Source organism: Arvicola amphibius, chromosome 15 (genome assembly GCF_903992535.2).
Source record: "Arvicola amphibius chromosome 15, mArvAmp1.2, whole genome shotgun sequence".
NCBI lineage: Eukaryota > Metazoa > Chordata > Mammalia > Rodentia > Cricetidae > Arvicola > Arvicola amphibius.
The window spans coordinates 15,171,003-15,315,181 of NC_052061.1; the positions used below are offsets into that span (position 1 = coordinate 15,171,003).

Sequence of the window (144,179 nt, forward strand, 5' to 3'; positions counted from 1 at the left end):
TTCATAATAGCAAGGAACTGGAAACAAGCTAGATGTCTATCAACCAAAAATATGAATAAAGAAAATGTGGTACATTTACACAGTGTACTTACTTACTTAATTACTTACACAATTACTTAGCTCTTAAAAACAATAACATCAAAAAATTTTCAGGCAAATAGATTGAACTAGAAAGGATCATCCTAAGTGAGGTAACCCAGACCCAAAAAGACAAGCATGGTATGTACTCACTTATAGGTGGATATTAGCCATAGAGAAGAGGACAATCATGCTACAATCCACAGACCCAAAGAAGTTAAGTAACAAAGAGGACTGGGGTGGAGAGAACATGAATCTCACTCTGAGGGGAAATAGAATAGATATCACAGATGGAGGGGGGAAGGTCTGGATGGGTGGGTGGGCATGGAAACAGGAGGGATCACGTGAGGGGAGATGGAGGGAGAGAATACTGGAAAGGCAGCTGGAATCAGTGGGCATCTCTGGGATGAAGTAGAAACCTAATGCAGTGGAAACTCTCAGGACTCTGTGAGGGTGACCCTAGCTAAGACTCCTAGCAATGGGGAGTACAGAGCCTGAATCAGCCATCTCCTGTAACCTGGCAAGACTTGCAGTGGAGGGGTTGGAATACCAACCCAGCCACATAACCTCCGACCTACAATTTGCCCTGCCTACACGATGTGCTGGGGTAAAGGTGGTGCAGAAATTATGGGAGTTACCAACCATGACTGATCCAGCTCGAGACCCATGCCACTAGAGGGAGCTCATCCCTATCACTGCCTGGAGGACCAGGATCCAGAGGCTAGGTAACCCAGAGACCTACGATCCAAACATGACTAGCAATTACAATAGTCAATGAAATGATTCCTAATGATATTCTACTATACTCATAGATTGTTGCCTAGCCCAATTGCCATCAGAGAGGCTTCACCCAACAACTGATGGAAACAGATGCAGAGACCCACAGCCAAACATAGGGTGAATCTCGAGAAATCCTGCAGAAGGGCGGGAGGGAGGACTGTGGGAGCCAGAGGGGCCAAGGATATCACACAAAACAAAACAAAACAAAACAAAACAAATCATGGAATCAACTAACCCGGGCTCATAGGAGTTCACAGAGACTGAAACACCAACCAGAGATCTTGCACGTGACTGACCTAAGGCCCTCTGCATATATGTTATAGTTGTGTAGCTTGGTCTTCTTGTGGGACTCCTAACAGTGGGACAAAGGGCTGGCTCTGACCTGGTGCCAGATTTTGGGACCCTTTCCTCATGCTTGATTGCTTCAGTCAGCCTTAATAGGAGTGGGGATGCCTAGTCTTACCGCAACTTGACATACATGGGAGGCTTGGCCTTTTCTGAAGAGAAAGAATGAGTAGATGGTGGAGCAAGAAGGGAGGTTGGGGAAAGGACTGGGAGGAGAGGAGGGAGGGAGGGGAAACTGTGATCAAGTTGAAAATTAATTACTTTATTAATTAAAAATATGTATTAAAATTTTTTAAGAATAAAATTGACTTATCTTGTTTTATTTTGTTTGTTTTTGAAATAGGGTTTCTCTGTATAGCCCTGACTTGTCCTGGAACTCACTCTGTAGACCAGGCTGACCTCAAACTCATGGAGATCCACCTGTCCCTGCCTTCCAAGTGCTGGAATTAAAGGCATGCACCACCACCACTGACAAAAATTGACTGTTTAACAGGTGTCCTGCTAGGACATCCGACCAGCAGTCACTGACAAGAGAAGTTTCTAGAAGGCCCTGGAAGGCCATTCTGTCCTTACGTTGTTGTGACTTGACCACAACTTCCCACTGCTGTGCTTTTTGCTCAGCTCATGCTACAGGCTCAGCTTCGTGTTGTCAAGTTCACCGGCTGTGGGCTGTTTGGCAAGCCCCGCAGTGTTTAATAACACATCTGTTTCAGCAGAGATTTGGCCTATAATTGTTCAATAAATGGGCTTTAAGCTATGTATGCATTGCATGGAACAGAAGTCAAAACAGATGTACTTGCAATCCTCTGGCTTTTCAGGTGGCTTTAGGACATCATTCTGTTTTTATCACCTAACTGTCTTCCACCGGGAAGTGGGAGCAGGTGGAATCCCGATTTTCTCCTAATTGGGCTGGAGACAAAAATAAATTTTAGATCTGATGGCTTAAAGGAAATTGCATGTACTGGCCTCAGTACAATAGGAAGCTAATGTGATAGAGAAGCAGAATATAGCAAAAGCTGATGGCTTGGTAACGTGTGTCCTGTCATTGAGCTTCGTGACTAGTTCAAACCCCCTCTTCACCTCAATCCAAAGAAGAAATTTCTGTCCTTTCTCTTGGGTTCCTCTGAGTTCCCAAAGTTTGGAGGGCATCTAACATCTAGAAGACAGATCTGACATGAGTCATTGTCTCTCCATGCTGCTCCCACTGGACAGTGAGTCCCGGGTCACTGACATGCTTGGCTATTGGCTGCTGTGAGTTGAATGGCGTCCCTCCCTGAAGAGTGCATAATTCTACCCCAACCTTCAGATTTCAAGAGGTGTGTACCTGTAATCCCAGTGCACAGGAAACTGAGGCAAGAGGATTGTAGTTCCAGGCCAACCTTGGTTACACACAGAGTCTCTGTCTCCAAAATCCCAAAATAGATAATTAAATTCTAAATTTCAGTGTCTTCAACATAAGCCTGCAAGGGTTGTAACAAGAGTCAAATAAAGATAAGACTGCACTGGAGAACAGACTAGGGTGTGGTTCAGTTCCTAGAGTGCTTGCCTAATATGCAGCCTGGTCTACAGAGAGAGTTCCAGGAAGTCAGGACTACACTGAGAAACCCTGTCTGGAAAAGAAACAATTAGGGGTTAGTGAGAGAGTTCAGTGTGCAGAACACTTGCTGTGCAGACCTGATGTCCTGAGTTTGATTTCCAGACCCACAGAAATGGAAATAAAGGAAGAACCAACTCCTAAAAGTTGTCCTCTAACTTCTACATATGCACTGAGGCACCAGGTCCCCATCATATACCTAACAATAATAAATAAAAATTTAAAGTTAGAAGGGCCTGGAAAGATGGCTTAGCAGTTAACACTGGCTTTTTTTCCAGAGGACGCAGGTTTAATTCCCAGCACCCACGCATTGGCTCACAAACATCTCCAACGATAGTTCCAGGGGATCCAATGCCCCCTTCTGACCACCAAGGGAACTGCACACATGTGGTACACAGATATCCAGCCAGGCAAAGAAATAAAATGGTTTTCAATTCTAAATATTTAAATATGTTGTGGGACATTTGGTCGCAATGTGAGACTGTGTTTCTAAAATTAACCTTGGATTTGGGGCGGAGCCAGTGACATCTAAATTTAACCTTGGATCAAGGGGCGGAGCCAGTGACAAGCTGACAAGAATTAGTCATAGAGAACACGCAGGGCCTGGGAAGACAGATAGAGAGCTCACAGGAAGTACAAGGAAAGGACTTAGAGATTCATGGACTTTTTGGTTGGGGACAAGCAAAGAGATGCTTCTGTTGCTTGGTCTCTGGCCAAAAAGAAAGGTCAGCTGGTTGCTTCTCGGCTTCTCTGATCTAGCACATTTTCATACTTCTGACTCCTGAATCTTTATTGGTAAATAGAAAAGGTTAGATTAAAAACAAGATTTGGCACCCAACGCATAGCACAAGATTGCACAGGAGCTTCTGAAGCCACAATCACTCTGTGGGCAGCTTCTCTCACCAAGGTCCCCCAGTGTCTTCACCCTGGCCCCAAGTGCCTTACAGCCCCCCACAGCCCCACCACTGCAGACATTAGAGTACTTCCTCTGAATTTGCCACAAAACTAATGGACTAGGCATTGTGAATGTAATTCTTATCTGATAATGGTTCTTATTGTGTATAGTTTTACTGTGTCAGAGTTAGAACCTTTCCTTTTTATTTAGACAAAAAGGGGGAAATGTTGTGGGATATTTGATCACACTGTGACACTCCAAGACTGTGTCAATAAAATTACCTTGGATCAGGGTGCAGAGTCAATGACTAGTTGACAAGAATTTTCCATAGAGAGTACAGAGGACCCAGGAAGACACAGAGAGAGATGCATTGGAAGAAGGATGGGCTTAGAGATTCATAGGCCGTTTTGGTTTGGAACGGTATGGAAAGATGCTTCTCTTGCTGGGTCTCTGGCTGAAAAGAAGGCCAGCTGGTTGCTCCTCTGATGTAACAGGTTTTCACCCCAACATTTAACTCCCAAGTCTGTTGGTAAATAGAACAACATAAATGTTAGAAGTTTTACAGCAAATGGGGGCCAACAAAAACTCATAACAGATTACAATGCAAGATCAACAGATCATGCAACATATCAACAGATACATTTACAACCTAACTCATGTACTTAAGGCTCAGTGAATGACCCAGAGAGATTGCAAGAGCCAGAGAACCAGGAGGTCTGCTGAAACCATGCCCTAGAAATGACAGGGAACCTTCACTGATCATACATTAAAAGTATGGCTGCTAAACAAAGACTGAGCAATGACAACATTGAGAGACATACTAACTCATTAGGGGAGTTACCACCAGATCCTGCCCTATGCAAAGAGTTACAGGAAACAAATGACTGTTAACAGAGGGAGAATTATTTTTTCCGCAGGAACGATCCCCTAACTGGTTATCAAAAAACAAAGGGGTCAACCCTGAAATCGTACACACAAACCACACTAACTTCAGCAGGTTGTAGCTATATATTTATGCATTTATATAACTATATGTAACAATGATCATCACAAAGAGGCCATTGATTTAAGAGGCAGTAAGAAGGGAACATAGGAGAAGTTGGAGGAAGGGAACACATCTTGGATTGGAGGGAGCATAGGAAAGGGGAAAATGGGGTATATTTTAATTAAAATGCTTTTCAACTTAAAAAAATGTTAGAAATACGCTGTGTAATATACAGCAGGTACCAGACCAGCCAGGGTGATTAACAAGACCTTATACCTTGGCTTGTATGTACAAGATCTTGATATTAGCTCTCAAGGGCCCCAGGTTACAGTATAGGATCTTTTCTCATGGCCTCTAAAGAAGAGACTGGTTACTAAGGGCCATGGTTGTGGTGGTCCTCTTTTAAATGATAGAGGAGGCTACAAGTTCATTTTTCTACTGTGCATGTTCCTTCTCTTAGGAAGTCTGATTTTAATCATTTGCACACCCAGCTAAGCATGGGCACAAGATAGTAAATAAGGGTTCTCCCTAAAACGTTATTGAAGGACATGATTTTGCCTTACTGTGCATGCACCCAAAGCCAGTTCAAGCCAGATTGGCTCTTCCAATCACCCAAGCTGTTGGGAACACACTTGAGCTATCTAAATTTGATTATTACTGGGGTAGAAACTAACACATCTGTCCAGAGATGGAGCGGTAGAGCCTGATGCAGTTGGGGGACTGAGGATTCTGAGGCTGCCGGGGTGGAGAGGGGTACATGGGCACAGCACACGCAGGTGAAGGAAATAGACTGCCAGGGGCACTATTACAGGTATGTATGCATAGCATAAAACCAAACAGGCTCCAAGGAAAACTGCTTCATTAGCCTTCTTCAGCTTCATGTTATCCTGGGCTAAAGACACCTCTAAAGACATACAACCCCCCAAATATTCAAGAGACAGACTATTAATATGCCTGTTTGTTTAAATAATTAATTTAGTTAGCTTTAGGGAAAGATCTCACGTAGTCCAGACTGATGATACATGCCTGGTTCATATGACCACATTACAACTTCATCCTACACATGACCAGTTCTCTTTGTGGTTCTCTGCCACCTGGTCACACATCCAGGAACACCAGAACACAACAGCCATAGTCTTTCAATCCTCCAGGCACCAGAATACTATATCAAATGCAATACGATACAGATACCCACACTCAGGTATTTTCTTTCAGCAATACAAAGTAGCCTAAGATGTTTTCAAATCCCCTCATGATGCTGGCAGCATTTTATGAATTGGGAATTGAAGACAGAGAAGTGAAATTCACACTGATGGTGTGTGGTGGATAAAGGATTCAAATTCATGAACCAGATACTACAACCTGCACAGTCCTACCTGAGCCCAGAATTTAGAAGTCACCAAATCCATGAGGACCTGCTCTGACAGAAGAAATACTAGATAATAGATACACACTGCAAGGCTGTCAAGTATAGATAAAGAATAGAGTCGGATAAAAGGACAAAAGAAATATAATATAAGATTAATAAACTTTGGGAACATATAAATGAAGTGCTTTCTAAATGGAACTTATAGAAACTCTAAGGACATGAGGTAGACTAAACACAATTGGAGAAGAAGACAAAGCTGAAGAAATAACCTTGAGTATGAGATAAAAAGGCAAGAGACATGAAGTAGAAGATAGTAACAGAGGTGGAAGATGACTGAACCCAAGGTACATCTAATGAAAGAGGCAGAAGTGGGGGGCTGGGGCTATAGCTCAATGGTGGAAAACTTGCCTGGCTTTGCAGTGGGATTTTTTTGTTTTCTTTTTTAAATACTAATAAGTTTCTGCCACAGATAATAAGTTTCTCTGCTGGTACAGTAAGCCAGATCAAGCCAAACTGAAAAGGTATGGCAATAGGTTTATTGAGATCAAAGCAACTTCCCAGCAAGTTCTGGTCTCAGAGATCCAGGTCAGAGAGGTCACAGGCCCAAGCCAGGGCAGGAAAGTTTTATAGATTGTAGGCAAGAGGTGATGACAATGTCTCCACAAGCTGGGGTTGTGCCAAGTGTGCTCAAAAGCTGAGCACTTAGGTAGGGACTTGGGTGGCCAGCAACTTCAGAGGAGGAAGCTACAATAGTTGCCAAGAAGGTGGAACTAGGCCTTGGTGCTTTTCCTTTCTTTGGAGACTCTCTGAGCAGACTGGATTTGAAGAGAGAGGAAGAGGAGAGAGGAATGGGGCTTCCAAGATCATGCAGGAGCAAGTCAAGAGCTCCAACCAAACAAATACCAGCTTATATTATGGTGAATGAAAACTCAAGAAGTCAATTAAAAACTTAGGAAGTTAGTTTTGAACACAAAATGTGTTTTTCCTTTTTTTTTTAAAAAAAAAGAAAATTCAGAAAATATATTTTGATCATGTTTTCCCCTCACTCATCTCTCCCCAGATTCTCCCTACATGGAAATGAGGACATAGCCACGCCTAGGTTTCTGTTTGTAATTAAGAACAAGTTCCTGCCTGGGGTGGTAATCCCAGCACTTGGGAGGCAGAGGCAGTCAGATCTCTGAGTTCAAGGAAACAGAGCTAGTTCCAGGAGAGACAGTGCACACACACACACACACACACACACACACACACACACACACACCCCAAAACAAAAACAAAATAAAAGAAACTTGTCTTTAAAAAATCCTGTTTCTTAGATCTGATGTAAACCGCAAATCATGTTTTTCAACCTACACTAAATATATTTGTGCCCCATTCAAATGATGTATATCCTTACCCTTCTTCCTTCCTTTTCACTGGGGTTTTCTAACAGTGTATAGCACCTGACTCTTTTGCTTCTCTGAATACCTTACCTCTCCTATAAAAAGGACCTCAAGAGGCTGGCAGAGGCTGCTCTTAAATCCTGACAGGGTGAGCTAGCCGGCTGGCCAGTCCTTGTTGTACCCTAATACAGCTTGCTTTAATGGGACAATCATGGACTTGGCCTTTTCTCCTCAAGATTCTCAAGTTTAAGGGACAAGAGAGGCCCAGAAAATGGGAACCAAGACAGTGAGTGACCAAAATGGCTGAAGTCATATAGGAAGGGAAAGCTGGGTGATGGGAAGCAAAGCCCAGGGGCTGGAGAAGTTTAAGGTAGGGGCAGGGAGAGAAGTGCCCAGAGGTGCCAGGACTCGGTAACTGGTGTTTGCAATGCTAGGAGATGCTGGGAGAACCTGGCAGCCAGTGTCCACTTCAATATGCTAATAGACACCTCAGTCATTTGTTCTGAGTTTCTTCTGGACCTAACACATCTCCACCTCCCTACTACCCAACTTTTTGTTCTTTCTCTTAAGAAAAAAGTTACAGCCCAGTAGTGGTGGTGCACGCCTTTAATCCCAACTCTCCAGAGACAGAGGCAGGTAGCTTTCTGTGACTTCGAGGCCAGCTTGGTCTACAGAGCGAGTTCCAGCACAGCTCCAAAGCTACACAGAGAAACCCTGTCTCAGGAAGAAAGAAAGAAAGAAAGAAAGAAAGAAAGAAAGAAAGAAAGAAAGAAAGAAAGAAAGAAAGAAAGAAAGAGGGGGGGGGAAGAAAAATCATAAAAATCAAAACAATCAAAAACTAATAAGACAAAACAAGCCAAAAAAAAAAAAAAAACAGACAAAAAGTCCATAAAATGTCGTAAGAGTTTATTTTGTGTTAGCCCATAGAGCCTGCCCTTGAGTGTAGAATGTGGTCAATGTACCTAGTAACATTTCATTGCAGAAAACTGACTTTTCTTTTGTCTGCAGTTGTATAGACTGCAGCTAGATTCTTTGTTATGATTTAAGTGGCCCAAGAGCACCTTTGGTGGGTCTGGGCCAAGGTAGGCCACAATAGATCACACCACGCAGCAGATCTCACTCGAGAGTGCAGCGGGGGGATGCAGACACCGCCTCTGAGAGAGGGCAGGAGAGAAAGAGGGCAGGGAGACAAGCACTTGCTTTTTGTAAGAGGATATAGGATGTGCACACAGGGAGGGTGCACAACCCGTGGTGACGGTGTAAATGCTCTTGTGACGTGTCCTGCTGTCACTAGGTTACTGAAAGTGGGCTGACGGTGGGGTTTCCAACATTCTTGGTTATGGGTGGGAGTCTGTGTCCACGTCCCTTCCCAGTACAGGACCACAGCTGGCTTGAACCTATGGAAGTCTTGGCATGCTGCCACAGTCTCTGTAAGTTCATATACAGGATCTTAAATTTAAGATCCAGGATCAACATAAAACAAAGAGTGCAGGCTCTGAGAGGGAACAAACTGGAAGTAGGGGCAGCATCTGTAATGGCGGCACCGTGGAGGTGGAAGCGGAGGTGGGAAGTGGGGGCAGCATCTGTAATCACAGCACCGTGGAGATAGCTTGGAGCTGATGCAGAGGCCATGGAGGAGTGCTGCTTACTGGCTTGAGCCTTGTGGCTTACTCAGTCTGGTTTCTCAGAGCAGCCAGGACCACCAGGGTAGGGGTAGCCTCATCCACAATATGCTGGTCCCTCTCACATCAACCACTAATTAAGAAAATGCCCTACAGGCTTACCTACAACCTGACCTTATAGAGGTCTACAGAGGGAGTTCCAAGAGCGCCAGGAATACATAAAGAAACCCTGTCTCAATAAGAAAAAAAAGAAACAAAATAAAACAAAAAAGACTAAAAAAGTAAGACATGTAAGAGTTTCAGAAAACAGTACTAGATTTATTGAAAGACATGTAATTGTAGTATAATTATGTAAACTTAAGTGGCACATGATTATGATTAAATTAAATTAATCTGAATTTTATATTTACATTTTCAGTCCAGAGCATTTCATTCATGCAGTGGTAAGAAGCACTGATAGTTTGATTTTTTTTTTCAAATGTCCATCCTCTTGAGAAATGCAAGAGCACTCAGCTGAAGTTGTTACCTACTGTTTGAATATATGATACCTTAACAGTTTAAGAAAGCCAAAGCCTAGGAAATTTAAACATTATTTGTGATATATAAAACATATACAAATATATATACTAACATATATGTATTAATATTATATATGTGTATATTATATAGTAGTTACATCTGGCTTTGCCTATCTTTGAAATTGTCCAATATTCTGAACTGTGGCAGCTCTCTAGGAGTCTGCTGTGTCAAGGAGCTTCTTCTGCTCATCTGGGATGTCATTCATGGCGTCTTCAGACAGCTGGTCTGCAGAGAGCGTGTCCTGTGAAGAAACTGTCTTCCAGGTCTGGATATTGGCCTGCATCGTCAGGAGGGCCCTGCTCTTCTGGGATGTCAATCATGACTTCACACAGCTTGGATGCAGCAGCTGCATTGGGGGGGATAATTGTGTGTCCAAAGCCCTGATACTGGCCCAGGGGTGAGGATGACTTTGAACCTGGAGAACCTGCGTCACGTGGCGATGAGGAGAGCAGACTTGTGTGTTCAGTATGCTCTGGGTCTTCGGGGAAACATTTTATTGGGGGGATAACCTCGCATTGTTCTCCCTATAAGACTATATAAAATTAATAGCCAAAAGTTATTTTTAGTATTGTAAACATAATTCTCTAACCACTCCCTTCCCCTCCCCCCTTTGTCTTCCCCAAATCTGAAGAGCCTGTAATGGCACTGCTTTCCATATTTTCTCATTTCTTAAGTTACTAGAGTAAATGACCTTATCTTACAGATTAGTGTCAGGGTACCACACAAGCATGAGGACCTGAGTTCGATCCTCAGCACGGGTACAGAGCTGGGCATGTTTGTAGGCCCCGTGCTAGCAAGGCAGAGATAGGATCCCTGGGGCTCTCTGGTCAGCCATCCTAGCTGAATCTGTGAGCCCCAGGACAGCGAGAGACCCTGTTCCAAAACCCAAGCTGAACATCCTGAGGGACCACACCTGAGGTTCAACTCTGACCCCACGTGCACACACACAAACCTACCTTCCCAATATACACACTTACACTAACACAAATTAAACAGCTGTTACTTACCGACACGTCTCACTTGTTCAGAAATATCATCTCTGATATCTGACACATCCCACATGGCGAGGAAGGAGTCGAAGCACGAGCCTTCCTCTGCCTCTTGCACGTAGGGTTTATAGGAGAAGGAGTAATGATGGGCAATGGCCGCAAAGAACATCTCAATACAGACTAGGAAATCCTACAACAGCCACACAAATATCAGACATCTTTGGGCTTCGATCTAATTTTTCAAAGTGCTAACTTTTCAAAGTTACTTATTTGAACTATAATCCAGATTATATTCCTTTTTCAACATTTTTCCCCGCTTCATAACATGACAAGCAAGATTTGCGTCTCTTGTGCTTTCCCTCACTCAAGAATTTCTCAAGGCATTACACAAGCACTGAAAGGAGCCATGCAGACATAAGCGGACCAGGAATAAAATCAGTACCAATCAGTCCCTATGGGCCGTTTCTCTCGGGTTCTCGCTCCTCACTACAGAGTAAGCTAACAGTCTTGCCCACTGTTTACACATTGGCAGGTTCTGGGCATCACTGCATTAAATAGCTTAAACAGTAACACCCCCTGAGTTCAGAGACAGCCCTACTTACCTGCAGGCCTGTGGCCACAGCTTCGGCACTTTGCCATTCCCTCGTGCTCTTTTCTGAAATTACACCAACCTTAACCAACAAAGCTATAAGCACTGCTTGCCTGGATGTCAAGAAGAGGTAAATGTCAAATCTAAATCATGAAATGACCAGCTGTTTTATGCAATTAGGGGCTAGGGAGGTGGCTCAGTAGGCAAAGCACTTGTTGTACAAGTGTGAGGAAGGTCCTAAGTGAGAAGCACAGAACCCAGGTAAGGCTGGCATGTAGCACACACACGTAAACCAGCGTTCCTGAGGGGAGCTGAGAGGTGAGACACACAGTCTGGGGAAGACCGCAGGCCAGCAAGCCTTATGTGTGTACAGTGAACAATTAAGAGACCCTCACCTCAGTGCAAGACACGGACACCCAAAGCTCCTCATCTCCACACGCGCACATGACATGGGCATGTTCCCACTCACAATAAACACATACATAACATATACACAAAGATTAAAATACGCAACAGTTAAGGCTTCAGTGTATCCTAGGACTCCAAACTATCCTGCCTTCGGGACATACTCCCAAACAAATTGTGTTTACATTAAATATATGCACCTTGCCTTACAAATGTATTAGCTTTATAAGATGAATTTCATTAAGTATTCTCAGAACTTCATCATTTGATTTATATATCTTTTTTTTTTTTGTTTTGAAACCAGGTACAAATAATTAGATTCTGAGTTCTAACAGTGTATTTACATGTGCCTACTAGGACTTTATTATTTATTTAATTAGATACAGGGTCTTTCTATGTAACTCTGGTTGTTCTAGAACTTGCTATGTTGACCAACCTGGCCTTGAACACAAGATCTGGCCACTTTTGCCTCCCAAGTGCTGAGATTAAAGGCACATGCCATCATACCTGGATAATTACCAGGATCAAAAAATTACTATTTATTTTCAGCCGTGTATGTGAGATCGGAGGACAACCGCTGGCGCCATTTCTTTCCCTCTACTGTGTGCTCTTGGGTGGAACTCCCCTCGTCACGTTGGCAATGGCAAGCCTCTTTTCCTGCTGACCCATGCCGCAGCTCTACTACTCTGTCTCATCCCCCTCCCTTTATGATCAGTGTGGCAGGGTCTCTGGGGGCAGCTGGGTTCTCTACTTCTGCTTTTACAAGGGTGCTGGGGATCAATCTCAGTTCTTTGGTGTGCACAGCAAGGGCCTTTCCCTGCTGAGCTATCCTGCCAGCTTACCGGTTATCTGAATTAGAATACTGTTGAGTCCCAGTTTTTCTAGCATAAATTACGTCTGTAGAAGACTGCACATGATGTGTGTCCTCAGATGCTAATCACTGCTCTGGCAGTGCAATTCCATGAATTTTTTTCTCTTTTCCCCTTACTGAACTGCTAAACTGGATAGATTTGTCTATGTAACTCTTATTACCTAGCCTGTTACTAATCTAGCACCATGTCTAGGTTTGTTTGCTTTGTGACACCGAGGACAGACAGTAGGGCCTTGTATACACTATGCGGACACTCAAATGTATCTCCAATCCTACCTTGTGTTTTAAAGGACACACACTGATAAACATTTCCCCACGCCATTAAATGTCTTCTCCTAAACTGATACTGTTTTATTCAGGACAACCATAATTTTAAGCAATTTATTTTATTCATTTTGAGACAGGGTCACACTATGTACCTCTGACTGGCTTCACACTTGCTATGTAGAACCTGCTAGCCTTGAACTCATAGAGAACCACTGGCTTCTGCCTCCCCGGGGAGTGCTGGGATTAAAGGGTACACTACCACACCCAGCAGAACTATAATTTTAACAATGGTATCAAAATAGTTAGGCTATCTCAAATTATCTTCATCTTTTAAATGTCATAGTGGCCATCTGACTACTTCTTTGATTGTTTAGATACAAGATCGCATACCGTGGCATAGGCTAATCTACAACTTGCCATAGAGAGCAGACTGTCATCAAACTCAATGTGAGATTCTTTTGGTTTCCCCTGAGTGTTAGGACTACAGGTATATACCACCACACATGACTAAGATTGTGTTTTAAAAATACTTTTAAAAACTATTTTCTAATATTTAGTTTTGTGTGAGTTTTGCCTGCATATGTGTATACAAGTAGAGTATCTGCAGATACCAGAAGAGGGCATTAGAATCACCTGGATCTGAAATTGCAGAGGGTTGTGACCACTAACTTTGTTGGTGTTGGGAACTAAACCCAGATCCTTCAAAAGAATAGCAAGGGCTCTTATCCGCTGAGCCATCTTTCCAGCTCTGTTTTTGTAAATCTTACAAAAGCTAAACGGATGGTTTTTTTTTAAAAAAAAAAAAATGCTATGTGCATGCGCGCACGTGTGTCTGTGTGTGTGTGTATGTGTGTGTGTGTGAGAGAGAGAGAGAAAGAGAGAGAGAGAGACACTGAGACTGTGCAAGTATGTGCATGTGTCACAGAGGTCAGAAGAGGGCTTCAGGGCCGTTGAACTAGAGTGACATTAGGTTGTGAGTCGCCATACATGGCTGCTGGGACAAACTACGGTCCTCTGGATATGCAGCAAACTCTAACTGCTGAGCCTCTCCAGCCCAAGGACGATTGCCCAGTTCAGGCTGGCCTTGAACTGGTGGTCCTGCCTCAGTTTCCCAAGGGCTGGGACCACAGGTAGGCACCACTGAGTCTGGCATTGTCTTTACATTACTGGAAAAAAAATCCCTTAAACAACAGTTTTATTGGCATTTATAAAGAAAGAATATTTAAGAGCACGCAATACTTACCAGAATGAGACAAAGACTACCAGTTTGACACAAAGAAATTTGCCAACAGGTTTTATAGGGCTGAGCTCTTCTTTCAGAACATTGTAAAACAGCCAGAGGCAGTACACGGCAAACTAGAAACAAAAGCAACATTCCTCACTCTGCAGTAGGAAGACAGGGTTGACTATTAAAGCCGAAACCAGAGCCTGCTCTAGAGGAACCTTCCAGGTGGATCTTAAGGCTGATTAGTCAATGTTTTAGTGACTTTAATACGTTACTGCAGAGGTATACATGTGAAATTTCTCAAGACATATGTACCATTTTTCCTGAACATGTTTCTAAGTATTCACATACTGTAACTCAAGCAATAAACAAATGACATGAACAGAAGAAAAGATTTCCTTCAGTCAAAAGAGAAGGAAAACATACCTGTTAAGCTTTTAAACACAAATTACCATCACTTTTATAAAAACTCAATTATTATTAGCTAGTATCTTGTGTAACATTTACACAACACACACAGTTTATAAATCAACACATTAAATAAGTACAGTTTCAAAAAAATTGTGACCATGAAATCTACATCATACAAATTTCCTTGAGAGCAGTCTGTTAGTCCAGCTGGCCTGACTTCTTTTTTTTTTTTAAATATTTATTTATTTATTATGTATACAATATTCTGTCTGTGTGTCTGCCTGCAGGCCAGAAGAAGACATCAGATCTCATTTCAGATAGTTGTGAGCCACCAAGTGGTTGCTGGGAATTTAACTCAGGATCTTTGGAAGAGCAGGCAATGCTCTTAACCTCTGAGCCATCTCTCTAGTCCCTAGCCTGACTTCTTAGAATAAATGTTCATGACGTTAGAGTCAGTTCTAGTAACCAAACAGGACTTCAACAGCAAGAAGCATCTCTGAAAGCTTACTTTCCCAATTTAAATGCTAAGACACTTTATGCTCACTTAAACTACTCCAGGATAGGAAAGCAGTAAGGATTCTTCTTCAGATCCTTGCAGTGGAGTCAGGGCAAAGCAAGGTGTGTGTCCTACACTCACAGGCCCTGGGTTCTAGCTCCAGTACTGTTAAAAACAAAAAACCAAAAAAAGAAATTGAGGGCCTAGCGGTGGTGGTGCACACCTTTAATACCAGCACTCAGGAGGCAGAGGCAGGTGGACCTCGGCGAGACCAGCTTGGTCTACAGACCAAGTTTCACAACAGGCTCCAAAACTATGGGGAAACCCAGTCTCAAAAACTCAAAAGCAACAGCAACAACAAAAACCAAAACAAACTGACTGTCGGCACTGAGCCATTTCTCTGTACATAGGAACTGTTACCCTCTTAGGCTGGGATCACACCCGGGGCTATGTGTGCTAGGCAAACACCCCATATTCCACCAGTCACAACGCAATTTTCTAACATCTGTCATGAACTAAAAGAAAATTTTGTTCCCCAATATTGTTTGCAACTAAAAGTAGCTAACTTTTGTGTGTTTGAATATCTATCTAAATGCCAATGGGAAGAACACACTATGCCCATCCAATGAAGAGCGTTTCCAGTCCTTTCTTATCATGGGTATTACATCGCAGAAGGCAAAAGCACTCCTAACCATTTCTTTAGACTACATTTCCAGAAAAAGGACTACAGGTCACAAAGTCAAACATGAGGGAAATCTCTGGAGACATACCACATTTATTTCCATTAAAAATTGTTTGGGGACAGGGTTTCTCTGTGTAGCACTGGCTGTCCTGGAACTCACTTTGTAGACCACGCTGGCCTCATACTCACATCCGCCTGCCCCTGCCTCCCACCTTCTGGGATTGAAGGCATGCGCTGCCATGCCCGGAACCATTATAAACTTCCAACACTGTGTGTGGGCCACTGTATTTCAGTTACTACACTGTAGGAAGCACCACCACCCAAAGACACTCCTTACAGCCCTTGAGTTCCTAGACCAGCACCCATTTTTTTTAAACTTCAGTCTTGGCGGGTAGTGGTGGTGCACGCCTTTAATTCCAGCACTTGGGAGGTGGAGAGAGGCAGATCTCTGAGTTTGAGGCCAGCCTGGTCTACAAAGCAAGTTCCAGGACAGCTAGAAGAACTGTTACACAGAGAAAAATCAAAACAAACAAAAAACAAAAAAAACACTTCAGTCTTTATTTTCCTTTAATTTTAAATACAGATCAGACAATTGAGTTCTTTCTTTTTCTGTCTTTTCTTTTCTTTCTTTCTTTCTTTCTTTCTCTCTTTCTTTTTTTTTTTTTTTTGGAGACAGGGTTTCTTTGTGTAGCTCTGGCTGTCCTGGAACTCACTCTGTAGACCAGACCCAGCAGGTCTCAGAGATTTGCCTTTATGCTGGGATTAAAGGAGTGTATCACCACCACCCGGTGAATCCTTCCTTTTGCACCAATTAGACTTTCCCTCCAACTGAACAGGCTGTGTTGTGTTCTGTTCATTTAGAAGCACACAATGCTTTTACCCACAGCTGTGCAGTAACAAGAGCAAACAGGTGTGCATGTAATCACCAAATCATTCATGAATATATTACTGTACTTTTCCGTGTACAAATGAAAAGGTAATATTTTTCTCAAGAAAAGTGCCTGATAACACTCAGCACAGAACTAACTTAGTATAGCTACGAGGAATGATGATTTACTTACCAATTGTGACAGGTTGTTTAATATGACCAAGTAAGTCCAAGCATTGGAGAAACTAAAGTTCCCTTCATCGTAGACACCAACAATCTCACATATCCTTAAAAATGGCAAAAATCAACGTTATGACCAATCAAGCAAACCCATATCTTAATATGTCTCCTTTAGAGACTTATTTTATGTATATGAATGTTCTACTGTATGCAGACCTGTGCACAATGTGTGTGCAGAGCCTTTGGAGGGCAGAAAAGGGTGCTGGCCACGCTGGCCCTAGATTTTACTGAACCCGAGTCCTCTGCAGGAGTACGGGGTGCTCTTAACCACTGTGTGCTCTCAGCCCTGAACACACAGGGGAGGTATGATGGCAGCACTACTTAGATTTCTGAGACCACTTAATTCAGCAGCGTTATGGATCATCTCTTGACTCTCGTCACGGACAGAGAAACATTCTTCTAGATGTGTATGATATGATTATTCCTTCTACCTTAAAGGAATGACAAACTCAGCATCATTAAACTACAGAATCATCACTAACTTCAAAAGACAAGGCCTGATTTTGTAAAGCGTGATGGATAAACATTGACTCCAGCTCACCTTTTCCCTGTAAACTACCTGGCAGATGCGTATCTGCAGACCCAGTCCCCCCACCCCTCACCTCGAAAGTAATTTTTAGCACAAGTACTGGGTTATGTGCTCGTCTGGTTTCTAAGCAGCAAACAAACAAAGCATAAGCCATAAACTGCTCCAGCTCGAGGGTAGAATAAAGAGCTGACCTGGTTTGTTTCAGCGTGGCTGTCTTTACTTTGTGAGCTGTAGAACTTTGAGGTCTAAGAGAGGAATCATATAAATTGACACTTTGGATATTTTTAGAGAACGTTTCCGAGGTAGCTTGATTATGCTTCATGTTTTGATATCAAATGGTTTTTGTCTGTGTTTGAGACTCGGTCTGTGTAGACCATGCTGGCCAAACTCATAGAGAGCTGCTTCCCTCTGCCTCCTCAGTGCTGGGATGAAAGGTGGCACCAGTAAAAGACTGGTGTAGGAGTTCCTTCTGTTTGTGTGTTGTGTGCTGCTTTCATTGGTTAACGAATAAAGAAAATGCCTTGGCCTAGTTGATAGGGTGCAACTTAGGTAGATGGAGAAAACAGAACTGAATGCTGGGAGGAAGAAAGCAGAGCCAGAGAGAAGCCATGGATCCTCCGCCTAAGATGGATGCTGATCAGAATCTCCAGTAAGCCACTGCCACGTGGCGATACACAGATTAATGGAGATGGGTTAAATTAATATGTAAGAGTTAGCCAATAAGAAGTTAGAGCTAATGGCCAAGCAGTTTTCATTAATAGTTTCTGTGTGGTTATTTCAGGTGTAAATTAGCAGGGTGGCTGGGACAAACATGGGGTCCCTGCTCCTTGTAACAAAAGACACAGTGCTCCTAATAAAACTTTTTTTTTTTGAGACAGGGTTTCTCTGTGTGGCCCTGGCTGTCCTCAAACACTCTGTAGACCAGACTGGCTTGAACTCACTGAGATTCTCCTGCCTCTGTCTCCCAAGTGCTGGGATTAAAGGTGTGTGCCACCACCGCCCAGTTCCTAATAACTCTTAAAAAGGTAGAAAATAAACCTGTTTGGTTAACCCAAAGGAGATTTTATTTTTTGTGTTTTACAGCCTGCTCTCAAAAGAATGTAAATCTTGTGACAATTCTTGCATTGTTCACTGTAATAGAATCCAGCTTTTATATATGATTTGCATTATTAATCAATATTGATTTTCTACTTGTTTTTATTCCCATTTAAGAACATAAATTATTTTTTAAGACAGGGCTCAGTCTGACCTTGAACTCTCAATTCTCCTGACTCTACCTCCAAGTGCGAGGATTATTTGCCATGAATCACTACACTTGGTTTCTATGAAATTAAACTCAAGGCTTTGTGCATACAAAGCAAACACTCTTATTAACTGAGCTATATTCCCTGGCATGTATCAAGAAGATTAAAAAAAAACCAGCTCCAGAAAGGTCACACTTACAACGCCGTCACAGTGGTGATCGGTCTGACCACAGTGTACTGCAACACTCCTAGTTTGCACCGAAAAAGCAGTATTCTGCAAGAGAAGAGAACACCAAAGCTCAACTATTCAGTGGCATCAGAGCATCTCAAAGCCTCCAAATTGAAGTCACTTACAAAGCGCAGAACAGCAGGAGTAGAAAGTACTGGGACCTTGGTCTTTCCGTTTCCCACTCTTGCCATGACATACCCCAGATCAACAGGACCCAATGAGCTCATCATGGTCCAAATAGACCCGATTATCTCAGACGTTTTTTTGCTAGAAGCGACAGTGAAACGTCTAACACACACACTCCAGGAGAGAAACTGAGGCACAGATCAACTGTGTACCTGTGCATATGTAAGAATGTGTTCCCAGAAAGATTTCCTGGGACAAGGGAGCCACCAAGGGTGGCAGCATATTCTCCAGGCTGTGGCCTGGACTGCACAGAGGTGGCGGTGAGCTGAGCTCCGGCTTTCCTCGGCCTCCTGACAGCAGGTGCACCGGTCACGTGCCTTCCCACCACAATGGACTGGCCCCACAAACTCTGTTCCTTCGTTGCTCCTGTCAGTCATTTTGTCCCAGCTGTGTGATCACACATAAGGTCACGGAGGCTCCTATTCCCAGCTGTAAAAAGGATGCTGACTAAATGTTTTCTAAGGTTTTCTCCTATAATACACTGATGAACTTTTCTACCGGAGTGATCACTCGCAACATAAAAAGAAAACAAAACAACAGTAAAAACAGCTGATTGATACTGAAAGCCCACACGGAGGCTCACTAAAGACATACATACTTACTCTCCCATAGCCCAGGGTGGACAGCAGCACAGAGGACAGAGAAGCTGTTGCTGATCTTTAGCTTCCAGGTGTAGCATCACGTTGGGGAATCTGATTGTTAGGTAGTTGTTAAGGAATATCATGAAGTTATAAATGACGTAAGCTTCATAGCACTCCCTCAAGGTGTCCACGTAGATGGCAATTTTGGGAAATTTCAAAGTCAACCACTACGAGAAAACAAGACGTTAAAGACCTGTCGCCGACACAATGTGAATTCACCCCACTCACAGAAGCTAACTCTAGAGCCTGGAAATCGTGTCCCATGTTTGCTGCAAACTTACATAATCCAGAATGGATTTACTTGGAGACGAGGTCAGGGAATGCAAGGGTGCATTCCATCACTGAGCTGCATCCTAAACCCTGTAACACATGCCTTGATGTGCAACAAGCAGCTTCAACACAGCTAAAAAAAAAATGGTAAGTGCTTGGGGTAAATAGGTATATAAAAAGAAAGGTTAATTAACTGCGTTCTCAAATTATCTGAAATTAAGGGAAAAAATGATCACAGAAAATGCTCCTGAAGACATTTGTGTGTGTCTTTCTTGTTTTTTTTTTTCAGACAGGGTCTATGTAACCTGGATATTCTGGAACTCACTAGGTAGACCAGGCTGGCCTCCAACTCACAGAGTTCCACCTGAGGGATGGGATTAAAGGTACGCAATACCACACCTGGCTAAAGCCATTTTCTTTATAACTAACCACCAATAGTTACATCCACTGTGAAAGTCTTTTGTCCTTTCCTTTTTCTCCTCTTTTGGGGGGTGAGGTGACAAATAAAATACTTAATCATGGAAAAGCATGATAGTGATCCTTGAGAACCTGCATCTATGGGTTCAGCCAACCCTGGAGCAGAATCATGTAAAATAGCCCCTGACCCCAGGTCTGCACTCTGGAACTCACTATACAGACCAGGCTGGTCTTGAACTCATGGAGGTTCTCTTATCTGTACCCCTATCTCCTCAACCTCCAGGGCTGTCACTATTATTAAAATTCCAAGCATATGTTAAGGAGTGGTGGTGAGAGATGCGTCCCTGCAACATGCCTACAAATGTCTTTAAGACAATCATAGGAGGGGCTGGAGAGATGGCTCAGCGGATAAGAGCATTGCTTGCTCTTCCACAGGTCCTGAGTTCAATTCCCACCAACCACACGGTGGCTGACAACCATCTGTAATGAGGTCTGGTGCCCTCTTCTGGCCTTCAGGAATATAAACAGACAGAATATTGTATACATAATAAATAAATAAATATTTTTTTTTTAAAAAAAGACAATCGTAGGAAAAGAGCTACACATTAAAAATATTTGAAACAGCTTCATTTTTTATTACATTATCATCTTTGCCAACATTAAAAAAAAGTGAGCTTAGCCAGTTGCAGTGGTATATGCCTTTAATCCAAGCACTAGGGAGACAGATTGGTGCTGTGGGACAATGGTCTGTACCCTGTCAATTGTATTTTAATAAAGCAGGAAGTATAAGTGGGGCGACGAGAACAGGAGAATTCTGGGAAGAGGAAAGATTCAGGCTGCAGTCCTCACTCAGCTGCAGAGGAAACAAGATGAAATTGCCTCACTGATAGAAGGTACTGGGCCATGTGGCTAACACAGACAAGAATTACGAGCTAATGTAAGATATAAGAATTAGTTAATAAGAAGCCCGAGATAATAGGCCAACCAGTTCATAATTAATGTAGTTCTGTGTGTTTCTTTGGGACTGAACAGCTGTAGGACTGGGGGAGACAGGAACCTCTGTCAAAAGACTGGGAGCCCTCTGTAAGTTCAGGGTCAACCTGGTCTCCAGAGTGAGTTCCAGGACAGCCAGAGATAAAGTGAGACCCTATCTCAAAAATAGAGAGAGAGAGAGAGAGAGAGAGAGAGAGAGAGAGAGAGAGAGAGAGAGAGAGAGAGAGAGAGGAGCCATCTCTCCAGCCCAGGAATTCTTAATACAATAAAATATACTTACGCATCCATACTGTATATTGGGACCATCCAAAGAATCCTATTGAAAGTAAACCATAAAATAACATTTAATATCATGTTTATGAATTATGTCAGTCAACACTAGTAGTAGCAAATATATTAAGATTTGACCTTATAATAGGTTTCTGAAGTTCTGGTTGCGTGTAATGCACTAAGTGCTGCAGAATCCCCCAGAGGGACACAGGGATTGTCAGCAGCAGAAAGATACCAGCAATAAACCATGATTTAGTGTGTATTCCAACCTTGAAAAACAAAAAATTCTGATATTAAAACTATAAAGATCAATATTTTTATTTCTTGTGTTTTCATTTGATTTCTAATCCTGCTTGGCATTTCCAAAATAATTAGTGACAATTTTTTTAAAAGATTTACTTTTTAAAAATTCTAATATGTTTGTGTCTTTGTGGGTGTGCATGTGTGGGCATTTGCTGCGGCCAGAAGAGGGCGCTAGAGTCCTTGGACCTGGAGTTAGAGGAGTGTGAGAGCACACACCTTTAGTCTCAAAGACTTGGGAGGCTCCAGGACAACCAAAAGAACCCTCCTCGAACAAAACAAAACATTCGCATACTATCCTTGCCCACTGCGATCATGTCTGAGTAGAGGACCAGCTCCTGTGTGCCAAGGACTGATGCAGACCAAGTGTCCTCAGAGTGCTGCTAGGAGGAAAGTTCCATGTCGAGCAGTCATAAACCACGCGACAGGAAAAACGAGCCACCACAGCCACCGCTGCAGTCACGTGCCACAGCACGGCAGCGCCATGGGCACTTCTCTCTGCCTCAGTGTCCTCGTCCACAGAGGGAATCTCCTGTACTCGGCATTTCTCAGAGGGTTAAATAAAATCATAGTTACAGAATGAATGAGAGCGCTCTTGAGGATATGCTCTAGCTAATACCTCTAACCTCAAACACAAAACAAAGCCTTTGTAACCTCAGTCTTCTCTGCCCATTGTGCTTTCATTTCTCAGGGCCCTACAGAGTCTCTCTGCGTCCTTGATCTAAAGCACTCTTTATCTGCGGACACTGAAGTCTGACCATACCTAGGAGTACACCTAGGGGAGTACCTAGGTGTGCTCCCCTTTCAGAGGTTGAAACCTAACCTCGAATGCCAACGGTCATATTTGGGCAGAAGGCTGATGGGAAGTGACTTAGGTAAAATGAGGTCATAGTCTCATAGGGCTGGTGATCGCAAAATGAGATCGGTCTACAACCTGAGGATTCAGCAAAAGCATGGCCACCTGTGACCCGAGAGCACCCTCCCCAGAGAGCAACCCCTCTGGCCCCCATGATATCTGACTCCAAAATGGTTTTCAGGACTGTGAAAATATAAATTCCTATTGTAGGCACTCAGTTCATAAACATGTGCTTTCACGTGTGTGAGTGCAGGTGTGGGCACAGGTGTGCACATGTGAGTGCAGGTGTGGGTACAGGTGTGCAGGTGTGGGCACAGGTATGCATGTGTGAGTGCATGTGTGCAGGTCAGAGAACAGCTCTGGAAAATCAGCTCTCCTTCCACCTTGTGAGCCAGGGTGTCTCTTGTTTCCTTTGCTGTGCTGCATATGGCAGGCCAGACGGCTGGCAAGCTTCTGGCAACTATGTGTCTACCTTCCTCTTGCCATAGACATCATTCATGTTGGCTATAGAGGGCGAACTCGGTCAGGCTTGCCTGGCTATTGCGTTACCTGCTGAGCCATCTTCACAGTCCAGTTTATGGCATTTTCTTAGGGCAGAGAGAACAGACAAGACAAGTATCTACAGCTGAAGCGGTTCTGAGGCCTAGACTTGCATATCCAGTGCAGTATGACAGGCTCACCTGCACACCCTCCATTAGACATCCCTATCAGGACTAGAGGGACTTGACTTGGGGTGTTGGCAGTTTACACTGCAGATCAGAACTGGTCTGAAAGGTTAGAGGTGCTTTGAAACTGCAGCTCACAACTAAGAGAAGTCTTAAGTTGAAATGGTACACATTTCACTTACCTTCCTATACTATATTCCAAGGACTACTAAATGAGGAAATTATATTTACATTAAGATTGCTATCCGCAAATTTGGACAACAAATTTCAAATAAGCTAAAAACAAATGAGAAATATTTAATGTCATATTTTAATAGCCTGAACTAGCTATATGGACTGTAAGAGAAGCCAATAAAAGTTTAGTGAACAAAAGCACCCTACAAATATGTCTAGACACATTGTTTAGCTAAAATATTTTCCACAATCAAAGGGGGGAGCATCTACATGGTATATCATAACTCTTCCAAAATAAGTGTTTCTCAATAAAAGTACTTTCTGGTTATTAATTAATGAATCAATAATTCTAAGTTCCCTATATACATATATTATGGATATGTTAGGTATCCAGCCTGCAATGCTTTACTAATGTCACAACATGACATCAACACATAAGGAAGGGTGGGTCAGAGAGATGGCTCCGCTAAGGTGCTTGCCTCCAACACTGCACTCATTGATCCCTTGAGCTCCGTCCTCACTCAGCACTCAAAAAGGAAGGAGAGAACCAACTCCCTCAACCTTGTCTGTCCTTTGACCTCCACAACGGGGCCATCCCACGAATACAACAACAAATACATTTAAGAAAAGGAAGGAAGGAAGGAAGGAAGGAAGGAAGGAAGGAAGGAAGGAAGGAAGGAGAAATTAATACACAAGGAACTTTAGTAAAACTTTTCCCTTGACTGAGGAAGGAAGGAAGGAAGGAAGGAAGGAAGGAAGGAAGGAAGGAAGGAAGGAGAAATGAATACACAAGGAACTTTAGTAAAACTTTTCCCTTGACTGAGGAGTAACTTCAAGTCTGGGAATTTCGCTCAGATGGGAGAATGCCTGCTTGCCTCAAATGCACACAGCCCTGGGTTCCATCCCCAGTTCTATAATCAGAAGAGCTGAGAATGTGCTTGGAGGATTACTCTAGGCTACAAGGCAAATTCCAAAGAGCATGGTCTACATGAGACTTTATCCCATTAAAGAAAGAAACTAAAAGACATAACTTCAAACATAAAAACAATTAGCAAGTCAAACAGGGATCCTCTTGTTTCAGGAAGAGCTTCTAAGATCCAAAAACGTAGCTTTCAAGGTAGTTTATTTTATCTGGTTAAGACCAATATCTGCACAGCAGATCTGATTTCAAGAAGAGTTCTCTGGGAATTGATGGGTATCGGCAAAGCATTCTAAGCAGCAACATTAACTATTTTCTCCACCCGATCCCACCTCCAGTTGTAGGGGCAAAATGAAATCAGACGGGGCTGTATGGTCAAAGACGAAATGTTTTTCAGACCCCAAGCATGAGAGGGCAGACAAAGGGATTCTGCCAACTAGCGTAGGAAAGAGTAGAGGTGCTGGACCCTCCTACCTTTCGTTTTTGAAGTTCCCAAACACCGAACGGAACCGAAACGAGGATGGAAATTACGTAAATAAGTACGAGCAGGGGTCGGATCCATCGCCTCCAGTTGTTCCGATTACAGGCGCAGGCAAAACGAATAAACAAATTCGTTTTGAACAGCTCAAAAAACGAACGAAGCCGAGATTTTGGCTTCTTTTCTTTGTTTTTTTCCTCCTCTGGCTCTCTGCAGGGGAAAATTCGGCAGCCGCTGGCACCGCGTCCTCAGGTTGCGCTGTGGTTGCGGCTGCCGCAGCGGCGGCCGCTCGGGATGCTCGCTGCATCCTCGCCGGCTACCCGGCATGCACCCGGTCCGCCGCGGCGCAGTCGCCGATCACCTGGGGGTCGCCCAAAGTCTCGGCTGCACCATGGCCCCGAGGACAGCCGGGGTGACCTGAGGGGTCCCATCTGCAGCTGGAAGCCAGCGACTCCCTTCCCCCTGCTCTGGCAGGCGAGTCTCCGCCCCCCGGAAGACCCGGCCTGCGACTTCCTCACTCACGCTTCCGGAACTTCCACAGTAGTGGAATTCATCTTCGAAAGAAATGAGTCCACTTCCGTTTCCGTTCAGATGCTCAAAGCCAATGACCGGCGGGGAGCTTCAAGCTAGGCCAACCCTGTTCGGTAACATCAGCCTTTATGATTGGTCAGCTACAGAGGAATGGCGTGGCTGTAACCTAGGTTACCGGAGGGCGGGGCGAGGGATGCAGGAGAGGGTAGTGGACGACTAGTGGTTTCGCTGACTTATTGGGTCTCAGTGGAGCCTGAGGCGGGTGGTAGGAACTGAGACCCTTTCAGAAACACCTTCTTCATTCTTTAGACTCTATTCCACCTAACGGAAAGCTTTAGTGAACGCTGTGGAGCGGAACTTGAGACTGCCTTTTTCCCAGACGGCTCCTTAGTTGTATTTAGGGGTGGAATTGGGAGCCAGCTGGAAAAAGACTAGGAAACTTTCGCTTAGATTTTAGTCAGTTACTAGAGTTTGAGCCCTAAGGAGTTATTTGTCTGCCTAATTTCTGAACCGAGTAGGAGAGTCATTAAAAAAAAAATAAAAGTTCATTTGGAAGTAACTGCCAATATATGTTCACATTTGGAACTTGTGTGAAAAAGTCCTTCCTACTCACTGGTATTCTGACACTCTATGCACTCAGCTTTTAGCTGTATAGGTTTGCAAACAAAACAATAGCAAATGGGATGGTAAAGGCTTTCTAAATCAAGGGAACAAGCAAACATCTGTTTCCAATTAGACGTATGAATATGGCCTGTAATGTCATTTTCTGAAATCAAACACTATATACTACGTTCTTTACCCATATATGAGTTAAAGTACCGAGAGACAAGCAGTTTCCACTTCACAGGTGATCTGCACACAAGTGTCTAGAGACAGGCAGTTTCCACTTCCAGGCGAGAAGTTTCAAGTGACGGATTTGCCCAAACATTTTCTCTAACCTTGGATTCTTCCTGATGTTTAAATACTTGGTTTGTCATCACCAGAAACCAGGGCAATTCTGCCAATTGGTCATGTGGGCAAAATGATGTGGACCCAAGTCTTCTGGAGATACAGATGGAATTGTATGTATATTCCTGTCACTCTGTGACCCAGAGCCTGGAGATTGACTTCCACAATCTTTTACCTATTCCTTTGAGATCTCCATTTTACAACTCCTTAAAGGGGCACTACAACTTTTGTTTGGTTTAAACTAAAATAGTTGGTTGGGGAAATTCCTGAGCATTAATGAAAATACCTCACGCGTTGTTGAAATTCAGAAAATAAGAGAAAACTCTTGCTCTACAACCAAATGTCCTTACTGTTTACTTCTTGGCCAATGACAGTCTTTTTTGGATAGGCTGTCTAACACGGGTTGTTTCTGAATGTTCAGTCACACACATTCTTTGCTGCCTATGGTTATCTTTCCTGTTCTTTCTCATGGAAGACTTTTTTTTTTTTTTTTTTTTTTTTTTTTTTTTTTTTTTTACAAAATTTTTGAAATCTGTCTCAACACTTCAGCACCATCGTTCATGTTTTGTTACAGTCATTAAATGTTTGTCTGCTTTTCTTAGACTGTGAGTTCCTCAGAAAACACTAAAATTCTTGAACCATTAAGAACTATTGTTAAAAACGGCAATGAAGAGACAGAGGTGTCAGATGCAGGTGGGACTTTGCATGTGTTTTTAAGCTGGAGTTCATTTTGGGTGAAACTTCTACCCAACTGTAGAGAAATCAGAAATATTGAGTTTTTCACCTAAATATGTTCTCTCATAAAGGCTCTGCTTTAGTTCAAAGATGTCCTTACTTCTTTCCTTCTTTCCTTCCTTCCTCCCTCCCTTCTTCCCGTCCTTCCTTTCTTCCTCCCTTTTTTTCTCGACAGTCTCTGTGTGTAGACAGACTGGCCTAAAATTCATAGACATCGACCTGTTTCTGTTTCTCCAGTGCTAGTATTAAGAGTGTGTGCCACCATGTCCCACAGTTGATAGTCCCTGACTTTAAAGCAAGATCTGCTGACTTTACAGGGCTCTGCAGTGAATTCAGAGAGAGAACAAGGGCCTGTAAAACCAGGGACTGAAAATAAAGTCCCCACCCATGTCACTAGGTGGATGGAGACGGAGACACTGGCCCCTCGCTTTTGTTCTGCTCTGGTTTCCCATGCAGTCTTCTCATTCTCTCCTGAGTAGCTGGATCTTTGCCTTGCCTAGCTCATTCCTAATGTAGTTCTCATCCCACGGAAATATAATTTTATATCACACACACACACACACACACAATGATGGGAAAACAAATTTAAGGGGGCAGGTGTCAGAGCCTGCAGGGAGCCGATTTGCTGGCCGCCATTACAAGATGGCTCCGAGCCCCTGCACCACCGAGTAAACAACTCCATATATGGCAAGGCTGTAGACGGAACCTCTCGCATGCGCAGTAGTGCGCAGTAATCTTGGCCAATCCCGTGGCCAGGGGCATCGGAAGATGAGCGAGTAGCCAATCCAGGCACGACCCGTGTCTGCTCTCCCTATATAAGCAGCTGCCGTTTAGTGCTCCGGGCCCTTCGCTTTCAGCTCTCCCCTTAACCAAGAGGCTCCAATAAAGCGTGATTTGAGAAGGATCCTCGACTCGGTGGTCGTTCTTCCCTGCTGGCCAGCACAGTGTGGTGCAGAGAAGGAGCCACACAGAGACTGTCGAGAAAATAAGGGAGGAAGAAAGGAAGGACGGGAGGTTGGGAGGGAGGGAAGGAGGGAAGAAGAAAGGAAGGAAGGGAGGAAGGAATGATGGGAGGGAGGAAAGAAGTAAGGACATCTTTGAAATAAAGCAGAGAAGATAAGAATGCCATGAAGCGAAATCAACGGCCGGCCACTGAGGATCCGCTTCACAAAGCAGAAGGGACACACACGTGCATACATACACGCTGACACAGCTAACTAGTGGGCTGCCAGTCTGCTCTCCTGCCTGTGGAGGGAAGGTTACTAAGAAAAAATAACCATGTCCTGGGACCTGTAAAACTCCTTCCACAGGACTGAAGAGATTGCTCTTCCAGAGGTCCTGAGTTCAATTCCCAGCAGCCACATATGATGCCCTCTGCTGGCGTGCAGGCACACATGCAGACAGAGCACCATATACACAGTATTGTGACATTTTATTTATGTGATATTTTATTTATGTTTTAGTAAATAAAGCTTGCCTAAAGACCATAAGGGCAAAACTAAGCCACTAGAGGTCAGGAAGTGGTGGCACACACCTTTAATCCCAGGAGCTGGGAGACAGAGGCAGGTGAACCTCTGTGAGTTCAAGGCCACCCTGGGCTACACAAGATTAAAGCAGAAACAAATACAGGTGGTATGATCCATACCTCACACTTTTTAATTCCAGTACTGGGAGTCATACACATTTAACCCCAGCACTAGAGGGAATATAAAATGGGAGGAGAGAGGCTGAATCTGCTTAGTCTGCTCAGTCTGCTTAGTTTGTGGTCACCCAGCCTCGGTAAAGGTAAAATTTGTCTAGTGTCTTGGTCGCTCTGCTTTTCTGGTTTTCGGGATGAACCCCAATTTCTTTCTCTGGTTTTTTTTATTATTCATGCTACACCTGTTGGCATGGGACAGCAAGGAGGACAGTCAGTGGTCTTGTGCTCAGCAGGAGGTCTGCCATCCTGGAGACCTCTCTGCTCCATTCCTGGGGAGTAGGCACAGGGCTGGAATTATTGGCACCAGCCCTTTGAATGAAAGTGGCCATGGGAAGAGTGAAAACTGCCAGAAAGAATGGAGTGGAGATGTGTCCTGATTATAGTGGCAAAGTTCTTCAGACAATTTGTGGAATGACTCAATATTAGTTTCCCATAGGCCAGATTCATTGATATAGTGCAGCAATCTTTCCCTAGGAACGTGCAGGTGTCTGCGAAATGGCCGAACAGAATTACACCTTGGTTTCATAGCAAAAGGCTAGCCTAATTGTCAAACACCATCAAATCTGAGAAGGATACATTTTTAAAAGGATTTATTTATTTATTATGTATACAGTGTTCTGTCTGCATGCATGTCTGTAGGCCAGAAGAGGGCAGCAGATCTCATTACAGATGCTTGTGAGGCTCAATGTGGTTGCAGGAAATTGAACTCATAACCTCTGGAAGAGCAGGCAGTGCTCTTAACCTCTGAGCCATCCCTCTAGCCAGAGAAGGATAAATGTTACCTGAGTAAGCAGAAGCCCAGACCAAGCAGTTTCCGAATCTATTAAAAATGACAGGGGCCAGGCAGTGGTGGCGCACACACTTTTAATCCCAGCACGCGGGAGGCAGAGGCTGGCGGTTCTTTGTGTGTTCAAGGCCAACTTGGTCTACAAGGGCTAGTTCCAGGACAGGCTCCAAAGCTACAGAGAAACCCTGTCTCAAAAAATCAAAACAAACAAACAAAAATGACAGGAACTGTCTGGCTACCTAGACAGCTACCCCAATTTCTCCACAGTCATTGGGGACAGAGGTCCAGGGCAGCATCAGTCTATGGCTGCCAGGCTCAGAAGATCTGACAGACTTTCCTGTGCAGTAGGCACTTGGGAGGGACTGGCCTACCTTGTCTAGGCAAAGCAGGGGAATCGACTCCCCAGTGTCCTGTTTGTCCACTGTCTGGACAGCGTCTTGGCAGCTGTTGAGGTGAAAGGCAGTTTTTTTTTTCTGCCCCATGGCCACATTTAAAGCGAGCTGCAGGTGGAGGGTCTTCTGCACCCAACATCTTCTTTGGAGGAGATAGGGGCGCTGCCAAGAGCTGGCGTGTCTCTCTATCATAAAAAGCTTTTGTTAAACATTTTAAATGCCATACTGTCAGATCTCTGAAGTGTTTGAGGACCATTATCTGTTAGGTTTATCTAAACTAGAGAAATGTTGGTTTCTAGTTATTTGTTTTAGGCTTAACTTTGAAAACATACAAATCTGAACATATCAAAAAAAATGATCCTTTCTGAGGTATCTGGCTATTAACTTGTATGTCTTTTAAGACTGAGATATAGGCCTTATCCCAGCTAGGTGTAGCTTTAAAAAAAATAGCAGTTTCTAAAGTGAAGGTCCTTTAATATCAAGATAAATCTTTTTTTGTTTTGTTTTTTGAGACAGGGTTTCTCTGTAGCTTTGTCTACAAAGAGGCTGGGAACTTTCCTGATCCTTTTATAGTACACCATTATAGAACACAACAGTTTTCTCTATGACTTAGTTTACCAAATTAGCTACAGCTTAACAATGTTAGTAAAAGCAAGGATGTTAGACTATATTCCTAAATCAATCTCTGTTAGCTGAATAGATCTTAGTTAAGGAGAGACCGTTTGCCAGACTGCTTAGGTCAGCATCTTACTGCATCATAAGCTAGGAACACAGACTTTGTGTTTAGCTGTGGTCCTAAATTTTAGTTTTTTATTTTTCTATTTATCAAGATCATATATTAACAAAGGTATCATAATAAAAGATCTTATAAATTTTAAAATGTCCCATAGCTTTAAAAATTTAAGCTTTTAAAAAATTGTTTTTTGGGGGGACCATGGGAGAGGGTGGAAGGGGAGGAGAGAGGCAGGAGAGGAGCAGAGGAAAAATATATAGCTCAATAAAAACAATTAAAAAACTGTTTCTTAAAAATATCCGGTTATTTAAACTTTCTGTAAAATTCTAAAATTTTCCTTTTAAGAAGTTTAAGATCTCTCAACTATATATTCTGCTAATGTACAACTAAAGTACCTTTTTATTTCAAGAATGAAGACAGGGCACAACCACAATTTGTAGAAGGCAAAACCAATTTTCAACAGTGTAAACAATTCATTGTCTCTAAAATCAACACCAAGTGGATTACCCTTTCTCTTCATAAACCATGTTTCCAGAACAGACAGGAATTATACAAAAATCCATCCTCATCCAAAAAATCCTGGAAATCTATTGTTACCTCCTAGGTAGGCCCACTCCGTGTGGTCACCTCTAATCAAAATGCTGGTAAAGTTACCTGACATTCCTCTCTTCCATCCCTAGTCAAAACGGTGACTTCCCACCTCGCTGCACTTCATTAAGATAATGGTGAACTATGTGTTGTTTCCCAGAACAGCTCCAATTTGAAGTTACAAGTTTTAAGTTTTCATGTCTTCAGACCTTCACATATCTTAGAACACACTCTTTTCCTCTAATCATTTAGCAGAGACATGAGTAGTTATTACTGAGAACAGTCAGTGCAGAGTTTTCTTTAGTGGAAAGCTGCATCTGAAGCCTGTTTATGCTTCACTGTGAGGCCTGTTAGCAAGGGAAAACTGTCTGATTTTTCTTTTTTTTCTTTTTTTAAGTTGTTTTTATTGAGCTATATATTTTTCTCTGCTCCCCTTCCTCTCCCCTTCCCGTCTACCCTCTCCCATGGTTCCCATGCTCCCAATTCACTCAGGGGATCTTGTCTTTTTTACTTCCCATGTAGATTAGATCCATGTATGTCTCTCTTAGGGTGTTCAAAGTTGTCTAGGTTCTCTGAGATTGTGAATTGTAGGCTGGTTTTCTTTGCTTTATGTCTAAAAGCCATTTATGAGTGAGTACATGTGATATTTCTCTTTCTGGGTCTGGGTTACCTCACTCAGTATGATGTTTTCTAGCTCCATCTATTTGCCTGAAAATTTAGAGATGTCATTATTTTTTCTGCTGTGTAGTGCTCCATTACATAAATGTACCACATTTTCCTTATCCATTCTTCAGTAGAGGGGCATTTAGGTTGTTTCCAGGTTCTGGCTATGACAAACAATGCTGGCATGAACATGTTGAGCCCATGCCCTTGTGGTATGATTGAGCATCCTTTGGGTATATACCCAAAAGTGGTATTGCTGGATCTTGATGTAAATTGTTTCCTGATTTTCTGAGAAATCGCCATACTGATATTCAAAGAGACTGTACCAGTTTGCACTCCCACCAGCAATGAAGGAATGTTCCCTTGACCCCACATCCTCTCCAGCATAAGTTCTCATCAGTGGTTTTGATCTTGGCCATTCTTACAAATGTAAGTTAGAATCTCAGAGTTGATTTGGTTTGCATTTCTTTGATGGTTAAGGATGTTGGGCATTTCCTTAAGTGTCTTTCAGTCATTTTATTTCTCTGTTGAGAGTCTCTGTTTATGTCTGTACTCCATTTTTATTGGATTATTTATTCTTTTGATGACCAATTTCTTGAGTTCTTTGTATATTTTGGAGATCAACCCTCTGTTGGATGTGGGGTTCGTGAAGATCTTTTCCTATTCTGTAGGCTGCTATTTTGTGGGTGTTGACTGTATCCTTTGCTTTACAGAAGTTTCTCAGTTTCACGAGGTTCCACTTAGTGCTTTTCTGAATGTCTTTGCTACTAGGGTTGTATTTAGAAAGTGATCTCTTGAGCTATTGGGTTCAAGTGTACTTCCCATTTTCTTTTCTATGAGGTTCAGTGTGGTTGGTTTTATGTTGAGGTCTTTGATCCATTTGGAATTAAGTGTTGTGCATAGTGATAGCTATGGGTCTATTTGCATTCTTCTACATGTTGATATTCAATTATGCCAGCACCATTTGTTGAATATACTTTCTTTTTCCATTTGATATTTTTTGCTTCTTTGTCAAAAATAAGGCGCTCATAGGTGTGTGAATTGATATCTAGGACTTCGATTCGGTTCCATTGGTATTCTTGTCTGTTTTTATGCCAGTAGCAGGCTGTTTTCATTACTGTAGCTCTGTAGTAGAGTTTGAAGTCAGGGATTGTGATGTGTCTAGAAGCTTCGTTATTGTAGAGGATTATTTTGACTACCCTGGGTTTTCTGCTTTTCCATATGAAGTTGAGTATTGTTCTTTCAAGGTCTGTGAAGAATTTTCCTGGGATTTTGGTGGGCATTGCATTTGATTTTGGTAAGATTACCATTTTTACTATGTTAATTCTACCTACCCAAGAGCATGGGAGATCTTTCCACTTTCTGGTGTCTTCTTCAATTTCTTTCTTCAAAGATTTAAAGTTCCTGTCATAGAGGTCTTCCACTTGTTTGATAAGAATTACTCCAAGATATTTTATGTTATTTGTGGCTATTGTGAAGGGTGATGTTTCTCTGATTTTTTTCTCAGCCCATTTATCATCTATGTACAGGAGGACTACTGATTTTTTGAGTTGTAATCCTGCTACATTACTGAACTGTTTATGAGTTTTAGAAGTTCTTTGGTAGAATTTTTGGGGCCACTTATGTAAACTATCATATCATCAGCATATAGTGAGAGTTTGACTTCTTTTCTGATTTGTATCCCCTTGATCTCCTTTTGCTGTAGCTAGGAACTCAAGAACTATATTGAATAGATATGGAGAGAGTGGACACCATTGTCTTGTTCCTGATTTCAGTGGGATCACTGGGAGTTTCTCTCCATTTAGTTTGAGGTTGGGTGTTGGCTTGCTGTATATTGCCTTTATTATGTTTAGGTATGTTCCTTGTATCCCTGTTCTCTCCAAGACCTTTATCATGAAGGGATGTTGTATTTTGTTGGAGGCTTTTTCAGCATCTAATGAGATGATCATGTGGTTTTTTTTCTTTCATTTTGTTTTCACGATGGATTACATTGACACATTTTTTGTGCATTCCCTGCATCTATGGGATGAAGTAACTTGGTCATGGTGGATGATTTTTCTGATATATTCTTGGATTTGGTTTACCAGTACTTTATTGAGTATTTTTTAATTAATGTTCGTGAGGAAGATTGGTCTGTAATTATCATTCTTAGTTGTGTCTTTGTGTGGTTTGGGTATCAGGGTAATTGTAGCCTCATAAAAAGGGTTTCACAATGTTTCTTTTGTTTCTATTGTGTGGAACAATTTGAGGAGTATTGGTATTAGTTCTCTTTGAAAATCTTATAGAATTCTGTGCTGAAACCATGTGGCCCTGGGCTTTGTTTGTTTGTTTGTTTGGAGACTTTTGATTACTGTTTCTATTTTTTTTTAGCAGTTATAGGTCTATTTAATTTGCTTCTCTGGTCTTGATTTGATTTTGGTAAGTAATATTTTCCCAGAAAATTGTCCATTTCCTTTAAGTTTTCCAGTTTTGTGAAGTACAGGTTTTCAAACTATGACCTAATGATTCTCTGAATTTCTTCTGTGTCTGTTGTTATGTCCCCTTTTTCATTTCTGATTTTGTTAATTTGGATATTCTCTCTTTGCCTTTTGGTTAGTTTCGATAAAGATTTGCCTATTTTGTTGATTTTCTAGAGGAATCACCTCTTTGTCTCATTGATTCTTTGTATGTTTTTTTTGTTACTACTTTGTTGATTTCAGCTCTCCATTTGATTATTTACTGCCATCTACTCCTCCTGGGTGAGCTTGTTTCTTTTTGTTCTTGAGTTTTCAGGTGCTCTGTTAACTCACTTGTGTGGGATTTTCCCAACTTCTTTATGGAGGTGTTTAGTGCTATGAACTCTTCTCTTAACACTGCTTTCATTGTATCCCATAAATTTGGGTATGATGTGTGGTCATTTTCTTTGAATTTTAGGAAGTCTTTAATTTCTTCTTTTATTTTTTACTTGACCTACTGATGATTCAGGTGAGCATTGTTTAATTTCCATGTGTTTTGGAGCTTTCTGAAATTACTGTTGCTGTTGAATTCAATTTTAAGCCATTTTGATCCAAAAAGATACAGGGGGTTATTCCAATTCTTTTGTTTCTGTTAAGGTTTGCTTTGTTATCGAGTATGTGGTTGATTTTAGAGAAGGTTCCATGAGGTGCCAAGAAGAATGTATATTCTGTGTTTGGATGGAATATTCTATAGTTGTGTGTTAAGTCCATTTGAGTCATAACATCTGTTAGTTCCCTTATTTCTCTGTTAATTTTCTGTCTGACAGACCTGCCCAGTGGTGAGAGTAGGGTGTTGAAGTCTCCCACTATTAGTGTGTGTGTGGTTTAATGAGTGATTTAAGCTTTTGTAGTGTTTCTTTTACATATGGGGGTGCCCCTGTGTAATGAGGACGCTGCTTGTTCATCCCTGCCACCCAGAACCGAAATAATCACACATAAACTATATTAATTAAAACACTGCTTGGCCCATTAGCTCTAACTTCTTATTGGCTAACACATCTTAATTTAATCATTTATATTAATCTGTATATTGCCAAGTGGCAGTGGCTTACCAGCAAAAATTCGGCATGTCTGACTCTGGTGGCTCCATGGCGTCTCTCTCTGACTCTGCCCTTCTTTCTCCCAGCATCCAGTTTTGTCTTTCTCTGCCTACCTGTGTTCTGCCTTGCTATAGGTCCAAAGCAGTCTCTTTATTCATCAATGGTAATCATAACACACAGAGGGGACTCCCACATTACCTCCCCTTTACTGTTTAAATGAAAAGGAAGGTTTTAACTTTAAAATAGTAAAATTAAATATAATAAAACCGTTATCAAGCAAAACTTACAGTTACCATATTTATTTCTACTTTATCTTTTATCATAACTAAGGAAAACTATATTATTACTATCTATCTATTCTTCAACTCCATCAAAGACTCCAGAAGGATATAATATTACCTAAATAAACAGGAAGTGCATTGTAAGCAAATTCCAAAACTCTAGAATTGACAGAGGCATCTCTCTGCCTGGACAGTCACCCAAGGTTTTTCTGTACCATTGGGGTATTCATCTTCAGCCTTCAGGCCCATAGTACCCAGCAAACTTTTCCATGAAGCAGGAAAAGACAGATCTGCCTACATTGGCAGTTTTCCAGTCACTTCCTTCTGTATCCTGCAGAATGTCTGTCAGACTCTTTCATGAAGCAGGGACCCCAAAGGATCATCTCACCTTTATGCAAGTTTTGTAGTCATTTCTCTGTGGATCCTGCATGTCCAGTAAAGCAGTCCAGGCAAAAGCAGTTTCTTGCCCAAATGACTTGCCAACTCCCTAAGGAGCCTCTTCAATGCCCATCGTCCTTTTGAAGTAACTTGGTGCTGCCAGGAGCAGATGTGTGTCACTGTCATGAAAAGTCTTAAGTTCTTAAACATTTTAAATGCCATATTCTGTAGTCTTTGAAAGGTTTGAATAATGCCTATCCATCTGAAATATGTCTCTACACATTTAGAAAATCTAACATGACTACAAGCTTGACTATTATAGATGATTATCTATTAACCTATATTTCTTAATTATACATAGCATTTTTAAAATGAATTATACAATCACACTACCTTAATCAGGAACAGAAATATACATATAACAAGATTGACCTTAAATTTTTATCAATAGACCAAGATCTATACTAATGCAAATTATTCATATCTCTATCATGTCCCCCTTTAAATGTAAACAAACATTTATAGACAATATTTGGGAATGTGGGCATAGTTATTTCTCTCCAAACTGCTTCCTACTGTTTATTGAGTAAAGTAATTTTTGAGGGTATTATTAGGGTGTTCATGGTGACCTTTCAGAGGGCCCATTCCATAAAATCATATTGGTCTGGAAGCAATCCACAGATTCTCATCTTCTGTGAAAACAAAAGAAGAACCTCTTTTCCAAAGCAACATATCCTTAGACTCAAATTTTGGAATCAAGATACCTTTATCTTGGTTTAACTTAGCAGTCCACACAATGAAATGTCTCTCTGTACTTAGCTCCTGTTTCACAGCCAAAATTTTCAAAGAAAACACAATAATATACGTAATTCAGACTTTGTGAATTTTCCATCTTTACGTGGCTTATTTTTCTTTACTTCTTTTAATCTATGACTTCTGTACTCTGTCTCTTTTTTTAAAACTGATTTTTATTGAGCTCTATATTTTTCTCTGCTCCCCTCCCTGCCTCTCCCCTCACACCTTCAACCCTCCCCCAAGGTCCTCATGCTCTCAGTTTACTCAGGAGATCTTGTCTTTTTCTACTTCCCATGTAGATTAGATCTATGTAAGTCTCTTTTAGTGTCCTCATTGTTGTCTAAGTTCTCTGGGATTGTGGTTTGTAGGCTGGCTTTCTTTGCTTTACGTTTAAAAACCACTTATGAGTGAGTGCATGTGATAACTGTCTTTCTGTGTCTAGGTTTCCTCACTCAAAATAATGTTTTCTAGCTCCATCCATTTTCCTGCAAAATTCAAGATGTCGTTATTTTTTCTGCTGTGTAGTACTCCATTATGTAAATGTACCACATTTTTATTATCCATTCTTCAGTCGAGGGGCATTTAGGTTGTTTCCAGGTTCTGGCTCTGACAAACAAAGCTGCTATGAACATAGCTGAGCACATGTCCTTGTGGCACGATTGAGCATCCTTTGGATATATACCCAAAAGTGGTATTACTGGGACTTGAGGAGGGTTGTTTCCTAATTTTCTGAGAAATCGCCACACCAACATCCAAAGAGGCTGTACCAGTTTGCATTCCCACCAGAAATGCAGTAGTGTTCCCTTTACCCCACAACCTCTCCAGCATAAGTTGTCATTAGTGTTTTTGATCTTGGCCATTCTTATAGGTGTGAGATGGAATCTCAGAGTTGTTTTGATTTGCATTTCTCTGATGACTAAGGATGTTGAACATTTCCTTAAGTGTCTTTCAGCCATTTTAGATTCCTCTGTTGAGAGTTCTCTGTCTATACTCCACTTTTTAAATTGAATTATTTGTTCTTTTGATGACCAATTTCTTGAGTTCTTTGTATATTTTGGATATCAGACCTCTGTCTGATGTGGGGTTAATGAAGATCATTTCCCATTCTGTAGGCTGTCGTTTTGTCTTGTTGACCGTGTCCTTTGCTTTACAGAAGCTTTTCAGTTTCAGGAGGTCCCATTTATTAATTGTTTCTCTCAGTGTCTGTGCTGCTGGGATTCTATTTAGAAAGTGGCCTCCTGGGCCAATGCATTCAAGTGTATTCCCCACTTTCTCTTCTACAAGGTTCAGTGTGGCTGGCTTTATGTTGAGGTCTTTGATCCATTTGGAATTGAGTTTTGTGCATAGTCATAGATATGGATCTATTTTAATTCTTCTACATGTTGATATCCAGTTATGCCAGCACCACTTGTTAAATATGCTTTCTTTTTTCCACCTGATATTTTTTTGCTTCTTTTTCAAAAATCAGGTGTTCATAGGTGTGTGGATTGATATCTAGGTCTTCGATTTGGTTCCATTGGTCCTCCTTTATGTTCTATTGCCAATACCAGGTTGTTTTCATTACTGTAGCTCTGTAGTAGAGTTTGAAGTCAGGGATTGTGATGCCTCCAGAAGTTCTTTTATTGTACAGGATTGTTTTGGCTATCCTGAGTTTTTGCTTTTCCATATGAAGTTGAGTATTGTTCTTTCAAGGTCTGTGCAGAGTTTTGCTGGGCATTGCGTTGGATCTGTTGTACTCTGTCTCTTTAAAGACTTTTTTTACTTCTTTTTCACCTCTCTATACTCTTTTTCTTCTCTCTTCCAAGCCTACATACATTTATCCAACACTGTGACTCATTTAGAGTTCTTTTATCTCTGAATCTGTCCTTATTGTGTTTATCTTCAATTCTATACTGTCTTGAAGAGCTTTTAAAATGGTAAGCAGCTTGGTTGCAGCTGCTCTGGTTGCTGGCTCTGCCTCTCTCCACTTGGAAAATGGTGGACGTACCATTGCTGCCAGGTCTGGTAGAAGCTGCACTCAATACTTTAACTCTGAGAATAAGCATTCAATAATAAACCCCATAGTTTAACAAGGCTCTGTTTAATCTGGAATCAATCTGTCCATGGTACACAGGCTGTGCTTTAAACAGGTGTGTCATAAAAGTCCTGCCCTCTCCTCTCAGTGCTCTCAGGGTCGTGGGAACACAGTATTAAGGATGAGTAGTGGACCCTTCCTGAGTCTGGCTCAGAGAAAATGGACACAGGACTCTGAATATTCCACATGCAGAATTGCTCTTTCTGTGTTGAAGCTAGGGGAGTTACTGAATCAACATGTCTACATGAGGATACCTTGTCATTGTTAAGTGATGACAGAGAGTTCTTCATGACAGCCAGTAATGTATATGCCTCACCTGCCCCAAGCTTGACAGGATACCCCACCATTGTGACAGAACAGGCCTGCTAGAAAGGGGACCAGAGTCACTCGTTTGCCACCGAGATGACACCTGTTGCTTTGTTTGCTGAGAATTTCCTGGTTAGTGTAGGTCATGTGAGTTACAATGTACAAATGCATTGTTTCTGGTTCCTTCTGGAACTGGTTGACCGTGTATGGATCTGTGTTTATGATTATTAGTTAGATGTTTCATAGTGCATGGATCCTAAACTCTAGTCAGATAGAGAAGATTCTGACTCAAGCGGACAAACTTATGTGTGACGACTGTGAACATGGATTCCATGGCTTAGTTTGAATGAGGATGGACCCCATGGGTGAACATGTTTGGATATGTATCCCCAGTAGGTAAAACTGCTTGGGAAGGAACAGGAGGTATGGCCTTGAAGGAGGAAGTATCAGTGGGTCAGGGCGGGGGTCATAGAGCTTTAAGGATTCTAAAGCCAAACCCATTCCAAGTAATATCCTCCCCCCGCTCTGTCTCTGTCTGTCTCTCTGTCTCTGTGTGTGTGTGTGTGTGTGTTGCTTGAGAATCAGTGTCAGCTATCACCTCCAGCTCCAATGCCATGACTGTCTGCCTATTGCTAGATTCCCATCAGGATGGTCATGTGCTGTCCCCCTCTGCAACTGTGGACCCCTAAGTAACATGCTTTCTCCCATCAATGGCCTTGGTCACAGTGCTTTGTCAAAGCGATAGAGTAGAAACAGCAGGAATGGGCAAATTCAGTACCAAGTTTCTATCTCAAAGGCCCTAGGGTATCTGGCAAATGATTCATGACACAGGGAGACGATAGGGTAACAGGGACAACTGGAGCAGGAAACCGACCAATCACTGAGCACCCTGACTCTGAACCCAGAGTCAGAGAAAGAAACACACCCTGGATTTGAGACCTGGGCCAGGAAAGAAACATCTTTATCCCTGAACCCAGGAGTAAAGACATGTGCCCTGGCTCTGAAACTAGTGTCAATGAAACACACTTTGTCCCTAGAATCAGAGCCAGTGAAAGAAATATACCCTGGTCCTAAGATTAGAATCAAAAAGTTAAAAAGGACCAGTAAGAGAAACACAGTTTGGCCATGAAGGTAGAGCCACCTCTGCCCCTGCCCAACTGAACCAACCAATCCCAGGGCAGGAAACTGACCAATCACTGAGCACCCTGACTCTAAACCCACAGTCAAAGAAACACACCCGGTACTTGAGGCCTGAGCCAGGAAAGAAACATCTTTATCCCTGAACCCAGGAGTAAAGACATGTGCCCTTGCTCTGAAACTAGTGTCAAAGAAACACACTTTGTTCTCAGAATCAGAGCCAGTGAAAGAAATATGCCCCGGTCCTAAGATTAGTGTCAAAAAGCTAAAAAGGACCAGTGAAAGAAACACAGTTTGGCCATGAAGTCAGAGCCATCTCTTCCCCGACCAGCTAAACTGACCAATCCCTGAACAGGGAAAAACTAACCAATCCCCCTTCTCCCTGGGAAAACTCCGCCCCTAAGAAGCCCTATATAAGCCTCTCCACCTCTTCAGTTGAGAGTGGCAGTTAATCCCTCCCTGGCAGAGGCATCAACTCTCCTGGACTCCTCCATCCCAAATGAGTCTTGGGTGACGACCTTCATTCACCAGCACAGAGCAGAAGAACCTGGCTGGGATGTCTTTTAGGGGACTGAGCTGAAAAACCTTGCTGAGACGCTCTGTAGGGGCCCTCAGCAAAGCAGAGCAGAGCGGAAGAACCTTGCTAGGATGCTCCTTAAAGGGACTGAGCAAGACCAATTGATGAAAAGTAACAACTTTTCGCTGGAGCAGGAGGAGATTGCTACATTTCTGCTGGGGACTTCCCCTAGCAGAGAGTTAGCAGAAGAAACATCTTGGGCCGGAGAAGGAGGAGATTGCTACATTTCTGCTGGGGGCTTCCCCTAGCAGAGAGAAGAAACATCTTGGGCCAGAGAAGAAGCAGACGGCTCTGCTAGGACTCTCCTGTAAGGGAGCAGAGCAGAACTCAGCTGTTGCGGCTCTCCAGGAGAGGAGCAGGATCCCTATATCCTGCAGGAAGACCATCCCCCACTGCACCCCAGCTTCAGGTAACCTGGCTTCCTGATAGTCAGGGCACCTTTCCTCCAGTGCTGAGCTGTCCTATCGCAGCTCCAGCCTTTATAGGTGTCCTCTTGCAGCTCTACCCCTCCATTCCTATTGTGGCCCACCACCACCCCCAGAGCTATCCTATTGTGGTGCAACCCCCTCCAGAGCTGTCCTATTGCGGCTCTAAGTATATCCTGGCTTCCTCTTAAGTCAGGATATCCCACTACCACTACTGTACCACATTCCCCTACTTTTTGGTGCCGAAACCTGGGATAGACTCCCCTAGTACCTGTGCTCTCTCCCTGGGGTCTGAGCCTCACTGGGACCCTATCCCTTATCTCCAGTCCATCTACATCAGTCTCACCTTCTGGCTCACCGATCGCTCGACATTCCATGCAAAAGAGGCAATTGGGTGAGTTCCCTCTTTGGTCAGTGTAACGTTTCCCTGGGTCTGAGGAAGTGATCAATGAGTGCCCGTCACCCCATAGTACTCTTGGAAGTGGAGGTACCCCCAGCCATGGTCTTTAAGGCTACCGTTGGCCCTCTTTACCTGACCACAGCCCCCACACACTTGGAGCTGCTATCAGGTAGCTTCCTTAGGCCCAATTGTGCTATAGCATCCCTTCCTGTCCTCTTCTATCCTCACAGACGGAGCCACAAAAGCCTCCTTTTCCCAGTCCTTTTCCTGTGGATGAGACCCTGCCCCTAGAGCTCTCTTTTCTTTTGCCTTCATCTCTGTGGAAGCCCTGGTACCAGGCACCCGAGTCTCTCCAGGGCTTGAGAGTTAAGCCTGAGTTGGTTAGAACAAGACACTAAATTTTTCAGAACTACAGTCACAGATGGTTGTGAGCTACCATGTTGGTACTGGAAATCAATCCTGGGTCCTCTGGGAGAGCAACTAGTGTTCTTAACCACTGAGCCAACTCTCCCGGCAACGCTCTTGACCACTGAGTTCTCTTAACAACTCTTTCTTAGGCATATGGTATGTTGTATGTGCGTGTTTCTCACTATGTTGCTCAGGCTAATCTTAAACATTGGGGCTCAAATGACCCTTCTGTCTTAGCCTCTTATGCTGGGACGACAGGGACATGAATCATGACACCCAGCTTGTATTTCAAATCAGGATAGACCATGTGTCCAACTTTCCTCAGAAGTGGTTTGCCTTTTTTTAAAAAATATTTCTACATGAGTTTTAGGATTGTTCACCTGACTAATGCCACTAAGATTCTGCTGCCAGTTGTACTGAATCTATATATTCCTATGGGTAGTGTGGGCATTCTGATAAGATTTATTTGGATTCACAGTGTGTCCTTCCATTTTCTCTTTCTTTGACCAGTGATTTGTTTTCATTTTTGGACTAGACCAGGCTGGACTGGAACTTATTAAGTTCTGCCACCTCTGCGTCCTGAGTGCTGGGTATACCATTAAGTCTGGCTCAAAAATTTTGAATTTCTAATCAAGAAATTTTTGCTAAAGCATTAAGAATTTATGTTTAAAGAATAAGACACAGCCAAGTAGTGGTGCATGTTTCTAGTCCCAGCACTTGGAAGGTACAGGCAGGCTGCTCTGAGTTCAAGGTCAGCCTGGTCTACAGAGGGAGTTCCCAGACAGCCAGGAATACATAAAGAAACCGTGTCTCAATATGAAAAAAGAAAACAAAACAAAACAAAGAATAAAAATTAAGACATGTAAGAGTTTCAGAAAACAGTACTAGATTTATTGAAAGATATGTAATTAAAGTATAATTATGTAAACTTAAGTGGCACATGATTATGATTAAATTAAATTAATCTGAATTTTATATTTACATTTTTAGTCCAGAGCATTACATTCATGCAGTGGTAAGAAGCACTGATTTTTTATTATTTTTTTTATCTTCAAATGTCCATCCTGTTGAGAAATGCAAGAGCACTCAGCTGAAGTTGTTACCTACTATTTGAATATATGATACCCTAATAGTTTAAGAAAGCCAAAGCCTAAGAAATTTAAACACTATTTGTGATACATAAAACACATGTTATTTGTATGTATTAGTATTATATGTGTGTATATTATATAGTAGTTATATCTGGCTTTTGCCTATCTTTGAAATTTTTCCAATATTCTGAACTGTGGAAACTCTCTAGGAGTCTGTGATGTGTCGAGGAGCTTCTTCTGCTCATCTGGGATGTCATTCATGGTGTCTTCAGACAGCTGGTCTGCAGAGAGTGTGTTCTGTGAAGAAACTGTGTCTTCCAGGTCTGGATATTGGCCTGCATCGTCAGGAGGGCCCTACTCGTCTGGAATGTCAATCATGACTTCACACAGCTTGGATACAGCAGCTACATTCGGGGGGGAATAACTGTCTGTTTAAAGCCCTGATACTGGCCCTGGGGTAAGGATGACTTTGAACCTGGAGACCTTATCTTACAGATTTGGGTCAGGGTGCCACACAAGCATGAGGAACTGAGTTCGATCTTCAGCCCGGGTACAAAGCTGGGCATGTTTCTAGTCCCCATGCTAGCAAGGCAGAGATAGGATCCCTGGGGCTCTCTGGTCAGCCATCCTAGCTGAGCCCCAGGACAGCGAGAGACCCTGTTCCAAAACCCAAGCTGAACATCCTGAGGGACCACACCTGAGGGTCATCTCTGACCCCACGTGCACACACACAAACCTACCTTCCCAACATACACACTTAAACTAACAGAAGTTAAGCAGCTGTTACTTACCGACACATCTCACTTGCTCAAAAAGATCGTCTCTGATGTCTGACACATCCCACATGGCGAGGAAGGAGTCAAAGCACGAGCCTTCCTCTGCCTCTTGTATGTAGGGTTTATACGAGAATGCTTAATGATGGGCAATGGCCTCGAAGAACATTTCGATGCAGATAATGAAATCCTACAACAGCCACACAAATATCAAACATCTTTGGGCTTCGATCTAATTTTTCAAATTGCTAACTTTTCAAAGTTACTTATTTGAAATATAATCCAGAATATATTCCTTTTTCAACATTTTTCCCCGCTTCATAACATGACAAGCAAGATTTGCGTCTCTTGTGCTTTCCCTCACTCAAGAATTTCTCAATGCATTACACAAGCACTGAAAGGAGCCATGCAGACATAAGCGGACCAGGAATAAAATCAGTACCAATCAGTCCCTATGGGCCGTTTCTCTCGGGTTCTCGCTCCTCACTACAGAGTAAGCTAACAGTCTTGCCCACTGTTTGCACATTGGCAGGTTCTAGGCATCACTGCATTAAATAGCTTAAACAGTAACACCCCCCGAGTTCAGAGACAGCCCTACTTACCTGCAGGCCTGTGGCCACAGCTTCGGCACTTTGCCATTCCCACGTGCTCTTTTCGGCAATTACTCCAACCTTAACCAAGAAAGCAATAATCACTGCTTGCCTGGATGTCAAGAAGAGGTAAATGTCAAATCTAAGTCATGAAATGACCAGCTGTTTTGTGCAATTAGGGGCTAGGGAGGTGGCTCAGTAGGCAAAGCACTTGTTGTACAAGTGTGAGGAAGGTCCTAAGTGAGAAGCACAGAACCCAGTAAGGCTGGCATGTAGCACACACACGTAAACCAGCACTCCTGAGGGGAGCTGAGAGGTGGGATGGAGTCCGGAGAAGACCACAGGCCAGCAAGCCTTGTGTGTACATTGAACAATTAAGAGACCCCCACCTCAATGCAAGACACGGACACCCAAAGCTCCTCATCTCCACATGCACATGTTAGACACTAACAAACTCACATACCCTTAAAAATGGCAAAAATCAACGTTATGACTAATCAAGCAAACCCATATCTTAATATGTCTCCTTTAGAGACTTATTTTATGTATATGAATGTTCTACTGCATGCAGACCTGTGCACAATGTGTGTGCAGTTTGGTGGCCAGAAAAGGGCACTGGCCACACTGGCCCTAGATTTTACTGAACCCGAGTCCTCTGCAGGGGTACGGGGTGCTCTTAACCACTGTGTGCTCTCAGCCCTGAACACACAGGGGACGTATGATGGCAGCACTACTTAGATTTCTGAGACCACTTAATTCAGCAGCGTTATGGATCATCTCTTGACTCTGGTCACGGACAGAGGATCATTCTTCTTGATATGTATGATATGATTATTCCTTCTACCTTAAAGGAATGAAAACTCAGCATCATTAAACTAGATAATCATCACTAACTCCAAAAGACAAGGCCTGATTTTGGAAAGTGTGACGGATAAACATTGACTCCAGCTCACCTTTTCCCTGTAAACTACCTGGTAGTTGGGTATCTGCAGACATCCCCCCCCCAAGTAATTTTTAGCCTAAGTACTGGGTTTTGCATTCGTCCGGTTTCTAAGCAGCAAACAAACAAAGCTTAAGCCATAAACTGCTCCAGCTTGAGGGCAGAATAAAGAGCTGACCTGGTTTGTTTCAGCGTGGCTGTCTTTACTTTGTGAGCTGTAGAACTTTGAGGTCTAAGAGAGGAATCATATAAATTGACACTTTGGATTTTTTTAAGGGAGCGTTTCTGAGGTAGTTTGATTGTGCTTCATAATTGGACATCAAATGGTTTTTGTCTGTGTTTGAGACTCGGTCTGTGTAGACCATGCTGGCCAAACTCACAGAGAGCTGCTTCCCTCTGCCTCCTCAGTGCTGGGATGAAAGGTGGCACCAGTAAAAGACCGGTGTAGGAGTTCCTTCTGTTTGTGTGTTGTGTGCTGCTTTCATTGGTTAACGAATAAAGAAAATGCCTTGGCCTAGTTGATAGGGTGCAACTTAGGTAGATGGAGAAAACAGAACTGAATGCTGGGAGGAAGAAAGCAGAGTCAGAGAGAAGCCATGGATCCTCTGCCTGAGATGGACGCTGATTAGAATCTCCGGTATGGCACTGCCACTTGGTGATACATGGATTAATGGAGATGGGTTAAATTAATATGTAAGAGTTAGCCAGGGGCTGGAGAGATGGCTCAGAGGTTAAGAGCATTGCTTGCTCTTCCAAAGGTCCTGAGTTCAATTCCCAGCAACCACATGGTGGCTCACAACCATGGGGTCTGGTGCCCTCTTCTGGCCTGCAGGCATACACACAGACAGACTATTATATACATAAATAAAAGAGTTAGCCAATAAGAAGTTAGAGCTATTGGCCAAGCAGTTTTCAGTAATAGTTTCTGTGTGGTTATTTCAGGTGTAACTTAGCCGGAGGGCCGGGACAAACAAGTCTCCCCGACCCCTCTGCTCCTTGTAACAAAAGACAGTGCTCCTAATAAACTTTTTTTTGACAGAGGGTTTCTCTGTGTTGCCCTGGCTGTCCTCAAACTCACTCTGTAGACCAAACTGTCTTGAACTCACTGAGATTCTCCTGCCTCTGCCTCCCAAGTGGTGGGATTAAAGGTGTGTGTCACCACTGCCCAGCTCCTAATAACTCTTAACAAGGTAGAAAATAAACCTGTCTGGTTAACCCAAAGGAGATTTTATTGTGTTTTACAGCCTGCTCTCAAAAGAATGTAAATCTTGTGACAGTTCTTACATTGTTCACAATTAGCTTTGTGATCACAGACAAGATCACGGAGGCTCCTATTCCCAGCTGTAAAAAGGATGCTGACTAAATGTTTTCTAAGGTTTTCTCCTACAATACACTGATGAACTTTTCTACCGGAGTGATCACTTGCATCATAAAAAGAAAACAAAACTAACAGTAAAAACAGCTGACTGATACTGAAAGCCCACACGGAGGCTCACTAAAGACAAACATACTTACTCTCCCATAGCCCAGGGTGGACAGCAGCACAGAGGGAGAAGCTGTTGCTGATCTTTGGCTTCCAGGTGGAGTATCACGTTGGGGAATCTGATTGTTAGGTAGTTGTTAAGGAATATGAAGTTATAAATATGTAAGCTTCGTAGCACTCCCTCCAGGTGTCCACGTAGATGGTGATTTTGGGATATTTCAAAGCCAACCACTACGAGAAAACAAGACGTTAAAGACCTGTCTTCGACACAATGTGAATTCACCCCACTCACAGAAGCTAACTCTAGAGCTTGGAGATCGTGTCCCATGCTTGCTGCAAACTAACATAATCCAGAATGGATTCACTTGGGGAGGAGGCCAGGGAATGCAAGGGTGCATTCCATCACTGAGCTGCATCCTAAACCCTGTAACACATGCCTTGATGTGCAACAAGCCCCATCAATACAGCTAACAAAACAGGTAAGTGCTGTGGTAAATAAGGAATATAAAAAGAAAGGTTAATTAACTGCGTTCTCAAATTATCTGAAATTAAGGGAAAAATGATCACAGAAAATGTTCCTAAAGACACCTGTGTGTGTCTTTCTTGCTTTTTTTTTTTTCAGACAGAGTCTATGTAACCTGGATATTCTGGAACTCACTAGGCTGGCCTCCAACTCACAGAGTTCCACCTGAGGGATGGGATTAAAGGTGTGCCACACAATACCTGGCTAAAGCCATTTTCTTTATATCTAACCACCAGGGCAGTTACATCCACTGCGGAAAGTCTTTTCTCCTCTTTTGGGGGGTGAGGTGACAAAATACTTAGTAACGGAAAAGCATGATAGTGATCCTTGAGAACCTGCATCTATGGGTTCAGCCAACTGTGGAGCAGAAACATGTAAAACAGCCCCTGACCCCAGGTCTGCACTCTGGAACTCACTATACAGACCAGGCTGGTCTTGAACTCATGGAGGTTCTCTTATCTGCACCCCTATCTCCTCAACCTCCAGGGCTGTCACTATTATTAATGCCAAGCATAGGTTAAGGAGTAGTGGTGAGAGATGCGTCCCTGCAACATGCCTACAAATGTCTTTAAGACAATCGTAGGAAAAGAGCTACACATTAAAAATATTTGAAACAGCTTCATATTTCATTACATTATCATCTTTGCCAACATTAAAAAAAAGTGAGCGTAGCCAGTTGCAGTGGTATATGCCTTTAATCCTAGCACTAGGGAGACAGACTGGTGCTGTGGGACAATGGTCTGTACCCTGTCAATTGTATTTTAATAAAGCAGGAAGTATAGGTGGGGCGACGAGAACAGGAGAATTCTGGGAAGAGGAAAGATTCAGGCTGCAGTCCTCACTCAGCTGCAGAGGAAACAAGATGAAACTGCCTCACTGATAGAAGGTACTGGGCCATGTGGCTAACACAGACAAGAATTACGAGCTAATGTAAGATATAAGAATTAGTTAATAAGAAGCCCGAGATAATAGGCCAACCAGTTCATAATTAATGTAGTTCTGTGTGTTTCTTTGGGACTGAACAGCTGTAGGACTGGGGGAGACAGGAACCTCTGTCAAAAGACTGGGAGCCCTCTGTAAGTTCAGGGTCAACCTGGTCTCCAGAGTGAGTTCCAGGACAGCCAGAAATAAAGTGAGACCCTATCTCAAAAATAGAGAGAGAGACAGACAGACAGACAGAGAGGAGCCATCTCTCCATCCCAGGAATTCTTAATACAATAAAATATACTTACGCTATTCATACTGTATATTGGGACCATCCAAAGAATCCTATTGAAAGTAAACCATACAATAACATTTAATATCATGTTTATGAATTATGTCCGTCAACACTAGTAGTAGCAAATATATTAAGATTTGACCTTATAATAGGTTTCTGAAGTTCTGGTTGCGTGTAATGCACTAAGTGCTGCAGAATCCCCCAGAGGGACACAGGGATTGTCAGCAGCAGAAAGATACCAGCAATAAACCATGATTTAGTGTGTATTCCAACCTTGAAAAACAAAAAATTCTGATATTAAAACTATAAAGATCAATATTTTTATTTCTTGTGTTTTCATTTGATTTCTAATCCTGCTTGGCATTTCCAAAATAAATAGTAGCAATTTTAAAAAAGGATTTAGTTTTTTAAAAATTCCATATATGTTTGTGTCTGTGTGGGTATGTGCATGTGTGGGTATCTGCTGTGGCCAGAAGAGGGCGCTAGAGTCCTTGGACCTGGAGTTAGAGGGGTATGAGAGCACACACCTTTAGTCTCAAAGACTTGGGAGGCTCCAGGACAACCAAAAGAACCCTCCTCGAACAAAACAAAACATTCCCATACTATCTTTGCCCACTGCGATCGTGTCTGAGTAGAGGACCAGCTCCTGTGTGCCAAGGACTGATGCAGACCAAGTGTCCTCAGAGTGCTGCTAGGAGGAAAGTTCCATGTCGAGCAGTCATAAACCACGCGACAGGAAAAACGAGCCACCACAGCCACCGCTGCAGTCACGTGCCACAGCACGGCAGCGCCATGGGCACTTCTCTCTGCCTCAATGTCCTCGTCCACAGAGGGAATCTCCTGTACTCGGCATTTCTCAGAGGGTTAAATAAAATCATAGTTACAGAATGAATGAGAGCGCTCTTGAGGATATGCTCTAGCTAATACCTCTAATCTCAAACACAAAACAAAGCCTTTGTAACCTCAGTCTTCTCTGCGCATTGTGCTATCATTTCTCAGGGCCCTTCAGAGTCTCTCTGCGTCCTTGATCTAAAGCACTCTTTATCTGCGGACACTGAAGTCTGACCATACCTAGGAGTACACCTAGGGGAGTACCTAGGTGTGCTCCCCTTTCAGAGGTTGAAACCTAACCTCGAATGCCAACGGCCATATTTGGGCATAAGGCTGAAGGGAAGTGAGTTAGGTAAAATGAGGTCATAATCTCATAGGGCTGGTGATCGCAAAATGAGATCGGTCTACAACCTGAAGATTCAGAAAAAGCATGGCCACCTGTGACCTGAGAGCACCCTCCCCAGAGAGCAACCCCTCTGGCCCCCATGATATCTGACTCCAAAATGGTTTTCAGGACTGTGAAAAGATAAATTCCTATTGTAGGCACTCAGTTCATAAACGTGTTTTCACGTGTGTGAGTGCAGGTGTGGGCACAGGTGTGCAGGTGTGGGCACAGGTATGCATGTGTGAGTGCATGTGTGCAGGTCAGAGGACAGCTCTGGAAAATCAGCTCTCCTTCCACCTTGTGAGCCAGGGTGTCTCTTGTTTCCTTTGCTGTGCTACATATGGCAGGCCAGACGGCTGGCAAGCTTTTAGGCCACTATGTGTCTACCTTCCTCTTGCCATAGACATCGTTCATGTTGGCTATAGAGGGGGAACTCAGGGTCAGGCTTTCCTGGCTATTGCGTTACCTGCTGAGCCATCTTCACAGTCCAGTTTATGGCATTTTCTTAGGGCTGAGAGAGCAGACAAGACAAGTATCTACAGCTGAAGCGGTTCTGAGGCCTAGACTTGCATATCCAGTGCAGTATGACAGGCTCACCTGCACACCCTCCATTAGACATCCCTATCAGGACTGGAGGGACTTGACTTGGGGTGTTGGCAGTTTACACTGCAGATCAGAATTGGTCTGAAAGGTTAGAGGTGCTTTGAAACTGCAGCTCACAACTGAGAGAAGTCTTAAGTAGAAATGGTACACATTTCACTTACCTTCCTATACTATATTCCAAGGACTACTAAATGAGGAAATTATATTTACATTAAGATTGCTATCCGCAAATTTGGACAACAAATTTCAAATAAGCTAAAAACAAATGAGAAATATTTAATGTCATATTTTAATAGCCTGAACTACCTATATGGACTGTAAGAGAAGCCAATAAAAGTTTAGTGAACAAAAGCACCCTACAAATATGTCTAGACACATTGTTTAACTAAAATATTTTCCACAATGAAAGGGGGGGAGTCATCTACATGGTATGTCATAACTCTTCCAAAATAAGTGTTTCTAAATAAAAGTACTTTCTGATTATTAATATACTGATAATTTTAACTTACCTTTATACATATATTATGGATATGTTAGGTATCCAGCCTGCAATGCTTTACTATTGTCACAACATGACATCAACACATAATGAAGGGTGGGTCAGAGAGATGGCGCCCCTAAGGTGCTTGCCTCCAACTCTGCACTCATTGACCCCTTGAGCTCCGTCCTCACTCAGCACTCAAGAAGAAAGGAGAGAACAAACTCTCTCAACTTGTCTGTCCTTTGACCTCAACAACAGGGCCATCCCACAATTACACCAACAAATACAATTAAGAAAAGGAAGGAAGGAAGGAAGGAAGGAAGGAAGGAAGGAAGGAAAGAAGGAAGGAAGGAGAAATGAATAAACAGGAACTTTAGTAAAACTTTTCCCTTGACTGAGAAAGAAAGAAAGAAAGAAAGAAAGAAAGAAAGAAAGAAAGAAAGAAAGAAAGAAGAAGTGAATACACAAGGAACTTTAGTAAAACTTTTCCCTTGACTGAGAAGTAACTTCAAGTCTGGGAATGTCGCTCAGATGGGAGATGCTTGCTTGCCTCTAATGCACACAACCCTGGGTTCCATCCCCAGCGTTCAATAATCAGAAGCGCTGAGAATGTGCTTTTGATTATTGCTGTTGTTGAGGTTGTCATAGCTGTGTAGGACTTTGGAAGCTTGCATGGTACCTTCTGATGGTGTGATATTCTCAAAGTCTCAGTTACATCTGTGTCTTACACAGTGAGTTGATTTTGGTGTCTGGTGTAAACGAGGGTCCAGTTTCATCCTTTGGTGTGTGGAATCCAGACTTCCTGGGACAATCCCCTGGATGGAAGCTGTTTTTTTTTCTTAGTATGCCTATCTGGTGCTCTTGTCAGCAACTATCCTGAACTTTCCATTTTGTTCCAGTTGTCTGGTTTTTCTTAGTTTCACACTTTTTTCCTTAAAACACTTCCACTTGTGTTTGGGTGCTTTGCCTATAGGCATACCTGTGCACCACTAGGCATGCCTGGTGCCTGCATTGGTTAGAACAAGACACTAAATTTTTCAGAACTACAGTTACAGGTGGTTGTGAGCTACCATGTTGGTACTGGAAATCAATCCTGGTCCTCTTGGAGAGCAACTAGTGTTCTTAACCACTGAGCCAACTCTCCAGGCACTGCTCTTGACCACTGAGTTCTCTTAACATCTCTTTCTTAGGCATACAGTATGTTGTATGTGCGTGTTTCACACTATGTTGCTCAGGCTAATCTTAAACATGGGGCTCAAATGACCCTTCTGCCTTAGCCTCATATGCTGGGATGACAGGGACATGAATTTGTATTTCAAATCAGGAAGGACCACGTGTCCAACTTTCCTCAGAAGTGGTTTGGACTTTTTAAAAATATTTCTACATGAGTTTTAGGATTGTTCACCTGACTAATGGCACTAAGATTCTGCTGGAAATTGTACTGAATCTATATATTCCTATGGGCAGTGTGGGCATTGTGATGAGATTTATTTGGATTCAGTGTGTCCTTACATTTAGTTTCATTTTCTCTTTCTTTGACCAGTGATTTGTTTTCATCTTTGGCCTAGACCAGGCTGGACTGGACCTTATCAAGTCCCGCCACCCCTGCCTCCTGAGTGCTGGCTACACCATTAAGTCTGGCTGAAAAATTTCTTAAAAATTTGGGACTTCTGGGCTGGAGAGATGGCTCAGTGGTTAAGAGCACTTCCTGCTCTTCCAAAGGTCCTGAGTTCAATTCCCAGTAACCACATGGTGGCTCACAACCATCTTTAATAAGGTCTGGTGCCCTCTTCTGGCCTGCAGACATACATACAGACAGAATATTGCATACATAATAAATAAATAAATATTTTTAAAAAATTGGGACTTCTAATCAAGAAATTTTTGTTAAAACATTAAGAATTTATGTTTAAAGAGTAAGACACAGCCAAGTGGTGGTGCACGTTTCTTGTCCTAGCACAGGCTGTTCCGAGTTCAAGGTCAGCCTGGTCTACAGAGGAAGTTCCAAGACAGACAGGATACATAGAGAAACTCTGTCTCAAAAAGAAGAAGAAGAAGAAAAAAAGAGTAAAAGACTAAGACATGTAAGAATTTCAGAAAACGGTATCGGATTTATTGACAGACATGTAATTGAAGAATAATTATGTAAACTTAAATGCCACATGATTATGATTAAATTAATCTGAATTTTATATTTACATTTTCAGTCCAGAGTATTACATTTATGCAGTGGTAAGAACCACTGATTTTTTTTTCTTTATTTTCAAATGTCCATCCTCTTGAGAAATGCAAGAGCACTCAGCTGAAGTTGTTACCTACTGTTTGAAATTTAGACACTGTGATATATAAAACACATACATATTATTTGTATGCATTAGTATTATATGTGTGTATATTATAGAGTAGTTATATCTGGCTTTTGCCTATCTTTGAAATTTTCCAACATTCTAAACTGTCCAGATCTTGTCCTATACACAAAGACGACTGTTGCAGCTCTCTAGGAGTCTGCAGATGTGTCAAGGAGCTTCTTCTGCTCGTCTGGGATGTCATTCATTGCGTCTTCAGACAGCTGGTCTGCAGAGAGCGTGTCCTGTGACGACTCTTCCAGGTCTGGATATTGGCCTGCATCGTCACGAGGGCCCTGCTCTTCTGGGATGTCAATCATGATGTCTTCACAGAGCTTGGCTGCAGCAGCTACATTCTGGGGAGTAATTGTGTATCCAAAGCCCTGATACTGGCCCTGGGGCGAGGATATCCTTGAACCTGGAGAACCTGCATCACGTGGAGATGAGGAGAGCAGACTTGTGTGTTCAGTATGCTCTGGGTCTCCGGGAAAACAAATATATATGATAACATGTATGTTTTTCTGAGCTGTGGCAGCTCTCTAGGAGTCTGCTGATGTGTCAAGGAGCTCCTTCTTCATGTCTGTGATGTTGTTCATGGCGTCTTCTGACAGCTGGTCATCAGAGAGCGTGTCCGGTGAAGACACTGTATCTTCAAAGTCTGGATGTTGGCCTGCATTGTCAGGAGGGCTCTGCTCTTCTGGGATGTCCTGTTTAGAGAGATGGAATGAAACAGCTGTATTCTGGGGAGTGATCGTATGTCCAAAGCCCTGATACTGGCCGTGGAGTGAACCTGGAGAACCTGCATCACATGGCGATGAGGGGAGCAGACTTGTGTGTTCAGTATGCTCTGGGTCTTCGGGGAAACATTGTTTTTTGGGATAACCCCACACTGTTCTTCCTATAAGACAATATAAAATTAATAGCCAAAAGTTATTTTTAGTACTGTAAACATAATTCTATAACCACTCCCTTCCCCCTTTGTCTTCCCCAAATCTGAAGAGCCTGTGATGGCACTGCTTTCCATATTTTCTCATTTCTTAAGTTACTAGAGTAAATGACCTTATCTTACAGATTAGTGTCAGGGTGCCACACAAGCATGAGGACCTGAGTTCGATCCTCAGCACGGGTACAAAGCTGGGCATGTTTCTAGTCCCCATACTAGCAAGGCAGAGATAGGATCCCTGGGGCTCTCTGGTCAGCCATCCTAGCTGAATCTGTGAGCCCCAGGACAGCGAGAGACCTTGTTCCACAACCCAAGCTGAACATCCTGAGGGACCACACCTGAGGTTCATCTCTGACCCCACATGCACACACACAAACCTACCTTCCCAATATACACACTTACACTAACACAAGTTAAACAGCTGTAACCTACTGACACATCTCACTTGCTCAGAAATATCTCTGATATCTGATATCATCTCTGATATCTGACACATCCCACATGGTGAGGAAGGAGTTGAAGCACGAGCCTTCCTTTGTCTCTTGCATGTAGGGTTTATAGGAGAAGGAGTAATGATGGGCAATGGCCGCAAAGAACATCTCAATACAGATGATAAAATCCTACAACAGCCACACAAATATCAGATATCTTTGGGCTTCGATCTAATTTTTCAAATTGCTAACTTTTCAAAGTTACTTAGAGTATTAATAAATTTGAAATATCATCCAGATTATATTCCTTTTTCAACATTTTTCCCCACTTCATAACATGACAAGCAAGATTTGCGTCTCTTTTGCTTTCCCTCACTCAAGAATTTCTCAGAATCCCTGATCCTGTGCAGTGGAGTTCCATATGGACTGAACCTCCACCTGGCGATAGATGAAGAAAACAACTGAGCCCCACACTGGAGCACCGAACTGAGCTCCCAAGGTCCTGATGAGGAGCAGAAGGAGAGAGAACATGAGGGAGAAAGTCAGGAACGTGAGGGGTGCGTTCACTCATGGAGACGGTGGGACAGAACTAAGGGGAGATCACCAACTCCAGTTGGAATGGGACTGATGGATCATGCGACCAAACCCGTCTCTCTGAATGTGGCCAACGGTGGAGGCTGACTGAGAAGCCAAGGACAAAGGCGCTGGGCTTTGATTCTTCTGCATGGACGGGCTCTGTGGGAGCCTTCTCAGCTTGGTTGATCACCTTCCTGGACCTGGGGGGAGCTGGGAGGACCTTGGTCTTAACATAGAGTAGGGAACCCCGATGGCTCCTTGGCCTGGAGAGGGAGGGGTGTATGGGTGAAGGGGAAGGGAGGGAAGGGGCAGGAGAAGGGGAGGAGATGGAAAAATTTAAATATAAAAAAATAAACCAAAACAGAAAAAAAGGAATTTCTCAGTTCATTACACAAGCACTGAAAGGAACCATGCAGACATAAGCTGGCAGGATAGCTCAGCAAGGAAAGGCCCTTGCTGTGCACACCAAAGAACTGAGATTGATCCCCAACACCCTTGTAAAAGCAGAAGTAGAGAACACAGCTGCCCCCAGAGACCCTGCCACACTAATCATAAAGGGAGGGGGATGAGACAGAGTAGTAGAGCTGCGGCATGGGTCAGCAGGAAAAGAGGCTTGCCGTTGCCAACGTGACGAGGGGAGTTCCACCCAAGAGCCCACGATAGAGGGAAAGAAATGGCGCCAGCGGGTTGTCCTCCGATCTCATATACACGGCCGAAAATAAATAGTAATTTTTTGATCCTGGTAATTATCCAGGTATGATGGCATGTGTCTTTAATCTCAGCACTTGGGAGGCAGAGGTGGCCAGATCTTGTGTTCAATGCCAGGTTAGTCAACATAACAAGTTCTAGAAAAACCAGGATTGCATAGAAAGTCCCTGTATCTAAATAAATAAATAATAAAATAAAGTCCTAGTAGGCACATGTAAACACACTGTTAGAACTCAGAATCTAATTATTTGTACATGTTTTCAAAACAAAGATATATAAATCAATGTTGTTCTGAGAATACATAATGAAATTCATCTTATGAAGCTAATACATTTGTAAGGCAAGGTGTGTATATTTAATGTAAACAGTTTGTTTGGGAATATGTCCTGAAGGCAGGATAGTTTGGAGTCCTAGGATACACTGAGGCCTTAACTGTTTGTGGTTGCGTATTTTAATCTTTTTGTGTATATGTTATGTATGTGTTTATTGTGAGTGGGAACATGCCCATGTCATGTGTGCATGTGGAGATGAGGAGCTTTGGGTGTCCGTGTCCTGCATTGAGGTGAGGGTCTCTTAATTGTTCACTGTACACACATAAGGCTTGCTGGCCTGTGGTCTTCCCCAGACTCTGTCTCACCTCTCAGCTCCCCTCAGGAACGCTGGTTTACGTGTGTGTGCTACATGCCAGCCTTACCTGGGTTCTGTGCTTCTCACTTAGGACCTTCCTCACACTTGTACAAGTGCTTTGCCTACTGAGCCACCTCCCTAGCCCCTAACTGCACAAAACAGCTGGTTTAAATTTGACATTTACCTCTTTTTGACATCCAGGCAAGCAGTTCTTATAGCTTTGGTGGTTAAGGTTGGCGTTATTTCCAAAAAGCTTCCATGGGAATGGCAAAGTGCCGAAGCTGTGGCCACAGGTCTGCAGGTAAGTAGGGCTGTCTCTGAACTCGGGGGGTGTTACTGTTTAAGCTATTTAATGCAGTGATGCCCAGAACCTGCCAATGTGTAAACAGTGGGCAAGACTGTTAGCTTACTCTGTAGTGAGGAGTGAGAATCCGAGAGAAACGGCCCATAGGGACTGATTGGTACTGATTTTATTCCTGGTCTGCTTATGTCTGCATGGCTCCTTTCAGTGCTTGTGTAATGCATTGAGAAATTCTTGAGTGAGGGAAAGCACAAGAGACGCAAATCTTGCTTGTCATGTTATGAAGTGGGGAAAAATGTTGAAAAAGGAATATAATCTGGATTATATTTCAAATTTATTGATACTCTAAGTAACTTTGAAAAGTTAGCAATTTGAAAAATTAGATCGAGGGGCTGGAGAGATGGCTCAGTGGTTAAAAGCATTGCCTGCTCTTCCCAAGGTCCTGAGTTCAATTTCCAGCAACCACATGGTGGCTCACAACTATCTGTAATGGGGTCTGGTGCCCTCTTCTGGCCTGCAGGTATGCACACAGAAAGAATATTTTACACATAATAAATAAATAAATATTAAAAAAAGAAAGATTAGATCGAAGCCCAAAGATATCTGATATTTGTGTGGCTGTTGTAGGATTTCCTAGTCTGTATTGAAATGTTCTTTGCGGCCATTGCCCATCATTATTCCTTCTCCTATAAACCATACGTGCAAGATGCAGAGAAAGGCTCGTGCTTCGACTCCTTCCTCGCCATGTGGGATGTGTCAGATATCAGAGATGATATTTCTGAGCAAGTGAGACGTGTCGGTAAGTAACAGCTGTTTAACTTGTGTTAGTGTGTGTATATTGGAAAGGTAGGTTTGTGTGTGTGCACGTGGGGTCAGAGATGACCCTCAGGTGTGGTCCCTCGGCATGTTCAGTTTGGGTTTTGGAACAGGGTCTCTCGCTGTCCTGGGGCTCACAGATTCAGCTAGGATGGCTGACCAGAGAGCCCCAGGGATCCTATCTCTGCCTTGCTAGCACGGGGCCTACAAACATGCCCAGCTCTGTACCCGTGCTGAGGATCGAACTCAGGTCCTCATGCTTGTGTGGTAACCTGACACAAATCTGTAGGATAAGGTCATTTACTCTAGTAACTTAAGAAATGAGAAAATATGGAAAGCAGTGCCATCACAGGCTCTTCAGGTTTGGGGAAGACAAAAGGGGGAAGGGAGTGGTTATAGAATTATGTTTACAGTACTAAAAATAACCTTTGGCTATTTTATATAGTCTTATAGGGAGAACAATGTGAGGTTATCCGCCCAATAAAATGTTTTCCCGAAGACCCAGAGCATACTGAACACACAAGTCTGCTCTCCTCATCGCCACGCGATGCAGGTTCTCCAGGTTCAAAGTCATCCTCACCCCAGGGCCAGTATCAGGGCTTTGGACACATAATTATTCCCCCCCCCCCCGGATGTAGTAGCTGCTGCTTCCAAGCTGTGTGAAGTCATGATTGACATCCCAGAAGAGCAGGGCCCTCCTGACGATGCAGGCCAATATCCAGACCTGGAAGACAGTTTCTTCACAGGACACGCTCTCTGCAGACCAGCTGTCTGAAGACGCCATGAATGACATCCCAGATGAGCAGAAGAAGCTCCTTGACACATCCGCAGACTCCTAGAGAGCTGCCACAGCTCAGAATATTGGACAATTTCAAAGATAGGCAAAGCCAGATATAACTATTATATAATATACACATATATAATACTAATACATATATGTTAGTATATATATTTGTATATGTTTTATATATCACAAATAATGTTTAAATTTCCTAGGCTTTGGCTTTCTTAAACTGTTAGGGTATCATATATTCAAACAGTAGGTAACAACTTCAGCTGAGTGCTCTTGCATTTCTCAAGAGGATGGACATTTGAAAGAAAAAACCAGAAAATCAGTGCTTCTTACCACTGCATGAATGAAATGCTCTGGACTGAAAATGTAAATATAAAATTCAGATTAATTTAATCATAATCATGTGCCACTTAAGTTTACATAATTATACTTCAATTACATGTCTTTCAATAAATCTAGTACTGTTTTCTGAAACTCTTACATGTCTTACTTTTTTTACTCTTTTTTGTTTTATTTTGTTTCTTTTTTTTCTTATTGAGACAGGGTTTCTTTATGTATTCCTGGCTGTCTGGGAACTCCCTCTGTAGACCAGGCTGACCTTGAACTCAGAGCAACCTGCCTGTGCCCTCCAAGTGCTGGGACTAGAAACATGCACCACCACTTGGCTGTGTCTTATTCTTTAAACATAAATTCTTAATGCTTTAGCAAAAATTTCTTGATTAGAAATCCAAAATTTTTGAGCCAGACTTAATGGTATACCCAGCACTCAGAAGGCAGAGGTGGCAGAACTTAATAAGTTCCAGTCCAGCCTGGTCTAGTCCAAAAATGAAAACAAATCACTGGTCAAAGAAAGAGAAAATGGAAGGACACACTGTGAATCCAAATAAATCTTATCAGAATGCCCACACTACCCATAGGAATATATAGATTCGGTACAACTGGCAGCAAAATCTTAGTGGCATTAGTCAGGTGTTCAATCCTAAAACTCATGTAGAAATATTTTTTAAAAAAGGCAAACCATTTCTGAGGAAAGTTGGACACATGATCAATCCTGATTTGAAATACAAGCTGGGTGCCATGATTTATGTCCCTGTCATCCCAGCATATTAGGCTAAGGCAGAAGGGTCATTTGAGCCCCATGTTTAAGATTAGCCTGAGCAACATAGTGTGAAACACGCACATACAACATACTGTATGCCTAAGAAAGAGATGTTAAGAGAACTCAGTGGTCAAGAGCAGTGCCTGGAGAGTTGGCTCAGTGGTTAAGAACACTAGTTGCTCTCCAAGAGGACCCAGGATTGATTTCCAGTACCAACGTGGTAGCTCACAACCATCTGTAACTGTAGTTCTGAAAAATTTAGTGTCTTGTTCTAACCAATTCAGGCACTGGGCATGCCCACTGGTGCACAGATATACATATAGGCAAAATGCCCAAACACAAATGGAAGTGTTTTAAGGAAAAAAGTGTGAAACTAAGAAAAACCAGACAATTGGAACAAAATGGAAAGTTCAGGATAGTTGCTGACAAGAGCACCAGATAGGCATACTAAGAAAAAAACAGCTTCCATCCAGGGAATTGTCCCAGGAAGTCTGGATCCACACACCAAAGGATGAAACTGGACCCTCTCTGCAGATCAAAATCAACTCACTGTGTAAGACACAGATATAACTGAGACTTTCAGAATATCACACCATCAGAAGGTACCATGCAAGCTTCCAAAGTCCTACACAGCTATGACAACCTCAACAACTCCATTGCATGATAACCCTAGGGGTGCAACAGTGGCATGCGTACTTTATTTGAACCTAAGATCTGCTCAACAAGAAGGAAACCATGCCTGGTACTGGAAACCTAGCTAACTACTCAGTGCTAGTAATCATTGGAGGAGAATCTACAATCACTAATTTGTGACACCAGCCTAATCCCTAACAAAAATCTATAAACATCTGTCCTTATACCCACAGATAAGTGTAGTTTTTACCCCTCATCAAGGGAATTTATCTACAACAGACCATTACAGAAAATCATAACCAAACATATGGAGTTGTGGGGCCCAGTCCCAATGGTTAAATCTACAAGACATTCCTACACCTAAGGTTGAGGGGACATTGTGGAAGAGGGTGGGAGGAAGCGTAAGATCCAGAGGATCAGGGACTTTGCTGTGAGATTGTGGCTGCAAGTAATGTCAGAATCTACACTCACAAAGTCTCACCAACATGACTACTCAAATGTGAGCTGAACAAGGACAAGACCAAGGGACAAATCAAACCGGACAGGGAAAATCCCACAAGGCCTCAACCCTACACAAAACTAGGCAACTGAGGAAAACTGGAAGTAGGAGAGGTGTTTTTTTTTTCATAAAATGCACAATAATAATTGGTTGTCTAGTATCAAATGGTCACCTCCTAAAAACAAATGCAAGTAGATTATACAGACTTAGCAGGTTATATTTAGGAATATATACGGTATACATATATGCATACGATAACAATGAGAAAAGAGGTCATGAATTTGAAGGAGAGCAGCGAGGGATATATGGGAGAGTTTGTGGGAGAAAAAGAAAATGGAGAAATATTATATTCTCAAAAAACATTAAAATATCATACCATAAATTTATTTCATAAAAGCAAACTAAATGAGTATGCAGGACTTGATCCACAACATTCTACAAGAGATGACATCTGCCTACACCCAGATTCAAACAGCCTGCGGTCACAAGAGATGGCTTCTGCACACATCCACAGATTCAAACAGCCCTGGTCACAGCTGCCAGCTGGGGAGACAGCAATTGTGCTGAACAGGCACCTTTTCCTGTCTTTCTTTCCATGCATGGCCCCGACACTCTATTGGCTGCCATATCTAGAGCTCCCATAAGGGCAGGACAAGTATATAAATTAAAAGCTTCTGCAGAGCAAAGAAAATGTATCAGTGACACAGAGCAGCAGCCTACATGCTGGGACAAAGACTTACAACAGTATCTACTTAAAAGGAGTTAATAGTTATAAAAAAAGCAAAAACTCATAAAGCTCAGTAATAGAAAAGCTGAACAAACATTTCAATAAAACAAAAATGGCCAGCTGTGCTGTCTGTTTCTTTGTGATTGTGGACAATATGACAAGCCTTTCCACATAACTGCCACTATGCTACAGGACTGTATCCCTGTGTGGGCCTTCACGCTATCTGCACTGAGAGCTGTGCACTTGGCTCCAGCCAGGCCCCACATCAAGGCTCGTTTCTTTGCTTTTAGTGCAACACCTTCATGTGGAATGTCCTTCTGTATATGTATTGCTCTTATTGGTTGATGAATGAAGTTTCAGCCAATGGCTTAGCAGAGTAAAACCAGGCAGGAAATCTGAACAGAAATATACAGAAAGAATAGGCAGAGCCAAAAACACACCATGTAGTTGCCAAAGGAGAAAGGCGCTAGAAACTTACTGGTAAGCCACAGCCTTGTGGTGATACATAGGTTAATAGAAACAGGTTAATTTAAGATGTAAGGGTTAGCTAGGCATATGTCTGAGCCATTGGCCAAACAGTGTTGTAATTAATGTTAGCAGCAAATAACTTGCAGCTCTTTTAAGAGGCCCTGCCACCAAACACTTAAATGCTGTTTATGAGCAGCCATCAGCATGCTTCTTGGTGGTGGCATGGACCTAGAAACTCCACTGAATTGTAAAAAACATGGCTCCCACCAATACCTCCTCCAGGAGGCAGGACTCTCCGGAAGCCAAGGAGTGAGTCACCAAAACTAGAGCATTAATCCTAGCCAAAGCACTTAGCAGATTAAAGACTCATGAGGTCAGAAAAAGATAAAGGTATACAAGACAGATTCAGACAAAAAATACTCTAAATGGCTTACAGTATTTAAAATAAATATACATAGGGCCAGGAGGTCATGGCATACACCTTTAATCCCAGCACTTGGAAGGCGGAAGCAAATAGAACTCTGTGAGTTCAAGGCCAGCCTGGTCTAGAGTGAGATTCAGGACAGCCAGGGCTACACAGAGAAGCCCTTCTCAAAAAACCAAAAGTTAAAAATTTAAAATAAAAGAAATAGAATAAAAGGCTATATATTGTTGTGTTTTCTTTGAATTTTTTGACTGTTAATGAATTAACTGCTGAAAACATTTGATTCTGGGGCTACTAAGCCAAACCAACATATATATTTTACAAGTGTCTTGACTTCAAAATTTGAGTCTACAGATATGTTACTTTGAAAAAGAGGTTCTGCTTTTGTTTCCACAGAAGATGGGAACCTGTAGATTCCTTCTAGGTTAGTGTGGTTTGATGGAACAAGACCCCCAGAAAAGTCTCTGAACCCTAAAAATTCTTTATCCACCAAACAACAGGAAGCAGTATGGAGAAAACTATGCCCAAATTCCCAAATGATTGTTTATAAATGTTTTATTTTCATTTAAAGAAGGTTGTTTATAAATAATTAATGGTCACAGTTAATTTCTAAAAAAAAATAAGGGGGAGATGATAGTATGGATTTTGATTTACTGATACAAGATTAAGGTCAATTTTGCTATATGTATATTTCTATTCTCGTTTAAGGTATTATGTTTATACAGCTCATTTTTGTATTATTATTTATTTATTTTATTAAAAATGTCCGCCTTCTCCGACTCCCATTTTCCTCCCTCTCCCCACACTCCCCTCCCCCTCCCTCTCCAGCCCGAAGAGCAGTAAGGGTTCCCTGCCCTGCGGGAAGTCCATGGTCCTCCCCTCTCCATCCAGGTCTTGGATGTGCATCCACACAGGCTAGGCCCCTCCAAAACCAGTACATGCGGTAGGATCAAAACCCAGTGCCTTTGTCCTTGGCTTCTCAGGAGCCCTCATTGTCCACCATGTTCAGTGAGTCCAGTTTTATCCCATGCTTTTTCAGTCCCAGTCTAGCTGGCCTTGGTGAGCTCCCATTAGATCAGCCCCACCATCTAGTGGGCAGGTGCACTCCTCGCCATCCTGATTTCCTTACTCATGTTCTCCCTCCTTCTGCTCCTCCTTTGGACCTTGGGAGCTCAGTCCAGTGCTCCAATGTGGGGCTCTGTCTCTATCTCCATCCATCGCCAGATGAAGGTTTTATGGTGATATGCAAGATATTCATCAGTATGGCTATAGGATCTGGCCTTCTCCGGCTCCCTCTCCTCAGCTGCCCAAGGACTTAGCTGGGGATATATCCCTGAACACCTAGGAACCCCTCTAGAGTCAAGACTCTTGGGAACCCTAAAATGGCTCCCTTAATTAAGATATATACTTCCTTGCTCCCATGTCCACCCTTCCTTTATCCCAACCATCACATTCCCCCATGCTCTCCCCATCCTCCCCTTCACATTTTTCTCTCCCCATCTCCCTTTAGCCCCATCCCACCCCACCCCCAAGTTCCCAATTTTTGCCAGGCAATCTTGTCTCCTTCCAATATCGAGGGGATAATTATATGTTTTTCTTTGGGTTCACCTTCTTATTTAGCTTCTCTAGGATCATGAATAATAGGCTCAATGTCCTTTAGTTATGGCTAGAAACCAATAATGAGTGAATACATCCCATGTTCATCTTTTTGGGTCTGGGTTGCCTCACTCAGAATAGTGTTTTCTACTTCCATCCATTTGCATGCAAAATTCAAGATGTCATTTTTTTAACCACAGAGTAGTAGTCTAATATGTATATGTACTTTCTTCACATTTTTTCTAATATGTATATGTTTTGATTTGCATTTCCCTGATCGCTATGGAGGTTGAACATGACCTTAAGTGTCTTTTGGCCATTTGAACTTCTTCTGTTGAGAATTCTCTGTTCAGTTCAGTACCCCAATTTTTAATTGGGTTAATTAGCATTTTAAAGTTTAGTTTCTTGAGTTCTTTATATATTTTGGAGATCAGACCTTTGTCTGTTGCGGGGTTGGTGAAGATCTTCTCCCAGTCAGTAGGCTGCCTTTTTGTCTTGTTGACCGTGTCCTTTGCTTTACAGAAGCTTTTCAGTTTCAGGAGATCCCATTTATTCAACGTTGCCCTTAATGTCTGTGTTGCTGGGGTTATACATAGAAAGCAGTCTCCTGTGCCCATATGTTGTAGAGTACTTCCCACTTTCTTCATCCATTCTTCAATTGAAGGGCATCTAGGTTGTTTCCAGGTTCTGGCTATTACAAATAATGCTGCTATGAACGTAGTTGAACAAATGCTTTTATAATATGGTAGGCCATCTCTTGGATATATTCCCAAGAGTGGGATTGCTGGGTCCTGGGGTAGGCTGATCCTCAATTTCCTGAGAAACAGCCACACTGCTTTCCAAAGTGGTCACACAAGTTTGCATTCCCACCAGCAATGGATGAGTGTACCCCTTAACCCACAACCTCTCCAGCAAAGGCTATAATTGGTGTTTTTTATTTTAGCCAATCTGACAGGTGTAAGATGGTATCTCAAAGTTGTTTTGATTTGCATTTCCCTGATCACTAAGGAGGTTGAACATGACCTTAAGTGTCTTTTGGCCATTTGAACTTCTTCTGTTGAGAATTCTCTGTTCAGTTCAGTACCCCAATTTTTAATTGGGTTAATTAGCATTTTAAAGTTTAGTTTCTTGAGTTCTTTATATATTTTGGAGATCAGACCTTTGTCTGTTGCGGGGTTGGTGAAGATCTTCTCCCAGTCAGTAGGCTGCCTTTTTGTCTTAGTGACCGTGTCCTTTGCTTTACAGAAGCTTTTCAGTTTCAGGAGGTCCCATTTATTCAATGTTGCCCTTAATGTCTGTGCTCCTGGGGTTATACATAGAAAGCAGTCTCCTGTGCCCATATGTTGTAGAGTACTTCCCACTTTCTCTTCTATCAGGTTCAGTTTGTTCAGATTGATATTGAGGTCGTTAATCCATTTGGACTTGAGTTTTGTGCATGGTGATAGATATGGATCTACTTTCATTCTTCTACAGGTTGACATCCAGTTATGCCAGCACCATTTGTTGAAGATGCTTTCTTTCTTTCACTGTGTACTTTTGGCTCCTTTATCAAAAATCAGGTGTTCATAGATTTGTGGGTTAAGATCTGGGTCTTCTATTTGATTCCATTGGTCGACTTCTCTGTTTTTATGCCAATACCAAGCTGTTTTCAATACTGTAGCTCTGTAATAGAGTTTGAAGTCAGGGATGGTAATGCCTCCAGAAGTTCCTTTATTGTATAAGATTGTTTTGGCTATCCTGGGTTTCTTGTTTTTCCATATAAAGTTGATTATTTTCTTCTCAAGATCTGTGAAGAATTTTGATGGGACCTTGATGGGGATTGCATTGAATCTATAGATTGCCTTTGGTAGAATTGCCATTTTTACTATGTTGATCCTCCCAATCCAAGAGCAAGGGAGATTCTTCCATTTTCTGGTATCCTCTTCAATTTCTTTCTTCAAAGACTTAAAGTTCTTGTCAAATAAGTCCTTCACTTCCATGGTTAGAGTTACCCCAAGATATTTTATGCTATTTGTGGCTATCGTGAAAGGTGATGCTTCTCTGATTTTCCTCTCTGCTTCCTTATCCTTTGTGTATAGGAGGGCGACTGATTTTTTGGAGTTGATCTTGTATCCTGCCACGTTACTGAAGGAGTTTATCAACTGTAGGAGTTCTTTGGTGGAGTTTTTGGGGTCGCTTATGTACACTATCGTATCATCTGCAAATAACGAAAGTTTAACTTCTTCCTTTCCAATTCGAATCCCCTTGATTTCCTTATGTTCTCTTATTGCTATTGCTAGGACTTCAAGCACTATATTGAAGAGATATGGAGAGAGTGTCCAGCCTTGTCGTGTTCCTGAATTCAGTGGGATGGCTTTGAGTTTCTCTCCATTTAATTTGATGTTAGCTGTCAGCTTGCTGTAAATAGCTTTTTATTATATTTAGGTAAGACCCTTGTATCCCTAATCTCTCCAAGACCTTTATCATAAAGGGGTGTTGAATTTTGTCAAATGCTTTTTCAGCATCTAATGAGATGATCATATGGTTTTTTCTTTCAGTTAATTTATATGATGGATTACATTGATAGATTTTCGTATGTTGAACCAGCCCTGCATCTCTGGGATGAAGCCTACTTGATCATAATGGATAATTTTTTAATGTGTTCTTGGATTCAGTTTGCCAGTATTTTATTGAGAATTTTTGCGTCAATGTTCATGAGTGAGACTGGCCTGTAATTCTCTTTCTTGGTTGAGTCTTTGTGTGGTTTTGGTATCAGGGTAACTGTAGCTTCATAAAAGGAATTTGGCAATGACTCTTCTGTTTCTATATTATGAAATACATTAAGGAGTATAGGTATTAGGTCTTCTTGGAAGTTCTGGCAGAATTCTGCATTGAAACCATCTGATCCTGGGCTTTTTTTGGTGGGGAGGTTTTTGATAACAGTTTCTAATTCTTCGCGGCTAACAGGTCTATTTAGATTGTTCACCTGGTCCTGGTTTAACTTTGGTATATGGCACTTATCTAAAAAAGTGTGCATTTCTTTTACATTTTCCAATTTTGTGGCATACAGGCTTTTATAGTAAGATTTAATGATTCTCTGAATTTCCTCTGTGTCTGTGGTTTTGTCCCCTTTTTCATTAGTGATCCTATTAATTTGCATGTTCTCTCTCTGCCGTTTGATTAGTTTGGCTAGGGGTTTGTCAATCTTGTTGATTTCCTCCAAGAACCAGCTTTTTATTTCATTGATTCTTTGGATTGTTTTCTGTGTTTCTATTTTGTTGATTTCAGCCCTCAGTTTGATTATTTTCAGTCTTCTACTCCTCCTAGGTGAGTCTGCTTCTTTTTTTTTTAGAGCTTTCAGGTGTGCTGTTAAGTCTCCAATGTGTGCTTTCTCCATTTTTTTAAAGTAGGCACTTAGTGCTATGAACTTTCCTCTTAGCACTGCTTTCATAGTGTCCCATAGGTTTGAGTATGATGTGCCTATATTTTCATTAAATTCAAGGAAGACTTTAATTTCTTTCTTTATTTCTTCTTTGACCCAGGTGTGGTTCAGTAGTTGATTGTTCAGTTTCCATGCATTTGTAGGCTTTCTGGGGGTAGCATTGTTGTTGAATTCTAACTTTAATCCATGGTGATCCAATAAGGCACAGGTGGTTACTAATTTTTTTTTTGTATCTGTGGAAGTTTGCTTTGTTACCGAGTATGTGGTCAATTTTCGAGAAGGTTTCATGAGCTGCAGAGAAGAAGGTATATTCTTTCCTATTTGGGTGGAATGTTCTATAGATGTCTTTTAAGTCCATTTGATTCATTACCTCCATTAAGTCTCTTAATTCTCTGTTCGGTTTCTGTCTGATTGACCTGTCCATTGGTGAGAGAGGAGTGTTGAAGTCTCCCACTATTAGTCTGTGTGGTTTGATTGCTGTCTTGAGTTCTAGAAGTGTTTCTTTTACATAAGTGGGTGCTTTTATATTAGGGGCATAGATATTCAGGACTGAGACTTCATCCTGATGAAGTTTTCCTGTTATGAGTATAACATGTCCCTCTCCATCTCTTCTGATTGATTTTAGTTTGAAGTCAACTTTGTTAGAAAAGAGTATGGCCACACCTGCTTGTTTCTTAGTTCCATTTGCTTGATAATCCTTTTCCCAACCCTTTACTCTGAATAGATGTCTGTCTTTGTGGTTGGGGTGTGTTTCTTGTAAACAGCAGAATGTTGTATCCTGTTTTCATATCCAATCTCTTAGCCTGTGCCTTTTTATAGGTGAGTTGAGTCCATTGATATTAAGTGATATTAATGACCAGTGGTTATTAACTCCGGTCATTTTTTTTGGTAGTAGAGTTTGTGTATTTCCCTTCTAGTTGTGCTGGTGAAAGGTCGCTATATGTCTGAGTTATTGTGGGCATTGTTTGGCTCCTTGGTTTGTGATTTTCCTTCTATTACTTTCTGTAAGGCTGGATTTGTAGCTATGTATTGTTTAAATCTGTTTTTGTCCTGGAATATCTTGTTTTCTCCATCGATGGTGAATGCAAGTTTTGCTTGGTATAGTAGTCTAGGCTTGCATCCATGTTCCCTTAGTGTCTGTAGCACATCTATCCACGATCTTCTGGCTTTCATGGTTTCCATTGAGAAGTCAGGTGTAATTCTGATAGGTTTCCCTTTATGTTACTTGACCTTTTTCCTTTGCAGCTCTTAATATCTGTTCTTGATTCTGTATGTTTTGTGTTTTGATTATTATATGGTGTGGGGATGCTTTCTTTTGATCCAGTCTATTATTTGGTGTTCTGTAGGCTTCTTGTAATTTCATAGGAATATCCTTCTTTAGGTTGGGGAAGTTTTCTTCTATAATTTTGTTGAATATATTGTCTGGGCCTTTGAGTTGTAATTCTTCTCCTTCTTTTACTCCAATTATTATTAGGTTTGGTCTTTTCATGGTGTCCCAGATTTCCTGGATGTTTTGTGTTAAGAATTTGTTGGATTTGTTTTGTTCTTTAATCTGTGAGTTTATTTCCTCTATAGTATCTTCAGAGTCTGAGATTCTTTCTTCCATCTCTCGTATTCTGTTGGTAATACTTGTCTATCTAGTTTCTGTTCCTTTATTCAGAATTTCCATTTCCAGTCTTCCCTTGGATTGTGTTTTCTTCATTACCTCCATTTCATTTTTCAGGTCTTGAACTGCTTCCCTTACCTGTTGGATTGCTTTTTCTTGTTTTTCTTGGGTATCTTTGAGAGATTATTCATTTCGTCTACCTTTTTGTTTGTCATCTCCATTTCTTTATGGCAGTTTTTTTACCTCCTGTTTAAGGGCCTCTATTATTTTCATAAAGTATTGTTTAAAGTCGATTTCTTCTATTTCTTCTGGAGTAGGGTGTTCAATTTTTGTTGTTTCGGGATGCCTGGATTCTGGTGATGTCATGTTGCCTTCAGGTGTTGGAGAAATTCTTGCATTGGCACCTGCCCATCTCTTTCTTCAAATGGAGCCAGGAGAGACTTGGTGTCTTGGTCCAATCTTTGCTGTGATTGACTCTGGGTGGATCTCCTCAGTGCAGGAGCAGGAACTATTCCCATCTGGTTGGAACTCCACAACACTGAATCAGGAATTCCTGGTAGCCCAAGGACACCGCATGGACAAAAGGGCAAACGTGGGGGCAGGGCGGGGTCAAGTAGCACACAGCGAACCTTGCAGCACATGCTGAAGGTTCCCAGCACTCTCTTGCAGGAATCTTCAGACCTGCCTGGAGGGCAGCCTCTCACCCCTCTGGGTGGATGGCCTTGGTGCAGGAGCAGGACACTGTTCCTGTGCCAAGGACCTTGCATACACTAGGGAAGGCTTGGGAGAGGCAGGGACATGTGTAACAAAGACACCCCTGCACCAGGAGCTAGGGTAGGGGGGCTGTGCTCTCAACTGCTGAATCAGCCAACAGTCTAACAACAGAGGATTAAGTTCAGAGGGAAAACACAGGAAAGAAACTGGAATACCATGACAGTACAACTTCGTGAAAAACTATCAAACTCATTAGTAACCACACCTAGTGAGAGCACACTAAATGAAATCCCAAGAATCAAAAAAGAAAGATTTTAAAATAAATATTACAACTATATTTAAAAAAAGTAAGAAGACACAAACTTCTTAGTTCCAAGAGAACATCAAAGAAGGAAATCAGGATAAGATATAAAAGAAACTGAATAAAAACCAAACACGTAGAAATTAAAATTCCAATAATTCAAATAATAGGACCTGTAGAAAGATTCAGCAATCCAAAGGACCATGAATAGGACAACACTATCAAGGCTTAAGGACAATGAGGAATTGGATGTTCATTAACAAAGATATATTAATTTAAAAAATATGCCTGGGCTGAGCTGTGGTGGTGCACACCTTTAATTCCAGCACTTTAATCCCAGTACTCTGAGGCAGATGCAGGCAAATCTCTATGAGTTTGAGGCCAGTCTGGTCTACAGGGCTAGCTCAGAACACCCAATGCTACACAAAGAAACCCTTTCTTGAAAAACCAAACATATATGTGTGTGCATGTGTTTCTGTGTGTATGTACATGCCTGAAACATGCAGGATTAACGAGGAACTATGAAAGCACTAAATCTATGAATTGTAGACAGGTAAGTTTCATGTCAAAGGAACAAGAAAACATTTTTCATAAAATGACCGACAGCAAGAAACTGCACCTCATCTGAGATGCTCATACAGGTACGGGAGGCATTTAGAAGACCAAACCTCCCATGTTATCTTATGGTCAAAACACTAAATATACACAAGGGAAGTCTATCTAAAGCTGCAAAAGAAAAAAGTCACATTATAAAGGCTGACTCATCAAAAAAGCAAATTCCTTAACAACATTTTAAAAGAGAAGAGTTAGGAACGAAGTATTTCAAGGTCTGAAAGATAATAACTTCCATCTCAGACTCCTATACCCAGTGTGGTGATGAACGAAAATGGGCTCCACAGACTCACAGGGAGTGGCATCATTTGAATTAGGACATGCAGCCTTGTTGGAGTAGGTGCAGCCTTTGGAAGAAGTGTGTCACGGAGGGTGGGTTTTGAGGTTTCAGAAGCTCAAGTCAGACCCAGTGGCTCACTCTCTTTCTGCAGCCTGTGGATCAGGATGCAGAACTTTCAAATCCTTCTCCAGCACCATGTCTGCCTGCACACTGACATGTCCTGCATTGAGGATTGTCTCAGTTTCCACTGCTGCAGTGAAATACCTAAAGTCAAGCTGGGGGCAGGGGGGGACACGGGGTTATCTGGCTTCCACTTCGGCACTGTCGTTCATCACAGAAGGAAGTCAGGACAGGAAGTCAATCACGGCAGGATCCTTGAAGCAGGAGTTGATGCAGAGGCCATGGAGGAGAGCTGCTTGCTTACTGGTTTGTTTCCCATGGCTTGCTTAGCCCACTTTTTTATAGAACCCAAGACCAACAGCCCAGGAATGGCACCAGGCACCATGGGCTGGGCCCTCCCCCCAGTGATCACAAAGTGAGAAAATGCTTTACAGCTGGATCTCACGGAGGCTCCTTCCTCTCTGATGACTCTAGCTTGGGTCAAGCTGACAGACAAAACCAGCCAGTACAATGATAATGAACTTTAGGCCAGTCACAACTAAACATGATCATGGTGTCTAACCTAAGACAGAGGTTAAACGCTACTGCTTTAGAAGGGGTGGGGCGCACAACACAACATGGACAGACTGTGGAGCCAGGCTATCAGAAAACACTAGTAGGAATCTTTTGGCTGGAAGAAAACAAACGCACCCAAGAGGCTATGGAAACAGACACGGCTGCAGCTGTGCCACAGCAAATGAAGAGCAGGAGAAAGTGAACACTGGAGCGACAGGATGGAGGGGCTTTCTTCTCACTGACAACTGAACAGTAATGCTCCCAAGTCCACAAAGACACAGATGAGCCCCTCGTGGTCAAAATAAGGATCCACTATGTGTTGTCTCCACAAATGAGCCACCAGTATAAACTGATGGTACTACGCGGTGCCAGGATGAAATGGTGTTCCAAACAAATGGAACTATAAACAAGCAAAGTGCCACTGTTTTACTGCCTGACAGAGCCAGGCAGTCACAAGGTATGACATGATTGTATCTAAGGCAACAATCTATCAAGAGGACATTACAATTCTAAACTTCTATGCACCCAGCACATGTGCAGCCATTTCACAAAACAAAACTACTAGAGGTAAAGTCAAAGTAGGAAGATGGCCCAGTGACTAGAGGGCTTCCACAAAGGAGCAGGAACAGCATCCAAGCTAGACAGCTGTGGAGGTTCTCTGTCACCCAACACTGGAGAAGAGCCAGGGTCCGCAAGGCAAACCAGCAAGAAAAGACTTTGCTATTGGTGCTGTCTGGCTTCAGCAAGAGAACATACCTCAATAAACGAAGAATAAGTGAGAGACACAGTATCAACTTCAGGGTTCAGTATTCACGGGTACATACTGTGTGTGCACACTAGCAGTAGCACATGCATGTACTAGCACACAAGCCACATGCAAATAAAATTTTTAAATCAAATAAAAAGTCACAAATTAATGCCAACACCCAGAGGGTGACTTTCTCAGCAGCAGACAGGTCATCGTGTCAGAGGTTACACCTGAGTTAACTGACACAGCAACAGAGCCAACAGTCCATTCAGCACTTCAGGACAGATACTCTCAGCAACCCATAGACATGGCTCTAAAATAGACCATAATAGATCATATAATAGGGTCATATAATAGATCATATAATGGGACATAAACATAGGGAACTTTAAATAACTTTTATTTTGATCACAATGTTAAAAGCTAAAAATCAACAGCAAGAGTAACTACAGAGCATGCAAACTTATAGATACTCAACAACACACCATTGCCATTGCACTGGCACTGAAGAAATCAAAAAGGCAAATCAGAGATCAGGAGAATCAAAGCAAAAGGAAAACAACAAACTAAAACCTATGGGACACAACAAAAGCATTTCTAAGGGGAAAGTCGTAGCTAAACGTATCCACACTTAAAAAAAAATCAGAGACTCTCAAAGAAAAATGAACCTCAGAGTCTTGGGAAAAGTAAGAACAAGCCAAACCTAAACAGCAATGGATGGAAAGAAATTAGTGAGGGCAGAAATTAATAAAAAGACTCATGAAGCTGAGTTGGTTCCTTGATTAGATAAATAAGGGATGGCAATGGAGCTTACTAAAAATGTTTGACTAGCATGCCCAAAGCACTGAGTTTGGTCCCCAGCAGTACACAAACCAGAGGTGCTGACATGCACCTGAATCTCAGCATTTAGGAAGTAGAGATAGGAAATTCAGAAATTAAAAGTTATCCTCAGATACATGGCTAATTTGAAACCAGTCAGGGATACATGAGACCCTGTCCAAAAAAAGGAAGGAGGGAGAGAGGAAGGGAGGGAGGGAGGAAAGTAGGGAGGGAGGGAGGGAGGGAAAAAGGCAGGAGGAAGGATCAAAGAAAACGGAGAGGAGAAGAGAGAAGAGACTGGGACGGAGAGAAGATCAAAAAATCCTTAGCTGCTGGATGGTGGTGGCACACGCCTTTAATCCCTGTACTAGGGAGGCAGAGGCAGGTGGATCTCTGAGAGTTCGAGGCCAGCTTGATCTACAGCCTGGTCTACAAGAGCTAGTTCCAGGACTGGCTCCAAAGCTACAAAGAAACCCTGTCTCGAAAAACCAAAACCAAAAAATAAAGAAAGAAATAATTCCTTAGCAAAAATCAAAAGTAAGGAAAGCACTTCAAGATACAGATATGGGCAAGGACTTCCTGAAAGCTTTCAGATCACTCAGGAATCAGTGACAACTAAAAATGGGATCCCATGAATTACAAAGCTTTGCAAGAGGACATTTAAATCAAAATTTAGAAACATTCTGCTGAGCCATCTCTCCAGCCCCTGCGTTAGCATTTTTAAGCTTTCCTTTGTGCCTCCTTAAGATACCTCCTAGGCCCTTCACTCTAACTTGCTACCTAACAGAAGCAAGCTCTGGCTCACATCACCTGTCAGTCTTCAGTAGAAGCCTTTTAAGTATCGACCCATTATAAGCCAAGACCTCAAAACCTTAAAAATTTGTTTAACTAACATGACAATGAGGCAGACACCTTTTAAATCCCTACCAAGCCCAACAAAATGAAACAAAAGACGTATCCTTTTCTAGAAAGCTACACGTTAAGACTGTTACCATGTGCTTTATTAATGCTTTACTTTGACCACGACAAGGAAATTCACACTCGTCCCATGATTACAGCCTCTCTCACTGCTTCACTGTGATGCTGACATTGCTCTTGTGATGCTGCACACTGAGCACAAGCTCCTCTCCCGCCTGCACCTGGATGGGGGTGTCCAGAACCACGGCAGCTTGCTTCCAGTGGGAGGCTTCACCTGAGGTGTCCAGCCTGACCTCATCATCAAGGCACAAATGAAACCAAAATGGGACAGCGGTCACTCGTCCAGATCTACAAATGCGGACCTATAGAAATCGAATTTTGAACATTTTATCAAGGCAAATCATCGTCTTCTTTCTCTTTTTAATCAATTTGAATATAAGAACTAAAAACATATTGAACCACCCATTCAAATTTAATAATAACTAGTCTTAGACACTAATATTTATTCAATCTATTTTTGCATGCTGTCTAGAAAAGATTTAAATCTTCAAAGAAAATGATAAACCATGTGGGTGTAAGTATCCCTCATGAAGGCGAACTGTTCTGACTGACAAGAGTGACCGCTGGCCGTTGTCCTTACCTTTACTTCTCTACTGGAAGTGTTCAGATATGGCGTCATCAGATCTAATCTCAAGAGTTCCACTGGCTGGCTTAAAGGGACACATGGCAACGAAGATAAATCCAAAAACACACGAATAGGCACCTGAAAGAAAGAGAACACTCTGACTTACCATTTGTGCAGTCAGGTTCACGCTGTGCTTGATTTACAATGAGCTCCTCATGACCGAATGTTTATTGCCTCGTTTATATTCTGCATCATCCTAAGACATGAATTCTCAGAATCAGTTTTTCAGGATGAATGAACAAGCTAAGGTTTAGGCAGGTTCAACACTTCCCTATGGTTTGTTACCTACAGGTCTTTCTCTTGGATGAAACCACACTAAACTTTGAAGTGGCCAAACAATCCCAGAAACATTTGTTCCTAGAATATGTGAATAAATAACCTAACAGTAAGTACTAATGTGTTTGATCAGAGGCAGCAAACTCAGCCAGCCATGGTGGGTGGCACATCCCTTTAATCCCAGCACTTAGGTATCTTTATGAGAAGCCAGCCTGGTCTACATAGTGAGTTCAGATCAGCTTCAAAGAAGCAAATTCATCCAAACAGATTCATCCTGAAAAACAAGCTCCTTTCTACAAGGCAATGGTTCTCAACACCTCGGCTGCAAATTCAAGTTACTGGGGGTGTTTTAAAAGGTCTGCCCACTCAGGGCACACCCCTAACAATGTTGGGGTGTTTTAAGGGTCTACATGCTCAGCATACACCCCTGCCAATTTGGGGGTGCTTGAAAATGTCTGCCCACTCAGGGCACACCCCTGCCAATGTGGGGTGTTTTAAATGATCTACCTGCTTAAGGCACACCCCTGCCAATCTTGCGGTGTTTTAACAGGTCTACCCACTCAGGGCACACCCCTGCCAATCTGTAGTCAGGCTCAGGATTCTGAAGTCTCAGAGTCTCTCTGTCCCTCATACTTTCGAGACAGTGTTGCTAGAAGATGCTTTCCTGCCTATGGAAGGCTGAGACTGGCCACAGATTATCAACCTCTTCTGGGCATCCAACCATCCAACCTTTATAAATGCTCAGAGGTTCCACACCACTTCCGGTTCTTCCTTTTGCCTTTTACTCCTGTTTATCCAGTGCCTGTGACCCCTACATTCCCACTTTTCACTGCCTGAGACTGAAATCGTCTCGGCTCTCCTCACGCCTTACTGTCTGCCCCACTTCTGTTTCTCAGCCCAATGTCCTGGCCTCTCCTGTCACCATCAATAACCTTTCAAGATCAAATTCAGTCCTCAACCCTTTTTCTGCACACCCCTAATGTTCCATCTAGTCTTGTGGTTTTCAATACCATATATATGATATCGACTGCTTAATTTGCATACTAAGCATAGAGCTTCTTTGATTCCTTTTTGATTACTAATTCCTGACACCTCCTACACAGAAATACAGCTGATCACTCTGATGTTTCCCATATCAATAACTGCTAACTATCTTTCCTGGTCCTCTCTCATACTCCATACCCAATCTGTAAAGCTCCAACTTTTAAAATACATGCAGAAACACACACGGCTTCAGCTGCAGTTTAAGCCACTACCTCCCACTGCATCACTACCATGTTTGTGCCTTTGGCTGGCTTCAAAGTGATCTTTACAAAGCAAGTTGGTACATCGTACTACTGTTCAACTCTGGTGCTGCCTAAGGATCCTTATTTGCCCCACGTGACATGACCCACACCATATCAGAGATTTTCTTAGTGGACAGTTAGTTATCCAGGGTTTGAAGTCATTTAATTTCATTTCTGAAATCAGAAATCGCATTCTAGCTCCTGAGGTAGCAGGGTATCTGACTGTGTGGTGTGGATGCTGGAGCTGGGGATGTTGTCCTCTCTTTCTGCCATGGAACAGCTGCTTGAATGACTCGGAACTCTGCATAGGCCCTGACCCGGAAGGAAAGAAGGACAGGTCTCAGGCTGGGACTTCCGGGATTCAATAGCTCCAAAACTTTCTGGTGAAGGGTCTTCTTCCCTTTAATCTCACACTCAAAGGCAGAGACCATGGGCATACTGCTTTTCCAAGGATCTGACAACACTGACTGGTGTTCCCATTGTAAGGCACCATATTTTTGTTCTTGTTGACCTGAGTCAATCTACCAGCCTCCTTCATAGTCAGAGGCAACAGAAGTTGAGGTTTCCTATCCACAGCACCACTCTGGCTCGTATTGCCTTCTCTGTCAAGCTCACACAGTTGAAGTGGTCTTCTCATTGGCTGTAGCAGAACAGCATTTTGCACGGATATGGATTCTTTCTTGAGATCTCCCTGCCTGGCCGTCTATGTCAGTGACTAGAGTTAACTAGATGTCACCAGGCCCATCATCTCTAGGTTGGCTGCCAACCTGCTGAATTGTTAGTCACGGTTCCACCTGAAGGATATGAGGAGCCCTGAAGGTTGAGCATGCTGGCCATACTCTTATTCTCTCAGCCACAGAGAGGTCCCATCATACGCCTCTGATTTATATTGAGATACCTGTTTTGCATAGAGTTGACAGTAATGTGCATGGTAACAGAAGATTCTTGAGTTTTCTACTTCAAGCCTCCTATGAAGGAAACATTCCTGACCCCACCTAATTTGGCATAATAGACATATTAGGGTTTTAAGGCCTATCTTTTATGGAAGCATGAATCATTCTACCTGGAGGGAGTGTATCATAGGGTAGGATTTCAAGCTGCCAGTATACTTGACCGGGTATCTTCTTCAATTGCTATATGCCGCAGATAATGAAAAAGAAATCAACAGAAAATTCCATAAGCTAGGACTATTTACTGTCAGGATACACTGAATTCTGGAAGACATACTATGACACTCTGAGAAAACCATAACAGGTAAATATGTGTGGAAGCAGTTTATAAAGGAAATACTACAAAGCTTGTAATAGTGCATCCAGTTTATAAAAAAGAGCTATTGGTCCAACAGTATAGCATCATACTACCACTATATACCAATGCTGAAAGCTTCTGTACACACATTCGCTTTGCTTCCCAAGTAGTACATGCCTTCAACAGTCTCATTTGCTATCTAACATGCCAATCATAGTTTTGCAAATAACCACTCTTATTATTTATGAGACGAATTTAACCAGTTCCAAGAAACAAACTTTCATAATCAGCAAAGCAACATTAATACTCACTTTCCCCTAAGAGAATGGAAAACTCATTTTAAAGACATGATACAAGCCTAACAGAATGAACTATGCCCCCAGAGAGGCAAAAATGTGAGAACAGTTGCAAGCCTGGAAAACATTTCTGCAGGAACTAAGTGACTGAAAAGTCAGTAAAAACTCAAAAAAGGCAAAGGAGAATTGTTTTCCTAGTGCGACATCAAACGTGTCACTGGATTACTAGAAGCTGTTCTGCCACGTTTACTGAGCATGCAGAGTCCCCGACAACAGGGCACAGTTGAAATCACATGGAATCCTGAAAAATTAGAATGATTGCTTTTATTCTGAAAATAGTGGTACACAACTCAATTATTTCTTTAGTTGCTTAGACATCTTACCATCCCAAGATAATTTAAACATGGTTGCCTGTAAAGTCTTTCTTTGCCAGAGTAGAAGCAATACACTATTTACACTTTGCTGATCTGTGTGCTTTACCAGCTGCAGTCACTAAACAACTAGTCTAGACACTCACGTTCTACATGATATAACCAAACATGAGAAAACGGAAACTACAAATTTTGAGAATTGATTTTTTAGAAAGAAGCGAGTGGTCACTTTGGCAATTGGGAATGTTAAAATCTACAAAAGACCCTTCAGACAAGCTGTTCTTAAAAACACAAATTATTGCTGGGCATGGTGGTGCACACCTTTAATCCCAGCACTCAGGAAGGAGGGAAAGAGGCAGGTGCAGGTGGCTACCCTGGTCTGCATAGTGAGTGCCAGGACAGCCAGGTCTATGTAGAAAGACCATGACTCAAAAAAAACAAAAAACAAAAAAAACAAAAAACAAAAAACAAAAAAGAAAAAAACTAAATGAAACCAACCAACAAACAAACAAATGAAAAACAAAAAACGAACTGTAAAACTCTAGGATAACTCTAAAGCCATTTCTGACAACTCTGAGGCCATTTCTGAGGCCTCTCAGCAGTACTGCTCCCCATCCCCTGGAAACCAAGGACCTAACAACTTCACATGCATGTACTGGAATGTTGGGGATTTTCCATCTCCCTGTGTCCTTGTGGATGTTCTCCATATAGAACTCAGTTATTAGAATTGGGGCAAGATAACTCTTAGATCTTGACTCAGTTCCTCAGCCTTGGTCAGGGGATATTGACTCAGTTCCTCAGATACGGTTAGAATGACTCACAGATGTTTCCCCCTTACCCTGCCTGATCTAGCAACTACTCTCTCACTGTGGCTCAGACCAATCATTGCTAGTAGCCCTTTGAATCAGCCCATCCTAATAGTTGAAGAACAACCCCCGAGTTCCCCACCTTGTTTCTGTGGCTTTTTGCATAGTAGCCTGTACCAGCTATTCGGGGTCCTTGGCTTGAATGCTGAGTGACCCTGTCATGACAGAATTAAAATCCCCATGCTTTTACATCAACTGTGGTGTGAGAGTGTTTTCTTGGGGCGACTCCCCCTCAGTAATTGGACTCCAGGGTCCAACAAAAAAAACCCTGAAAAAACCCACAAACCTTTCACCTTATTTTTGATAGAAGGGTAACAGAGGTAGAAATTTTCTACCACGATGGACTGTGTTCCCTCAAACTCCGAGTCAAAATAAACCCGATTTTAAGGTGCTTTTGTCAGGTACTTTGTTGTAGCAATGAATAGTTAATATATATGCATAATTTGGGAATGGTGACATCATCTATAATTCCAGCCCTTGGAAGATAAAAACAGGAAGAGCAGGGAGTCCAATCTGGCCTCAAACTCACAAAGATCCTCCTGCCTTTGCCTCTGCCTCCCAGTGCTGGGATTAAAGGCATGAGCCACCACTGCAAGGCCAAGGTTATCCTTGGTCACACATTGAAGCACATGGGGCTACATATTAGACCCTATCTTAAAAAAAAAAAGCACATGTAAAAGATGCTCAATAAACATGTTGAATAGTTTTTAACATACTATAGTCCTTTAACAACCTTTGATTTTGTTTCATTGATTCAGTTACCTAGTAGTCAATCATAGTACAAGTGGAGATAATGCCTACATCAATGAGTAAACAGTCTATAAAATAAAAAACTGCCAAGAAAGGCCAGTGGTGGCATAAACCTTCAATTATAGCACTCAGGAAGCAGAAGCAGGCTGATCTCTGTGACTTTGAAGCCAGCCTGGTCTATGGAGTGAGTTCTAGGACAGCCAGGGCTACACAGAGAAACCCTGCCAGAAAGACAGATAAACAGACAGACAGAAGACAGATAGATAGCAAGAGTTATAGAGTCTCTTTAGATAATTAAGGGCCAACTGTAGGGTTTACATAGACACACAGTAGCTGGGATTTAACCGAGGCAGGATTACACAAGAACAGGAATGGGGTGTACTACCTAAATTACATGAAAATACACAGAGCACAAATCCTAAGCTGTTCAGGAAAGAGTGGCCAGAGCTGGGAACACAGTGAAAAGGAAGCAGGCCCAGTGTATGGTGACTGATCGAATTGAAGAGTCAGAGCAAGTGGGGATAAAACAGGAAGATGGGGTAGAGAGAACCCAGCAGTTCGGAGCACACACTGCTCTGGCAGATGCCCTGCGCCAAGCTCTCAGCACCCACATGGCAGCTCTAGTTCCCAGAGATCTCATCTTCTCTTCTAGACTCCATGACCATGCACAGAAAGTGTTAAGTATTAACCATCTCTATCTTGTGATAGGTGATTCGGAGGACAATCTGTAAACTTTAGTCAATATTCATGATAAAAATCCTTGCATATTCTCTCAGGTTGGCTTTTGTTGGTGACATGTTCCTTTACTCTAGGAAACTGCCTGTCTTTCTATCCAGCTAGGCCCACTGACTGAGTAAAAATTCAAAGGAGAGACAACGATAATAGGAGGCAGCAGGGTCTTGGCTGAACGGTTCTCTACACACTTACCTGGAACTGGTTAATAAAAGGTGCTATGTTTAACCCAAGAGTGTGCTCTGTTCCTTGAACAGCACTCTCTTCTACCAGTGTCTGCGACTCCACGAGCATCCCGAGCATCAAGACGTACTGGGGGAAGATCTTGCCTCCAGACTGCAATAAACATCTGAAGAAGGGTAGATTATAAGGCCTTTTAATTCCATACATTTTATAGATAACAAGTAAGAATCACAAATTAGTAAAGTGTAGATGATATACAGTCTAGTAGACTTTGTCATTATTGACTAGTCATTCAAAATTTAAACCATTAGCCGGGCGGTGGTGGCACACGCCTTTAATCCTGAAAGACCCCCAGTCAACTGCAGTAACATTTCCAGCAAGGCTTGAACTAAGCACTAGAGTTCATAATGTTGGACTAGGGAGAAGTTACTTCAGACACCATTCACATGACTACAAAATTGATGCAAAGGAAAGAGGATTTTCATTCTGTTACGACAGGAAAATGGCTACGTGATAAGAGAAACATCTGTGGGGGGTGACTATCCCTTTTGTGAACTGCTGGCACTCTAAGATTGGCACATGTGCTAACTACAGACATCCTGCTCACTCAAACAAACAGGATGTTCTCATGGGAATAGGCCAGATGCAGGTTTTGGGGAGGGGGTCCTGAGGGTCTTTCAATAATAGGGTCACAGATGACGCCACCTTGTCTGTGCAAAACAGGATGTCTGTGGCCAAGCACCTAAAGTTGGAAAAAGGATGGGAAATGTAACCATGCATCTGCTTCTGTATACCCGCTTCTGCCTCCCCTAACCCTATATAAGCTGTCTCAGATTTAGCCCGGCGCGCTCAGTCCCCCGGAAGGCTGAAGCGTCCCACAGACGTCTGTGCGAATAATAAATCCTCTTGCTGTTGCATCCAGTGGCGTGGTCTTGGTTCTTGGGCGAGGGTCTCCCGATAGGAAGATACCCTCCAGGGGTCTTTCAATCCCAGCACTCGGGAGGCAGAGGCAGGCGGATCTCTGTGAGTTCGAGACCAGCCTGGTCTACAAGAGCTAGTTCCAGGACAGGCTCCAAAGCCACAGAGAAACCCTGTCTCGAAAAAAAAAAAAAACTTAAACCATTAGAAATAATTGCTCAAGAAGTCAAATTTGGACGGACTAAGGCAAGTCCTTACTTACAGGCCATAATCATTACTGGGGAACCATCCTATGTGGAAATCAAAGTGCTCCCAAACCAGCACTTTTAGCCAGGCAGTGGCAGGGCACACCTTTAATTCCAGCACGCAGGAGGCAGAGGCAGAACTCTTGAGTTTGAGACCAGCCTGGTCTACAGAGTGAGTTCCAGGACAGTCAGGGATATACAGGGAAACCCTGTCTCGAAAAAAAAATAAACAAACAAATGAATGAATAAATGAATGAATTCCAGCGTTTTTTGATCACTCATACAATATAATATAAGAAAGTTTTATGTATGACTTCATGACTAGGCACCATCAAAACACAAGTGCACTAAAAACAGTTCTGGCTGCTCTACAACTGTGTGTAAGATGTATAGGAAACATGAAAAAATTTCACGTGTAGACTCCGCAGCTATCATTACGTGTAAGCAGCTGCAACACTGATGGTCCCAAGCATTTCAGGCAAGGTGAAAGTCTGAATGGGAAAAGAATAGTCTCACAATATAACACTACAAAGAGCTTAATACGTGAGGGCACAGAGTACATGGCAAGCTCTCTGAACTATTCTGTGACATCTCTGAAGTGGTCACTCTATAGGACTAAACTCTCCAAAAGCAAACATATACGTAAACTGAAATATTCTAGAAAGGAAAGCCAAGATGAAGGTTAACAAAGCCCTTGCTCATGCAACTGCACTTAATGCAACCACACTCTTGTTCACCTTCATTCTCCCTGTAATCCCACAAAAATGGCATTATCAATACTGTGTATGGTTTTTAAAAAGTAGCTTCTGAAGTAGGCTGGACATGGACAGAGAACTAGGAACAAACAGTAAGTGACAGGTGGGAAGATGGCACCCCCATGTGTGAGGTTCCGGGTGCTCCTGTGAACTACTGTGGAGTCTTATTTCTCAGACCTGAGCCATAAGGAGGAAGCAGAAACAGAATACAAGGTAGGTCTTAAGACAGTGAGACTGTTCCTCATCTGTCGCATTTTCAAATATCAAAAAACTGAGTCCTCTGGGATGTCTTCTACTTCAACTTCCAGGCAGGAACTACAAAGAGGTGGGCACTGATCACCTCAAGTATTTGTCATCGTAAACTTTACACTCAAGTTAAAGATGTAAGGATCTACTTTAAAAATTACAGTTTAGGCATCTGGCCAGTTTGTACATATCTAAAAAGATAATGTGCATAAGTGTTTCCATTTTTGTTACAGTTTCCCTAAATAGATCATTAAGACTTGGGAGCTGGGGAGACAATTCAGTGGATAAGGCACCTGCACCCCAAATGTGAGGACCAGAGCTTAGATCCATAGCACCCAGGTAAAGCGGTAGCCTGCCTGTAATCCTAGCACTGCGGGGGTAGAGATGGATCCTCAGTGCAAGTTCAAGTCCTAACCTACCAAAGAAGCAAGCCGTGTGTTTAGTGACCCTACCTTAACAAAGTGAGGAGGACAAACGAGGACATTCAACAATGACACACAGGAGAGCAGGAAGGAGTGGAGCACTAATGTACACAGGTGAGCATGTGCTTACAGCGAGTAAAGGGACTAGCTTAGACCAAGGTCATGACTTACGTGTCTGAAGCCCTTACATCTGGTGTCTGTGACTTGCTGACCTATGTTCTCCCACACTGTTCCTAACGACTTGTTTGGGTGTGAGGGAAAGTCAATCTCAATTAGTGACATCTCAAATTAGTGACTTATCTATCCCTTAAAGCTCTCAACAAAACCATTCCTATTAGCTTGTGAACTGTTGTGAGATTACCCTATTTACTTGCTAATTTTCTGCCCATTTACATTAACTTTCCAAATCTTGAAACTCAAGAAAAGTTCTAAGAATGATAACAGTGCATACTAACTTGTTATTTACCTGTTACTAAATGAATCATTTAGCGGGCACTGACGTTCTATTCGGTTTCTCTTTGTAGTACTGGGGATACCAGAGCAAGCTCGTCAACACTGAACCATACCTTCAGCCCATAAACTTGACTTTACCTTAACAAGTGCTTTCCCTTATTTATTAAAACTTCTCACACCAAACTGGAAGGCGAGTTTTTCCAAAAAAGAGCCAGTTAGTTAATTCAGCTGAGCATCTTAGGATGCTAGTCCTCTCTAACATTCTCTAGGGTTCAGTCCCACGGGACTGCCTCACTTGAGATGCCAATCCTAACCCCAGGTGTCCAGTGCACTGTCACTGATAGACATGTGGAGTTCACACAACTCCCTCTTTAAGGGAAGTGTCTGATAACTTCCTAACATGGCTCAGAGAACTAAGAAAAACATAATACCTCTATGCACTGGTATGCTATAAAGAATAAAACTCAGAAATAGAAGCTGGAGAGATGGCTCAGCTGTTAGGAGCATTTGTTGCTCTTGAGAGTGTAGAAAGCGCTGCGGGCTACATCCCACCACCCGGCTAGCTTTACACCCGAAATAATTACACGGAAACTGTATTCATTTAAACACTGCCTGACCCATTAGTTTTAGCCTCTTATTGTCTAATTCTCATATCTCGCTTTAACCCATATTTAGTAATCTGTGTATCACCACGAGGTGGTCGCTTACAAGGAGAGATCTTAACCTGCATCTGTCTTGGAGAGAAGCATGGCGACTGACTATAGCGAATGGCTGAAGCGTCTGCCTTCTCTCTCCCAGCATCCTGTTCTGTCTACTCCACCCACCTATGTTCTGACCTATTGGGCCAAGCAGTTTCTTTATTAATTAACCAATAAAAGTCCTTCAGCAGAGGACCCAAGTTCGGTTCCCAGCACCCATGTGGTGGTTCACTGCCATCTGCAACTCTAGCTCCAGGATCCAACATTCTCTTCTGATCTCTCCAGGCACCAGGCACACGTGTGGTATATCTACATACACGTAGGCAAAACACACTTAAAATAAATACATCTAAAAACATTTCAAAGACAAACTCATTCAAGAATGGCCAAACAGAAGACATACACAGGGCAATGGTGACTTTCTCTAATACTCCATTTGATCTGTGTCTTGTCTTTGTTGTTGATGCTTTTGTTTGTTTTTGGTACAAAACTCCTAAAACATAGGCATCTTTGCAGAGTCAAAGAAGTAATAAGAACTCTTGTCTCTTGTGACCTTGTATTCCAAGGCCATGCCAGGTACTAGGGACTCCAGGAGTCTTGGGTTTGTCCTCCAGAAAGAATTAGGAATAACTAGAGTAACTTGCTGTGTTACTTCCCTGCCAGGTTAAATTATCGCTAATACCCAGTGATGCCCCACAAAATCCCGAAGAGACCTGTGCAGGTCAACACGTGAAGGTTCCTGGCCAGCAAGTCGAGGGAAGACCATGGAGACTCTGCACCCTCTGCAGCTCTCCTGTTCGCTCCGCATATATAATAAATAGGTTCACCTAAGCCAAGCATTTCCCTAAGTCCTGTGAGCTGCGATAGCAAATTCAGCCAAATCTGAAGAGGGTTTTATAAACAGAGGGGACTTTAATTTGTGCCTGTTGGTGTAGAAGCACAGGTGACAACCTACCATGTGCATCGGTGCATGACTTTTGAAGCTGTGGCTGCCCTGTAGGTTCTGCCTACCTCCAGACAGCAGGACCAGAACTGAATTGAATTAAAGAAACACATTTGGTGTCTGCTGGGGAACAAACTGTTCAGAGTGTGGGCTCTCTGCCTAAGGTATCACCACGAATGCCAAGCAAAGGGTAGGTTAGAGGAAGAAAGAGCTCTTTATGGGAGAGGGACACTCATGAGGCCCACTATTCTCCCGCACTTTGATGTGTTTACCCCCTCTGGAAAGCCTGCAAACTTTCCATTCAGAGCGTTTATGAAGATTTCAGTTAGTCACTGGTGACTAACTCCATTTCAGGTGAGGAAAATCTAACCAGGTAACTAGCCTCTACCCCAGACCTGTCAGAGGCCCTCAGCAGAACTCCAATGTCAGGAATGGTTAAATAGTAAGATATTCATCTCACCCCATCACCTATAAAACTCAAAAAAGAAAGTGAATTTTGAACCCAAAATTCCCCATTCAATTTTATGGTTTTTGTTTTACCTGGATATTGCAGCTTTTTCCATTATTTCCTGCTGAATGAGCCCAGATGGCTCAATAACATCTAATATAATTATGCTCCACAATTTATCTGATTTGGGCCTTTGCAACACAGCAGCTTCATCTTCTATATGTCTCAGCCAAAACTCCAGTGTTTCCTTAGGGAAGTGATTGGCTTCAGATATGAGGTCCAAAACAACACAATGCTGGTCTTTCTCCACAGAACTGTAGGGCTTAACCTCACCAAGTGTTCCAGCAATTATAGGCAGAAGAGAGAAGCCTTCGGACACATCCAACACATAGAGAGGGTCAGAGGTGCTCGGTGCAGTAGCACCCTGTTCACTTCCAGAGTTCATCTCTGAGTCCTGACACTGAAGATCCACGGGCTGGCACAGTTTCTCTGGGGCCAGCGAAGACAACACCTTCCTCATGGCCATCCTAAAGCCTTCATGATATGGAATGTTATTGAGCAAAGCAATCTCTGCAGGTTCTAACACACAGAGCTGCTCCAGAGCATCTGCTCTACTGGTCTGAAGGTTAGCCAGAGCACTACAGAGCTCAGCCTCATTCCCTAGAGACAGCAAGTCTTCACTCTTGGTAAAATGCTTTATAACTTCCATTTCATGTTCCAAATGCACGATATTGATACTCTGGATTCTTAGGTAACAATCTTGACAAGATGCTTCCATTGTCACATGGTCCCCAGGCTTTATCCAGTAGTCTTCATTAGTAAGAAAGGAAAAAAAAATATGTAACTGATTGTCATAGTTAGTTCTACTGCTATAATAAACACCATGACCAAAATCAAGCTGGGGAGGAAAGAGTTTATTTGCCTTATACTTCCACATTATAACTCATCATTAAAAGAAGTTGGGAGCAGGAGCTGACGCATAGGCCATGGAGGGGTGCTGCTTACTGGCTTGCTCCCTATGGCTTGCTCAACTTCCTTTCTTATACAACCCTGGACCTCCAGTCCAGGGGTGGTTCCACCCACAATAGAATGGGCCCTCACCCAACAATTACTAATTATGAAAATGCCCTACAGGCTCACCTACAGCCCCATTTCATGGAGGCATTTTCTTAATTGAGACTCCCTTGTCTCAGGTGACTTTAGCTTGTGTCAAGTTGATACAAAACAAAATTGTCCCCTTGTCGCCTTAAGCTCTGAACAGGTCCATTACACAGGTGCTGCTGTTCTTGGCAGTTGTTCCATGATATTGGCATCTCCAAAGTGCTAGGGTCTCTAGCTACAACTGAGCTGTACCTTAAACTTGCCCTTCGTCTAAAGTTGACCTGGAACTCCTTATTCTCCTCCCTCTACCTCCTAAGAGTTGGAACTGCAGATGTGTATTACAAAGCCCAGCTTCTTACAATTTTTTGTTTATTTTTACTAAGATCAGTAGATGTACTGCCAAACTGAGGAAGATGTGGGAATAGAAGGAGGCTTTGTCTATAAGCAAAGATAGATGAAATTCAAGGATCAATATCAAGTCTCCTTTTAGCTTAAGTGGGCATTCTTTTCTCTAAAGGTAATTTCCAAAAGATTGAAAGCATTCAACACAATGGCATCTAATAGTCCTTAAGCATTTGGGAATTTGCATGTTTAGGAAGATCACGGTTTAAGGGAAGGCTAAGTTCTGCAGAAAGGATTATCCCCTGCTCCTTTCTAAGTTTTCACAGGGTCCATTTCCAAGCCATCACGGATAACTGTCCTTGAGCCACAGAGCCAGATAAGAATACAATCTGTCCCAGGTGTGGCAGTACATGCTTACAGTACCAGACAGCGGGGAGCTGAGGCAGAAAGGTTACTTGGCCCAAAAATCTGCTTCATAGCCCTAACTACTGGAATTCAGTGACTAGAAATCCTTAAAGGTAGAAGGAAATGGTTGTCCTCTGACCACATGAATGCAATGAGAAGTGCACGACCCCAAAACATCTACACATCACACAAACAAAAGTTTTAACTGGGGAAAAAAACAAACAAAAAACCCCCAAAAGTTGTTATTTTTATGTTTAAGCATTTAAAATGGCTTTCCCCTGAGGATTCTTCAAGGGATGTTTAAGTTACCTAAGAAAATAAAAATAAATATAGATTTAAAATGTAACTTTCTTAGAGCCAAGCTTTTTTATTTATATTTTACCATTCCCACAACCCTCTAGGGTAGACAGCATTGTCCTATTTTCAGATAGAACCCAATAAAAGTTCTAATAAGTTTCTAATAAGAACTTTTATTTTATTTTATTTATGTCAGCAAGTCATTCAACAAGAGAGCCAAGACCCGAACCTGAATCTTCAGACTACAGATTCCAGTCGACTGGCCCTAGCGAATCAGATCACTGATAAAGAGACCACAGACATGGACTTCCTTTAAATACGTACTTTTCCACATATCTTACTGTTAGAAACACAGAAACCCACCAAACTGCTATAAACAGTTTTCTTTTCCTAGATAGATAATGTCTTTAATATAACCTTTCCCAAGGGAAGTTTACAGATCCCCACATTCTCTCAGAACTGTAAGATTGGTACTTCTAGAACTGTATGCACTTAAACTCCTACACTTGTGCACTGGAGGCACATGCACACGCCCCGGCATGTGTGAAGTCAGAGGACAACTTGGGAGAGTCAGTTCTCTTCTCCACTATATGAGTTCCAGAAATCAAACTCAAGTCATGAGGGCTGGCAGCAAGCACCTTTATCCACTGAGTCCCCTGCATACATTCTTATGACTTGGGCTCTACAAACGCTATCAGGGTCTCCACGGGTTAAGCACTCCCACACTTTATACTTTTCTAACTCATTTTTGGAAGAAGAAAAGAAGAGAAAGGGGAAAAGGAAATAGAAGTAGGAGAATAAGAAGAAGGAAGAAGAAACACAGGACAGTACACACTTGAGAAGCACTTATACTAAAATTAAAACACTAACACGGTTTCTCAGCAAGGTCAACAGGCAAATTCATGAAGTGGTTCATTTCTGTTTTGTTGTTGTTGTTTTGAGACAGGGTTTCTCTGTGTTGCTTTGGTGCCTGTCCTAGAACTAGCTCTTGTAGACCACGCTGGCCTCAAACTGACAGAGATTAGCATGCCTCTGCTTCCAGAGTGTTGGGATTAAAGGCATGTGCCACCACCACCCGGCTTTTTTTTTAAAGGAACATTTCTTTCATCTACTGATAAGTACCACTTGAAATTATGAAATGATTAATGAGAGTTACAGCTAAGGGGCATGCAATAGAGTAACGTTAAATCTTTATTTCGAGACAGAGTCTCACTACGTAAAGCTGGCTGGCCCTGAATCTCCTCCAGAGTGCTGGGATTAAAGATGTAGGACACTGAACACTAGTTTTTTTTAATAGAAGATATTCTATTTACTCTTTTGGCAATTTCATAGACATAAACAATGCATCTTGACAATAAGCACTCTCAACCCCATCTCCAGGAACTCTCAGCCCCTCTCTCCCATTTTCCAAGGCAATGATTGAATCTCTTTATTTTTTGAGAATGGGGCTCAGTGTGCAGCCAAGGTTGGCCCAGACTCTCGCTACATAGACCAGACAAGGCCTTGGATTCCCAGAGGTGTGCCTGCTCTTAGTGACTCCACAGTCCAGTGATCAACAGCATGCACCACCACAGCTGGCTTCAATCTCTCTTCTTAACAACACAGAGTTCTGAAATTGACTTTTGGACAAAGAATGTGGAAATTGAAATACTGAAGCAACACTCTTTTGCTGAAAACTTCATCTCCAAAGTGATTCTGTTTTTCTTTTTGGTCGCTGACTCAATTACTTAGAGTAAACAAACAAATTTGTTTGTTTGATTGGTTCCATGGGAAGAGGTTTGGCTTAATTTTTTTTAAGATTTATTTATGCACCTTTAAAATGTATATGGATGGTTTGTCTGCATATCAGAAGAGGCCTTTGGATCCCATGGGACTATGGGTATAGACAGTTCTGAGCTGCTAGTGGGTGTCCGGAATTGAACTTGGGTCCTCTGGAAAAGCAGTCAGTGCTCTTAACTACTGAGCTGTTTCTCCACCTGCCCCCAGTTGTTCCCTGTCTCTCCCCTCCCCTTCAATCCTCTCCCATAGTCACCATGCTGCCAATTTACTCAGGAGATCTTGTCTTTTTCTACTTCCCATGTAGATTAGATCCATGTATGTCTCTCTTAGGGTCCTCATTGTTGTCTAGGTTCTCTGGGATTGTGAATTGTAGGCTGGTTTTCTTTGCTTTATGTCTAAAAGCCACTTATGAGTGGGTTTTAATGAGATAATACTTACCTGCAAGGGCCTGTACTGGGTAAACAGCCTGTTCCCAACAGGTTTCCTCCTCAGGACTTGTGGACAGACTGTATTCATCATCGAGCTCGAGAACAAACCAAACCATGACAGCATCCAGCACGCCTTCTTTAGTAGCAGGAACACTGAGGGGGTGTGGCTCTTTAGTTGCAAGACTCTTTAATTCCTGAGAAGAAATATAAAATGGGTAAGAAAACAGAGTCTAGGAAACTAGTAAAGAACAAAACTAATAAAGAATGAGGTTTTATAAATTCATATGTGTTTCCCTCAATGTCAGCCCACACTCCATCCTCGCAGTCAGTCCTCCCCTGTCCAATTATGGGATCACAGAATATCAGACATCTACTGAACATACACTGCAAGTGCGCGCGCGCGCACACACACACACACACACACACACACCTAGACTCGCGTGCACACACACGCACATGCACACACATACACTCACGCACGCACGCACACACACCTATACTCACGCACGCACGCACACACACACACACTCACTCTCCACGGATGAAGAAAAAGATGCCAGTGGTGTAGTGCTGGATGACAGGAGCAGGCAGCAAAGCCACGGGGTCATTTATTTTATACTGGAAAAGTGCATATGTACAAATGCACACACACGGAAAGAAGAGCAAGCCTGGAACACACACATCAAACAAATAACCCAAGGAAGAAACAACATTTCAGAGGCTAACACCGGGCTTTTTTATTTCTGTTCTGTTTTCCTTCAAAGTGTTAAACAGACAGATACTACTTCTAAAACTAAAATCTTTACAAGGTGTGTGTGTGGTGTAAGAAATAATTCAAAAACTCTTAAAATAAATAACAGAACAGCTGTGGGGTACTTCGCAGCTGTACTCCCACTACTCCACTACTCCCTGGAACACTGTGTCTGGTCAGGAATGACCTTAAAACCCAGGACTGCTCAGTGTGATAAAACTGAACTTAAGACAGCTGCAACACTCCCCCCACCCCAAGAAGAGACGAATTAAGAGGGACTTCTGGCTACACTTTTAAACTTTCATGACAAAATGCCCTTCCTTCAGCCACCTCCACCCCAAAGCATGTGCCATGAACATCATTGTTTCTTCAAGACGTTAGAAAGGGGTCTTATTCAACAGTTCTTGGGCTCTCTGGGCATATTGTACACACATCTTCCTATCAGCCACCAGGACAGGCATAAACCAGCTAGGGTGGTCCGCCATCGGCCTTCCTCAGCTCTGTTCTGGCTTGAAAGGGCAAACCCCAAGCAGGAAGTGTAACTGTAGTAAAGAGGCTCGTCTAGCATGTGCCACGTCTAGGTTCAACCCCTAGGATCCTGACAAAAACCGAAATGTTCTCTGTCTCAGGAGCCTTCAGCCCTGGGTGAGATGGGATGCCATTAACTTAGCACAGTGGTTCTCAAACCTCCTCACGCTGCGACCTTTATACAGTTCCTTATATTGTGGCGACCCCAACTGTAAAACTATTTCCACTGCTCATCATGACTTTGATTTTGCTACAGTAATGAACTGTAATATAAATATTTGTGTTGTCTGATCGTATGAGGTGACTCTTGTGGTAGAGTCACTCAACCTCCTCCAAAGGGTCACGACCCACAGGCTAAGAGATACTGTCCTAATGACTTTAATTCATTTAAATTTAGATTAGTGCTCATCTGAATGAAAACCATTAATTTGAGAAGACAGCATAACAAAGAAAACAATAAAGGTCTAGGCTGGAAGTTTTGCCTGTGTGTTTACATGAGAACTCTGCAGCACTAACTACTGCAAACAGTAAATAGCACTAAATAGCACGCATTCTCTTGCTCCTACTGTCATAGTGAATGTTCATGAAAAGCTCAAAGCACAGGAGACACTTGACAAACTCTAGAGACCTTTGCCCTTGCATTTAAAAAGAGTATATTCAAAAGGGAATTTTAATTTGTTGCTAATCATTTCTTCATAAGTAGAACCTCATGTACATTCAAAAAGTAAGACATAGTCGGGCAGAATCAGTGGTTGTGGAAGGACCTTTAAACCCAGCACTCACCTGGGAGACAGAGGCAGGAGGATCTCTGAGTTCGAGGCCATCCTGGTCTACAGAGTGAGTCCCAGGACAGGTCTACACAGAGAAAGCATGTCTTAGGAGAAGGGCGGGGGGAAAGCAAAACAAAAAGTAAGACTTCATACACTACCTGAAACAAGGAAATTCTTTTTTTTTAAATATTTATTTATTATGTATACAATGTTTTGTCTGTGTGTATGCAGGCCAGAAGAGGACACCAGACCTCATTACAGATGGTTGTGAGCCACCATGTGGTTGCTGGGAATTGAACTCAGGACCTTTGGAAGAGCAGGCAGGGCTCTTAACCGCTGAGCCATCTCTCCAGCCCAAGGAAATTCTTCAGAGTAAGAATTAAGGGCCAGGCATGGTGGCCGACCACAGAGGTAGGCAGATTTGTATTATTTCCTGGTCAGCCTGGTCCATAAAGTGAGTTCCAGGTCAGCCAGAGCTGTTAGCCAGAGAAACTATGTTTGGGGTTTGGGGATAAGGAAGAATTAACTTCTTGTTTTTACCTGAAGACTGTTGAAATCCACTTTCATAATTTCAAAGCACTCTGTCAGAGGCAAATACCCTCCAGGGATCCGACTCATCTTCTCAGTTGTATATGGTTCAACTGCTTCTCCAGTTTCTGCAGAAGAGGCTGGGCTCTGAAATTTCACACTTGCTGGCAAACGGACACCAGCAATGTCCTTAGTGCCCACCCTAGTAAGAGTTTAAGAAAAGGCGAGGTAAAAGATGTGGTTTTTTAATTATCAAAATCATTATCTAGTTGAGAAAATATAAAAATTTAAAAAGACCTCATAACCACAGATTCACATAAAGAAAAATATGATAAAGTCTATATTAAAATGAACAACTTTGTAGTATAAAAAGATGGTTCAGTGTTAAACACACTTGCTATTCTTAGGTGATGTCCTGAGTTCAGTTTGACTCCCGCACACAATACCTGCAACCCCAGCTCCAGGAGATCAACACGCTCTTATGTCCTCTTATGTCCTCCACAGACACCACAAACACACAGCAGAATTCACACAAATACACATGCATAAATAAAAATTAGAAAACTTAAAAATTAGAAAATTAAAAAGGACAATATTTAGAACATATATTCAACAAACGCTGATATTCAAATTTACTTTTGAATTCTGGAAAGTTAATAGAAAACAAACAAAAGTGGACAAAGACTTAGATACTTCACCAAAGAGAATAACCAAGTAAAATAAGACCATCAGGGATCATCAAAGCAATGAAATGAAAACCACAATGCACACTATACAACCTACAACAGGAATAGTCAATGGCAAGGGATGCTGAGGATACTGTCTCACACGACTGTATTATTAGTACCCTTTAATGAATTAACATGCAGAAGAACTTAAATTTATACACACACACACACACACACACACACACACACTTTTTTTGCATGCCAATTCTAGTTCCCCCTTCTTCCTCTCCCTCTATCTTCCTCACACCTCATTCCCCATCCACTCCTCAGAGAGGGTAAGGCCTCCCCTGGGAAGTCAACTAAGTCTGTCTCATCACCTCATTGAGGCAGAACCAAGACATCCACCACCCCTACCACCCCTGTGCCTAGGCTGAGCAAGGTATCTCTCCATAGAGAATGGCTCCACAAAGTAGGTTCATGCATTAGGGTTAGATTCTGGTACCACTGCCAGTGGCTACACATACTACCCAAACCACACCATTTTCACCTGCATTCGGGGGACCTAGTTCAGTCCTATGCACGTTCCCCAATTGTCAGCCCAGAGTCAGTGATATCCCACTAGCTCCCATCAGGTGATTCTGTGGGTTCTCCCATCATAGTCTTGACCCTTTGTTCATATTATCACACCTCCCTGTCTTTGACTGTATTCCGGGAGCTCAGGCCAGTGGTTAGCTGAGGACTTCTGCATCTGCTACCAACTGTTTCTGGATGAGGGGTCTAGCTTCTCTGGGTTGTGGACTCCTCTGGGTTGGTTATCCTTTGCTTTATGCTTGATATCAACTCATGAGTGAGGACATACTATATTTGTCTTTCTGAGTCTGGGTTACCTCACTCAGGATGATTTTTTTAGTGCCGTCCATTTGCCTGCTGAAGCACAATTAATAAAAATCCAGAGACAGAAATTAGGGTTCAACTGGAAGGTCAGAAAAGCAAAACACCCAGCCACTGGCTCTTATCTCTACTTCAGTCCAAAATGGCGACCTGCCTCCAGGAAACCTCAGATGAGGCTGTAACTGAGAGCTGTCTCCTCCTGTGTTATAATCCTCTCTAGTTCTGGGAGTGAAGTACAGCTTGGTTTCTATGGCAAGCTAGTGTGGCTGCTGGGACTAAAGGTGTGCGTCACTGCTGCCTGGTCTGTAGGACTGGCCAGCGTGGCTGTTTTACTTTTCTGACCTTCAAGCAATCTTACTCATTAATAAACAAATGAAATGCTACTACAGCCTGCAAATTTCAAGATGTCTTTTTTTAAACCACTGAATAGTACACCATTGTGTAAATGTATCACATTTTCTTTATCCATTCTTCAGTTGAGGGGCATCTAGGTTGTTTCCAGGTTCTGACTGTTACAGATAATGCTGCTGTGAACATAGTTGAGCACATGTATTGTGCCGTGAGTGTGCTTCCTTTAGGCATATGCCCAAAAATGGTATTGCTGGGTGTGATTCCTAATTTCCTAAGAAAACAACAGGCTGATTTCCACAGCAATGGAGGAGCATTTCCCTTACTCCACATCCCCTCCAACATAAACAGTTATCAGCGTTTTTTATCTTAGCAATTCTGACATATGGTATAAGATGGTTTCTCAAGAGTTGTTTTGCTTTGCATTTCTCTGATGGCTAAAGATGCTGAGCATTTCCTTAAGTGTCTTCTGGCCATTTAAGATTCTTCTGTTGAGAATTCACTCTTTAGATATGTACCTTATTTTTTAATTAGATTATTCAGTGTTTTGATGTCTATTTTCTTGAGTTCTTTATATATTTGGGAGATCAGCCCTATGTCCAATATGGAGTTGGTGAAGATCTTTTCCCATTCTGTAGGCTGCCATTTAGTGTTGTTGACCATGTCCTTTGCTTTACAGAAGATTCTCAGGTTCAGGAGGTCCCATTTCTTTATTGTTGCTTTCAGTTTCTGTGCTACTGGGGTTTTATTTAGTAAGTGGTCTTCTGTGTCATGCTTTCAAGGGTATTTCCCACTTTCTCTTCTGTAAGGTTCAGTGTGGTTGGATTTATGTAGAGGTCTTTGATCCATTTAGACGTGAGTTTTGTGTGTGGCAAAAGATATGGATCTATTTGCAATCTTCTATATGTTGCTATTCAGTTATACCAGCATAATTTGATGAAGATAATTTCTTTTTTAGCTTCTTTGTCAAAAATCAGTTGTTCATAGGAGTGTGAGTTAATATCAGGGTCTTCAATTCAACTCCATTGCTCCAACCGTCTGTTTTTATGTCAATATCAAAATGTTTTCATTACTGTAGTTTTGTAACAGAGCTTGATGTCAGAGATGGTGATGCCTCCAGAAGTTCCACTATCATACAGGATTGTTTTGGGTTTTTTTGTTTTGTTTTGTTTTGTTTTTTGGCTTTTCCATATGAAATTTAGTATTGCTCTTTTGAAGTCTGTGAGGAATTGTGCTGGGAATTTGGTGGCTATTGCATTGAATCTGTAGATTGCTTTTGGTAGGATTGCCAATTTTACTATTTTAATCCTACCTATCCACGAACATTGAAGATCTTTCCATTTTCTGATATCTTCTTCGATTTCTTTCTTCAGAGATTTAAAGTTCTTATAATACAGGTCTTTCATTTGTTTGGTTAGAATTACCCCAAGATATTTTATGTTGTTTGTGGCTATTTTGAAAGGTATGTGTAATAATATTTTATTTGTATTTTAATTTAAAAAGCTTGCCTGAAGAACAGAATATAAAACAGCCACACTGGTCAGCCATCCAGGCCATGCAGTGATTAAGAGAGTTTCCCCACATTAAGGAATGGGAAAAACCATTCAAAAAGAGGGATTTGGATCTCTGTATGATGATATGCTAGACAGTTTGAAAACAGAACAATGAAATGAGAGAATATGTAATTTAAATGTCCTACTTGCTTGTTCTTTATACAGCCAAACACTACTACCTGCAGAAAGTAACCCCAAGGGTTCTCAAAGGAATGACATCTGGCAGATGGATGTGTTCTATTTTGTAGAATTTGTACATAAAATATGTACATCACACCACTAATAACTATTAAAGAAGTTACCAAGGAAAACAATACTAAACTTTATCTTCACATTGGAAATCCTTACTTGAACTTCAATTAAAATCAATCTGAAGCCGGGTGGTGGTGGCGCACGCCTTTCCTGGAACTAGCTCTGTAGACCAGACCGGCCTCAAAATCAGAGATCTGTCTGCCTCTGTCCATCCCCATCCCCAGTGCTGGAAATAAAGGTGTGCGCCACCACTGCCCAACTTAGAGTCTTCTCCCACTTACCTATGATGTCTTCGTATCTCTGAACACTCTACTGCCATCCCAAATATAACAACACTTGCTGGTATGACTCTCCCATACTGTCCACAATTTCCATTTGCTCCTTTGGTCTGAAAATATAATAAAAGTCACATCATTATATGTACAAGTAAGTTTGTGTCTGTATACAGGTTAAAGAATTTTTCCTTTAAAAAGTATTTTTACTGCTTTGTGTATTTAGAATACAAGTACAAAAAAGAGAGCGGCATAAAACTCTATCAGTTTAGGATATAATAATTTTTTTAAAAAAATGAGCCAGGGGCTAGAGAAACGGCTCAGTAGTTAAGAGAACTGACTGCTCTTTCAGAGGTCCTGAGTTCAATTCCCAGCAACCACATGGTGGCTCACAACCACCTATAATGAGATCTGGTGCCCTCTTCTGGCCTACAGGCAGGATACTGTATAAATAAATAAATAAATACATAAATACATAAATAAATCTTTTTTAAAAAATGAGCCAGGTGGTGGTGGCTTTAATCCCAGTACTCAAGGGACACAGGTAGGCAGAACTCTGCAAGTTCAAGGCCAGCCTGATACACAGATAGAATTCCAGGATAGCCAGGGCTACACAGAGAAACTCTGACTTTAAAACAATAATGGAGGAAGTAGAGAGATGACTGAGGTTGAGAGCAGTGGCTACTCTAGCAAGGACCCAGGTTCAATTCCCACTAACCACAAGCAGCTCACAGCCATCTCTAGCTCCAGCCCCACAGGGTCAATGCGTTCTAACCTCCACAAACACTGCACACATGACAGGCGCACATACACATTCAACAGGCACACACACACCTGACAGGCACACATGGCAAACACTCAAACAAAATGAAAGTACATACATATTTAGAAACAGAAAGAAGATAAAAATAGGCTCAAAATACAGCTCAACAGTAGAGCACACTGGCCATGTGTGAGCCACCAAGTTCAACTCTTAGCAACAAAAAAGAAAAATGTCAAAGTCATCATTATTTCTTTAAAAAATAAACTGCTGTTGCATGTTAAATACATATCTTCTGTACACAGTGGACTTTACTATATTCAGTATACACAATAATATTCTTCCTATATTCAGTATACACAATAAATGAACTGTACTATTTATATGGCACGTGGACTTCCGCAGAGGAGTTCAGAGCTCTGTCTAGAGCCTGAACTCACTGAGGACCTTAAAACATTCCTGAACTAGCATTACTATCTTCTCTTTTAGAGATGTTCCAAACTCCCAAACACCGACACTGTGCAGGCCAAAGGACTCCCTCTCCTACAACTACACTCAAACAAGGTCACTCATTCGCCTCCCTTCCCATCGCATTCTTCTCTGTAAACCTTCCTGGTACACAAAGTGCACACCGTGTGTACTATAGAATGCTTCTCCTTGTGTTTCTCTCCAGGTATACAGACATACTCTGATATATTTCTGAACATCCTAGGACTCAATGCACCTCTTGAAATAGTGAATTCTTAATCAAACTTGTGTGTTTTTATACGGCTTACCTTTGGTTGCAGAAGCAAATGCTCCCACGCATGAATTAAACTCTCCACAATTCCTTCTCCAAACACACCTGCATCGACAGTTTCTGTTACAACTAGGGACACTCTATAGAACGATGTTTTAAAGATACGTGTGAGTAAAATGACATGCTATTTATTTAAAGCTGTCAGAGCTGAGACAAGAGAAAAAGGCAAATACATTACAGAAAATCCTGTGTAAAGTTTCCTAATGCATTGCATTTTAGCACCTTCCCCTGAACTCTGCGGTGCTGCTTGGGTTCCTCTCTTAATCAGTTCCTCTTCCTTGCTCTGGGCATAAAAGGGCTACCTTCTCAGACGTTCATTCACTGCCTAAGTCCTGAAGAGTAAGGGGTGCTGACATCTTTCCTGGTCCCTTCATTGACATCAAATATTTAGCACCTAACTCTAACATTCCATACAAATGTTCTACCAGCCTGGAATGATGCCTTATGTCTGTAGTCCCTGAACTTGGATTGTGGAAGCAAGAAGATCACACAGAAGTTAAAGGTAATCTTTGACTATCTTGTGGGTTTGAAATCAGCCCAGGCTACATGAAACCCTGCATTAAAAAAGCAAAAATAAATCAGGGAAGGATTACTTCCACAGGTTCTCTACCATCAGGGAGGGAGTATGTCCATAGGTTCTCCTCCATCAGGGAGGGACTACATCCACAGGTTCTCCTCCATCAATGACCCTTCTTAAAATGAAATTTTATTTTGTTTTTGTTTTTATGAGACAGGATTTGTCTGTGTAGCCCTGGTTGTCCTGGATCTCAAGCTGTAGACCAGGCTGGCTTCAAACACAAAAATCCTCCTGCCTCTGCCTCCTGAGTGCTGGGAATAAAGGCGTGTGCCACCACTTCCCAACCATGTCTGTTTTGTGTGTGAATCAGTTCTCTCCTTTTACCCTATGGGATTGAGGAATTGAACTCAGGTCATCAGGCTTAGCAACAAGCGTCCTTACCCATTGAGCCACCTTGCCAGTCCAGTTATACTTCTTGCAGGGCAAACAACATCTGATGCTGGTAAGTACCTTCCCCTCCAAAACTTCCCTTCCCTGGGCCTGACCGCGCCTGTCTCACCGCTCACTCCTCCAGTCCCCACAACAACCCACTCCAGAGTTATGCGCTCTTACTCATTCTTTCATTCTTTCTAGAAAACCCAAGGACACTCAGAACTATTTCACCTTCTCTGAATTCCTTTAGCTTTCACTGTGAGCATCACTCACTTCTGTAGTCTAAAGACATCCACAAATTCCATCAGTGCTCCTTATGCCCCTCTCTAGATTTATAGGTATCTTAACAGCAGGGATGACTTGGGTATCCTCCACAGTACCTAGACCCAATTAGACCTACAGACAGGAAACATTCAATATTTATGACTGCATACACTTAGAATACAAAAAATTCCTCAAATCGTCGAGTCCTGCAACTTAGTTCAGAAATCTGCTTATTGTCAAAGTGAACAAATAAGAGTCTGAGTTCAAATCTCTATTTCATTTGCTTCAAAAGCAGTCTGTGAGGAAAATACAAATTAAAGTAACCGTAGCTTCAAGTCACCCCAGATCTTATGTGGAAGCCCTAATCCTATATTTAGAGACAGAGCCCTTAGGAGGCAATTAAGGTTAAAGTCACCAACATGAGGTTCGAATTCAACAGGACTGGTGTCCTACTGAAAGAGCAAACACTAGCAATAAGTCACACACACAGCAAAGGTCACATGAGGATACAAAGAGCACGTAGCCCACTGCAGCCCGGAGGAACTCTGCCTGAAAACTTTTGTGTCTGCTGTTTAAACTGTGACCTTAGGCTCCTAAGACAACTTAGGGCGTTTTTGTTTTTTATAAAGTGAGTACATACCTGCACTAACAATCTGATAATCATCATCACGAACAAAGACTACTGGAAAGTTTAAGTACCATGCACACTTATTAAAACTGAAAGATGACTTAAAAATTGGAGTTCAAATAACAATAGAGTATAATAAATTCTTCATATGTAGACTACATTTAAGTAAGGCAGAAGAGAGACAGCATAGGCAGAGTTACAAGACAAGTGTCACATTAAGAAAAGGGAAAGTTCTTTGAAACGGTGGGCCAGATGATTTTGAAATCCCTGCAAGTTCTGATCTTCATTGTTCTCCTGACCACCCTGAGATGCAGAATACTCAAGGCTGCTAAGACTGTTCTTACAGCATCTGAGAGATGCAAGGCAAAACACACTGCCAACTGGCACTTCTAACCTTCCATTTCCAACAAGGATAGTAATGAGAACATGATGTCTGCTCAGGGTAGAATGTTCACACTTTATACACAAACACAGGAAGTCTATCCACTTTTATGGACAAAAAAACCATGAGCTTACGTGATGTGTTAAAGATGGTTTTTGCTCAGTTCCTCACTATCAATTTTCCTTGAGTTCTTAGGTACTCTTTAAAAAGCATGTTATCATAAAATCCTGTATCTTATTAAACTGGCTAGTAACCGTGCCGTCACAGAATGAGAATGCTAACACTTTCATTTACGCAAAAAGCTGGAAACGTATCTTCATGGTTTGGGTGAGTTATAAACACACCTTTCAGGAATGTGTTTTGGAATTTCTATGTCAAGTGACTTCATGTGGAGGAGCTTAATTCCAGCTTCCATCTTGTTTGCAGTCACGACATCACAGGCAAGCTCATACATGGTCTTGGATAACTCGCAGGCATACACTGAGTGTGCACCGGCTCTTTTAGCAAACATGCTGCAAAAGAAGAAAAATCCATTGTATCTTTTCCCAATTTCAATAAAATTATAATTCTTCAAACATTGGATCCTTCCATTCTTCAATATAACTATTATTTGCTCTGCTTTTAAAAGATTAGGGCTAGCAAGATGGCTCAACAGGTAAAACCACTTGCCATTCAAGTCTGACAACCTAAGTTCAATCTCTGAAACCTACAGTGGAAGGAGAAAGCTGACTCCTGAGAGTTAACTTCTGACTTCCACATGCAGACTGTGGTGCACAGGTTTGCACGTGCATGTGTACACACAAAATATGTAGACATACACAGTAATAATAATATAATTAAACCAGGCAGTGATGGAGCGCATCTTTTTAAAAAAAGATTTATTTATTACATATATAATATTCTGTCTGCATATATACCTATAGGCACAAGATCTCATTATAGATAGTTGTAAGTCACCATGTGATTGCTAGGAATTAAACTCTGGACCTCTGGAAGAACAGCCAGTGCTCTTGACCTCTGAGCTATCTCTCCAGTCCCTGGCGGAGCACATCTTCAATCCCAGCACTCAAGAGGCAGAGGCAGGTAGATCTCTGTGAGTTCAAGGCCAGCCTTGAGTTCTAGAACAACCAGAGGTATACAGAGAAACTGTCTCGAAAAACCAGTATATATTTATATTATATATAATAAATTATATTTAATATATATCAGATATGTATATTTTACATATAATCTAATTAAAAATTTATTAGCTAAGATAAGGCCAAGTATGGCAGTGCATGCCTTTAATCCCTGCACTTAGGAAGTTGAAGCAGGTGGATCCCTGTGGGCTCCAGCCAGCCTACTCTACACAGCAAGTTCCAGGGCAGCCAAAGATACATAGTGAGACACAAAAATACTTTTAGTCCGGCAGTTTTCGTGCAAGCCTTTAATCCCAGTGCTCGGGAGGCAGAGGCAGGTGGATCTCTGTGAGCTCAAGAAGAGCTAATTCCAGGACAGCTAAGACTGTTACACAGGGAAGCCCTGTCTCAAAACCCTCCACCCCCCAAAAAAGGACTTTTAAAAATTAAGATAAAAAGAACTGGGTATGTTGGAGGACATCTTTAATTTCAGCACTTAAGAGGTAGAAGCAGGTGGATCTGTGTGAGTTCAAGACCAGAACTCTCTCTACGGAGAGAGTTTTAGGACAGCCAGGGCTACACAGAGAAACCCTGTCTAAAAAAAAAAAAAAAAAGAAAAGAAAAGAAAAGAAAATAGTAATAATAACAACAACAACAATAATAATAAATAACAGAAAGAATGAACTAGAATACCTTTTAAAAGCAATCCAGTAAATAAGGACATCCACACAGTTTTTTGTTTTGTTTTGCTTTTTGTTTTTTCAGACAGGGTCTGTCTATATGGCATTAGCTGTCCCGCAACTCACTCTGTAGACCAGGCTAGCCTCAAAGTCACAGAGCTCCTCCTGCCTCTGCCTCCCAAGAGCTGGGATTAAAGGCCCAGCTCAGCATCCACACAATTAAGACATGACTGACAAGAAGTTTGCTTAATGGGCTTTCTAGAATCCATCAGAATGTTAACATAAAAAAATACTCTAAAATTCATTATTCAGAATTTCAATAACCGCAAGTTTTCCTTAGTTTTCTTAAATTTTTGATAGTAAAAATTACAATGGTAATAGTTGTATTAAGCTGGGCATTGGTGGCATATGCCTTTAATCCCAGCATTCAGGAAGCAGAGATGGATCTCTGTGAGTTCAATGCCAGCCTGGTCTACAAAGTGAGTTCCAAAACAGCCAGAACTGTTACACAGAGACACCCTGCCTCAAAAAATAAAAAAATAAAAAAAAAAGAAAAGAAAAAGAAAGAAAGAAGAACAGCTGCATGAATATTCTAACAATATTTTGAAAAGCAACTGCTATTCTTATATACCAATGTTACAATTTTGGTAGCTAACAAAACTGTTTATTCATGTAAATATAATAATAAAACAATAATTTTAACAAACCTCAGTATTCCAGTTCCTGCGCCAATATCCAAAACCCTCTTGGACCCCAAGCTCACTGCCTTCTGGATTGCTGCATTGTAAATCCTGTTCCTCTTGGTGTCATTGAGCATGATGAAGTGCCAGCGCTCCACCAGCCAGTTTGCAACACGATAGAAGTTCTCCTTTGCATCACTGAAATCAGGGTTGAGCTTCACTGCTTTATGAAAATACCCAGCTGCCTCATCTCGAAAGCCCATTCTAGACGGGGGAAAAAAAAATGACAGACTACTTCAACTCTATGCGATTAGTTACAGTGCCTGTGTTCACACACTGACCAAGACTGAGAACCCTTCATCACTACCCCATACCCCAGAGCAGTCTCCTGGGCAAAATTCTCCTTCTGTGGGGATGGCACTCTCCCGATTTCTGAATTTCCACCTATGCATCACAGAGATTCTGGGGGTGGGGGTGGGGGTGTCAAAGGCATTAATGTGTACTGAATATGAGCATATAAAAATTTTTAAAGGGGGGGAAACACTACCAAGTCATCTGAACGCTGCTTCTCAAACTGTGGTGAGAAACTCCGACACTGTTTAAAATAGTTACTCATGGGCTGACTGCACTGCCCACGACCAACCAGTATGTGTCTCACAGGATATCGGAATTCAGTAGCATCCAAAACCGGTCTATACTTTGTTCACCCCATGAGCTCCTTGAGCAGAGATGCCCACTACTATCAGATTCTACACACGGCTGTCACAAATCAGTGATTTACAGAGCACACACTCAACAGAGCACAACAAGTAGAGCCCTCACTTGTTTCTTCACCAGCACCTCTATTCGCCATCCGTCCATTCTAAAGACACTCGATCATCGCTACTCATCCCAGGCATGGACAGATGAGACCAACTAACAAAAGGGCAATACTATGTTAAGTTATAGGCATTCATGCTTTAGTCTAAAATTGAAATATTTAAGGTCAGTACACATTCCTTCTTTCTTACCCTGAAGATAAAAGTCTCTTTATATTTTCTGGAACTGCATAGCACACGTCACAATAGAAAACATATGATACTAATGTGAGCAAGCCTCGTCATGCTGAACCAAAATGTGTAACAAAGGAAGACTACTGCTCAATTAATTTGTCAGAAAAGAATGTATACACTCCCTTCTCCAGAGCCCTAGCCCTGCACAGTCCTGAGTCGAGGAAGGGCCCCTTGGGAGTAGGAGACAAAACTACTAGGTTGATTATTGTGCTACTTTGAATGTAGGGAGTGGCACAATTAGGTGTGGCTTTGTTGGGAGTAGGTAAGGCCTTGTTGGAGGAAGAGTGTCACTGTAGGGGCGGGCTTAAGGTCTTAAGCCATGCCCAGTGTCTCAGTTCACTTCCTCTTGCCTACTTATCAAGACATAGGACTCTCCGCTCCAGCAACACCATGTCTGCCTGCACACTGCCATGTCCCAGTATGATGATGACAGACTAATCTCTGAAACTGAATGCCACCGCCCCAATGGAATGTTTTCCTTTAAAAGCTGTCGTGGTCATGGTGGCTCTTCACAGCAATAGAAACCCTAACTAAAATCATTATCAACAGCCAACAGAATCTAGATATATTTAAGAGAAATTCTGTGCACACTAAGGTGCTTTTTAGTTCATTACTAATAACATCAATGACCTGAGAGGATGCATGGTAGAGAAATGCACAAGAATAAACTAGAAGGAATATATAAAATGAGACTCATTTAGTAAACTCTTAAATTTGAAATTGCAACTTGTCAATTTGACAGAACCGTGTTCTTTCCCCCATTTCTTTAAACTTTCAAATGCAGAGGCAATGCTAACCTTTTATTGTAGTCCTGCAATTTCTCAGGAATGGGTATGGCTTGTAATGGTGTGTACAGGGTTTATATGGCAGGCCTGACTGGTGAGCTGAGAAGCCTACTCACAAGGCTGACCTTTGGCTGGCATGTAAGCACTTGGATTGATGAAGAGCGACTCAATGTGCCTTGGTGTTTACATAAGTTACCTCCCTATGCATGGGGGCGCAGCATCCGACAGGGTGGCACCAGCAGCAATGATGGCAGCTTATCCTTGACTCTACCCAGTGGAGTCTCATCAACAGAATGCTCCCAAATTTATACTTCCCCATCAGGTTTTCTTTGGCACCCCAAAAGAAAAAATTCTAGCAAGTTCTAAAGACTTTCTCGCAAGGCATCCTGTGAACCACAGCAGTGCCTTTTCAAACAAGGACAGGCTCTGAGTTCCTTCAATACTTACTCAGTCTCCATGAGTCAAACCCTTACACAATAAACTATAGAACTGCGATGGCCAGCAAGATGATTCAGCAGATAAGGGTTCTTCCCACTAAGCCTGAAAACTTTAGTTCAATCCCCAAACCAACATGGTAGAGGGAGAGAACCAACTCCCAAAAGTTGTCCTCTGATATCCACAGGCACACTACAGCACACTACCCACACACGTGTACAAATGCACACATATACCCAGATGTGCACACATAAAATAAATCTAATTTTAAATTGCCAGATTACATACCATATTTACTATTCTTATATTCTTTTGAGTTCTCCTTATTACTAATTGCTCATTCTTTTGATCCTGCTATAGTTAATTATTTACATTAAACTTTCCCTATTTAAATCACCCTATCTATAGGCATGGTAGTGCATACATGTGTCTCAGGCTAAAACATCTCATAAGTCCACAAATTCCAGCCCAGACTGAGCTGGCGGTAAGACATCTCAAAACTAACAAAGTTAATACATAACTTATACTTGCTTTGGACTGATAAAGAATAATCTTCAACAAGTAATAGTGAAGTTACCACAAACCTGAAGAGATGCTCTCCCATACTATTGCAAATCACTTCATCATCAGGAAAGAGTTCCAAGGCCTGCTCATAGCAACCAAGTAAGTCCTGTACTCGACTGAGTGCATCAAGCTCTTCAGCCCACTTGAAAAGTGTATACTGAAAAGTTTCCTTTACAAACGAGAAAAAAAGACAAATTAGCAAACAAGAATAAAGAACACACAACTCTAACTGAAGATTCCAGCAAATGGAAAACTGAAATGAATGATGACCTGAAATCACTAATTTTCAGTAAGTACTGCTTACCAAATGTGGTGATTCGAATAAGAATGGTCTCATAGGCTCATATATTTGAATGCTAAGTCACCAAGGAGTGGTACTTGTTTCAGAAGGATTAGGAGGATGTGTACTGGTTGGAGGAAATATGTCACTGCAGGTGGGCTTTAAAGTTTCAAAAGTCCAAGCCAAGTCTAGTGTCTGTCTCTCTCTGTCTCTCCCACAGCCCCTTCCTGCAGATCAGGATGCAGCTCTAAGCTATTGCTCCAGTGCCATGCATACTTCCTGCCATGCTCCCACAGTGATAATAATGGACGAAACCTCTGAAACTGAAGTCAGCCCCAATTAAATGCTTTCTCTTCTAAGAGCTGCATTGTAGTGTGGAGCTGAGCAGGCTGCATTCCTGCCGCCCTGGCTCCCGCAAGGCTAGCTTTACACGCGAAATAACAACACACAAACTGTATTCTTTTAAACACTGCCTGGCCCATCAGTTCCAGCCTCTTATTAGCTAATTCTCACATCTCTTGCTTTAACCCATATCTAATAATCTATGCAACACCACGAGCGGTGTCTTACCGGGAAATATTCAGCATGTCTGACCTGGCGGCTGGCTTCATCGCATCTGGCTCCCTTAGGAGAGGTATGGCAGTCTGGCTCAGAGAGCAGAGTCATGACGATTTATTAACTTAGGAGAGGCGTGGCATCTGACTGAGCCATCTACCTCACTTCCTTCTTCCTGTTCTGTCTACTCCACCCACCTAAGGGCTGGCCAAGGCAGTTTCTTTATTAGCGAATGAAATCAACACAAACAGAACACTGTCCCACATCACTGCATTGGACATGGAGAGTCTTCACAGCAATACAGCAGTGACTAAGACACCAAATAAGCACATGTAAGAAAAAATACTATGTAGAATCAGACAGTATGATCTTCCTGTAAACATCTGTTCTTAGCTGCCTCTCTCCTGCCTCTGCTTTCTGCAGGTAGCTATGCATCACGAGTGTCCTTGTTCATCCTTATTCATCCCTCGTACACAACCACATATGTGCTAATGATGTAGCATGTACACGACTACTTAGGCCCTTGTTTTTCAGCCCTCAGACTCTGGCTATCTCCACCCATCATGCATAGGTCTCCAGTCATCTCATCAACCAACGTGCAAAGAACTAGAATGAAAACTCAAAGATGGACATGAATGTTGCTTCTATCTTAATAGAAATTTAACAATCTTTAAAAAGCTCAACATGTCCTCAATTGTCACACCACCTTTCCTTCACAGGATACAAAAGGATACAAAGGTATTATTCCGTCTCAAACCACAAATCACTACTTACTGCTACCCTGTTGTATAAGGTTCCTCCAAGATTAAAACATTCCATCCTTTAGGAAAGGTCCTTAAAACAGAAGGTAAACAACTCAAGATAGCTTCAGGAAGTCCCTGAAACTGAGCAGATTCACTACACCTCTACCTCCCATGCACTCTCACAATAGTGCTGAGAGTCACTTAGACAAGCCAAGCTGCCAGGAAGACTTTTGAGATCAGACCAGCTAGCCTGGAACAAGCAGAAACCAGCCAGGCTTCCAGGAGGTTTAGACCAGGGGCAGCTGGAAAGGATGTTCTCCAGTCTGTTGTGCTGCCAGCAGGCTATGCAGAGTGGTTCAGTTTCCAGATTTGTGAGCTGCCATCCACGCTGGGGTGGGCTTTGATGATACACCTATCTTTAAGCTATTTCTGTCCCTGTAAGTAACCCCAATAAAACTCAATGGTTCACTAAGTTAGTCTTTCGTGGTATCGTGTAGGAGGTTCTTCTTTCTATGTGTTGCTTTCATTGGTCAAATAAAGAAACTGCCTTGGCCTTTTGATAGGGCAGAAACTTGGATAGGCAGGAAAGACAGAACTGGATGCTGGGAGAAAAAAGGCAGGCAGGGAGAGCTGCCATGAAGTCGCCAGAGTCAGACATGCTGAATCTTTCCCAGTAAGCCACGACCTTGTGGTTCTACACAGATTATTAGAAATGGGTTGAATCAAGATGTAAGAATTAGCCAAGAAGAGGCTAAATATAATGGGCCAGGCAATGTTTAAATGAATACGGTTTCTGTGTAATTGTTTTGGGGGTTAAGCTAGCTGGGTGGGACAGAACAAAGGGGCCCATGCTCCTCACACAACATCTAACTTTGGTCTGTCAGGGGATCCCTACCTGGGTGAGTAGATATGTATGCTTTGCTCCCCCAAGTTTGGTCACAACACATCCTACTCTACTATCCTTAAACCTGCTGCTTTCTGACAAGCTCTACTGCTCCAACCTAACCTGGCCCTCAGTCACTTGGTAAAGTGCAGCGACTGCCTTCTCACTGCCCACCCAGCTCCAGTCTCATCTTCCTGCAGCTGTTTTCCAAGAGACTGCTCTATGGAGAAAAGGCAGGCTCTGACATTCCACATACAAACTTTACACATAAGAGTTAATATCAGAATTATAAGTTTATTAGAAAAGCAAATTTAACGAAGGAGATCCTATTATATGGTAGATACTCTGGATATCTAGATATTATATAAGTGGATCAAGAGTTCTATAGATTAGTAGATTGCTCAGTGGTTGAGTACTCTTTCCTAGGATGTTTAAGGCCGTGGTTTTGGTCCTTGGTAACAACAAAAATAAGTAAATAGATAAAACAGTTAACAGGCTGGAGAGATGGTTCAGTAGAGGAAGAGGCAGACAGATCTCTCAGTTCGAGGCCAGCCTGGCCTACAATGCAAGTTCCAGGATAACCAAAGCAACACCAAAAAAACTTGTGTGTGTGGGGGGGTGGGAGGTGGGAGTACTTGTTGCTCTTTCAGAAGACCCAGGTTAAGTACCCCAGACAGCAGCTCACAACTGGCTATAACTCCAGCTCCAAGGAATCCAATGCCCTCTTCTGGTCTCCTCCATGAAGGAACTCTAGCCAGTCCAAGTGCAGCAAGCATGGGTCTGGTCTGGCAAGTCTTACCCTTCTCCCTCATTCCCTGTCTTGCTAAAAACCATTAGCTTACCATTTCTAAAGCTAGCCACCAAGGTCTATTCCCTTATTTGGCCACTTCCTCCTCCTAAGGCTGCCTACAAAGGGCCAGCTATCAAAGTACTGAAGTCCAGCAATCATAAGCCCCCTTTAGCTCATCTGATTAACATGCCCAAGTAAAACTAAACACCTTATCCTAACACAGGGTCTCCCCTTTTACCTTTATAAACCACCAATTGCCTATGTGCCACGTCTGTCTCCCTTGGAACAAATACCCCTTGTCCATCTCCCTTGTTCCCTTCCCTTCCCCTTTCTCCCTGTCTTCTATCTCCCATCCAGTATCCCTCTGAGGCAAATAAAAGTCCTTGTGCTGAGAACTTGGTCTTGTGGTATCGTGAGCCAGAACTGCACACATGTGGTACATATCCACACATACAGGCAAATACTCATACATATTAAATTTAAAAGTTTTAAAACACAAATGGCTTAATGTGACCAAAGTGTGGGTATAGGTGGTAGAGAGGCTTTCAGAAAAGCAAACTTCTGTAAATGAGGCTTTTGCAAAAAGAAAAAAAAAAAGAAAAAGAAAAAAGAACTTTGTTTCACATAAAACCAAGCCAGTTACTAAGCCCTACTGAATGCTGGCCATCACCAGCCTGTCTGTTTTTAATAAAAAGTTAGTACAGGGTCGCATACAACCCTACCTCAAACCCATTATGTAGCTGAAGATAATCTGGAACTTCTGATCCTCCTGCCTCCACCCCAAGTGCTAGGATCATAATGTGTGCTGCTGTACTAGGTTTAGACCTGGTGCACGTTAGGAAAAATCCACCAACTGAGCTAGGTCTTCAGTCATACAGTCAAATTTCATATAGTTTTTCTGTGCTAGCAGTGGAACCCAGAGCACCACACTTGGGCCATTCTATGGCAAGCTGTTATATAGGCCTATTCCCCAAGTCAAACAACTGCCATCTCGGAAGGAAGTTTAGCTGTGCCCACTTGCCAAGGTCATACCAGATGGACTTGTTGACTGTTTAACTCTCTCCCAGAAGGGCAGGCTGGCTCATGAGACCCTCACCTGAGTATCCCGCTGTTCATACCACCTGTTGTGTGCAACGCTGTCCTGACCGCATGGCCTCAAGTAGAATCTAGGGCTGTGGTTTGACAATGCTCAAACTTTAATTAATGTTGTATTGATGCTGTGACTCTTTAATACAGTTCTTTATGTTAGGATGACCGCAATCATAAAATTATGTTTGTTGCTACTTCATAACTGTAATTTTGCTATTTTATGAATTATAATGTAAATATCTGATATGCAAGATGTGTGGCCCAAAGGAGCCACAACCCACAGGTTAAGAACCTCTGGTCTACAGTATATAACCAGGGAAGACAGTGGGAGGTGGCGGGGAGAGAGAAGCCGTGCAGCCCTGAGAAAGCTATCATTCCTGCGGGTCAGGGCTTTCCAGTGCAGCCTTCTGTAGGGGAGCACCCACACTGCAGTAAGTAACCCCTCCGCTGTGCTCTGTAAGCAAGCCAGTGAATTCACTGCTTCCCCGGAGACCTCAGTTTGTTGTTGGGATCTTAGGAGAACGGGCAGATACAGTTTTTGTCTTCCCAGGGATAAGAATTCTACCAACACAAGCACTATACCATGTTCTACACTCACACCAACTATTTATCTTGTCCATTCACAGAAGCAGCAGCTAGAGCTGAGCCAAGAGAAATCGTGTTGATGAGACTGCTTTCTACACGAGGGAGCAAACTACCCAGAATACTACGTAACAGATCCTGAAATTTCTGTGAATTACAAGCGCCTAATGTTACTGCCATCTAGTGGACAAAGGACAGACCACACTGCTAAACAAGAAGGAAGACTGTCGCCTGCAAAATGCTAAGTGTCAGACTGAGAAATTTTGGTATAAATAAAGCAAGAAGGTCCACGGGTTAAACTGAATGTGCAATTCAACTGCTTGGTGAAACTGAGATTCTAACACATGAAAGTGTACAGTAGTTCTGCAGGGTAACTGCTGCACAAGAGACGGACCATCAAATAGAGTCCCTTAGGGTTGCACAATTTATCCAACTCCAGACAAACAGTATTCCTTGTACACATGGTAATTTCCTTGTACACGTGATAATACAAAGCCTTCAAGGAAGAGCTAATTAAATTACATATTGGAGGAGAGAAAGGACTACCTAGTGGCATTAGCATTTAAAGGACATTTGGATTTGGATTTGATTTTTTTCTTTTTGTTTTGTTCGAGACAGGGTTTCTCTGTGGGATAGTTCTGACTGTCCTGGAACTCATTCTAGACCAGGCTGACCTCGAACTCACAGAGATCCATCTGCATCTGCCTCCCGAGTGCTGGGGTTAAAGGCGTGCGCCACCATTGCCCTGCGGGCCTTTGGAATCTTAAGAGACGTAGAAATTTTCGAACAGATGACTTTTGTTACTAAAACCTGGCTGTACTGAGATGGGCTGCAGGAGAGCCCGGGAGGGAATCGACTTCCATAGTAGTTAGAAGCTTGAGGTGTCTCAGTCTCTGAGTCATCACTCTCTCTGTCTCTCTCTGTCTGTCTCTGTCTCTCTCTCTCTCTCTCTGTCTCTCTCTCTGTCTCTCTCTCTCTCTCTGTCTCTCTCTCTCTCTCTCTCTCTCACACACACACACACACACACACACACACACACACACACACACCCTGGGGTCGCTGTTAGGGTCGCAGGAAGGCCTCACCTTCACGTCGTCTTTGAGCTCCGGCGCCAGGCTGAGCACTAGGAGGTAATGAGCATAGGCAGTGCCGAAGTCCCGGGCGCCCAGGCAGTGCTCAGCGCTCTGCAAGGACCGCGCCACCAGCCGATCACGGCCGGCCGCACCTGCGCCACCCCCCCGCCGGGGTCTGGGTCGCGAGTTCGGCATGGCTCAGGCTCCCCTCCGAAGCCCTCGAGGAAGGCGCTCTCCTCCGGGAAAAGAGACTCTCGACGCCTCACTTCCCTGGCACCCAAGGCAGCAACAGAAGGCGCAGAAGGAAACCGCGCTCACCGCTACACAGAGCGAAACCCCGCCTTCTCCGCATCGGGCAGCCTCGCGCGACCAGAGGCGACGCGCGGTGATGACGCCACCCGGGCGCGCCCTCCCGGGTAAGCCCCGCCCCGCCCCGCCCCGCCCCGCCCTGCCCCGCCCACAGCGCCTGGGAGCTCCTGAGCGTGGTCCCTTGCACTAGGAGTGAGCTTGTCCTTCCTCTCTCCCTCCTCCTGGGGTGCAGCCACTGCGAATGCCGGACCCTGCTTTTCAACTTGACAGGCATGTGCGATGCTTAGGCCCTGTGGAGCATAGCGCGCGAGTCTCACTATTGCAAAACGAAATAAATCACCTTAAATTTGGTCATGGTGTACTCTCTTAGCGTCAGATATTCTTAAAAAAAAAAAAAAAAAGTGAGGCGAAACTTTGGGTTACACTTGATAAAGAAAGAAAAAGCAGTCTCCGATAACTGCGTCAAGGTCACACAAGTCTGTGTGATGGTACAGCTGAATCCGAATTTCCTGGTGACCTATCACATTGATACAGAAAACGTGTGTCGCATGTGGCCTCTTAGATATAAGTCCGAAAGTTTTTAAAGATCTACAGGAATTATAGCGCTAGCTAATTTTATTGCCATTTTCAAGAGATTAGTAGTGTGTAGAGTGGCTAATAAGAAGTGGAGGATAGAGTATTTTGGACATCAAACAAAAAATTCTCTGGTTCTCCTAAAGTCAACTTTTGTGTGCCTTTTTGCTTTCTTTTGTGACTTATTCTCTGACCCACCCTTGTAAGCACATACCTATGTACATCCTAATGTAAGGACATAAAAAAAATTGAAAACTTTGCAGCATCAAGAGTTAGCTGGAAACAGGAAACTTTGCAAAAGTGCAAATCAGCTGACCCTGGCAGCTAGTCCCCTGTGACACCCAGCTTTGTGCTCTAGACAGAAGCAGACTTAATGGCTCCGGGGAGGGCGGGGGGCGGGGGGGACATGCACAGAATATAAGAAGCCTCTTTTTTTGTTTTGTTTATTTATTTGTTAAGAATTTCCACCTCCACCCATCCTCCAATTTCCCTCCCACTCCCCGGCTCCCCCATCCCCCTTGCTCTCCAGTACTAAGAGAAGTCAGGGTGTCCTGCCCTGTGGAAAGTCCAAGGGCCCCCCTCCCTCCAGGTCTAGGAAGGTGTGCATCCAAACAGACTAGAGTACTACTCAGCGAGACAAAGTGAAACCAATATTTAAAGAATAAGGGAGCCGGGCGGCGGTGGCGCACGCCTTTAATCCCAGCACTCGGGAGGCAGAGGCAGGCGGATCTCTGTGAGTTCGAGACCAGCCTGGTCTACAAGAGTTAGTTCCAGGACAGGCTCTAAAGCTACAGAGAAACCCTGTCTCGAAAAACCAAAAAAAGAAAAAAAAAAGAAAAAAAAAGAATAAGGGACATGGTTTTGCATCTAAAGTGTCATGGCACATCCTCACTGGTAAAAGGTTTATAAGCATATGGTACTTTGAGTAGGTGGTGGAACTTTGAAGAGAGATGAGCACTACTATAAAAAAAAAAAAGCTAAACCATGAGGAAATGGTAGTTGCTATGATAAAAATACATCAACTTATAAAATGTATTTGGGCTCCTGGTTTCAGTTCATTGTCAACTGGTCACATTTCTGTGAGACTGTGGCAAGATAGAGCATTATGGTGGTGACATATGGTATGACAATGCTGTTCATTTCATAGTGAAGGAGAGAAAGAGCTAGAGAGAGAAAGAGAGAGCTGTAGAGAGAGAGCTAGAGAAAGAGACAGAGAAAGAGATAGAGAGAGAGAGACAGAGATATATAGAGAGAACTAGGAAGAGAGACAGAGAGAGATAAAGAAGCTTATAAACAAGGAAATATGTCTCACATTTCTAGAGGGTGATGGGTCCAAAAATAAGAAGACATAAGATTTCATAGACGTGATATGAATTGTATTATACACACTCGGGAAAAACCAAGTAAGATGTTCAATATTTGGCCTTAAATCTGCCAAACATCCCATTTTATTATTCACAATTTCTACTTTTCATAAAACACTAGGGCCTGAGTACAACTGGACCAGGTTGTACCATTTTATAATCAAAATGATGTCTTCAGTTATTTATAGGTTCCTCATTTCCATTTGAGACCTCATCAAATTGACCACTGAAGTCAGTACTTTTCTAAATACTTAGATATTCTCTAAGAAGACTTAACCTTTCTCTATAGCTCTCCTTTATCCCACTCAGCTCTCATCAGAACTCCTTTCAATAGGCTATGGTGCTATAGTAAAATGCTTTATTCTGAGAACTCTATAGATAAAGGCTTTACCACCCCCTTTCTCTGATGGTTTAATAGCATGAAGACAGTATCTACTCAGCTGAGGTTGATTATGGCTTTATTGTGTAAACAGTACCATATGAGATAAGGATATATGTGCTGTGTTTAGTTTTGTCAGGTTGACACAAACTAGCCACTTGGTAAGAAAGAACCTCAATTGAAGAATCTCCCAAATTAAGATTGACCTGTCACAATGTATTTTTTCCTTTTTCTTTTTTTCTCATTTTTTTTATTAAAAAGTTACATCTCCTCCCCTACCCTCCCCTCCACCCATACCCCTACTCCCTCCCTCTCCAGGGCAAAGAGCCATCAGGGTTCCCTACACTATGTTAAGTCCAAGGTCCTACCAACTCCCTCCAGGTCCAGGAAGGTGAGCAACCAAACTGACAAGTCTCACACAGAGCCCGTCCTTGTCATGGAGACCAAGCCCATCACCGTTGTCCTTGGCTTCTCGGTCAGCCTCCACTGTCAGCCACTTTCAGAGAGTCCGGTTTGGTCAGAAGTTCCATCAGTACCATTCCAACTGGACTTGGCGATCTCCCGTTAGCTCTGTCCCGCAGTCTCAGTGGGTGAACGCACCCCTCACAGTTCTGAGTTTCTTTCTCATGTTCTCTCACCTTGTGCTCCTCATCAGGACCTTGGAAGCTCAGTCTGGTGCTCCAGTGTGGGGCTCTGTCTCTATCTCCATCCATCGCCAGATGAAGGTTTTATGGTGATATGCAAGATATTCATCAGTATGGCTATAGGATCTGGCCTTCTCCGGTTCCCTCTCCTCAGCTGCCCAAGGAACTAGCTAGGGGCATCTCCCTGGAAACCCGGGAACCCCTCTAGAGTCAAGTCTCTTGACAACCCTCAGATGGCTCCCTTAATTAAGATATATGCTTCCCTGCTCCCATGTCCACCCTTCCGATAACCCAAGCATCCCATTCCCCCAAGCTCTCCCCATCCTCCCCTTCACACTTTTCTCTCCCCATCTCCCCTTGCCCCCATCCCACCCCACCCCCAAGTTCCCAATTTATGCCTGGCAATCTTATCTACTTCCAACATCCAGGAGGATAACTGTATGTTTTTATTTGGGTTCATCTTCTTATTGTCTTCTCAAGGATCACGAATTATAGGCTTGATGTCTTTTAATTATGGCTAGAAACCGATTATGAGTGAGTACATCCCATGTTCATCTTTTGGGGTCTGGGTTACCTCACTTAGAATAGTGTTTTCTATTTCCATCCATTTGCCTGCAAAATTCAAGATGTCATTGTTTTTTATTGCTGAGTGGTATTCTAATATGTATTATTATATTCCACAGTTTATTCATCCATTCTACCACTGAAGGGCATCTAGGTTGTTTCCAGGTTCTGGCTATTACAAATAATGCTGCTATGAACATAGTTGAACAAATGCTTTTGTAGTATGATTGGGCATCTCTTGGGTAAATTCCCAAGAGTGCAATTGCTGGGTCCTGGGGTAGGTTGATCCCGAATTTCCTGAGAAATAGCCACACTGCTTTCCAAAGTGGTTGCACAAGTGTGCATTCCCACCAGCAATGGATGAGTGTACCCCTTACCCCACAACCTCTCCAGCAAAGGCTATCATTGGTGTTTTTGATTTTAGCCAATCTGACAGGTATAAGATGGTACCTCAAAGTTGTTTTGATTTTTGTTTCCCTGATAGCTAAGGAGGTTGAGCATGACCTTAAGTGTCTTTTGGCCATTTGAACTACTTCTGTTGAGTATTCTCTGTTCAGTTCAGAGCCCCATTTTTTAAATGGGTTAATTAGCATTTTAAAGTCTAGTCTCTTGAGTTCCTTATATATTTTAGAGATCAGACCTTTGTCAGTTGCGGGGTTGGTGAAGATCTTTTCCCAGTCAGTAGGCTGCCTTTGTGTCTTAGTGACAGTGTCCTTTGCTTTACAGAAGCTGCTCAGCTTAAGGAGATCCCATTTATCCAATGTTGCCCTTAATGTCTGTGCTGCTGGGGTTATACGTAGGAAACGGTCTCCTGTGCCCATATGTTGTAGAGTACTTCCCACTTTCTCCTCTATCAGGTTGAGTGTGTTCAAATTAATATTGAGGTCTTTAATCCATTTGGACTTGAGTTTTGTGCATGGTGATAGATATGGATATACTTTCATTCTTCTACAGGTTGACATCCAGTTATGCCAGCACCATTTGTTGAAGATGCCCTCTTTCTTCCATTGTGAACTTTTGGCTCCTTTATCAAAAATCAGGTGTTCATAGATTTGTGGGTTAAGATCTGGGTCTTCTATTCGATTCCATTGGTCGACTTCTCTGTTTTTATGCCAATACCAAGCTGTTTTCAATACTGTAGCTCTGTAATAGAGTTTGAAGTCAGGGATGGTAATGCCTCCAGAAGTTCCTTTATTGTATAAGATTGTTTTGGCTATCCTGGGTTTCTTGTTTTTCCATATAAAGTTGATTATTACTCTCTCAAGATCTGTGAAGAATTTTGTTGGGTCCTTGATGGGGATTGCATTGAATCTATAGATTGCTTTTGGTAGAATTGCCATTTTTAATATGTTGATCCTCCCAATCCACAAGCAAGGGAGATCTTTCCATTTTCTGGTATCTTCTTCAATTTCTTTCTTCAAAGACTTAAAGTTCTTGTCAAATAAGTCCTTCACTTCCTTGGTTAGAGTTACCCCAAGATATTTTATGCTATTTGTGGCTATCATGAAAGGTGATGCTTCTCTGATTCCCCTCTCTGCTTCCTTATCCTTTGTGTATAGGAGGGCAACTGATATTTTGGAGTTGATCTTATATCCTGCCACGTTACTGAAGGAGTTTATCAGCTGTAAGAGTTCTTTGGTGGAGTTTTGGGGGTCGCTTATGTACACTATCATATCATCTGCAAATAACAAAAGTTTAACTTCTTCTTTTCCAATTTGAATCCCCTCGATTCCCTTATGTTGTCTTATTGCTATTGCTAAGACTTCAAGCACTATATTGAAGAGATAAGGAGAAAGTGGACAGCCTTGTCATGTTCCTGAATTTAGTGGGATGGCCTTGAGTTTCTCTCCGTTTAATTTGATGTTAGCTGTTGGCTTGCTGTAAATAGCCTTTATTATATTTAGGAATGACCCTTGTATCCCTATTCTCTCCAAGACCTTTATCATAAAGGGGTGTTGAATTTTGTCAAATGCTTTTTCAGCATCTAATGAGATGATCATATGTTTTTTTTTCCTTAAGTTTATTTATATGATGGATTAGATTACATTGATAGATTTTCGTATGTTGAACCAGCCCTGCATCTCTGGGATGAAGCCTGCTTTTTCTAATAATTTTAATAATTTAATAATTTTCTAATAACTTTTTCTAAAAATAGTAGATAATTTTTCTAATGTGTTCTTGGATTCGGTTTGCCAGTATTTTATTGAGAATTTTTGCGTCAATGTTCATGAGTGAGATTGGCCTGTAATTCTCTTTCTTGGTTGAGTCTTTGTGTGGTTTAGGTATCAGGGTAACTGTAGCTTCATAAAAGGAATTTGGCAATGACTCTTCTCTTTCTACATTATGAAATACCTTAAGGAGTATAGGTATTAGGTCTTCTTGGAAGTTCTGGTAGAATTCTGCATTGATACCATCTGGTCCTGGGCTCTTTTTGGTGGGGAGGTTTTTGATCACAGTTTCTAATTCTTCGCGACTAATAGGACTATTTAGAATGTTCACCTGATCCTGGTTTAACTTTGGTGTATGGTACTTATCTTAAAAAATGTCCATTTCTTTTACATTTTTCAATTTTGTGGCATACAGGTTTTTGTAGTAAGATCTAATGATTCTCTAAATTTCCTCTGTGTCTGTGGTTATTTCTCCCTTATCATTTCTAATCTTATTAATTTGCGTATTCTCCCTCTGCCATTTGATTAGTTTGGCTAGGGGTTTGTCAGTCTTGTTGATTTACTCCAAGAACCAGCTTTTTGTTTCATTGATTCTTTGGATTGTTTTCTGTGTTTCTATTTTGTTGATTTCTGCCCTCAGTTTGATTATTTCCAGTCTTCTACTCCTCCTAGGTGAGTCTGCTTCTTTTTTTTTTTCTAGAGCTTTCAGGTGTGCTGTTAAGTCTCTAATGTGTGCTTTCTCCGTTTTCTTTCTTTTTTTTTTTTTTTTTTTTTTTTTTTTTTGGTTTTTCGAGACAGGGTTTCCCTGTAGTTTCTAGAGCCTGTCCTGGAACTAGCTCTTGTAGACCAGGCTGGCCTCGAACTCAGAGATCCGCCTGCCTCTGCCTCCCGAGTGCTGGGATTAAAGGTGTGCGCCACCACCGCCCGGCTCTCCGTTTTCTTTAAGTGGGCACTTAGTGCTATGAACTTTCCTTTTAGCACTGCCTTCATTGTGTCCCATAGGTTTGATTATGTTGTGTCTTTGTTTTCATTAAATTCAAGAAAGACTTTAATTTCTTTCTTTATTTCTTCCTTGACCCAGGTGTGGTTCAGTAGTTGACTGTTGAGTTTCCAATAGTCTGTAGGCTTTCTGGGGGTAGCATTGTTGTTAAATTCTAATTTTAATCAATGGTGATCTGACAGGACACAGGTGGTTACTAATTTTTTTTTTGTATCTGTGGAAGTTTGCTTTGTTTCCGAGGATGTGGTCAATTTTCAAAAAGGTTCCATGAGCCGCAGAGAAGAAGGTATATTCTTTCCTATTTGCGTGGAATGTTCTATAGATGTCTGTTAAGTCCATTTGGTTCATTACCTCCATTAAGTCTTTTAATTCTCTGTTAGGTTTCTGTCTGATTGACCTGTTTATTGGTGAGAGAGGAGTGTTGAAGTCTCCTACTATTAATGTGTGTGGTTTGATGGCTGCCTTGAGTTCTAGTAATGTTTCTTTTACATAAGTGGGTGCTTTTATGTTAGGGGCATAAATATTCAGGATTGAGACTTCATTCTGAAGGATTTTTCCTGTTATGAGTATAAAATGACCCTTTCCATCTCTTCTGATTGATTTTAGTTTGAAGTCAACTTTGTTAGAAATTAGTATGGCCACACCGTCTTGTTTCTTAGGTCCATTTGCTTGATAAACCTTTTCCCAACCCTTTACTCTGAGTAGGTGTCTGTCTTTGTGGTTGAGGTGTGTATCTTGTAAACAGCAGAATGTTGGATCCTGTTTTCGTATCCAATCTCTTAGCCTGTGCCTTTTTATAGGTGAATTGAGTCCATTGATATTAAGTGATATTAATGACCAGTGGTTGTTGACTCCGGACATTTTTTTTGTAGTAGAGTTTGTGTGTTTCCCTTCTTCTAGTTGTGCTGGTGAAGGGTCGCTAGATGTCTGAGTTATTGTGGGCATTTTTGGACTCCTTGGTTTTGATTTTCCTTCTATTACTTTCTGTAAGGCTGGATTTGTGGCTACGTATTGTTTAAATCCGTTTTTGTCCTGGAATATCTTGTTTTCTCCATCAATGGTGAATGCAAGCTTTGCTGGGTATAGTAGTCTGGGCTTGCATCCATGTTCCCTTAGTGTCTGTAGCACATCTATCCAAGCTCTTCTGGCTTTCATGGTTTCCATTGAGAAGTCAGGTGTAATTCTGATAGGTTTCCCTTTATATGTTACTTGACCTTTTTCCTTTGCAGCTCTTAATATCTGTTCTTTATTCTGTATGTTTTGTGTTTTGATTATTATATGGCGTGGGGATGCTTTCTTTTGATCCAGTCTATTTGGTGTTCTGTAGGCTTCTTGTACCTTCATAGGAATATCCTTCTTTAGGTTGGGGAAATTTTCTTCTATAATGTTGTTGAATATATTGTCTGGGCCTTTGAGTTGTAATTCTTCTCCTTCTTTTACCCCAATTATTATTAGGTTTGGTTTTTCCATGGTGTCCCAGATTTCCTGGATGTTTTGTGTTAAGAATTTGTTGGATTTGTTTTGTTCTTTAATCTGTGAGTTTATTTCCTCTATAGTATCTTCAGAGTCTGAGATTCTTTCTTCCATCTCTTGTATTCTGTTGGTAATACTTGTCTCTGTAGTTTCTGTTCATTTACTCAGAATTTCCATTTCCAGTCTTCCCTTGGATTGTGTTTTCTTCATTACCTCCATTTCATTTTTCAGGTCTTGTACTGTTTCCCTTACCTGTTTGATTGCTTTTTCTTGTTTTTCTTGGGTGTCTTTGAGAGATTTATTCATTTCGTCTACCTTTTTGTTTGTCATCTCCATTTCTTTATGGCAGTATTTTACCTCCTGTTTAAGGTCCTCTATTATTTTCATAAAGTACTGTTTAAGGTCGATTTCTTCTATTTCCTCTGAAGTAGGGTGTACAATTCTTGTTGTTTCGGGATGCCTGGATTCTGGTGATGTCATGTTGTCTTTCTGGTTGTTGGAGGAGTTCCTGCATTGGCGCCTGCCCATCTCTTTCTTCAAATGGAGCTAGGAGAGACTTGGTGTCTTGGTCCAATCTTTGCTGTGACTGAATCTGGGTGGCTGTCCTCAGTGCCAGAGCAGGAGCTATTCCTTTCAGCACAATCTGAAGAAGCCAGCACTCCCTTGCCGGAATCCTCAGAACTGCCTGGAGGGCAGCCTCTCTCACCTCTGGGTGGGTGGCCTTGGTACAGGAGCAGGATGCTTGAATACACTAGGGAAGGCTTGGGAGAGGCAGGGACTGGGAGAGGGGGGATGTGCTCTCTTCCAGGGCAGGTCACCCCAGGATAGCACACACACTCCCATCCAGATGGAACTCCACAGCGCTGTATCAGGGACTCCTGATAGCCAAGGGAAACCGCAGGGACAAAAGGGCAACGGTGGGGGCAGGGTGGGGTGGAGTATCACACAGCGAACCTTGCAGCACAATCTGAAGGAGGCTGAACTCCCTTGCCAGAATCCTCAGACCTGCCTGGAGGGCAGCCGGATATGGGCCATACAGGGCGGTTTTGTGGCCCCTAAGGAGTGGAGCGGTGCTTTAGGGACGCTGGGATGGGATAGGAAGAGAAGGGCAGAAGGCACGGGGAGAGACCCCTGCAGAATGACCAGAAAGATTCGGGGGTCGAGGAATGTCTGCAGAAACACACTCACCCTCTGCTGGGTCTTCTGTTTCAGGCTACTGGCCTGCATATACAGTTTTAATGAACTTTTCTCATTTGGGCCAAGGACCCCCGATATTAAACATAAGAAGCCCCCTTTTCCTCCTTTTGAGTTGGTTGCCAGGAATGTCCAGGAGACTCCCAAAACATATAGCTTATTGTACGGCCTTGGTTCTCCCCCACTGAGAAGTAGAAGCTTAGTCACTGTTGCCGAGGACACCGCACTTCAGACACAGGGCCCAGAGGTCCCTGGGCTGAAACTGACCTGAGTGTCACCTGCCTGAGAGCCAGCCTACCTGATACTATCTTTCCTGGTACCAGAGACAGGCGTACATGCAGGCAGAACACTGTATACATAATAAATAAATCTTGAAAAAAAAAGAAAACAATACAGCATAATGGCTCCTGCTTTCAAAAAGGAGTCAGGCAGGCTCCTCTGCTAGAGAAGGAGTTTCCTCCTTGACTTTTTAATGCTAGATGGATTCAGAGATTACTCCCATATTATTATTACAGACAGGATTCCTCTAGGTATGTTAAGTTCAGCTGAGTGGTTATGAATCTTTCCTTCCCCTTCTTACTTTAACAAGCTGTAATTTCCATGATCAGAGTAAGCCCCTGTGTTTATATATCTGTCCACGAATGTGAGTTGTACATTGCAAAAGCAGAGCAGATGTCTATGTAGATGTTCATTTTTTTCCCTTCAGCTCACATTAAAGCCTGGGTCAGAGCAATTATTTCTGCTCTCTGAGTGGATGCACCCCCAGGACAAGGCTTTGCCCAAATGACCTCCTTCTGGTCCGTGACTACTGCTACCACCTGATTCTTTCTTGAATGCTGCTGCCATATGTGTAGAAATCACATCTCTGGAGGTTAGAGGAACATCCGTCAGATCAGGTTAGGTTGCATACCTCGGATGATGTCCAGCATTTCCAGGAAGTCATGGGTGGGCTCCTCAGGGTCACGTCAGCCAGCCGCAGGGTGGTGCGATTGATGGCCAAGGAATTATCAAAGGTCAGTCTGTCCTTATCTAAAGAAAGGGCTTGGTACTGAGTCACACAGGCATTTAGCATCTGCCAGTTGGTGGCATCCCTCAGCAGGGCTTCCACAGTATGTGGAGCTGTTACTGTTAGTCCGCTCCAGCATGAGCTTGCCAGTTCCTCTTATAAGAATTGCAGTGGCTGCAATGGCTCTTAAACAAGGCCGTCATTCAGAGGCTCCAGGATCCAGTCTCTCTGAGATGTAAACTATCCATCGGCCTTTTCCGGGGACCCAGAGTCTAAGTCAGCACTCCCTTGCAATGCCCTTTCTTTCATGGAGGTAAAGATGAGAGGGTTTGGAGATACCAGGGAGAGTTAAAGCAGAGGCTGTACCAGGGCCTCTCAAACAGTTCTCATCATCTTTATCAGTCAATAATCAATCATCTACACATTGGAGCAAGGCCACCTCAGGACACCTACTACAGAAGAGACGAAAATCCTGCTTGAATGTTTTGTCCGAGACGGTGGGAGAGTTTTTGAACCCTTGAGGCAGTCTGGTCCAGGCTAGTTGTCCTGATAGCCTCAGTTCAGGGTCAGCCCTTCTAATCGGGAAGATGGGCTGGCTCAGTTTTGACAGAGGGTTGGAGAAGAATGCATCTTCTAAGTCCAGTTCAGTGCAAGCTTTATGCTCTGTTAGTAATGACCTGATCAATGCAATGCATAGGGATTTGGACAGTTGGGCAAATGGATTCTACCCTCTTGTTTGCTTCCCTCAAGCCTTGTACTGGTCTACGGTCTCGAGTCCAGGTTTCTGGATGGGCAACAAGGGGGTGCTTCGGGCTGACTAGAATAAGCACGAATAACAAGGAATAAGGATGCCTGCTTCAAGGAGGTACCCCTGGTTTCTGATGGGGTACGGCTTGACTCGAATGAACACTGCCCCAGATGTTGGTCTCACTGTGATGCTGGCACATATTTTGCCAAGCCAGGAGGATTATCCTTTGCCTAAACTGTAGGACTTTTCTGGATCAGCAACTTTTGCATTCCCCCCTCCAGAGAATGGACTAGATTTTGGAGGAGCGGATGTTCTTCACTTTTTGGGCAGTTACAGTTAAAGCCTTAGCAGGGCTTTCCCAATCACAACCTAGAAAAGTCTTCTGAGAATGACATTGTTGCCTGGGACTTGCTCAAGAAGTTCTGTCCCAGTAAAGGGTAGGGACATTCAGGGATAACAATAAAAGAATGAGTCACAGTGCCTTGTCCCAGGTTAGCAATCTGGTCAGTGGTCCATCTGTGTTCTTTGATGCCCCTGTTGTCCCCTGAACTTTCATTGTTTGGTTGGTAAAGGGTATGGGGACTCCCATGATACTGAATGAGTAGTCCCTGTGTCCACTAGAAATTTTACAGGTTGGCCTTCTATGGTGAAGGTAACCATAGGCTCCTGGGGTCCAGTTTGAAGGAGCCTTGGCCTCGCTAATACTCCGTAACTAGGATTGGCCTAGGTTTGGGGTGGGAAACTACCTGCATCTGTTGTGGGCATTCAATTTTCCAGTGACTCATTTCTTTGCAATTGGTCCTTTTGTAAAAGTCTCTTCTTTTTATCATGGGGTTCATTGGGCTTACAGTCATGGTGGCACGCCCCATCTTCTTTATCAGAAGATCATCTTTGCTGTCTCTGCGGTCAAACACTTTCTGGGCTGTTTCTAATCATTTTGACCTGTTCTTTCCTGCAGCCCCACCCAGTTTTAAAATCTTTCTACATATGTCAGGGGCCCACTGAGTAACAAAGGCCAGGCTAATCACCTTGAGATTTACCAGGTCCTCTGGGTCTGTGTAACTGATAGGTGCCCAGGAGGTGCCCAGGAAAGCTGAAGGCGATTCATCTGGCCCTGTTCACATCTGTAACCTTAGATAAGTTAGTGGACTTCCAGACTGCCCGTTTCATCCCTTCTAGCAGAGCCTGGTGTTACTGAGTGACCTCCTACCTCTCTCTGGGTTGCAGTCCCATTAGAGTCTCCATCTTGGCAGAGTATCTCTGCCCTCTGAACATCAGCCATTGAAGCTGTTCCAGGAATGCTCCAGTTGCTTTAATGAGAATCTGTTCCCCTTCTTCAGGAGTGATGAGGGCAAGGAGAATCGGCTGACAGTCATCCATGGAGAGATCATTGAAAAACAGAGTCAGTTAATTCCTTCAAAAAAAATTAAGGAATCGGGGCTAGTGCTGAAAGGGGAGGTTCTGGTTCTTCCAGCTGTAGAGCCATGTGGTGGAGAAAGGGCTGTACCGGTACTGATTGCCAGGAAACGACCATAGGGGAGCAAGGACTGAAGGAGGTGGCACCCAGAACCAGAATCAGAGGAGAAATTGGGACTCCCTGGTAAGTCTGGGGAGGAGAAAAGACAGGGGGAGGTAGGGAGGAGCTATGGGGAGGAGATACACGGAGGTAGGGAGGAGCTAGATGGTTGGGCAGGGAGAGGTGCAAACAGGAGGGCAGATTGAGACCATGGTGGTGAGAATGGGGTGGCAAAGATGGGGGCTGGGGTGGAGGGTAAAGATGATTATACGGAGGAAGAAGGGATTCTTCCTCCTGGGAGCCCTGTGGGATGGTTTTCAGAGGGGTCTCTTTGGTCCTTGCTCCAGGCTCTCGCAGGGTCCATCTGCTGACAACCAAGGCTTGGTCCCCTTGTCTGTTGCAGACCACACAGACCTTCATCCAGGGGGATGGGTTAGAAGTTGCTTCAGTCCAAGGCAAGATGTACACAATCTGATCTGGGTGGCCGGGCTTACTGAGGGTATCTGAGAATCCAAAGCACCTCAGGAGGGCCAGTTAAACCCGATGTGGGTTCACAGAATGTGCATTCAGCTTCACGGAATGTTTGGAAGTGACTCTTGATGATAGGGTAATCATAATCCTCCTTAACTATAGGGGTAAGGTGCATCAAAACTCTGAGAACAGACTAGAGGGCGGTTAGGCTTACTCATCTTATTACCCACACTATCCATCAGTTCAGTCACCCTAAGTCCAAAATAAGCCAATTAACACAGAAAGTACAAGAGACAGAATGGAGACAGTAAAAATGAAGCCAAAGACAGGATAATCGGGACATAAAACAAACCAAGAACCTGAGATGGGCGGTGTGACATCTCATTGTATGCCCTGGATGGGAGAATACTGGGGTACCACCAAACACCCTGACATCCCAGATGAGAATCTCACACAACAGAACCAGACTATGATGCCTCAGGAGGTCTCCACGGATGCTTGCTGCTTTTCCCAGCACAGTAGTGTCGAGGGTTTTTGCTCTTTTTCTTTTGACCCTTTTGGGGAGCCCATCACCCAACTCCCAAATAAATCACATGGAGGCTTCTTCTTTCTTATGAATGCCCAGACTTGACTTGGCTTGTTTCTAGTCAGCTTTTCTTTACTAATTATCTACCTTTTGCCTCCAGGCTTCTTCCTTTTCTTACTTCTGTATATCTTTTTTTCTCTCTTACTCCATGGCTGGCTGTGTGGCTGGGTGGTTGACCCCCAGAGTCCTCCTCCTCCTTTTCTCTTTCCTTAATCGCTCTCATTTCTCAGACGTCTCCTCCTGTTTATTCTCTCGACCTGCCATCCCCACCTAGCCTTTCTCCTGCCTTGCTACTGACCGTTCAGCTCTTTATTAGACCATCAGATGTTTTAGACAGTCAAAATAACACAGCTTCACAGAGTTAAACAAATGCAACACATATTTGCATCATTAAACAAATGTTCCACAAGATAAGCAAATGTAACATATCTTAAATTAATATTCCACACAGCAGCTCACCTTGATAGTCTGCGAACAGAAGGAGCCTTGGGACCTGGGAGCATCTCCAGGGACCTGCCCCTGAAGCGGCCCCGCAACCCCAGTGTGTGGTCTGAATCTCACTGGGGACTCCAGAAAATATTAATATCCCTGGCCAAGAATAAGACCACCACCCTAATTTTGAGCCAAATTTGAAGCAAGCTTGATTTTATTGGGGTGCACCCAACAGCTGGTCAATGACTGCCTCCTAAGTTGAGTTAAAGAGAGCAGCCCCAAATTTATCTCTTGTGCCTCTTTAAAGGAGTAAAATCAGAAGTAGCTGCAAAGCAAGTCTGCAGAAGAGAGACCATGGAGCAATAAGGAAATATAGACAAATCTCCCCCGAAAACCCCACCATGTGATCGCCATGTAATTAGAAAGGTGACTAGGAAAGGCACACTGAAAAACAAGTTGAGGTCATCAGTTGGGGCAGGTGAGGCTCCAGGAAACAGACTTAAAAACAGTAACTCAGCTCTTACAGTAAATAGAAACATGTTCTTAACAATACAGCATAATGGCCCCTGCCTTCATAATGGAGTCAGGCAGGTTCCTCAGCTGCTGGTCTGCAGTCACACTAGAATTCCTTCCCTGTGTCTGTCTTCCTCAGTTCCCATGTCCAGGCCTGAGCACCATCAGCCTTGGACCATATCCTGTATTCACATCAAACACGAGTCTCAGGAGGAGGCAGAGGGGCAGGGAGTGGAAGGGCCTTAATTTCAATGGTTCATAGTTCAGAGACAGTCCCCTTGACAGCATCTGCGGCTCCCACTTTCTTGACCTGGGTGAGGTGGATCTACGGTGTAATGCCAGCTACCTTCCTAGCCTAGGGTGAATGGAATCACCAGGTAGGGTCCTTTCCAGGTTGCTTTAGTGCCTCTTTGACTACGAGCCTGACTCAGTGTCCCTGGACTGGAACGTGGGGAAACTGGTGGGTCTCTCAGATAGTCCAGTGATTGGTCTTTGTGGAGGACTGGGGTGCCTGTAGTGACCTGAGAAAGCAATGGTTAGAGAGTTCTGCCAACTGCTGCTCTCTGAGCCTCAAAAGCAGTGGGGAAGCCTTCCAAGCACAATCTCAGAGTGGAGCAAATCCCTCCCTATAAGGGGTGTAACAGGCGAAAGCAAAGGAAGGAGGCCAATTCATCCTTCTCTGGGCTCTAATGATGTGAGAGTTTTGTTAGAGTTTCTTTTAACACCATGTTTATTCTTCTTACCTGCCAGGAACTCTGAGGTCTATATGCACAATGAAGTTTTCAATCTATGCCTAAAGCACTGCCTCTTAACTGAGAGATTTTAGCTATGAAAGCCAGGCCATTGTCAGACCCCATTGCTAGGGGGAGGCTAAATTAGAGGAGCAGTTCTTTTTTTGGTTTTTCAAGACAGGGTTTCTCTGTAGCTTTGGAGCTTGTCCTGGAACCTTGTTCTTGTAGACCAGTCTGGCCTCAAACTTACAGAAATCTGCCTATCTCTGACTCTTGAGTGCTGGGATTAAAGGTGTGTGCCACCACCGCCTGACAAGGACCAGTTCTTTAGAAGAGATTTTTATCTATTTGGGCAGTTTCAGTCCAGGTGAGGAATGTTTCTACCCACTCAGAGAAGGCATCTTTTAAAACTAACAAGTACTTTTATCCTCCTGGAGCAAGCAGGGTCTCAGTGAGGTCAGTCCTCCCAGAGTTTGCTGGGGTGCTGACGGCTCTTTGGACACTTCCTATATAAGGGCTCTCTGTTTCTGATTTAATTGAGCACAAACCTGGCATCTGGCTGAGACATCCCATGCTAGTCTAATTAAAACACACTGAGCAACTCGGAACTTTCTGTGGGCCCACCTGCGTAGTCTGGCGAAGGTCAGTTACCAGCCTTCCTGCCAGTTTTTCCTGAGACAATGACCTTTCCCTCTGGTGTCCTTCATCAGCCTGTGGGCTTGAGCTATCCATATCTTCATTACCTTAGAGTCTCAAGCAGCACCGGGTTGGGGTCCGTCGTCAGAATACCAATAGGCCTCCCTAGTTTATGACTGTGTATTAACAGCCAGGTCAGTAGCTCAGTAGTGGAGGGCACTTCCTGCATTCTGCTAGAATGGCAGGGAGCCCTGGATGAGAGACCCAGCCCCCGGATTAAATAAAGTCAATCATAGGTCAAGAGGTGGAGGAAGCAACCAGTTGTCAGGAAAAAAAAACACAGAGAGTCAGAGAGAGTCAGGAGGATGGATAGAGAGACACACTGGAAGTAGAAGGGCGGGTCTTTCTGTTTGAGGAGTTTTGTTTGAGACAGTGTAGGAGAAAGGTCTATTTCTGGGATGTCAGAAGAGGAGGAAGGTCAGTCAGGTGTTCTCTCTGCCACTCTGAGCTAGCAGGTTTTCAGACCCGAATCTGGCTCTTGAGTCTTTACTGGTAAAATCGAATGATTGAAATTTTGTATAAAACCACACCTGATATGAGTTCTGGGACCCAAAGTCCAGTCCTTGCTAGAGCAGTGTGCTCTCTTGATTGCTGAGCCACCTGTGTGTGTACACTCATCCATCCACACAACCATCCACCTACCCACCAACACATCTACCTACCAGCTCATTCATTCCTCCATCCATCCATTGATTCACCTATGCATGCTCTGCAGTCACCCATCTATCCACCTCCCACCCACCCAACAGTACATCCACCCACTCCATCCATTTACACACACACACACACACACACACACACACACACACACACACGCCCACCAGCCACCCACCCAGCCCACTGCTCTAAAATAACTGCATCCTAAAAATGAGCAAAAACATCTCAGGGTTTCCTTGTTCAGAAACACAAGAAAGCCGTGTGTGGTGACGCTGACGTCATCAGCGGTGCAGGAACCCGTTCTGTTGTTCTTGTTTGTCCTCTGCTGGTTATGGGCAAGGAAGAAATGCACTGAACATCTTAGGGAGTCCCGAAGACATGATGTGATACTGGACAAATCAGGGCCCCTCTTGATCTCATTAACAAGGTAATTTAATAACAGACATAACGAGAGGAGCAAAGACAACAGACTTCAGCCGGATCTTGGGGGCAACGTGTTGGGTTTTAAAGGAAAGGAAGAGAGCTGCCTCTCACCCCTTCCTGGAAGGGAGGAGGAGAACAGAGCAGAAGCAGAAGCCATGCAGCTGCAGATGAGGCTGGAGGTCAGAGGTCAGCCACCTGGTGACAAGCAGCCACATGGCAGAGAGGGGCGCTTCAGAAAGAGTTAGTGGGAGATTTAAAACATACTTGGACTCTGGTCAACAAAAGAAAGAAAAGGACAGAAAATTAAAAATAAGTAGCTATGCCTTTCTGAGGCAAGGCTAGCACACTGAGCTGGACCTCATGGTAGCTGCAAGGGACCATGCCACAGGCTGAGGAATCTGGTGGGGAGGGCTGGTGAGCATCATCTTTAGGTGACTGCCTTCCTAGGGGTGGCTCCCCAGTTAGGTCCCTGCCCTGCCCTGATGCATTTACCCTTAGGGAGGAGGAGAGGAGAACCTCTCTCCACTGGAGAAAGACCCCATTCTTTAGGTCACATCAGCAAGGGGAAGATGGAGGATGAGGATTAATGATTGAGACCCTAAGCAACAGAGTAGAGCCCTGTCAAGGGAAGGGTGGGACAAAGGAGGAGGAGAAGTGGGTGTGTGGAGGGGACTGGCGAGGAAGGAGAGAGGAGAGTTCTAGACACTGACTGGAGGGTTTTGTGGGAAGTTACACGGATGCTAGTTTGTGGAACTAGTCACAATGCATGCTGGTGCACTCCAGCAAACCCATTATTGCAGTGCTGCCTGATGCTGTATGCAATCCCTTGCAGGTCTAATCAGGGCGATTAACTAAACAGGCTGTAAAGGAGTTTTGCATCGCGAGAATAAGTAGGCATATGCGAAGACATCTGAGAAGTAGTTCGGTAAGTCATTTCCCCTGTGCTGGTCTTGCTGAATTAATGCAAACAGAGCACAGAACATTACCAAGTATCCAAAGATGGCCTCTATTATCCTAGAAAAGGCAACTGAGCATCCAGCTTCTGGAACTCACATCCTGATGGGGTGATGCGGAGGAACAGAACAAGGTCAAAGGGGATGGAAAGAGCTGGAGGGGCATGCCTTAGTGATAGACCCTTCCTCCTTTTGTGGATAAATCTCAGTTGGCATTCACTTCTGCTCTGTAAAGTGGACACTCTGCGTGACAGTGACTTAAGCAGAGTGAACACTCCTCTCAGTGCTGGTGAAAACATTCACCGAGTCAGGGCAATGCCATCAGGTCAGTGCTTTCTAACTCTCTGGGAGTCTGTGGTCCTTTGTTTTGTTTCTAACTCTCTGGGAGTCTTGAGTCCTTTGTTTTGTTTTGCATTTCATTCTGCCAGTCAGTTTTATTTTCAAACAAAATGCCTACGTTGTCCACCATGCCTATATCTGCCTACTTATGCCAGTGATGCAAAACTCTACAGCCTGTGTGTTTAACTTATATATAAATTATATGATAGTGTCGAGTTTTCAAAATACCTTTAGCAGATTAAGGGAAGGCTCACCTTGTGGGTTTGCACTGCTAAATTTCTTTCCTTCGTTTGTTGTTTTTAACTTTCTTCCAGCTGCATTTGCCGTGCCCTCTGAACGTTTCCTTATATTAAATCTCCCAAAGTCGGGAAGGAGTGACATAAAGTAGCCCATAATGGTCGCTTTGGCATGAAAGCTTCAGAATTGACGAGTGAACTGAAAAATGATCCCAAGTCATTAAAGATGAGAGCTAGAATGGACCAAAAATATTCTCCAAGAAGGACAGTGATGGCTCCCTGAAGTACTTCTAGGTTGTAATTGTTGCTGGCAATCCAGCTGACTTCTACCGTTCACAAACTCCCTGGAAACGGAAGGAAAAACTGTTGTGGAAGACCTGCTGGCTGGATCCGTGAGTCTTGATTTCCATCTTCGAGTTTGCCACAAAGCCACAAAATAGCCGCTATCACCATCGTATCCACGTTCCAGACAGTAGGAAGAGGAAAGCACTTAAAACACATCCCTCCGAACAGAATGTCACTGTTAAAGGACTTACCAGAAACTGTGGGGCCCAGAGCAGCCTGGCCACACATGGCGCCCAGGCCGCACAGCTACCATAGCAGGCAGCACCAGGTTCCAGGAAAAGCCACAAGCTGGCACCACCAGGAACAGACCATCCCAAGGAAATTCCTAACGTCCCAACCATTGCAGATAGGATCACCCGCTAACACACACCTATCGCTTTTCACCAGGACACCCCTAGACAAATGTCAGCCAATCAGGGGTCCTGCACCTTAGAAGTCCCTCACCCTTACCTTTGCTACTCTAAAAACCGAACCCCAACTGAGCTCGGGGCTCTCAGATCATTCAGATACTTTGGACACATGGGGAGTCCGAGTCTGCAAACTTATGTAAGAATAAAGGCTCTTTGCTTTTACACACAGGACTCGGTCTCCTGGCTGGTTTTGGGGGGACTCCGTCATCTGGGCATAACAGAAACTTCCTTCTGTTATCTCCCACATTTATTTCATTAGATCCCAGGCATCTAGTGTTTTCTTTTTCTGTCTCAGACTTAATTTTATTATGTGTGTCTGTCTGTCTGTCAGTCTCTCTCTCTCTCTCTCTCTCTCTCTCTCTCTCTCTCTCTCTCTCTCTCTCTCTCTCTGTGTGTGTGTGTGTGTGTGTGCACATGTGTGTTTGGTGCCCTCAGGGGTCAGAAGATGATGTCAGATCCCCTAGGAATGGAGTTATTTACAACCACATGAGTTCTGGGAGTCAAACTCGTGCCCTCTAGGAAGAGCAGGGAGAGCTCTTGGCTGCCGAGTCATCTCTCCAGCCTCCCCAGCTTGTTTACTGAGAGTCTCTCATTGGCCAAGAACTTGCCAAGTTGGCTAAACTGCCTATTCAGAAAGCCCCAGGCACCCACCTGCCACAGCCCCCCACTCCATCCCACTCCAGCGCTTTGGGGCTGGCTTTTTGTGTAAGTTCTGGGGGACTGAGCTCATGCCTCGTGTTTGCACAAAAAGCGCTCTAAAGTCTGACCCCTCTCCTCTGCCCATCAGCACCATCTTTGACAGCCCATTGGCCAAAGTGAGTCACATGGACCTTGAAAACGTAGAGGAGGATAAAGGTTTATTCTCACTCTGAACATGCCAGATGTTTTCTGATTTTGTAAATGTGGAGAATTCGGGAAAATGTGAAATGAACACCAAGGCACTCATTGTCTGAACCGGAGAACAGGAAGAGAGAGACACTGGGCCTGTCTTCAGCATTTGAAATCTCAAAGCCCTCCCCCAGTGACACACTTCTCCCAACAAGGCCACACCCCTAAATCTTCTAAGTAGTGTCACTCACTGATGACAAAACACTCAAATAAATGAGCCTCTGGGAGCCAGTCCTGTTCAAACTACCACATTGTGCAAGTAAAATACTACAATCATTGCCTTATTTACAATGTGCAGGAAGGAGGATTTTATCATACAAACAGGAGATCCTACAAAGATTGGCTATAGTGAAAAGTCTATATTTGGACAAACGCATGGTGATCAAGCAACCTGTTGTGAAGCCAACATAAAAAGAATCAAGGATTAAACAAAAGAAGGGTGCCATGTTCACATTTAAATGGATCTCAATTTCTTATTACAACAGACAGATATGTAGATTATCCTGATGGTGTTCATGCTGTGTTTGAAAGGTGACAGAGGCATGGACACAGATTTAAAAAACTGAGAGTTTTGATGACAGGGATTTTGTACCATATCAGAATAACTCATACAATGATTTTAGATGATCAGTTTCATGGCCCTCCTGATTTACTAATTCATGATCAGTTGTCATAGACCTCAAGTTACAGAAAATCAAAGAGAAGCCCACATGATAAGGCCAGCTGAACTACAGCAAATACTCAAGTCCCAGCCTCAGAGAGTGTCTGCAGTTAAGGCAAGGGTGTTAATTGGTAAAGTATGGGATCCTGGGACTTGAGATGGGGATGTGTGGGAGGACTCTATTAGGGCTGAGAACTGTGAGCTCTCAGGCTCTCAAGGGTTAATCTCACCTGAAGGGTAATACTTCACCCTCATTTCCCCCTTGAAATGTTATCATTGTCACCTGTGACTGAAAAAGTTCATTCTTCATTGTCTTTTTCTAAACCAGCTGTGACTTTCTCTGAAGGAAATGTCAGGAAACACAATACTGATGTCCCTCAGGGCCACCAATAGTTGCCTCTAGACCTATAATCAGACTTAAGGCACAGAAGGCTGGCAAGGGGAGGTAGAAAGTGTAGTTCATGACAGTGGGCCCATGATCATGGAATCCACTGGTCTCACCCTGTTCTCCGCTATCCCGAGGGAGCTGGCCTGATGAAAGATGGGAAGGTCTTTTGAAGACATAGATCCAGTGTCAATTAGATAGCAGCAGCATGGAGGGCTGGGGCAGGGTTCTCTAGAAGGTGCTATATGCTTTGAATCAGCATCCAGTACATGGTACAGTTTCTCCCATAGCCAGGATCCATGGGTCCAGGAGTCAAGGCAGGATGGAAAAGGCAATATGTACTCATTACACCCTAGTGACTCCCTAGGAAAACTTTTCCTTCCTGTTCCCACAAGCTTAAGTTTTGCTGGCCTGGAAGTGTTGGCATCATATTGGGGAGCACTCCTGACAGGAGCCACAGCAAACCTTCAATTGAGCTGGAAGATCAGGATTCCCGAAGCCACTATGGACTTCTACTGACCTTAAAATAACAAGCTATAACCGGTTTTCTGCCCAGAAAGGCGAGAATGGATGTCATTAATAGCATGGTGACCTTTGGGCTACCTATGTGGCCGAGACTACACCAGCTCCTCACCCAGACCCTCATCTCACTTGTTTTCTCAGTTAATCTGTAGAACCCATCTTTATAGAAGACTGCATTTGTACCTAACACAGAGTTTTGATGTGCTCATGTCTTTAGCTTTGCTGTGCACATGAGACTGAGTGAATTATCACCAGGAAACTTCACCAAATTGTGCTGTGCTTAAAAATGCCTCAAATAAACTACTTGGCATCAGACTTGAAGTTTGAACCACCATCGGGCTGTCACCCTGCTGCCTGTGGTGTTTGCAGAGACCCACACAACATGGCTGCATTTAAATCGTATCAGGTGGATCAGGCCCAAGGACGTACCAGACACTCCAGGTTGAGGAAAGGGCACAACTCCCTCACATGGGCTTCAGAGAATGCTGTCCCCTCACACTGCAGTGGCAGGAGGGGCACAGCTTAGAGGTAGAGTCCTAGCCTGGCATGTGTGAGAACTTGGGTTTGATTCCTCGTGATCCAAAACAGTAAAAACCCTTTGACAACAAACAAAAACACTGCAATGCATGACTGCACACCACCCTACCATCTGATGCTGTGTGTGCAAGAACTGAGGACCCCCGGTCCTGCTCTTTCCCTCACTACTGATAGAGCTTACTTGATGGACATGGACCTGACCCACTACTGTTCCATGCTCCTGACCCATTTCTTGCTGTGGACTTGGTTCAGACTTTTCATCTCACAGATGGATTCTGCATCTTCATTCTCAAACCTGATTCCAGGAGCAGTTCCACCATAGCTCCTTCCTGACATGGGCCTCGTTCCTTATCTCTGTGGATCCACGTTCCCAGCACACTCTTGAAACCCTTGCACTCTGCAGTAGCTTTCTTTCCTTAACCTGCCTGTATGTGGGGAGATATGCAGCCACATTTACAGTGTGATGTCTGATGAGAATTAATATTAGCAATTTAAATGGAAATGAAGCCAGGTAGTGGGGTGCACACCTTTAATCCCAGCACTTGGGTGCCAGTGGCAGGCATAACTCTGTGAGTTTGAGTCCAGCCTGGTCCACATAGCTAGTTCCACAATAGCCAGGGCTGCATAGAGAGACTCTGTCTCAAAGTAAATCAATAAAAAGAAACAAGAAGGATTGGAATCAAGAACTGAAATTTGCCTTGGCCAAACTGCTAAGGTAGGCAGACTTATAAAAACTGCCATCATAGCCGGGCGGTGGTGGCGCACGCCTTTAATCCCAGCACTCGGGAGGCAGAGGCAGGCGGATCTCTGTGAGTTCGAGACCAGCCTGGTCTACAAGAGCTAGTTCCAGGACAGGCTCCAAAAAGCTACAGAGAAACCCTGTCTCGAAAAACCAAAAAAAAAAAAAAAAAAAAAAAAAAAAAAAAAAAAAAAAAAACTGCCATCATTAAAACTGCTCAGTCTTACAGCTTTAGTGTTATTCAGTACATTCTGACATGGAGGAAAGATGTGAGCGCATTCTTCTGTGAGAGGTTACAGGCCAGTGACTGACAGATCTCAGTGGATTCTCTTCTTGGCCAGCACAAAGCCAAAATGAAGATGTCCAGAGGGAAGCAAGGGAAGAAGGACCTATCAGCTGCAGCAGGAAGGAGAAGCAGGGCATCGTCTCTACAGCCGGCCTCTCCCAAACCAAAGAACAGGTATGCATTTATAGGGAGGCCACACTTGTTCCTATGGGGAAGGTGTATTCCTGTGCATGCCCAGTGTGTGCTGCACAGCTTTATCTGGAAATAAAAGGTCACCTGTCATTGACACAGCAACTACCCTTGAAGGTGCCAGTTCTGCATGGCTACTAACAGTGTGAAGCCAGTGAAGCCACATGAGACCTTGTTTCCAAAGCAAAATATAGGAGCTGGGGCTAGAGCTCCATCTGGAGAGGCTCTCTGCTTCCTGACTGTGGATGCCATGTGAGAGGCCGCCTTCAGCTCCCACTGCCACGGCAGACTCTACCCTCCAACCTCCTCAAGTCACTGTTGTCTCAGCAACAGGAAAAAGCAATGCATCACATCACTGTGTTGAACACAGGTTTCCAATGTTTCTGAACATCTGGTGGCTGAGGACAACGCCTCATGTTATCCATCTCTCAGGTGTAAAGAAATGCCAATATTAGCATCTCAGCTCTCATCCTAAAGGGAATAAGAGATGGTTTATTCTGGAGTCATTTAGAGTGAGCACGGCCCAGGAACACAAATTTAGGTTACCCAAAATTCCATGTTCCAATGTAAAAGCCTTTTCTTCACAGGATTTGCGCAGTTTTTACACAACAAAGACAATCATAAGTCAAGGCAGCTTTACAATACATTTGTGGGACACACACCAGAGCAGCAGGTACATCGAGAAGTGGGGAATGGTATTCTACAGGCGAACAGATGACCTGATGACATTCTTAGAGCTCTCGGTTTGGAGAAGCTAATGTTCTGCTAAGTTAATAGCTTCAAGAGGTTTTTATTGATTATCATGTGTGCTAGTTTCGGAGAAGCGATAGCTGGTGGTGTGGCATACACCTTTAATCCAAGCATTCAGGAAGCAGAGGAAGGTGGATCTACAGAGTTCCAGGCCAGGCTGGTCTACAGAGTGAATTCCAGGACAGTCCGGGATAGACAACCAAACCCTGTGTGTTTTGAAAAGTCAAAAAAAAAAAAAAAAGAGGGAAGGAAGACAGGAAGGAACCCAGATACTGAGTGCTGCAAGGAGCTAGAACCAGCACAAGGTAAAGTAATTAGTCTCTGGACCTATCAAATTCAAACCTCTGCACAATATTGAAATTCTGCCTAGTCTGCCTGTCTCTTCAGCCACAACACAGACTCCTTCCAGGAGCTTTGTTGTTGTTGTTGTTGTTGTTCACAGCCAGACAGCATCTTTTCAGACATTTTTGTTCACACAAACCAAGTGAACTATTTTTTTCATAATTGCAAAGTAAATTAAACCAGGTATAGAGAAGTACACCTGGAATTCCAGCAGCACACAGAAGGTAGAGCAGGAGGATTCCTGTAATTCAGTGCCAGCTTTTGGATATATAGCAAGTACTTCTGATAGCCACATGCTGAGAACACATACACACATAGGAACTCACACACACATACACATAGGAACACACATACGCATAGGGACAAACACACATGCACATAGGAAACACACATACCATGTAGGAACAAACACACATGCACATAGGAGCACACATACACGTAGGAACACACACAAAGTGGTACTAAAAATAATAATTAAGAGAATTTAGAAGGCAATGCCAAGCATGGGATCGTGGCCTGCAGTTCAAGGAGTTGGGAGACAAAAGGCAGAGGATCAAAGGTTCCAGGCTATTTTTGTCTACATAGTAAATCTGATGCCAGCCTGGGCTACATTTTGTGGGGAGGAGAGTCGATGTTGACCTTTTCCATGACTCAGAATTGCAACAAGGGGTCTATCTTCCACCTTCTGAGTTTTTGGACATAAGCTTGCTCTTCCTCCCCTGTGAGCACCCAGGTCTGTCTGTTCCGGGTTCTCCCTTAACAGCCTTCTCTCACCTGGTGTGTGCCTATGCTGCTGGGATAAGAAAAGATTGCTGAATCCAAAGCTGTGAAAATGTATTAAGATGTTTTCGTTTCCTTTTGATGAAAGGGTCTCATGGAGCTCAGGTTGTTCTTAATATATGTCTAGGGATGACCTTGAACTTCTGATCCTCCTGCCTTCACCCCCATATGCTAAGATTACGTGTGCCAACAGGCCTGGCGTCCCCTCCAAGAGCTAAGCGGGACCAACCCTGCTTAGCTGATGGGATGAGGCTGTATGGTCATAGTCCGGGATACCTGGAGTGTGATACAGGTAGAGAGTAAAGCTCCCAGCTTGTAGAAAAAATAAGTACCACGAAGTCACCTGCTTATTATATATTTCTCATTCTATATAGAAATAGTGCAGAAGGTAAACCTAGGCCACCAGGCAACACAGTCAGCTCTCTGCCCTGCTGATTTGGCATAGTCCCCAGATCGTCAGTCCATGACCTGACAGAGGACCTAACTTTGAACTGTCACCCTCAGCAGTTTGAGCTTTTAGGGATCTTGACTCAGGAGAACCGGGATTTGTGGTTTTGACACTGAAAAGAATTTCAGGAGTGGCCTAGATGGCAAAGATATTTCAGTAGGCTCGAGGTGAGGAGATGTCTATGCAAGTGAAAGCAGTCACCCAAGGCCCTGCTGCCAGTGCCACCAGTGAGCCCACCACCAATGCTGGGGGCTGATCCTCTGCAAGCCTGAGCCAAATAACCTCTACCTCCCTTACACTGAGTCTTGGCCTCTATGTGGAGGAGCCATGAGCAGAGAACTCCAAAGCTATGCTGACTTCTGGTCAACTGTGATTGGTGCATGGCTCCATGAACCTCACAAGGAGCCATTGTGATGAATGAGAGAGGCCACCCATATAAGGCACCAGCTGGCCTAGACCTTGTTCTTTGACTGCAGACAAACCCGTGGTTGGCTACAGAGAACTCTACTCAAGACTGAAATTTTTATAGACTTTGATTTTAGCGTGCGTCTGAACATCTGTGATCACCACTGACTTGAACATAGTGAGTGTGTGTGCTTCCGCAGTGGGGTCGGGTTTGTGGCCTGAATTTTGAACTGACTTTGGCTTAGATTTAGTTCATGCCTGCTTCAGTTTATTTCATCATCAACCATTTTCTCTTATTCTCTACACATTCATCTTTGACATTTCATACATTGGTTTGTTTCTTTACCTTAACTTTTGTTAAGTTAGCTGTGAAGGATAAGGGATTTGATTTGGTCGTGCACTTGAAGCATACCCACCTGCCTTATTAATTCCCCTGGCATTTCCCTGTGGTTATAAATCCCCTTACCACGTTAAGACTCTTCTGCCCACCATGCCACTCACTAAACAGAACACTCTCTGGAAAGTCTTGAGGGACGACAGTTTCCTCGTGGCCTCGCAGTGTCACAGACAGGCCATCATCTACGAGTTTAAGGGAAAGGAACTGAGTGTCATGAGGGTGGAGAGGAAGAGGGCTGCAGTAGTTGGAGTCATCAGAGAATTTGAGGGTCTGAGTGAAAAGGATCTTGAAGAAGCCTATGTGTTCACTATCTAGTCCATAGCCTGTCTCTAACCCAGGCTAGCCCAAAGCCGGCTGAGCGGTCACTCTTGTTGTTACTGTTGCTGTCATTAAAGTCCAAATGTCCTCAAGGTTTGTGTGGGAGAGCTTTCACACCACCTCAATTCTCTGGATTTCCCGTCTCTAACAGGGGGGTGCTGTTCAGGACATTGTAATGCCCCATGGTGGTGGAACCCAGCAGGGGGAACTGAGTCATTAGAGGACAAGCAGGACATGACAAAGCCATGTAAGCAGCTGCTTCAGACCCATCTTCCCAAGTCCCCAGACATGGATTCTCTGTCCTCTGAGAGTCTGAGCCATAGCACAACCCATGGAACAAATGTTGCTGCTTCTCAGGGAATTGGTCATGGCTATGAGAAAACCAATGCAGTCCTGGGAGACAGAAGGTGAAGTGGGTTTTTTTTTTTTTTAATTTTTTTGGTGTGAATAGCTGTGATTGTTCATTCCTCCTCCTCACTGGAGCCATTGTGAGGAGTTGCAGGCTCCGCCCACATGAGGCCCTGGCTGGGGCTGGGGCTTCTCACTCTGCAGAGAAGCTGTAGCTTGGTTGGCTGCAGAGTTGTTGAGCCAGACTTTGATTACTTAAACCTTGATATTACTGATCTACGAAAACAGACGCTGTTATTGCTTTGACATCCAAACAGTGAGTTTGCTTCCCAGGTTGTTGGTTTTGATTTCTGTTCTGAGGTGGTTCTTGACTTAATTTGTGCTTTTCATTCAGTTTCTTCTGACTAGTCCCATATTTCTATTCTTAAGCATGATTCCTTGACATTTTTAAATTTAATTTTTCTGGTTCTCAAAGTTTTATTAGTATGGACAAGCTGTAAGCCAGCTATTTCATCACCATGTGAATGTTTATCATATCTACCTGTGCCATCTATTATCTCATAGATACTTGAAGCACTTAAATGCTCATCTACCCTGGTAACTATCTTCCACACTTGCTATGTTGCACCCCAACGCCCTGCAAAAAAGACCAAAAACATGTCATGTGTACCATGAGGTAGAGTCCATTTCATTACAGCATCCCAGTGTCTGGGAGGGCTAGCATCCTTTAGATGACCATCTATATGAGTTTTAGATAAAGGAATTGGATATTCAAAGTGTGGAGATGATGTCTGTAGTCATCAGAATACTTAGAGAACTTTAGCATCCTAGTGCAAAGGACATTGAGGCAGACCATGGGTTCATTCTCTAACTAGTCCATCCCCGTGTCCCTAGCAAAGGTCAGCACAGAGTTGCTGAGTCTGTCCACCTTGTTACTATGGCACTTGTTACCTTGTTACCATGTTACCTGCTTACTATGTTCTTAAAGTCAAAGTGTCCTACTCAGGTTTGATAGAGAGGGACTCACACCTTCTCGTATGTCTGAATGCCTGGGTTCTAGCAGGAGGTGCAGTTTGATGCAGTTTGGGGAAGTCATAAAAGCCCAGAGCCTCAGGAGGAATTGGGTGACTGGGTGCACCAGGGACCTGCCAAGTCATGTACCACACACACTGATTTCAGACTTCAGATATCTTCCCAAGTCCCCAGCTCCTCATCTGCCATCCCTCCCTGTCCCCCGAGAGCCTGAGAGAAGAGTTACCCTTTGTCATTTAAGCTGTATTTTGTTGGGGATTTGCTCACAGCCTTGACAAAAGTTATGCAGTCCCTGGAGCTGGGTAGAGAATCATCTTTTAGTCTCTTTGCTGTTACTGGTCCATTCCTTACTGTGACATCACAAAAAGCCTTTGTGAGAAGTTAGTGAAATCTCTTCCTATAAGGCCCTGCAGCAGACTGTAGTTTGTCTTGATGCTGCAGAGAAACTCTTGTTGGATAGAGAGCACCCGGACTTCTACACTTGACCTGATAAACTGGAATCTCCTAATCTCTTGGACCTTGACATTAGATTTCCTCATTGTTGGCTGGATTTTGTGTCCGGTGGTTCTTTTTGATACATACACTCAATGCTTTTTGTTGAGGCACAGATTTCTGCTTATGTGTTCATTTTGCTTAATTGTTCCATTTAAATATTTTTGCCATGTTTTACGTTGGTTTCATTTTTCTTATTTTAAACCTTATCTGTGTGAAACAAGGAATCGTCTGTAACACTTCTATAGATGTAAACAGAACCTGGGATCATTTTCCTCTGCTCTGTGACATTCCAGCTGCCCCTGGTGTGTGCCGCAAAGCCCCCCATTTCAGTTAAGGTTGGAGCTACTGATCCACAGCTCCAGTCACCATTTCTCTGGAACTGGGAGGGGGTTGCAGTACGAACCTCATGTCTATTTCTTCTTCAGAGATTGACAAAAGTTGATGTTTTTGTGACCAAGTGTGGACCTCTTCACTTGATTTCCTTACATGCTTGTTAGTTTCCCTATAGACTTGTCCTAGGACTCCCTGTTGAACTCTCTGTGAACAGGAAACATCCTAGCTGTCATGTATTGTTTGAACTTGTGTGAAGAAGCAAGGAATCTGATAACAGATGTACAAGTGGATGTTTGTCAAGGACATTGGAGTACACTTAATCCTGTGTGTGTGTGTGTGTGTGTTGTGGTTGTTGTTATTATGGGTTCAGCTCCAGGGTTATACTGGCTTTCAAGACTTTGTTTGCAATGATCTTTTTTCATGTCTTCTGGATGCTTCCAGAGGATCTTTCCTCGTATCTTTTAAAAGCTTCCTGAGGAACACTGGTCTCCGTTATACGGAAAGACCCATCATGCACTCTGTTGGTCCTGGGATGTCCTTGCTAGCAGAAGTTGTGTTTCTCTTTCCATCTCATTCCTAAATTGATCACTTTGAATGTTCTGTAACATCTGGAATTGATCCTCACACCCAGGGTGGAGTAGCTGGAAGGCAGCAAGTGCGATTTAGGTTTAATAACATCTTATCAATGTTAGTGTCTCTTTTATGACTCAAGAAATCTCTTGCTTACAGGGGTATCAACTCTCTAGAGTCAGTTCACATCACACACACGCAGGGTTCCCTAGGTTCTACTTGTCCTTCTTTCATACTCATGTCTTGTCTCACATTTCAAGTATTTGAATCTTTTCTCTGGGTGACGCAGGTCAAGGGTTTGTCAGACTTCATCCTTTCAAATCACCAGATCTTTGTTTCTTTGGTTTTTGATTCAAACTCTAAGAATCCACTTATTTCATCTCTAATATTTCTTATGCTTTCTCATAATTGCTTTGGGGTTTGGGTTGGCATTTATTTTCTTTTCAACCTCTGACCCCAAGACGTATCATTAGGAGGTTTGAGATAGCTAAATTTTTTTGATGATTTTCATGATGTAGACATTGAGAGCCATAAACTTCTCTTCTAGATCTGCTTTTGTCTTTTTCCTTCTAGAATCTTGTGGTGGTCCCACCCCCCCCCACCTGCCAGGGTGGGGGCCATGGAGGAGGACTGGCCAGATTTTTCGGCCCCACCGATTTATTATGATGATATGGAGAGTACTTCATCATATGAAACTGTCCTTGACAGTGAGACAGAGGAGGAGTACTTCTCCTGCCTGGAGGATTTAGATATGGAGAACGACAGCGGAGAGGATGAGATCCAGGAGAAGGGCAGCATCACCATCCAGGCAGGCCTCCATCTGCTGTGTGCCCTGAGCGAGAGGGAAGATGATGAAGAAACTATGGGCCCTTGCCCAAGCCAAAGCACAGACACCATTTGTGTTCCCCTGATTCGGAGTAGATTCCCAAATGTCACCACGGGCACTGGTCCCAGCAGGGATATTGAGGACAACCTAGACCATGGCCCAACCCAGGGCATAGAAACTGATGTAACTTATCATGCTCCCCTTAGCCAGAGAGAACTCCCTGAGGTTACCACCAGCCCCAGCAGGGATATTGAGGATAACATAGACCATGGCCCAACCCAGGGCATAGAAACTGATGTAACTTATCAAGCTCCCCTTAGCGAGAGTATACTCCCTGAGGTCACCACCGGCCCCAGGGGATTGAGGATAACATAGACCATGGCCCAACCCAGGGCATAGAAACTGATGTAATTATCAAGCTCCCCTTAGCGAGAGTATACTCCCTGAGGTTACCACCGGCCCCAGCAGGGATTGAGGATAACATAGACCATGGCCCAACCCAGGCATAGAAACTGATGTAACTTATCAAGCTCCCCTTAGCGAGAGTATACTCGCTGAGGTCACCACCGGCCCCAACAGGGATATTGAGGATAACATAGACCATGGCCCAACCCAGGCATAGAAACTGATGTAACTTATCAAGCTCCCCTTAGCGAGGATACTCCCTGAGGTTACCACCGGCCCCAGCAGGGATATGAGGATAACATAGACCATGGCCAACCCAGGCATAGAAACTGATGTAACTTATCAAGCTCCCCTTAGCAGAGTATCCCTGAGGTCACCACCGGCCCCAGCAGGGATATTGAGAATAACATAGACCATGGCCCAACCCAGGGCATAGAAACTGATGTAACTTATCAAGCTCCCCTTAGCGAGAGACTCCCTGAGGTCACCACCGGCCCCAACAGGGATATTGAGGATAACATAGACCATGGCCCAACCCAGGGCATAGAAACTGATGTAATTTATCAAGCTCCCCTTAGCGAGAGTATACTCGCTGAGGTCACCACCGGCCCCAGCAGGGATATTGAGAATAACATAGACCATGGCCCAACCCAGGGCATAGAAACTGATGTAACTTATCAAGCTCCCCTTAGCGAGAGTATACTCCCTGAGGTCACCACCGGCCCCAGCAGGGA

At 43.0% G+C, this 144,179-nt stretch overlaps 2 protein-coding genes across 7 annotated transcripts; both read right to left on the reverse strand.

Annotated features, from left to right (window-relative positions):
* Positions 1 to 9,347: 9,347 nt before the first annotated feature.
* On the reverse strand, positions 9,348 to 19,765 carry LOC119801632 (transmembrane protein 184C). Its single transcript, XM_042054195.1, is given in 9 exon segments — positions 9,348 to 10,117; positions 10,119 to 10,153; positions 10,637 to 10,808; positions 11,221 to 11,320; positions 13,994 to 14,106; positions 16,626 to 16,719; positions 18,645 to 18,719; positions 19,463 to 19,668; positions 19,730 to 19,765. Coding segments are annotated over 9 exon segments (1,107 nt in total). The 3' UTR covers positions 9,348 to 9,841.
* Positions 19,766 to 44,117: 24,352 nt separating this feature from the next.
* On the reverse strand, positions 44,118 to 112,420 carry LOC119801630 (protein arginine N-methyltransferase 9). Of its 6 annotated transcripts, none has more exons than XR_005283266.1 (16): positions 112,072 to 112,420; positions 106,085 to 106,233; positions 103,256 to 103,492; positions 101,095 to 101,262; positions 98,505 to 98,607; positions 96,978 to 97,084; positions 92,997 to 93,186; positions 90,418 to 90,601; positions 86,148 to 86,865; positions 80,940 to 81,093; positions 74,875 to 74,997; positions 74,456 to 74,596; positions 48,868 to 48,904; positions 47,145 to 47,343; positions 44,702 to 44,770; positions 44,118 to 44,289 (listed from the first exon to the last, which is right to left on the reverse strand). XR_005283266.1 is itself a non-coding variant. In XM_038312221.1 (14 exons), exons 1-13 carry the CDS (start codon positions 112,252 to 112,254, stop codon positions 48,869 to 48,871), a joined length of 2,493 nt encoding a protein of 830 aa, XP_038168149.1. In that variant the 5' UTR covers positions 112,255 to 112,420; the 3' UTR covers positions 46,899 to 47,343; position 48,868. The 6 variants fall into 6 exon arrangements, 3 of the variants coding, with proteins under 3 accessions (XP_038168149.1, XP_038168147.1, XP_038168148.1); XR_005283265.1 differs by having other exon boundaries at positions 44,702 to 44,801; XR_005283264.1 differs by lacking the exon at positions 44,118 to 44,289 and having other exon boundaries at positions 44,375 to 44,770.
* Between the last annotated feature and the right edge of the window lie 31,759 nt (positions 112,421 to 144,179).

Coding starts and splice junctions, on each gene's coding strand:
- LOC119801630 (XM_038312219.1), bottom strand. CDS start 112,254: ATGCCGAACTCGCGACCCAGACCCCGGCGGGGGGGTGGCGCAGGTGCG. Junction 103,493..106,084: donor ATGGGAGAGCATCTCTTCAG/GTTTGTGGTAAC, acceptor TCCCCCGTCTAG/AATGGGCTTTCGAGATGAGG. Junction 86,866..90,417: donor CCCAGTACAGGCCCTTGCAG/GTAAGTATTATC, acceptor TTACTAATGAAG/ACTACTGGATAAAGCCTGGG.